The following is a 138,845-nucleotide window of genomic DNA, read 5'->3' as shown; positions in this document are numbered from 1 at the left end:
CAGTAGCAAATTTTCCTGATGTAAGTAAGTGGAATAAACCCAACAGACATTTGGTAGTCACGTAGCTCAACTGGCAGGAACAGAACTACCCAAAAACTCAAATGCAGCTTCCTGGCCATGTTTACCGCGCTGTAGGCATCGGTAAGTACATTTTAGAATTGGGAGAATACGTTAAATAGGAATGAAGAAAGTAACTACATCGTTTTGCAAAAAGTATATATGTTGTGGTGATGGTTCCACCAGTCTGTATTTACTAAAAATCACTGGATCCTACACATGAAATGGGTGAATTTTATAGGATGTAAAACGTAACCATAATCAAGCTGTTTTTAAAAAAAAAAAAATCTATGTATTCACGTATTCGTGTATTTCTAGATTTTCATGAATTTTTGATTTTCATTGAACAGCTAAAGTACTGAAAAGAAAACAGTTTTCACCATTCACTTTTTACTTTTTTTTTTAAACGCTTCATGAATTTGCTTGTCCTTCTTTCGCAGGGGCCATGCTAATCCTCTCTGGATTGTGCCAATTTCAGTATCTGAGCTGCTAAAGCGAGCCCCACTTTCTACTTTTTATACTTCTGTATGGTTTGAATTCGTAATGCAAAGATACATAAGTGGGGTTTTTTTAATTTTTTTTTTAACGTTTATTTATTTTCTTGAGACAGAGAGAGAGACAGAGCATGAGCAGGGGAGGGGCAGAGAGAGAGGGAGACACAGAATCTGAAACAGGCTGCAGGCTCTGAGCTGTCAGCACAGAGCCCGACGTGGAGCTCGAACTCACGGACCGCGAGATCATGACCTGAGCTGAAGTTGGACGCTTAACCAACTGAGCCACGCAGGCGCTCCTTTTTTAAAATTTTTTAATGTTTATTTATTTTTGAGAGAAAACAGAGTGTGAACCAGGCAGGGGGGCAGAGAGAGAGAGGTAGACACAGAATTTATTTATTTTTTAAAATTCATTTATTTATTTTTAAACTTACATCCAAGTTAGCATATAGTACAACAACGATTTCAGGAATAGATGCCTTAATGTCCCTTACCCATTTAGCCTATCGCTGCTCCCACAACCCTTCCAAAAACCCTCAATTTGTTCTCTGTATTTAAGAGTCTCTTATGTTTTGTCCCCCTCCCTGTTGTTATATTATTTTTGCTTCCCTTCCCTTATGTTCATCTGCTTTATATCTTAAAGTCCTCATATGAGTGAAGTCGTATGATATTTCTCCTTCTCTGACTAATTTTCACTTGGCATAATATTCTCCAGTCCATCCACATAGTTGCAAATGGCAAGATTTCATTCATTTTGCTTGCTGAGTAATACTCCATTGTATATATACCACATCTTTATCCATTCATCCATTGATGGACATTTGGGCTCTTTCCATACTTTGGCTATTGTTGGTAGTGCTGCTATAAACATGGGGGTGCATGTGTCCCTTCGAAACAGCACACCTGTATCCCGTGGATAAATGCCTAGTCGTGCAATTGCCAGGTCGTAGGATAGTTCTATTTTTAGTTTTTTGAGGAACCTCCATACTGTTTTCCAGAGTGGCTGCACCGGCTTGCATTCCCACCAACGATGCAAAAGAGATCCTCTTTCTTCGCATCCTCGTCAACATCTGTCATTGCCTGAGTTGTTAATGTTAGCCATTCTGACAGGTATGAGGTGGTATCTCATTGTGGGTTTGATTTGTATTTCCTGGGTGATGAGTGATATTGAGCATTTTTTCATATGTCTGTTCGCCATCTGGATGTCTTCTTTGGAGAAGTGTCTATTCATGTCTTTTCCCCATTTCTTCACCGGATTATTTGGTTTTTGGGTGTTGAGCTAGGTAAGTTATAGATTTTGGATAGTAACCCTTTATCTGATATGTCATTTGCAAATATCTTCTCCGAGTCCCCATCAGTTGCCTTTTAGTTTTGCTGAGGGTGATACAGAATTTAAAGCAGGCTCCAGGCTCTGAGCTATCAGCACAGAGCCCGACGGAGGGCTCGAACTCTTGAACCGCGAGATCATGACCTGAGCCGAAGTCAGACACTTAACCAACTGAGCCACCAGGTGCCCCAATAACTTTTATTTTATTTTTCCCAGGCTTTTTCCTCTAGTTTTATTAATATAATTGACATACAACATTGTATTAGCTTAAGGTGTACAACATAATGATTTGATATATGTATAAATACATAACTTTTATAATCAGAAAAAATTAAGATATAATATACATATATTAAATGTATAATTAAAATGTATAATGTATATATACATTAAAAATTATTATGCTTTAAATAAAACAAATAAAATAAAATTATTGTACTTTTTGGTTAGATAATGGAATAAAGCTTTCTCATAGACTCTGTTTCTGCCAATACCTGAGAAAGTTAAAATTTCATCCACAGCAAAGGGCCACACTCAGTATCTTAAATGTCGACAAGTGGCAGTCAAGGAAGGAAATAGAAAATTATGGTCTGGAGTATGCCAAGGTTTCCAACCCTGCCTCCATTCCATCAAAATTCATACTGTTAGGTTCTCAAAATCCTGAGAATTAATACATCCATATGCACATATATTCCAAGAGAAAAGAGAACTACCTGGTTTCCTTATTTTTTATCTCTTCTCTCTGGAAAAGTGAAAATGTCCACTGGGGAGAAGGCGAAGTGAGGAGTGGAGAATGGGCTAGGTCTTTTAGGTGGCCGTGAAGAGTTCAAGAAAGCATAGTAAATTGGGGGAAGTTCCAAACATTGAGGCTCTTTCGTATAGGAATGGGATACAACAACCCCTATTAGAGTGAACTCTGAAATAGACTCTTAAAACTTCAGAAGAGGGGCGCCTGGGTGGCGCAGTCGGTTAAGCGTCCGACTTCAGCCAGGTCACGATCTCGCGGTCCGCGAGTTCGAGCCCCGCGTCGGGCTCTGGGCTGATGGCTCAGAGCCCGGAGCCTGTTTCCGATTCTGTGTCTCCCTCTCTCTCTGCCCCTCCCCGGTTCATGCTCTGTCTCTCTCTGTCCCAAAAATAAATAAACGTTGAAAAAAAAAAAATTAAAAAAAAAAAAAAAAACTTCAGAAGACCCTGAGGAATGCAGTATTCTAACAAAGGCTGCATACCTCCTCCCCTGAGTTCTGGCCTCCTCTCTTTCAGATAAGCTTATAAATCATAGAAAATGTGCATACAGCACAAAATAACAGCCTTCAAGCTGCAGTTCATTAGGAAAAACAAATCAGTTTCAGATAAAGTGGGAAGGAATTTGGGAGGCAAGTAGAGAAGTAGAAAAAATTCACCCCAAGTGCTTCGAGCTCTAGAATAACCTAACAAGGAAATGAGCTCAGGGGCACCTGAGTTGCTCAGTCAGTTAAGCATCTGACTCTTGATTTGGGGTCGGGTCGTGATCTTATGGTTCATGGGTTTGAACCCTGCATCGGGTTCTGTGCTAATGGCTTTGAGCCTGCTTTGAATTCTGTGTCTCCCTTTCTCCCTGCCCCTCTCCGGCTGTCTCTGTCTCTGTCTCTTTCTCTCAAAAATAAACGTTAAAAAATAAAAAATAAAAAAAAGGAGGGGGGTTGGTGCCTGGGTGGCTCAGTCGGTTAAGCGTCTGAGTTTGGCTCAGGTCATGATTTTGCAGTTCATGGTTTCGAGCCCCACATCAGGCTCTGTGCTGACAGCTTGGAGCCTGGAGCCTGCTTTAGATTCTGTCTCCCTCTCTCTCTGCCCCTCTCCCACTGTGCTCTGTCTCTGTTTCTCTCACTCAAAAATAAATAAAAACATTTTAAAAAAATTAAAAATAAAGAAAGAAAATGAGCTCAATAGTGTAAGAATTCAAAAATGAGACAATAAAACAACTGAAAGAGATGAATAGGGAAATTGCACATCTGATAACACAAAAACCAAAACAATATCATTATAGAGCTAATAAACACATCAAAATAGCAAGGAGTAGAATAGACAAGGCTGGGAATGGAATTATTCATGTGGAAAGAAGACTTGAAATAATCACAATAAAGGCAAATGAAAACCACAAAGAGATTAAAACCATCATCACCCCCCCAAAGCATTTTTTAATCAAATAGTTCAAACTATCCATGTGGAGAAGTACCAACAGAGTTCTCACTTCCTCTGGATTGGTTTTAAGAGGAACCATGTAGTAAAAGACAAGTAAAGTTCTTTCCATTTAAGTCAATTCCTGTGGGACCCAAGGAATTTAACAAAAATCCCCTACCCCTGGACAAGCAGAGCAAGACTAACTCCATTTTGTGCTATACCCACCATCTCATGTATAACCCCCACCCTAGTCAAGCTGGTGAGCACCCCCTTACTGGAAACCGACTCATAAAGGAATGCGGAACCCCTAACCGCCAAAGGATGTAAACCCCCGCCTTTTGCCTGCCAAACTCGCGCGCCAACTCTGACCAGAGTGATAGGCTATTTCAAAAAGTTACTATAGGGTAAATTGTAACTCATTTGGCCACCTGCGTGTGGCCTGACACGACTATGCAACTTTCTGTGTGTGTTACAATCTCATTGGCCACTGGCCCCTATAAAACTGCTACGCCTCTTAACCTAGGGGTCCAAGTCCCTGCTCCGCTGTGTCGGGTGTACTTGGGCCCAAGCTCGAGCTTGCAAATAAACCCTTGTGCGTTTGCATCGGTATCCGCTCCTTGGTGGTCTCTCGGATTCGAAACCGGGGGCATTACAATTCCAGGTTGTTATTTTAATAAACAGCCTCTGAGACTTATTAATATTGTAACAGGAAGTGAGAACTTGTAAAGCCTCAATTTCAGTGGACTTAAAAGAGTACTGAAAGTTGGTACGATACATATCTATTCCCCAGAATAGACAAGGAACAGTGGGAACATAGAGTAGTATCTGAATGCTCATAGGTTTCAGTTGTGTGTGTGTGTGTGTGTGTGTGTGTGTGTTTATTTATTTCACAAGAAACTGCTTTATATAAATTAAAATTTCTTAATTAAGTTGCTTGCTATTAAAAACACAGCATGCGTATTAATAATCAAGATCCAGAAACCTACTGGCTTTTCAAGAAAATGAACAGGGATTTTTTTTTCTCTCCTTAGAGAGGGGACCCTACCACATTAAAACTTTACAACTCAAAAGGGAGCCTTCCACATATCAGGGCCTCATAGATCTTTTAATTTTTCCCAAGCTTTTTTAACTTTGTCTGGTCTTATACCTCTATTACTTAAATCCCATATGGTCCTCTTTGTTAGATTCTATTTTCATTTCATTTCACTCTATTTCATTCCATTCATATCTATGAGTAATTTTTTCACATAGGATATGTGATATTAAACATTCTGAGTTCCCACACGTTTCTTATTTTCTCTCATACTCAATTGGCAGTTTGGCTAGGTATAGAATTCGGTTTCTGTTGTAGCAGGATTCTTGCACAGAGTTGTGACACTGAGGCCTTTCTTCTTTTTTTTTTTTTTTTTAACGTTTATTTATTTTTGAGACAGAGAGAGACAGAGCATGAACGGGGGAGGGGCAGAGAAAGAGGGAGACACCGAATCGGAAGCAGGCTCCAGGCTCTGAACCATCAGCCTAGAGCCCAACGCGGGGCTCGAACCCACGGACCGTGAGATCGTGACCTGAGCTGAAGTTGGATGCCCAACCGACTGAGCCACCCAGGTGCCCCATTCTTACCACATTCTTTAGGGAGAGGACTCTACCACACTGTCCTTGACCGGACTTTAGGCAGACTCCTTTGAGCCCTGTTTTTGATTATGCCTCATTCTTGGGCTCTGTCCTCAGCCTGCCTAGTCCAATTTCACCAAGAATCCTGCTAAGTTAGGGGCACCTGGGTGGCTCAGTTGGTTAAGTGTCCAACTCTCTCTCTGCCCCTCCCCAACTTCCACTCTGTCTCTCTCTCTCAAAAATAAACATTAAAAAAATAAAAATAAATAAAGAGAATCCTGCTAAGTTAGTTTAGCAAGTATTCCATTGATACCTGATCACCATCGATATCTAATTAAGTTCCTCATTCCATACCCTTGATGTCTAAATCCTTGGCCTAATTTTAGCAAGAATCTCATTAGACAAGTTCATCAAGAATCCCCCTACCCTTGAGGTCTCCTCTTAGTAATTTTCCATCCTCCAACCCCCTCACTCTGCTCCTTGCATATAAATGCCCAGCCATCTTTGGTGTATGTGGAGTTGAGCTCAGTTTTACCGAAGCCTCTTTGCCCTATTGCAATAGTGCTGAATAAAATCTGTCTTTGATGTCTTTGACTAGTGTCTGGCTCTATTTCTGCTTAACAATTCTGGGTTCCAATAATTTTTCCCTCACAACTTTGAAGACGTTCAGTGCTAATGATGACAAGTCTCATTCCTTTATAGAGAACTTGCTTTGTTTGCTTTTTTTTTTCTTTTTGGGTGCCCCATTGCCTATTCATATTCCTATAGAGTTAGCCCAAGTTTCCTCTGCATGTATGTTTTTTCAATAGACCTATCCCTTAACTTGAATTCTATGTGAACAGAAGGTGTGTATCATATCAACAGGCAGGCTTATCTGTAGGGTGCGTGTAGGCAGGCAGTCCAGTGACCTCTATAACTGACTCCATTAAGAGGGTGGAGCACACTCCATGAATCATCCCTGAATAAAGCAATCATTCCCCCACTCACTCTACCTTTTATGCAGATCTGATCTGTTTTTTGTCAGGCTAAGTATTTTCCCCAGGAGCCTGCTCCAGGCAAATCCTCACCGTCTTCAGAAAGCATCTATGCTGTGATTAGCAGACAAACCCTTAAAAGAAAGCAATTGGAAAGAAATCCCTTCTTTCGTGGATTGTCTTCCTTTGCTAGATGGTCTGTTGGAAATTCATCCCCTTCTATACTCCCCCATATCACAAGGACTGGAAATTTGGGAGCTACATTTTCCAAAACCCCTTACCGGTGGTGTTCAGGTTAGTGCCAGCTGATGAAAGGCATTCAGAAGAGATATGGAGAGAAAATGAGAAGCAGAAGCCATGCGTTATTATTCCTCAGGCAGCTGCAGGAAGATAAGAGGCTTTGCAGTGGCCTCTCGGTATTTTCCCACAGATTGCCCACATAAAAATTTTGATTCTGAAATTTAGTGGCAAAGCTGAGAGCAAAGGATAACTTTCCCTTAATTTCAATCCTCCAGCTAATCTGATGGTTTGGTAAAACAGCTACTTTCCTGAAATAAATTCCTCTCTGCTTGAAATATCTAGAGTCGTTTCTGTTTCCTTGACTGATCCCCAACTGACACGGTGTCAAAGACGAGGAGAGCTGGGGAGAGAAACATGGGATGAAAAGTGCCTGGAAAAAGTCTCATGTGAAGACAGGAGCTGGTAGCTCTGAGAAGAGAGAAGAGCTGAATCACTGGAGCTCACAAAAGAACAAAGGGCCAACAGCCCTTCAAGGAAGAGGTGACCAGGAGGGTGGGGGCTATTGGACTGTGAGGACACAATCTTCTTTGTTTGCTACTGTGTCCTTAGCACGCGGCACATGCTTGACGCAAAACTGGTGTATGATAAACATGTTTAATAAGTGAATAACCCAGAAGAGCACCGTGCCTTTCTTTGTGCTTCAGTTGGGATGCTTTCCGGTTGCAAGTAATGGAAAATCCAACTTGAGCTAGCTTAAGCTAAAAGGGAATTTATTATTCCACATATCTGAAAAATTTTTAGAGCTATGCTGAAACTTGATATTTGAACTTCAGGCAAGGTTATCTCCAACAGCTCAACAAGGATCTGATTTCATTTCACCCACTAGTCTCTGCCTTCTAAAATGTTGGCTTCATCAAAACTGACTGCTTTTGGAGGTGCCTGGCTGGCTAAGTCAGTAGAGCGTGCGACCCTTGATCTCATGAGTTCGAGCCCCTCACTGGGTATAGAGAATATTTAAAAAATGAAAAATAAATATCTTTAAAAAAAAAACAAAAAACCTGGGGAGCCTGGCTGGCTCAGTTGGTGGAACGTGCGACTCTTGATCTCAAGGTTATGGGTTCAAGGTCTGTGCTGCGTGTACAGATTACTTAAAAATAAAATCTTAAAAAAAAAAAAAAAACTTTAAAAAAAAAAAAAAAGCAACCCTCACTTCTTTTGTTATCCCAAAAGTGATGCCCATACTTCCAGGGTTACACACTTTCTCTTTCACATCGTATAGAAAACAGGGAGTCTTTGGTCTAGCATTCCCAAAAAGGATCTGATTGGATTGTATTAGATCACATGTCCACCCCTGGACCTATCCATGTGGCCAAATACGTACTGATAATGCTCCACCCCTGAGTTAGTCAGCTTCCTTGGGCAAAGTAAATGCTATGAGGGGGGACAAAAAAAGTTTTCTATTCTTAGTGTCTCTTCTACTGTATTGACAATTCTTTGGGAGACCCTCATCTCTGTATCGTTGGGACTGGGCACTACTCTGTGCTCAGGAACTACTCTGCACTGGGATTCACTGGATAAACGTAGACTCCACAATGGATAAGACATAGCCAAATGACTCCACTTAGTGGGAGAAAATCCTATCTGTCTCAACAACAAGCCCCAGCCGTTTTCCAGGCGAAGATGTTCATTCTCTGGAACCAGTGTCAATAAGGAAGAGAGTATGCCTGTATCTAGGACCCGACCCACAAGAGGCAAGGCCTGCGGTCTTAAGAACTTACTATAGCTACTGAAATGAGTGATCTAACACCCTAGATCCTACTTCTCCTATCTACTCCATGACTTAGCTCGTTAATTTATTTCTTCCCACTAGTCCATCATCAGAATGTCCCTCCCTACTTGATTGTTGCCCTGAGGTGTACAAATATGCTGTAATTTCTCCTAGCTAAAAAATATACCTCGTTTGGGGAGCCTGGATGGCTTAGTTGGTTAATCTTCCAAATCTTGATTTCGTCTCAGGTCATCGTCTCATTATCTGAACCATGATCTCATGGTTCAAGAGTTCAAGCCCTGTGTCCAACTCAAGGCTGATGGTGTAGAGCCTGCTTGGATTCTCTCTACCTCTTGCCCCTCCCCCTCTCTTAAAAATAAATAAATAAATAAATAAATAAATAAACATTTTAAAAATGTACCTCCTTGAAACTTTGCACCTTCCTCTGGTTATTACCCTGTTTTCCAGCTCCTCTTTACAGAAAAAACAAAAAACAAAAAACAAACTCTTGTAAAGTTGTATCTACTTGAAGTCTCTATTGCCTCTCCTCTCATTTTCTCCTGAATAGATTTTAATCAAGCTCCTATGCTTATAACTCCACTAAACTGTTCTCATAAAGGTCACTGATAATCGTCACTTTGCTAAATCCAAGGGTTATTTTTCAGTCCTCATCTCTCTCGGCTTCTCAATAGCATTTGACACAATTGATCACACCCTCCTTCTTGAGACCCATTTTTCACTTGGCTTCCAAGACACCATGCTCCCCACATGTTTCCTGCATCTTGCCTGCGGCTCCTTCTCAGTCCCCTTAGCTCATTCTTCCTAACCTCTAAATTTTTTCAAAAAACTTTAATGTTTACTCATTTTTGAGAGAGAGAGAGAGAGAGAGAGTGCAAACAGGGGAGGGGCAGAGAGAGAGGGAGACACAGAAAAAAAGCAGGCTCCAGGCTCTGAGCTGTCAGCACAGAGCCCAGCGTGGGACTTGAACTCATGAACTGTGAGACATGACCTGAGCTGAGTCAGGCTCTTAACCAACTGAACCACCCCAGATGCCCCTCGAAAATTTTTTTAATGTTTATTTCTGAGAGAGAGAGAGAGAGACAGAGTGCGAGTGGGAGAGGGGCAGAGAGAGAGGGAGACACAGAATCTGAAGCAGGCTCCAGGCTCTGAGCTGTCAGCACAGAGCCTAACATGGAGCTCAAACTCACAAACTCCAAGATCATGACCTGAGCTGAAGTTGGACGCTCAACCGACTGAGCCACCCGGCGCCCCTCATTCCTCCTAACCTCTAAAGGTGGAGGGTCACGAATCAGTCCTGAGACATTTTCTCTATTTATATACATTTCCTGGGTAATATCATTTGGCCCCATGACTCTATTTATTTTTTATTTCTATTTTTTAATTAATTATTTATTTTTTCACACGGTGAGGCATTTTTTTAAAAAAGTCTATTTATTTTGAGAGACACAGCATGAGACGGGGACGGGTAGAGAGGGAATGAGAGAGAGAATCCCAAGCAGGTTCCGCAATGCCAGTGCAGAACCCGATGCCGGGCTCAAACCCATGAACCATGAGATCACGACCTGAGCCAAAGCCAGAAGCTCAACCTACTGAGCCACCTGGGCACCCTGACTCCATGACTTTAAGAACAGTCTATTGCATCCTGAAGTATTTACAGGGAGAACTTTAAATATCCAGAATTTGCTTCAAAATACTTCAGCCCAGAAAGGAATGAGGAGGAGACTAACAGAATATTAATCATTGAAAAAGCTAGGTGATAGGTACACAGATATTCATCATATTATTCTCTCTACTTTTGTATATGCTTAAAATTTTTTCCATAATAAAAAATAAATGAATGAATAAACACAATCTGCATACTGAACACTTCTATATTCATGCTTCCAGGCCTTTTCTCCTAAACTCCAAACATATATTTTCTACCACCCACTCAACGTTTCTACTTGATTGCTCAACAATCATCACAGGGGCATCTGGGTGGCTCAGTTGATTAAGCATCAGACTTTGGCTCGAGTCATGATCTCGCAGTTCATGGGTTAGAGCCCTGTGTCGGGCTCTGTGCTGACAGCTCAGAGCCTGGAACCTGCTTCAGATTCTGTGTCTCCCTCTCTCTCTGTCCCTCCCCCGCTCGCACTCTGTGTGTCTCTCTCTTTCTCAAAAATAAATAAACATAAAAAAAAAAAAAGAAAATGTGCATCAGAACATGTTTCTCCTTCTCATCAATTTCCCGGCAAGGTCCCATCATACTTGGAATACTTTTTGGTGGCCTGCAACACTTTGTTATCTGTCCCCAGCCTCCAGCCTCACATCCGGGGCTGCAGCTCTCCCAGCTCTCTCTATCTTCACTGGGACCCAGCACACTGGCCTCCTGCTATTCCATGAGTCCATGAAAAAGACTTCCACCTCCAGAGATCTGCCATTCTTTCTACCCAGAATGCTGCCCACCCCCCACCCCCCACTCCTGCCAAGCATTTGCCTGGCTTAAACTCTCACTTCATTCCAAACACCATTCAATCATTAACTAGGTAGAGCTTTCCCCAAATGATACATGTAAAACAAAGGCTGCTTTCACTCTATCTCCTTTCCTGCTTAATTTTCCACCTATTATTTTATATATCCATTTGTTTGTTACCTGCTTTGTCAGCAACATGAGAACAAGCACTTTGTCTTGTTTACTGCTATATCCCTAACACCCCAAACAATCCATAGCATAAATAGTATAGGTAGAGAGTATTTGGAGGGGAAATAAATGATTGGATGAATGGGTCTCAGAGAAGGGTAGAAGACAGCTCTTCATTTGAATGTTCCAGGATGAGGGGACGTGACTCTTTCCTTCCCCACTTCAAGCTTCTCTGGGGTTCACCTGAACTCTGTGCCTTTAGGATCCAAAAGATTTTTTTCTTAGGGTAGAACCAACTAAGTGGGTAGAACCTTCGACCTACTGTCCTTTTAGGCGGCAGACAAGGAGGCCCACTCTGCAGCCCTTGTGAAAGCACCAACTTGCCCAAGTGCCTTAATCACCTGATCCAGTAATGGGATTGTGACTGCTGCTAAGGAGTTCCTCATCTCCTCCTATTTTTCCCAGCAAGCCCAACTTTTCTGACACCACCTCTGCTCATCTCTAAAACGGTTGTCAGCCTCTACAACTCTGCTCTGCTCTGCTCCAAGATCTCAGGTGCCTGGATACACAACTCATAGCCTCAAAAACCTAGCAAAATGTCTAGGCTTCTCTGGAGACCTCAAGACCGGCCACCCTCTAAAGATGGGCAGAGGGTAAATGCAAGCGCTTCATCGTGACCTCGAAAGCCCTACAGATTCTGCGCCCACCTATCTCTTCAAACTCATCCTGAACCATTTTTCTTCTTGCTCATAAAGTTCTAGCCAAAATGATTTTTCTGTTTCTCAAATACTCCAAGCTCGTTCTGCTTCATGGCATTTGCTCTTGCCTCTCCCTTCTCCCGGAACATTCTATCCCCAGATCTTTGCATGACTGGCTCCTTACTTTTATTAGTCTTCAGCTCAAATGTCAGCTCTTCAGAGATGTTTTCCCGAAGAACATCCATCTGTATGGCATCATTTTCTTTTATTTTCTTCAGAGTAATTTTTACTCTTGTCCATTTTTGTTTACTTGCTTATCGTCAGACTCTTCTCTCTAAAATAGTGCTGACCAATAGAACTTTCTGCAGTGAAGGAAATGGTCTTTTTTAATGTTTATTTATTTATTTTTGAGAGAGTGCAAGCAGGGCAGTGGCAGAGAGAGAGGGAGACACAGAATCCCAAGCAGGCTGTGCACTGTCAGCACAGAGCCTAATGCAGGGCTCACACTCACAAACCGCAAGATCATGACCTGAACCAAAATCAAGGGTTGGAAACTTAACTGACTGAGTCACCCAGGTGCCCCAGTGTAGGAAATGTTTTTATATCTGTGCTGTCTACTATAGTGGCCACTAGTTGCCATATGAGTCTTAAGCCGTTGAAATGTGGCTGGTGCAACCAAGAAAATAAATTTTAAATTTTATTGTGTTTTAACTAATTTAAATTTAAATAGCCTCATGTAGCCAGAGGCAATGAAGTTCTAGAATATAAACTCTTAGAGAATAGGGACTTTTGTTCATCTTATGTTTTGCCCTACCCCCAGAAATGAGAACAATTAAGTAGTCCTAACCAAGATATTCTCTAGAGGATGAATTCTTGCCAAGGCCTAAGGTTTGGGTTGGATATAGACAGCACTAAACCCTCAACTGATTTGACTTTCGTTTTAGGAACATTAAGGTGAAGATCAGGACCCCCTTTCTTAATAACAAAATGTTGTTGAAAAGTCAGTACAACAACATTGAAAAAAAATCTTAACCAAGTAATTTTATAATTCTCCCAGCAAACATTGCAACTATTTTCATTTTTGCATACCACCTTCCAGAGTCTGTCCACAAGCAGATGTCTTTTCAACCTCTCGCAAACATGGAAGACACCATCATAATTTTGTCCATGGGGAACAACTCCAAGGCCAATGTCTGCAGCTCAGATGGAGGAGCCTGATTCTAGAGTCATTTGCCTGTGGCTGCCCCCAGGCAGGAGGCTTGACTTCCCACAGGCACTGAGAAAGCCCTGTGAGAGGAAACATAGGACTTGGCCCTGGGTATGCAGCAACTGATGATCGTTTGGGGCCAGAAATTGACTATGGCAGGGGTTCTGCTGGTTTATTCATTCATCCAGTAACCACCATACTCTGATATAGAATCTCGTAAATATTTTCTTTGATTCTACAGGCTCTACGTTTTTTTCTTTTTGTGGCTGGGTGGTAGACATACCACAATTTATTAAACCTATTATGTATTCATTTTTGGACCTTACAGAATTCTGCAATTGACTTTTCCTACATGGAGCTTTATACTTTCATTGTATCATTACCTTATAGTGTAGTAGTTAAGAGTGCAGGTTCTGGAAAGAGAATGTCTCTTTAAAAAAAATTTTTTTTTAATGTGTATTTATTTTTGAGACAGAGAGAGACAGAGCATGAGCAGGGGAGGGGCAGAGAGAGAGGGAGACACAGAATCTGAAGCAGGCTCCAGGCTCTGAGCTATCAGCACAGAGCCCGACACGGGGCTTGAACTCACGAACCGTGAGATCATGACCTGAGCCGAAGTCGGATGCTAAATCTACTGAGCCACCCAGGAGTCCCTAAATACAGTTTCCTTTATTTGAGAAGGGTCAGATGGACTCCTAAATATGCTTTCTTTGGAATTTTTTTTCCTGATTACTAGCAAGGAGGAATATTATTACATGTATTATTATTTACCATTTGTTCCTCTTCTTCAAACTCTTTGCCCACTTAATTACTGCAGTGGAATCCCTTTTTAACAATCTATCCCTTAATACATCTAATTCAGTTGCAGGAGTGGGTTGGTCTCTAACAGGGTGAGCTTCAAAAAGGCCCATTGCCTCTCTGCAGAGGACTCTTCAGTGTTCCACTAGACCCACTTTCCTCATTAACCAAGGATCTTCCCATTAACTAGAACTTTTCCCAGCATGGTCTTTCTGTCATGAAGTACCTGCGGCATTTTATCTGGGGCATGGACTCCAAAGACAGAACAAGAAAATTATTTGAATACAGGCTCCTTTCTTCTTGATCTTGGCAACTGCTGATTGGGGCTGGGAATTCTGCCAAGGCGAACATGTCCTCTATTTCAGACAAGTGCAAGGTTCTCAACGATCTTGGAGGGGCATACTCCAGATGACAATTCCACAGGATGGCTTTGGGTTGAGAAGACCCTCAGTTTAGAGACAATAAAACTCCAACTGGAAAAAGACCATCACTATCTTTTCCTAGAAGGGTACTGTTTATTAAAACGTATGGAATGTTGGGGGTGCTTGGATGGTTCAGTTGGTTAAGTGTCCGACTTCGGCTCAGGTCACGATCTCTTGGTTCATGAGTTGGAGCCCCGCGTCGGGCTCTGTGCTGACAGCTCAGAGCCTGGAGCCTACTTCGGATTCTGTGTCTCCCTCTCTCTCTGTCCCTCCCCCACTCACACTTTGTCTCACTCTCTCCAAAATAAACATTAAAAAAAATAAAACATGTGGGATATTGTAATTGTTAATGGTTGCATCTAAATAAACTGAGGACGACATGCAGAGAAGTTGGTAACATGCCCAAATAGAGGCCTCCTGGTCCAGAGTCTGAACTCTGTCAGTGTACCAAAGACCATCAGGATCAGAGAGTTGACTCACAATAACCAAGTTCACAAGAGTCTGAGTCTTCATCAAGGAATTCTGAAAGTTCGGTTTGTGATAGTCATGCCCTGAGAGGTGAGAAAGGGAGTACAGGTGTTTGTTTATGTGGGAAAGGGGGATGGTTCAGTGGCAGAGAAGACTGGAAACCCTCTGAGGGGACTGGGTGCTTTGGGGGTGGGCTCTTGCTGGTGCGTCCTGCTTGTTCAGAAGATATCCAGAGACCATAGAGGACTCAGTGACTTTATTCTTCCTAAAAATTGCCCAGGAGGGGTGCCTGGGTGGCTCAGTCAGTTGAGCGTCCAACTCTTGATTTAGGACTCTTGATTTAGGCTCAGGTCATGATCTCACTCTCAGGTTTGTGAATTCCAGCCCCACATCAGTCTCCATGCTGACAGTGCATGGAGCCTGCTTGGGATTCTCTCTTCCCTCTCTCTCTTTCTCTCTCTGCCCCTCCCATGCCTTCTCTCTCTCTCTCTCTCTCTCTCTCTCTCTCTCTCTCTCTCAAAAATAAATAAATAAAGCAAGCCCAGGAATACCAGGAATAGTCTGTAGTTCAGGGGGGGGCCCATTGGCAATAGTCCTGGTCACCCCCATCTTGAGGGAGAACAATGTTGGAAGAAGCATGAGCAATCAGGCAGAATGAAGTTATTGCTATTGCTTATGCCTTTGTCTACTGGTACCCAATACATAAGGGCCCTTCCCCCTCTTATTAATAGCCTCATGTTAGATCCATTCAATTGTCTCTTGTGGGTGGATTAGAAAGAATTGGAAGTTCTTCTATCCTTTATTCTCCCGGCTCAGTCGGGAGTAATTTAGCACAATACAAATGCCAATTTATTAATAAATATTCTCTTTGATGAGATGCTCTTGTCTGCTGAGAAGCAAAATAAAAGGCTGGCCATTTAGCCCTGAAAAGCATTGGGATGCTTAAGGCTCTGTTTTATTGGAGATCAGCCAGAAACACGAGGTCATCAGAGTAAACAGAGCCTACTGAAGTGGATACAGTTCTTTTCTTAGAACAAATAAAAATCCTTATTTCTAAGTGAAATAGAAAATGCACACAAGATTAACACCTCAGGCAACAACTGATGTTGGTGAGGATGTGGGGAAAGAGGAACACTTTTGCACTGCTGGTAGGAATGCAAACTGGTGCAGCCACTCTGGAAAACGATATGGAGGTTCCTCAAAAAAATAAAAAATAGAACCACCCTGCGACCCAGCAATTGCACTTAGGCATTTATCCAAGGGATATAGGTGTGCTGTTTCGAAGGGGCACATGCACCCCCACATTTATAGCAGCACTATCAACAATAGCCAAAGTATGGAAAGAGCCCAAATGTCCATCGATGGATGAATGGATAAAGAAGATGTGGTATATATCTACAACGGAGTATTACTCGGCAATCAAAAAGAATGAAATCTTGCCATTTGCAACTAAGTGGATGGAACCGGAGGGTATCATGCTAAGTGAAATTAGCCAGTCAGAGAAAGACAAATATCATATGACTTCACTCATATGAAGAATTTAAGATACAAAACGGAAGGGAAGCAAAAATAATATAAAAACAGGGAGGGGGACAAAACATAAGAGACTCTCAAATACAAAGGACAAACTGAGGGTTGCTGGAGGGGTGGGGGGTGGGGGGATGGGCCAGAAGGACAAGGGGCAGTAAGGAAAACACTTGCTGGGACGAGCACTGGGTGTTATACCTAGGGGATGAATCACTGGAATCTCCTCCTGAGATCCTTATTACACTCTATGCTAACCAACTAGGACGTAAATTAAAAATAAATAAATAAATTAGAAAATGCACACCAGATGATTTCACCATAAGAGAAGTTAATCCAAATCTGCAGACTACACAAGGTAATTGAACTCTGCAGAGGTCAACAGCCCTCAATGGCTTGCTAGTTGCCCTCAGAGGCATCACAGTAGGAAACTTGGAGAATGTAGCTTGTCTCAAGTACACCTTTTATTTGGGACTCACTCTTTTTGAGGTCACCTTTGCCAGCCAATCGGAAGGTCAGCCTGCTAGGATTTTACCAGAGAACACAAGCTTCAACTCTGTGCTGCCAACACCCGTTACAAGTCTGCTATAATCAGCGTAAAGCATAATTTTCAACCACAAAACTATGTTTGAAAATATTAAAGGCTAATGAAAAGGAGTTATACCTATGGATGATTGCATGAGGGGTATTCCACTTCAAAACTTGGTTTTTGAATTCCTACCATATGCCAGGCACTATGCTCGGTCCTGGGGATACAGAGGTGAGCAAAAAGGTGTAGTAGGCCTTGTCCTCTTGGGACCCGCAATTTAGCAGGGAAGTAGATGCAAATGGAGTAACTATGTAAAAAAAATTAGAAAATTACACTTCTGGGGGTGCCTGGGTAGCTCAGTCAGTTAAGCATCCAACACTTGATTTCAGCTCAGGTCATGATCTCACTGTTTGTGATTTCGAGCCCCTCATCAGGTTCTGTGCTGACAATGTGAAGCCTGCTCGGGATGCTCTCTCTCTCCCTTGCTCTCTGCCCTTCCCCTGCCCATGCTCACTCTCAAAAATAAATAAATAAACATTAAAAAAAAAAAATCACACCTCTGGTCAGTTCTATAAAGAAAAGGCGTAGGGGGCACCTGGATGGCCCAGTCGGTTGAGCGTCCGACTTCAGCTCAGGTCATGATCTCTCGGTTTGTGAGCTCAAGCCCCGTGTCGGGCTCTGTGCTGACAGGTCAGGACCTGCAGCCTGCTTCGGATTCTGTGTCTCCCTCTCTCTCTGCTCCTCCCCTATTCATGTCCTGTCTGTCTGTCTCTCTCTCAAAAACAAATAAACACAAAAAGAAGAAAGAAAGAAAGAAAGAAAGAAAGAAAGAAAGAAAGAAAGAAAAGAAAGAAAAGGTGTAGAAAGGGAATTTGACCTAGACTGGGAGGTCAGTGAACATTGTTTTACGGAAGACACCTTTGGGCTGTGATCTGAAAGGTATATTTACTTTGCAAAACTTGAGCTGGAGATGAACAGGGGAGCATTTTAGGCAGAAGGAGGTCCTGTGGAAGGAGGAAGTATAGAATCTGCCCCTCATGCTGGTATTCTTAACACCATCTATAGATCACGTCAAAGCCACCAGAAGGTAGGGGCACCTGGGTGGCTCAGTCGGTTAAGCGGCCGACTTCGGCTCAGGTCATGATCTCGTGGTCCGTGAGTTCGAGCCCCGCGTCAGGCTCTGTGCTGACAGCTCAGAGCCTGGAGCCTGCTTCAGATTCTGTGTCTCCCTCTCTCTGACCCTCCCCCGTTCATGCTCTCTCTCTGTCTCAAAAATAAATATTAAAAAAAAAAATTAAAAAAAAAAGCCACCAGAAGGCTATATATATATTTTTAAGTTTATTTATTTATTTTAGAGAGAGACATAGAGAGGGCACAAGTTGGGGAGAGGCAGAGAGAGAGAGGTAGACACAGAGAGAGAGAGAGACACAGAGAGAGAGAGGTAGACACAGGATCCAGGCTCTGAGCTGTCAGCACAGAGCCCTGCATGGGGCTTGAACCCAAGAACTATGAGATCATGACCTGAGTCAAAGTTGGACACTTAATTGAACCACCCAGGTGCCCCAGTTATATATTATTTATTCACAACCATAGCCTTCCTGGAGGCCCAGGGGGAAGACAGAGCCCAGCGATTATCATGAACATTTATTGAGCATTTACTGTAAGCCAGGAACTTTGTTAGACGTTGTAAACGAAAATCTACTTTTCTCTGTGTCTTTCTCCTTTACTCTCACACGACAACTACCACACTTCACTTCACTTCTGACACCAGATGTGTGGGTTTTCCACATATCAAGCAACTGTCTGACACCAGCTGGGTGACCTATGATTTAACTCAGTTCTGACCCGGTAGCATTAGATCCCACAAGTTAAGGGCTCAGTCCCACAAGACTGCCCCCCACTTTCAGATACTAATCACAAATTTCAGGTTGTCGCCTGTATGTCTGACCAACCGACTATAAATCTAGGTCCTTGCGACCCCCTCCTCGGGTTCAATAATTTGCTACAATGACTCACAGAACTCAGGGAAACACTAATGTTTAATGGTTGATTATAAAGGTTATATAATAATGACCAGCCAGATAAAGAGACATAGGGTGAGGTCCATGGTTTTGGGGTGCACCACTGTCCTGGCTTACAAACATGTTCACTAACCCAGAATCTCCCTGAACCCCGTACTTTTAGGATTTATTCTTATGGAGGCTTCATTGCATAGACATGATTGATCATTAACTCAATCTCCAGCCCCTTTCCTCTTTCCAATGGAGAGGGGTGGGGCTGAAAGTTCCAAGTACCTAATCATGGCTTTGTTTTTCTGGTGACCAGCCCCATCCTGAGGCAATCCAGGAGTCCACCAGAAGTTACCTGTTAGAACAAAAGACACTCCTATTGCCGGGGGATATTCTAAGAGATTTAGGGGGCTATAGGGGGATATTCTAAGAGATTTAGGAGCTCTGTGTTAGGAATCAGAATTGGAGATTATCTAATTTAAGCCAACAACAACCTTATGAAGTGAGCTCAATCGTCCCCGATTTGCAGATGAAGAAACTGAGGCATGAAGTTAAGGCCAAGGTGGGACAGCAAGAAATAGAATTTGAAGCCACCAGTTCTGACTCCAGAGTCCAAGTAACTAACCTCACTGCCACCTACGACTTGCAAGTTCTCATGAGACTTAAGGACTCACGGGGCACAGTGACATCCTGGAGTTACAGTTCTGAGGAATCAAGTTTTACAAAGACTTTTGTATGATCTAGGCCTGCATGTGCTAAACCATTTCCTGCAGTCCGGCGCTCATCCTCCCTCACCATCAAGCCCTGTAAACCAGTAGCATGTAAACAGTGGTGGGTGGAGTTTTTTGACCAGAAGACATAGAAAGGAGAAGCTATATGACCCAGATAAAGAGATGTTTTCCTGGGGAGGTATTGGGTTCTTGGCTGCCTTGATCTTCTTGCGGCATCTTGGAATGTTGCAACATATAACACCTTCCCATAAGCGTTGGTAAATGTCTCACACACCCCTGAGAATGCCTGATACCTTCCAAACAAGGCTATTCCTTCCCCAGTGTCTAGCAATACATCAAGAGAAGATAAACTCTGAGAACATTTCCGAACCATTCTCCATAAGCCAAAGGAGATTGCAAAATGCACTATTGAAAGAGAAACAAAGAAACAAAAGAGAAGCAAAAAAACAAAGAAAACAAAGGAGAAATCAGGTCAGGAAATCCAAGAGCTACAGGCCCCTGCACCCAAAGCCGGGTGCTTGGTCTTCTCAGGGAATATGGTCTCCCTCTCACTTTCTAGTTTATTTCCTGTGTTCTTGCTGCGAGTTGCTTCAAACATTTTTATTTTTTATGAGTTTGGACACAAATAATCTGTTCAATAAGCCGTACGTTGTTGACACAGAAAGTTCTTTTTCACCAAGAGAGCAAGAGCAGGAGCCAGGTCATTCTAGAACATCTCTTACCAGAGTGTTTTCACTTATAAAACTGGGAGTGGGGAATGATGGACTAAACTCTCTTTTAATTGTTTCAACTGCAAGACTCTGTGCTTCGATGGTATCAGATTTATCAGGAAAACTTAATATAATAGTTTCCTGTTTATTTTTTTAAGGAGCACCAATAAAGAGGAGAGCAAAAAAACCCTAAAACATGGGGTGCTTGGGTGGCTCAGTCAGTTAAGTGTCTGACTTCTGCTCAGGTCAAGTCTCATGGTTTGTGAGTTCGAGCCCTGCATAAGGCTTTGTGCTGACAGCATGGAGCCTGCTTCAGATTCTCTGTCTCCCTCTCTCTCAGCGCTTCCCTGCGCTCTCTCTCTCTCTAAATAAATTAATTAACATTAAAAAAAATAAAAACGTGTCTAAGGATTCAAATCGAATTCTGTTTTAGGCAACATCTCCATATTTAGAAACTGAAAGTAAGATACTCTTAAATATCCGTTCAAAACAATACAGACCTATTAAGCTAGGTTATTAACTATGAGCCATGTACTAAGCAAAACAGTAGAATAAAATAATCTTAAATATTTTATTTATTTTTTTTTATTTATTTATTTTTAATCTTAAATATTTTAAAATACCCATGCTAGAGACCAATATTTAACACAGTTTTTACATTTTTTAACCCCTTTCAATGTAACCTATACACTTGTTAATTACCTGAGTAATCAACTCATCAACTTTGCATATATGATAACAAAGCAGGTTTTAGTAAAACATGTTTTATTTTAGGTAACCATATTTCTGAATATGTTATTACAAAGTTCATTTTTTTTAATGTTTATTTATTTGAGAGAGAGAGAGAGAGAGAGAGAGAGAGCACACAAGCAGGGGAGGGGCAGAGAGAGAGGGAAACAGATGATCCGAAGGAAGCTCCTGTGTTGTCAGCAGAGGGCCCGATGTGGGGCTCGAACCCACGAACCGCGGGATCATGACCTGGGCTGAAGTCAGACGTTTAACTGCAAAGTTCTTTGTTTTTTTAAGTTTATTTATTTTGAGAGAAAGAGAGAGAGAGCAGTACTCGCTCATATCATCCAGGGAAAAAGCATGTGCTCAGTCATTTTTGTGCTTTAGATAACATTGTTGGTTTTTGTCTACTCAGACGTGATTGTGGACCGGTCTTGTTTTGTCTGCCTCTGTCATAGTCAGATAAACATATCTGATGTTTATGTTCTGCGAAATGTTGTTTTTCTGTTGTTGTTCTGCCAAATGTTTTCATGTTCAACAGGAGAACACCATGGCTGAGCTACGAGTTACCAGGCCAGCTCCCAGCTGTGCTAAGGCCCAGGCGTGAGTACCAGGCCAGCTCCAGATGAAAGCAGCTGCTTTTGTCTTTCCCATGATATTAAGAATGCGTATGATATGGGGGCGCCAGTCTGGCTCAGTCAGAAAAGCATGCCACTCTTGATCTGGGGGTCATGAGTCGAAGCCCCACATTGGATGTAGAGATTACTTTAAAAAAAAATTGGGGGTGGGGCGCCTGGGTGGCGCAGTCGGTTAAGCGTCCGACTTCAGCCAGGTCACGATCTTGCGGTCCGTGAGTTCGAGCCCCATGTCAGGCTCTGGGCTGATGGCTCAGAGCCTGGAGCCAGTTTCCGATTCTGTGTCTCCCTCTCTCTCTGCCCCTCCCCCGTTCATGCTCTGTCTCTCTCTGTCCCAAAAATAAATAAACATTGAAAAAAAAAATTGGGGCATCTATATGGCTGTCGGTTAAGCATCCAACTCTTGATCTTGGCTCAGGTCATGATCTCACGGTTTGCGTGTTGAGACCTGACTCACACTGACAGCACAGAGCCTGCTTGGGATTCTCTCTCCCTTTCTCTGCTCCTCCCCCTGCTCACTCTCTCCCTGTCTCTCTCAAAATAAATAAATACATTTTAAAAAAAAGGAACATAAAATTTTTAAAAAGAATGTATATGGTATGACTATATCATGTATAAAAGTTAAAAAGCTGATAATTCGGGGGGGCCTGTGTGGCTCAGTTGGTTGAGCGTCTGATTCTTGATTTGGGCTCAGGTCATGATCTCACAGTGAGTGAGATCCAGCCGCTCATCGGGCTCAGCCCTGATGGCATGGAGCCTGTTTGGGATTCTCTCTCTCTCTCTGCCCCTCTCCTGCACTTTCTCCCTCTCAAAAATAATAATAAATATAACTTCCAAAAAGAAAAAGAAAAAAAGAAAAAGCTGACAATTCAGTTAAGTAATTCAATGAAAATTGAGAGAGGTATATTGAAAATTTTAAGTACCGTGGTAAAAATAGAGCAGGATAAGAGACAATGTTATAGAGGGAGAATTGTACTGTTAAATGATCCAAATTGTTGTGTAGAATTTTAAGTTTTATTTAAATTATAATGTGTATCAGACTAAGATAACAATAATGAGGTGAGGGCGAAATTAAACTTGTCACTCTGAAAGGCTTCCATTCAGTCTGCCAAATGGTTAATGTTTCCTTTGTTTTGGGCTATTTGACACCCAATAGTCACAGAGCATAATAATACAAATGCAGCCTCAGGTCCTAAATCCTTCAAATTATCCTTCAAGAAAAGAAACCAGGGTTCTTGGAGGCCAGCCAGTGCCAAATCTCCAGGCAGAGAAACTCCTGGTACATCTTGTTACTGACAGGAAATAGCAATTCTTTGGGGATTTCATGTATGGCGTTGGAGGAGGCAAACAGGCCAATTTGAGAAGAAAATGTTCACATTCAGGGACAGTTATGCCACCACAAGCTGAATATTGAAATCAATGACTGTAATCAACTGGAACAAGTTTTTTTTTTTTTTTTTAAGTGGGTTCTACACCCAATGTGGGGCTTGAACTCACGCCACTGAAATCAAGAGTCACTTGTTCCACTGACTGAGCCAGCCAGGCGCCCCCAAGAAACAAGTTAAATCTATAAAAAATGCCTCGAATCCAGGATAATACGAAGAAAAGAGGTATTAACATGAAGTACGTTTAAAATATAATTTCAGTGTAGAGGTAAATGATCAATGTATATTTATAATATTCAGAAATATTATTTACTGATTAAGCCAAATCATGAGACGTTCATCTTAAAGCTGTGGTCATGACTTGAGTAAATGATCACAAATCATTACCCAACAAGGCAGCGCTGCCCAATAGAAATAAATTGTAAGCCCCATATGTAACTTTAAATTTTCTAGAAGCCACATTTATTTATTTATTTTTTAACGTTTATTTATTTTTGAGACAGGGAGAGACAGAGCATGAACAGGGGAGGGTCAGAGAGAGGGAGACACAGAATCTGAAGCAGGCTCTCTGCTCTGAGCTGTCAGCACGGAGCCCTATGCAGGGCTCGAACTCACGGACTGCGAGATCATGACCTGAGCTGAAGTCAGACGCTTAACCGACTGAGCCACCCAGAAACCCCAAGAAGCCACATTTAAAAAGTAAAAAGAAACAGGTGAAATTAATTGAAATAATATATTTATTTAATCCAATATATTCAAAATATTATAATTTACACATGTGATGGATGTAAAATTATGAACGAGACTTTTCTCATCCTTTTTTTCATACTAAGACTTTGAAATGTGGTGTGTATTTTATTTTTTACATTTTGTAAAAGCTTTTTTTTTTCATGTTTATTTTTGAGAGAGAGAGAGAGACAGAGTGGGGTAGGAGCAGAGAGAGAAGGGGACCAGGATCTGAAGCAGGCTCAGCACTGACAGCACAGAGCCCAATGTAGGGCTCAAACTCACGAACCATGAAATCAGGACCTGAGCCAAAGTCCGATGCTTAACCAACTGAGCGACCCAGGCACCCCAGATTTTTCTTTTTAAGTAGGCTCCACATCCAATGTGAGGCTTAAAATCACAACCCTAAGATCAAGAATCACACGCTCTACCCACTGAACCAGCCAGGCACCCCTGGTGTATATTTTATAATGAGAGTTTATCACAATCTAGATCAGCCACAGTTCAAGTGTTCAATAACCATATATGTCCACAGGCTCCCATGTTAGACAACATAGCCAAAGGCCTCAGAAATGAACTGCTTGGCTGAAGGATAACTGTGAAAAAAAAAAAACCCAATGCTTTTACAGTAACAAATTCTTCATAGGTCCAAGTTGCAAAGAGAGACAAGATGTACCTAATAAAGAGGTGGGCATCATAGGAAATCACAAAAACATCTGTTTATAATGATAATCAACATTTATTTAGCATTTTCCATGTACCAGACTCCGTACTAAGAGCTTCACAAGGGTTATTTCATTTACCTTAATCCTCACAACGCCTAATAAGGTAATAATAATGGCTGACATTGATGTAACATATTTCTAAATATTTGCATCTATTAATGCATTTGATCTTATCTAACCCCATGATGTGGTTTCTGTTAATATTCCATTTTAAAGATCTAAGACAAAGAGATTAAGAGCCTTACCTAGTAAGTGCAGAACTAGAAGCTGGGCAAGCCTATTTGTAAAATATACATTATTTATTATTTTCTTCGCAGAAAGAGAAGGGTCATGGTGAATGGTTTTATTTCAAATGCATTGCTGGCAGAAATTAAGCTGTGATCATTTATTTTAAAGTTATTTATTTATTTTGACAGAGAGAGAGAGAGAGAATGTGCTTGCTTGAGCAGGAGAAGGGAAGAGAGAGAGAGGGAGAGAAAGCATCCCAAACTGGCTCCATGCTGTCAGGGAGAGCCCACCCAACGTGGGGCTCCATCTCATGAACCCAGAGATCATGACTTGAGCCAAATTCAAGAGTCAGATGCTTAACCGACTGAGCCACCCAGGTGTCCCAAATCCGAGATCCTTTTATTTTATTTATTTTTATTTTTTAAAGTTTATGTATTTATTTGAGAGAGAGAGAGCATGGGCAGGGAGGGGAAGAGAGGGAGGGAGAATCTCAAGAAGGCTCCACACTGTCAGCACTGAGCCTGATTCAGGGCTCAAACTCATGAACTCTGAGATCATGTGCTGAGCCAAAATCAAGAATTGGATGCTAAACCGACTGAGCCACCCAGGTGCCCCTCTGAGACCCTTTTATACTGCTAAGTGATACCGGGCCATAAAAGATGATTTTGTAGTATTTGTAAATTTTTTTCTTCAGAGGTAAGATTAAGCAATCCTATCAAGAACCACTAAATTCCTCATAGCTCTGAAAAGGCCTTTGAAACAAACAAACCAATGAGAGATAAACTTTCTTTTCTGTTGTAATAACCTGGGGAAATGTGCACCCAGGGTGTTACTGGGCCTGCTTTCTTACTGGTAGAAACCAAGGAAAGGAGATCTCATAAAATGTTGTCCCAGGCTTTTCGACTTTCTCCGTACAGAGATCCAGTACCATTAAGACAGGTCTCAAAAGGGTCCCTAATTTCACTACCATTTTTTTTAAGATTTTATTTTTAAGTAATCTCTATACCCAACATGGGGCTCAAACCCTGAGATCAAGAGTCGCATGCTCTACTGACTGAGACAGCCAGGCACCCCAGTTCATGACCATTTTAGGGAGGACTTCGAAGTATAAGAATGTGTACCATTTCCTTCTATTGAAAAATATTTTTTTAACTTATTTGGTTTTATAGAAAAATCCATCCTAAAACTCATATCAAATCTCAAGGGACCCCAAGTAGCCCAAACCATCTTAAAAAGAACTATATTGTTCTTGGTTTCAAAACTTAATCCAAAACTATGGTAGTCAAAACAGTTTGGTACTAGCATAAATGCAGACATAGACCAAAGGAAAAGAATAGAGCGTCTGGGAAAAAACCCTCATATATACAGTCCCATTACTTTTTTAACCTTTGTTTTAATTAAAGTATAATTGACACACAATTTTATACTGGCTTCATGTATACAACATGATGAGTCCACATTTATATACATTACCAATAATAAGTGTAGTTACCACTTGTCACCACACAAAGTTGTTACAATATTATTGACTATAGTCTCTGTGCTATACTCTCATCCCCATGACATACTTATTTCGTAACTGGAAGCTTGTACTTCTTAACCCCTTCACCTATTTTGCCCATCTCCCCAACCCCTTCCCCGCTGGCAACCACCCATCTGTCCTCTGTATTTCTGAGTCTATTTCTGTTTATTTAATTTGTTCATTTGTTGTGTTTTTCAGATGCCCCAATAAATGTTGGGCAAATAAATAAATAAATAAATGGTTATTTATTTTTGAGAGAGAGAGAGACAGAGTGTGTGAGCAGGGGAGGGGCAGAGAGAAAGGGAGAACCGAAGCAGGCTCCAGGCTCTGAGCTGTCAGCACAGAACCTGATGTGGGGCTTGAACTCACAAACTGCGATATCATGACCTGAGCTGAAGTCAGATGCTTAAATGACTGAGCTACCCGGGTGCCCCTAGATGTCCCATATTCTTGCAGGCCCTTTCAGTAGGACTAGAAAATAGTATATCAGCTAGGAAATATACTTATGGATACACATACACACACAAAAATAGATATCATGCACCTTCTAAGATGTTGGGCTGGAGTCAGTTCATATGCGCTTGAAAAAGCTCAATGTTGAATATTCAGGAATTCTTTGAGCAGCTGTTAAACTGATGGTGGTTTGAAATCAACCATAGTAGGAGTATTTATACCACAGAAGTCAGTAAATGCTACATATCAGTGTGGGTTTTTTAAATGTTTATCTATTATTTTTGAGAGAGAGAGCATGGGGGAGGGGCAGAGAGAAAGGGAGACAGAGGACCTGAAGTGGGCTCTTGGCTGAGAGCAGAGAGCCTGATGCAGAGCTCGAACTCATGTGAAATCATGACCTGAGCCGAAGTCAGATGCTCAACCAACTGAGCCACCCAGGTGCCCTCTCAGTGTGTTTTTTTAATCAGAAAGCCATTTACCAGTACAACTACATGTATATCACACACATATATCTACTCTTCTCTATATATGATAGTTAATACTATCTCTATCTCTCTATACATACAGACATGCACATACATGCATCTATATACACCATGGGCTCACGCTTCTAACTTTAATTCTATTTCAACATCAGTTTGGTCTACTCTTTTCCATTTCCATATTTGTAACTGTCTTCTCCAACAGTAACTTGGCTCCCATTATTCTCCATATATTCACTTATTTACTCAATCTCCTGACCACAGGAGCCATCTGCTTGGCCCCATCCCCATAGACTCTGCCGGAGAGCACAGCCTCCTTTGCCCTGAGGGCCTACCAATCCTGACCTTTCAAATCACACTTCAGCCCTAGCCCTGGCCGCCCAGACCACCAGAGTTGCCTTCTTGGCCTGGGCTCCATCAGCTCTAAGCTCATCAGCCAAATCTTAACTTTAGTCCTCACATTTCCCATGAAACATGCCTGTTTCCCTATTGTTTATGAGCTCATGGTTTTGAGTGGTTAATTTAATTCATTCATATGGATTGCCAGATAAAATACAGGAAGCCAGTTCAGTTTGAACCCGGGAAAATACATAGGCCAAAAAAGTATTTGTTATTTATCTGAATTAGAAATTGAACTGGATGTGCTGCATTTTAATTTGCCGAATCTGGCAATCCTCGTTAGAACTACAAATAAGCTTCCTTTAATCCTCAACAGTCCCTGGGTCATTTTGAAACGTGGGCTGTAACTCCAGACTTCTGGCACACATTGGGCTCCTAGCTCTTCCTGCACTGAGTCCTATCCACCTCATACCTCTGCTTGGAAGGCACAGGTAAGTGCCCCGCCCCAGTCTCACTTTCTATACATCTTTTCTCCGTCCTTGTTCTGCACGCACGGCTTTTGCTCTCCACCAAACAACTATCAGAGTTACAGACAGTAGTACACAGTCTAGTATACAGCTAGAGATTTTGGTTTACTAATTAGTTCGTGTGTTTTTATCCTGGAATGCTCATAAAGGAGAGGAGGCAGCCTCATCAATCCTCTGGGGAGCTTTACCTAGTTAGCCAGTAGTCCGTAGTATTGCACAGAACCCACTGTATTCTTTTCATTCCCCCACCATGACTTTTACCTCCTTACATTGAAAATGATCTGCTGCCCTCCCTGTCTGTCAGCCCGTGGACTTGTCAGGGAGCTGACGGCCAAACATCAGGGTCACATGGGGGCCAGGCTGTGATGCACGCTGAGGGGAGGAGCCTCCTACTTGCACTTAACCTGATAGTTCAAGGTCCCCGGGGGCTGACATTTGTCTCCTGTTTGTGAAGCTCAGGGGTCTCGAGTCTGGGCTGCACAAGGCTAGGAGAAAAATTAAAGATTTGTTTGGTTTTTTTTTATTAAAAAAAAATTTTTTTTTGGTTTACACTTATTTTTGAGAAACAGAGTGAGACAAAGCGTGAGCAGGGGAGAGGCAGAGAGAGAAGGAGACACAGAATCTGAAGCAGGCTCCAGGCTCTGAGCAAGCGGTAAGCACAGAGCCTGAGGCGGGGCTCGAACCCACAAACTGTGAGATCATGACCTGAGCCAAAGTCGGATGCTTAACTGACTGACCCACCCAGGTGCCCCAAGGATTGGATTTTTCTAAAGAATTAGCTCTATTGGGGCGCCTGGCTGGCTCAGTCGGTTGAGCGTCCGGCTTTGGCTCAGGTCATGATCTCGCAGTCTGTGGGTTCGAGCCCCGCGTTGGGCTCTGTGCTGACAGCTCAGAGCCTGGAGCCTGTTTCGGATTCTGTGTCTCCCTCTCTCTCTGACCCTCCCCCGTTCATGCTCGGTCTCTCTCTGTCTCAAAAATAAATAAATGTTAAAAAAAAAAAAAAGAATTAGCTCTATTGAGACGGAATTAGCATACAATAAAATACCCACATAAATGTACAATTCAGTGAACTTTGACAAATGTATATACGCATGTAACAGGAACCACAATCAAGATATAGAACATTTCTCACCCCAAAAGGTTCTGTTTGGCCCTTCTCAATCAATTTCTATTCCCAACTCCTGGCCACTGGCAACCACTTAATAATTATATTACACCTATTAATGGATCTTAATATATATTTAACTACACACACTTAAATAACAGAACGTCTGTGTTTTCTTATTAAACCAAAAAGCAAAGGACTGCCTACAAAAAAGTACATGGTTTGACCATGTTCTTGTTTTATCCATTTTTTTTCCAATTCTCCCCTTTTTTAGAGAATAAATTTGTCATTTGGCAAAAGAAAGAAAAGTGGAAAGCCTGCCTAATTTTCAAGAATAGTAGCAGTTGCCATTTATTGAGTATCTACTGTGTACTAGGCACCATATTCACACTTTACATGAATCCGTTTTCTCATTTGATCCTCACAACATCCCTGAAAGGTGGGTATTTATTATTATCTTCATTTAATGTATGACTCAGAAACACCCTGACCCCACCTAAGCATGGTTAACACAAATGTACCGAACAGTATCAGTAACCCAAACTTCTGGAGCGCCTGGATGACTCAGTCGGTTAAGCGTCCACTACTGATTTTGGCTCAGGTCATGATCTCAGTGTGCGGGAGTGAGACCTGCATTGGGCTCTCCACTGACAGTGCAGAGCCTGCTTGGGATTCTCTCTCCCTCCCTCTCCCTCTGCCCCTCTCCTGCTCACGCTCTCTCTCAAAATAAATAAAATAAACATTAAAAAAATAAACCAAATTTCTAAACTCTAAGCAACCCACCAAGAGCTTAAGTGATAGCAAATCCAGTCTTTCAATCAGGTCCCCTCCCCAGTTCTCAAAAATAACTAGACCTACCATTGTTACTCTGCAGCTCAAGGATTGCTGCCCTCTTCCAGGCCACTGGACTTTCCATCTGTGGCACACCATCTATGCTGGGCCCAACTCCGGCAAAGCTGTGCTGGGGCCCCTCCTCTCTTTCCAGGGCGTCAGAGTAGCTGGCAAAGATCTTCAGACATTCCTGGGATTCTGAAAACACTATCCCAGAAACAAAGGCCCTCTAGGGGGCAGTGTAGATTAACACGTTGGCCCAACCTAACAACCTACCTCTGCCCACGTTAAAATTCTCTTAACACATGAAAGTGAAAGCTTGAGGCTCAGAGAAGTTAAATAATGTGGTCACGATTGCCCGCTAGTCAATTGCAAGAATGGGATTCAATTTCAGTCTGTCTGACTTCAGAACAGTAACCGCTTTTCACTCTGTTGGGCTATCTTTCTTGACCATTCATTAGACTGAAGGGAAAAGGTCATAGCAAAAAGCAAATAAATAAATATATGTGGAGCAACTACTCTGTGCCAGGCCCTAATTATGATGTGAACAAAAGAGGAAAGATAGCACTTGAGGGAAGAAGTGTTCTTTGGGGAGATTCATGTGTAAGTTAAAGCAGAGAAGAGTTTGAGAAGAGAGGTGGTTTTGCTAATAACAGAGCATGCATTATAACCCAGACGGTCACTCAGGCGTCCAACAAATATTCATGCTTATGATAGCCTCTGTGTGAGGCACTGAAATAGAGTGGGGGAACTTATGATCTAGTGAGGTGTTAGTAGGAGATATCAAACGAATAAATGCATACTTAAATGTGTCATTACAGGTTGTGGTAAGTGCTATGAAAGAAACAAAGAACAGGCTGGGAGAAGAGAGAAAAGCAAGGGACCCACTTCAAGAGAAGAACTCTGAAGATTGAGAAGGAGCTGGAGATGTAAAGAACATTCCAGACAGAGAGCACAGCAAGTACAAAAAGCCCTTGAGGTAAGAAAAAGATTAGGGTTTGCGGGGCTGAAGGAAGGGCCAGTCTACCATGACAGGATGATACTGTATTTTCATACCGTTTAGTATCAATGGCAAGGAGTTCCAAGAAAAGGTGACGAATTGAGCAAAGACACAAAGGTAGGAAAACTGTGTATAAGGGGGGTGGTGACATGTTTGGAGAGCTAGCAAACAACTCTGTGCTCTTAGGAATAGCAAGTAGTTAAGTGGTTGGATTTAAAACCCAGGCTGAGGATTTTGATTCTATTTGAAGCAAGATGGGGCTGAACATTTTTAAGCAGTGGAGGTGAATTTAGGCAGATGAATTTCAGAGAGCAAGTGGGATGGTCTAGAAGCAGGGGTAACTGTTGGGACACTTGTGCAATAGCCCAAGCAAGAGAGAAGTAGGACATGTCTAATGGTGGTGGTACAGGGAAGGAATCAGTCCTTCCATAAATCCAACAAATGTAAAATCCCTGAAAAGGAAGAGCAAAGAATAGTTCTCCAGGGGGAATCTCTGGCACGGAGGAAGACTGCAACAGCATCTGTGGGGTTTTTGAGTTTCCATCTCCTTTGAGGGTTCTCTGCCTTTGGGACCACCGACCCTTCATCAAAACACAGTAGCAAAGTCTCCCAGGAAGGAACACTAGACTCCTGGGATCCCAAGGACATCATGAGTCCAAGGGAGAGAGACTGGGAGGTTGTGGTGACAGTCATGGGGGCTAAGCATTCAAAGGAAGTTCTGGAATATAGACATTGGTCCCTCACCTTGCAGCTACTCTCACCCTCCCTGCTCTTTTGTGACCTTTAGAGGACATCATGCTGTGTTCTGTATATGTTCCCATTTGCTGGGCAGGGGTAAATGGAAATGGGTCAGAGAAAAGACAGACGGAAGAAGGTTTCCTGAGGACCAATGGATTGGATTTGGAGCCTAACCTGATTAGATCTTGAGGAAAGGAAAGAGAAAAACAGAAAGTCATTATAAATAAGGCTGGGTATGGAAGGGGGTGATTTAAGATCTTCTAGCTCCCTTTACACAGATCCTACCCTCCCTAAGCAACCTTCCGATGCTAATTTTGTTTCCAAAGTTGACTTTTCTATAGGGATGCCATTATATTTCTTAGGGTGAATTAGTAAGTTGGGCTCTTGTGACTTAATCACCACTTAGATGAAATGATAGAGTGAGTCAGTCCACAATGTTTTTTGAATCCGAATAGATGAATCTGCACAATGAAACTACCCTAAATCATCACTTGTAAATGTGTCGCTGATGGTGTATTGAGAAATATCCAGCTTCATCAAGGAGAACCAGGAGTATCTGTAGAACTAGAATATGACTAAGGAAAGTTGCAAACAAGTTAACTATATTATAATTTCTGGGAAAAAATACAAAAGTAGGGACATCTTTTATTTATGATATATATATATATTTATTAAAACATTTTTTCAGTTTATTTATTTTGAGAGAGAGAGTGCACAAGCAGGGGAGAGGCAGAAAAAGAGAGAGAGAGAGAGAGAGAGAGAGAGGGTCCCAAACAGGCTCCGAGCTGTCAGTGCAAAGCCTGATACACGGCTTCATCTCAAGAACCATGAGATCATGACCTGAGCTGAAATCAAGAGTTGGATGCTTAACTGACTGAGCCATTCCACGCCTGTATTTGTGACATATTTCTGCCCTTAGGACAGTACCTGAAACATAGCAGACCATCAATGAATATTTGTTAAACAAATGAAGAATGCCACTCAACACTGCCCTTCAATTTTCCTGCACACATTTAGTAAGTATTCTTTCCTGTCTCACTCTGAAACAATTCTTTTTTTTATTTTTTAATTTTTTAAAATTTACATCCAAATTAGTTAGCATACAGTGCAACAATGATTTCAGGAATAGATTCCTTAGTGCCCCTTACCCATTTAGCCCATCCCCCCTCCCACAACCCCTCCTGTAACCCTCAGTTTGTTCTCCATATTTATGAGTCTCTTCTGTTTTGTCTCCCTCCTTGTTTTTATTTTTGTTTCCCTTCCCTTATATTCATCTGTTTTGTCTCTTAAAGTCCTCGTATGAGTGAAGTCATATGATTTTTGTCTTTCTCTGACTGGCTAATTTCACTTAGCATAATACCCTCCAGTTCCATCCACATAATTGCAAATGGCAAGATTTCATTCTTTTTATTGCCAAGTAATACTCCATTGTAGATATATACCACGTCTTCTGTATCCATTCATCCATCGATGGACATTTGGGCTCTTTCCATACTTTGGCTATTGTTGATAGTGCTGCTATAAACATTGGGATGCATGTGTCCCTTCGAAACAGCACACCTGTATCCCTTGGATAAAAACCTAAGTGCAGGGGCGCCTGGGTGGCGCAGTCGGTTAAGCGTCCGACTTCAGCCAGGTCACGATCTTGCGGTCTGGGAGTTCGAGCCCCGCGTCAGGCTCTGGGCTGATGGCTCAGAGCCTGGAGCCTGTTTCTGATTCTGTGTCTCCCTCTCTCTCTGCCCTTCCCCTGTTCATGCTCTGTCTCTCTCTGTCCCCAAAATAAATAAACGTTGAAAAAAAAAAATTAAAAAAAAAAAAAAAAAAAAAAAAACCTAAGTGCAGTTGCTGGGTCGTAGGGTAGTTCTAGTTTTAGTTTTTTGAGGAACCTCCATACTGTTTTCCAGAGTGGCTGTACCAGCTTGCATTCCCAGAGAGCACATTTTCAATCAAGAGCTTAGAATAGATATGGAATGTGAGAGAGAGAATGGGGATGAGCACGACTCCAAATCTTTGGCTTAAGCAGCCAAATGAACCCACTGTCATTTACTGACAAAGGAAAGGCTTTGGATAAGTTTTGTGTGAGCTGCCTGCTAGATATGTAGAGGAGACAGTTAGGAGGCAGAGTCTGGACATCAGTACAGTGGTAATGGTTAGCAGGTTCACTCTTAGTATTTGCAGGGTCAGGACCAAGAGCACAAATGGTGGTCCATATACCACATGTCTAACTATATAAAGTTATAACTAACTTAACATCACACTGTTAGATAAAACATGTTCTATCCTTCTGTCTTGATAAATATACCTTTACAACAATAAAACCTAAAAGGACACATAATGAAATTGTGATTTTTGTGGCCAAATTTTGGCTAAATATCACAAAAAAAGTGAATTTGATTACTATCATACCTGTCTGACTGTTCCATTGATGGATCAGGGATGTTTAGATAAATTATAAAATACATGATAAATGATTACATATTTATTCCATACAATTAACTTTTCTTGCCTTAGCAAAATCACTAATCATATTGTTATAATAAAATTTTTCACATAGTTTGTATCTGTGGGAATAATGAGCTAAAAAAGGATTGAGAATAAAAGATAATTGTATTCAAAATGTACAAAGTGTAAATATATTTTGATAAGTTTAAAATGAAACTGTTGGGCCACCTCACTGGCACAGTCAGTAGAGCATCTGACTCTTTTTTTTTCTTATTTAAAAAAATTTTTTTTAAATGTTTAGTTATTTTTGAGACAGACAGAGACAGAATGCGAATGGGTTGGGGCAGAGAGAGAGGGTGGCACAGAATCCGAAGCAGGTTCCAGGCTCCGAGCTGTCAGCACAGAGCCCGATGCGGGGCTCGAACCCACAAGCTGTGAGATCATGACCCGAGCTGAAGTTGGACGCTCAACCAACTAAGCCATCCAGGCGCCCCTTCTTAATTTTTTTAAATGTTTATTTATTTTTGAGAGAGAGAGTGACAGAGCACCAGCAGGGGAGGGACAGAGAAAGAGGGAGACACAGAATCCAAAGGAGGCTCCAGGCTCTGAGCTGTCAGCACAGACAGCTGGGATCAAACCCAGGAACCGTGAGTTCGTGACCTGATTTGAAATCAGACGCTTAACTGACTGAACCACCCAGGCGCCCCTAGAGCATCCGACTCTTGATCTCAGGGTCGTGACTTCAAGCACCACGTTGGGTGTGGAGTTTATTTTTAAAAATAAATAAATAAGTGAAAAATAAAATCTTTAAAAAAAGGAAAAGAAGAAAATAGAAACTGTCAAAAATTGCTTTTTGTGTTTTAAATGTTATTTTTGCTTTAAAACATTCAGATTATTAAAATTCAAAATAACAAAGTACAAAAACATCAGAATTTTATTACATTAAAAAAAGGTTTTTTTTAACATTTATTTATTATTGAGAGACACAGAGAGACAGAGCATGAGCATGGGAGGGGCAGAGAGAGGAGTAGACACAGAATCTGAAGCAGGCTCCAGGCTCTGAGCTGTTAGCACAGAGCCTGACACAGGTCTCGAACTCAGAAACCATGAGATCATGACCTCAGCCAAAGTCAGACGGTTAACCGACTGAGCCACCCAGGCACCCCCCAAAATATCAGAATTTTAAATCAAAATTGTATAAACAATGCAGGAAATAGAAAGTTAGCCTTTAAAAACCAAATTGTCTTATTAAATGTTTTTATACAAAGTTATTCCCAATGCATTCCCAATTCATTGAGTATTGACAATGTAAAGAACCAGTTTTTCCATTCATTACAACTAGACAAATACACACATGATATAAAATTTCACGGTCAAAAGAATTGTTTAGCATTGCAGAATTTTTTTTCAGCCACTATGGGAAATTGTACTAAATCACCAATTGTTTCCACACCTTGAATCGGAACAGGTAAAGAGGCAATTAAAAAACAAAAACAAAAACATTCCTGCATGGTGCACCTGGGTGGCTCAGTTGGTTAAGCGTTTGACTCTTGATTTTGGCTCAGGTCAGGATCTCAGGGTTCATGCAGTTGGGCTCTGTGCGGACAGCACGGACCCTGCTTGGGTTCTCTCTCCCCTTCCCTCTGCCAGTCCCTCTCCTTTTCTCTCTCGCTCAAAGTAAATAAATAAACTTTAACAACAACAACAACAACAGTAAAAAGGAACATTCACTACTACTGGGAAATAATACTTGGTTATGCAAGAATATGTTGCACCTGTGCTAAAGAACTGAGCCACCCAGGTGCCCCAACACTCAGTAAATATGTAATACTAACTCCCCGTTCTCCTTTGCTCCAACCCCTTACAACAACTCTTCTACTTTTTGTCTCTGATTTTAAATCCTTTAGGTACCTCAGTTAGGTGGTATCACACAGTATTTATCTCTGTGATTTATGTATGTCAGTTAGTATAATGTCTTTGAGGCTTATCTATTGTGTAGCATGTGTCAGATTTTCCTTCCTTTCTAAGACTGAGCAATATTCCATTGTATGTATATGCCACATTTTGTTTGTCCATCCATCCTTCAATGAATGCTTGGGTTTTTCCCATCTCTTGGTGATTATGAATAATATTGCTGTGAATATGCATATACAAATATCTGCTCAAATCCTTGCTTTCAATTCTTTTGGTGCCTTTCCGTTTGAGGACACAGAGCAAAAGATATGGAGTTTGAATAATGCTAGTTATAAAAGTAAATAGAGTTGTACTTAAAAATTTTTTTTAATGTTTTATTTTATTTTTGAGACAGAGAGAGACAGAGCACGAGCGGGGGAGGGTTAGAGAGAGAGGGAGACACAGAATCCAAAGCAGGCTCCAGGCTCTGAGCCGTCAGCACAGAGCCCGACGCGGGGCTCAAACTCACAGACGGTGAGATCATGACCTGGGCCAAAGTCAGAAGCTCAACCGACTGAGCCACCCAGGCGCCCCAGGGTTGTACTTTTTTAAAGTTTATTTATTTATTCTATTTAGAGAGAGAGAGAGAGAGAGAGAGAGAGAGAGCAAGCAGGGAAGAAGCAGAGAGAGGGGGAGAATCCCAAGCAGACTCCTCACCATCAGCACAGAGCATGACAAGACACGAACCCACAAACTGCAAGATCATGACCTGAGCTGAAATCAAGAGTTGAATGCTTAATCAACTGAGCCACACAGGCACCCTTAGGGTTGTACTCTGTGATGAGGGCTGGATCTTGAAAGATAGAGGAATCTATGTGTTCTTTAATATAGTTTGTGTGTATGTGTGTGTGCGTGTGTGTGTGTATAAAGAGAGAGAGAGAGAGAGAGAGAGAGAGGGATTTTTGCCAGGGCAGGGCCTTTCTTGGATGGTTTTAATGGGCCTAAATATGTAAATGGTATTAGAACTGGGTGGGTACAGGGGCGCCTGGGTGGTTCAGTCCGTTGAGTGTCCGACTTCGGCTCAGGTCATGATCTCACCGTCTGTGAGTTCGAGCCCCGTGTCGGGCTCTGTGCTGACAGCTCAGAGCCTGGAGCCTGCTTCCGATTCTGTGTCTCCCTCTTTGTCTGTCCCTCCCCTGCTCATGCTCTGTCTCTCTCTGTCAAAAATAAATAAACATTAAAAAAAAAAGAACTTGATGGGTACAGCAATGAGTGTAGATAGAAAAGAGGTTGAAAGGCTGTGCCTGGGACAGCTAGAAATCAGAAAGAGAAGGGAGAGCAAGAAAAGAAACCACGAAGAAACACCAGGAAAGTATGGAGACTTGGAAGCCAAGTGAAATCCAATACTGGGGAATGATCAACAAGGCCAAATACTGCCAAGAGACTAAATAAAGGACTGAGAATTTGCCACTTGAGACAACAAAAGTAGAAATTACTGGTAACATTAAAAAAAAAAAAAGGCAGTTTCAGCGAGGACTGGGGATGAAAGCCAGGCTGTAAAGGGTTCAAGAGAAAATGAGAAGAAAGTGCAAATAGAGGATTTGGCCAGCTCTTTACAAGAGTTTTTCTACAAAAGAGAGCAGAGATGTGGGACGGAAACTAGGGGAGGATGTGGTGGAGTGAAAGAAGTCTTGTGGTTTTTGTCTGTTGTTGTCTTGTAACAGTGGCATGACCACTGATGGTTCTGCATCTCCAACCCTGCCCACAGACATATATCCAAGCGCATCCATTTGGATGTCTCATAGGGAAATTAAAATTAACCCGTCCCAAACAGAACTTTCGGTTCTCTTTCCCTCTTTTCCCAATCTGTTCCTCTCCTTAGTCTCCATCTTTCTCAGTAAGCATCTTTGCCAACCATTCAAACTGAAGGCCATTCCAGATTCTTCTCTTTCCCTCACTCCTCATAAACAAAGCATCGGCCTTTTGGTTCTGCTTCCAAAATGTATCCTTAATCTGTTAACCTTTACTACTGGGACTGCTGCAATAGCTTCTCTGTCTTCCTTCTTGCCTCCTACCACCTTTTCTCTACGTGGTGGCAGCAGGAGTGTAAATCAGATGATATCATATGACCACTTAATGCTTTTCGGTGGTTACCTGTCACACTTTAAATCCCCACTGCTTGCCTTGAGCTATAAAGTCCTATATTATCTGGCCCTTTTCTCCGTCTCCAACCTCATCTCCACCACCTGCCCTGCCTTGCACCACATTACAGATACACTGATCTTCTTCCCACCCCACCGCATCCTGCCTTTTTTTTTTAGGCCTAATTATTTTGTATGCCAAAGATACAAAAAAGTACAGACAATTTTATAGAAAATCATGTGCCTATTACCTACATCTAACACATTAATGTTTAGCCACATCTGTCTGTTAAAATATGTTGTTCTCTGAATCTCTGTTAGCTGGGAAAGTGCCCAGCACATAATAGGTGCTAATCAATCAATGTTGATGTATGCAGCTTACTATGCTGATGTATGAAGTTTTAATTCATTCATTTACTGGCTGTATATTTTTTGTGTGTGAATATACCGTAATTTGTTTTTCCATCTTTCTACTGTTGAACATTTAGTGTACTGTTGAACACTAATAGTGTTGCAATGAACATTGGCAACATAGTGTTTAAGAGGTCAGATTTGGTGGCTCGGGTAGGTTAAGCGTCTGACTTCAGCTCAGGTCTTGATCTCACGGTTTGTGAGTTCGAGCCTTGTGTCAGGCTCTGCGCTGACAGCTCAGAGCCTGGAGCCTGTTTCGGATTCTGTATCTCCCTCTCTCTCTCTGTTGCTCCCCTGCTTGTGCTCTGTCACTCAAAAATAAATAAACATTAAAAAAATTTTTTAAGAGGTCAGATTCTATGGTAGTTTTTTTTTTTTAAGTTTATTTATTTATTTTGAGAGAGAGCACTCAAGCCTGGGCAGGAGAGGGGCAGAGACAGAATCCCAAGCAGTCTCTATGCTGTCAGCGCAGAGCCCAATGCAGAGTCCAACGCCTGGCAATCTCATGAACCATGAGATCATGACCTGAGCCAAAATCAAGAGCCAGTTGCTTAACCAGCTGAGCCACCCAGGCACCTCTAAGAGATCCGTTTCTGGAGCAGACTACTTGGGATTGAATTCCGGGCACCATAATTTCCAAGTTGTGTCACTTTGGTCAAGTTACTTGAAGTCTCCATGTCTGTTTCCTGAATTGTGAAATGAGGGTAAAAATAGTAACTTTTCATGGTATTGTTAGTAGGATTAAACGGGTTAAAATATATAAAAAACCTTATCTCAATGAATATCAACTATTATTATTATGAGGAATTGCTGAGTCACAGGACATGTGTATATTCAATTTTATTAAGTGATTACCAATTAATGCCTCCACCAGCAATATATAAGTTCCATATTTCTAAATCCTAAAACATGGTACTAATGGGTATAAAATTATATATATATATATATAATATACACATATATATTATATGTGTATATAATATATATGTTATATATGTGTGTGTGTGTATATATATATATATATATATATATATATATATATATATGTTTATTTAATCTCTACACCCAATATGGGGCTGGAACTCATGACCCTGAGATCAAAAGTCAAATGCTCTTCTGACTCATCCAGCCAGGTGCCCCATATATTGTTTTAATTTGTACCTTGATGGTCACAGTGAAGTTAAACATCTTTTCACGGGTTTATTGGTCATTCTTATTGATGTTTTGGTGAACTAGCTCTGTATATCCTTTATTTACTTTCCTACTGGATTGTTTGCTTTTTTTCCTTTTGATTTGGGTAACTTTTCGGATATTAATCTTTTGGCGGTTTTATATATTTGAATACCATCTAGTTTTTGGCTTGTCTTTGTGTTGCATCTTCTTAAACTTCTGTTGTTACAGAATTAACTAATTTTAATGCAGTCAAATCTAACAATATTTTCTCACACGGTTTGTGCTTTTTTGGGGCTTATTTAAGAAATTCGTCCCTATTTTGATATCCTAAAGAAGTATTTCCTGAAAAATATTTCGGGGCCTGTAATCCACCTGGGATTTATTTTTGGATATGGTTTAAAGTAGAAATCTAGGGGCGCCTGGGTGGCTCAGTCGGTTAGGCGGCCGACTTCAGCTCAGGTCATGATCTTGCGGTCCGTGAGTTCGGGCCCCGCATCGGGCTCTGTACTGACAGCTCAGAGCCTGGAGCCTGCTTCATATTCTGTGTCTCCCTCTCTTTGACCCTCCCCTGTTCATGCTCTGTCTCTCCCTGTCTCAAAAATAAATAAACGTTAAAAAAAAATTTTTTTTTTTTTTTAAAGTAGAAATCTAAATTTTCTTCCTATTGAAAAAGTTGCCTCAGCCCCATTTCCTGTAGAGGTCATCCTTTCCCTACTGACTTGTAGTGCCCATTCTTATAAACCACCTTCCCACGGACCTAGTCTTCATAACCTTTGCTTATTTTCTTTCCACCGGGGGATCCTTATTCTCTCTTCCTTCCGATCGCAGCTTAAGCGTCAGGCCGCTCCTGTCTAGGTTACGTCTACATGTATGTCCAGCTCGGTGACCCCGTGACTCCAGAGAGTCTGGAAAGGCTGAGAGAAGTAGGTGTTTGGCCAGCTGCCGCCAGGCTGTTGCCAGGGCGGCTGTCGGGAAGGCCGCCGAGAGGAGGAGCACACAGAAACCCAGTGACGGAATCCGGCCCGCGCCCGCGTCGCCAAGGAGTGCGTCACCACGTGTGGTCGAACGGGGGCGGGGCCAGGGCTGAATCACGTGGCTTGGTTGCCTACGCGCTGCTGGGCCGTGGGAAGATGGCGGACGGAAAGGGAGAAGCCGCCGCCGCCGCCGGGGCCGGGGCTGAGGCTCCGGCAGGAGCCGGAGCCGGGGACGGAACCGAGACTGAGTCCATGGCTCGGGGTCATCGCCCTGCATCTCCGGCTCTGGGAGCCCCGGGACTGCGACCGTGTCTATGGCAGCTGGAGACAGAGCTGAGGGAGCAGGAGGTGTCGGAGGTCTCATCTTTGAACTACTGCCGGAGCTTCTGCCAGGTGAGGGGCTGACTGGCTGGCTGAAGGCGGCGGGGTGGGGAGGCCAGGGGAAGAGGCCTCGGATCGGTTGCCGCAGCCGGGGCTGGACTGAGAGGCGCCACCTCCGTGTCTCGCCGCGCCCCCAGGCCGGGAAGGCCCAGCTCGGGAAGCTCGACCGCTGGCCCCCCTTCACCACTGCCCGACTTTGGTCACCGCCAGGGCGGGTTGCGCTGGGCCAGACTGAGAACCCGGAGGGCGCCGGCGGCTCCCTGGAAGGGCCGTGCCCTGTCGCCGTTGCCTGTCCCCCTGCCGGGTGGTTGGTTGGAGCGCCATTGCCTCCAGAGAGATTGATTGCTCGTTCCTGCTGGGAGATCCTTTTTTGAGTGCAGATCTCCAAACTGGAAAACCTGAGTTTTCCTGAATAATCCGGAGATATGTGTTGGGGCCAGAGACTTCTCTTTGGAGTCAACGTCATCTGGGCCCCTAAAAGGTCTGACAGTTGGCTTTGAAAGGCGTCTTGGGCTTTCTCATTAGTGATTGCGGAGCCCATTGGTTGGTTGTGTTGTTTTTTTTCTTTCTTATTTTATTTATTTATTTTTGAGAGGCGGGGTGGGGAGACTTTTAAGCTGTTCTTTCTCTTCTTCTGGATTCCTTTGAGGATTGTGCTATCAGCAGTGAGGCTAGTGAGCTAGTGGTGGCTATTTAGGGTCTTTGAGTGGAAGAGGATTGAGGAAGATGTGGAGTGTGGTCTCTTGGCAGTGGTATGACCATTTCTGTGCTATAGTGGGTCCTAACCTGTGGTTACATACATATTTATTGGTATGTTTAGTTTATAGTCTCCATGGTCACTTCCAGATTTTTGTCTATAAATTTAAAGATATGCCGTTATTATTTCTACTTCTGCTGTTCTATCGGGTTTCAGGACCAACCCTCTGCTCCTCACCTGGTGTATCTGAGAGAATGCAAAATAATGGTAGTATGTTGGTACTTGGACTCTTGATGAGTAGTTGAGTGTGCGGAATACATTGCGCTGTTACAAAGTTGTAATTGGGGGGGGGGACAATTTTGCTCTCTTAGTCCAGTGGAAAATAAAAAATTGGCTTGCTTTCTTGCTTTTCTCCTTCCTCTTTGCTGAGCCAGAGACACCTCATCTCTTTGAATGGAATTTTGTCCATGCTCATCTTTTCTATACATTGTATCATTAGCAGTTTTTATGTCTACAACCTGCAGCATTTGTCTGCACTAGGAAGTGTCCCGGTGTAATTCTTCTTTGCTTCTATGCTAGTAATGAGCATTGGTGCTTAATACATTTATTCTGCGAACTTTTACTGACTGCGTTGGATGATGCCAGGCACTTCCTCGAGTGCTGAGGAAACGTAGGACAGCACTTACCCATGATGAGCTTACAGTTGGAAGGAGGTGGTAGACGTAACAGTATTTCCAGAACAGTTTTGGTAATGATGGAAAAGGAGGTGTTGTAGAGACAGTGGTAAGGGGATTGCCATCATGGCACATCCTAATGGAATGGAATGACAATTAACTAGTAAAAACAAATTAAAAGTTTAACTGTGGACCGTACTGTGTACTTAGAAGTAAGAGGGAGAGGCCTCTTTAGATAGGGTGGTCCAGGAAGGCCCTAAGGCTGAAAGGTAAAAAATGAGTCTTGGGACTGTAGGGGGAGGGGAAGGGAGCATTTGAATGCCAAAGGTAGAGATGAGAAGGAAAATTGAAGCTTTGGGAGAATGGGAAGCTGATTGGACAGGAGTAATGGGGAGGACGACAGGAGAAGAAATCTGGGTTTGGGGAAGTCTTCTAAGCTTGTGTTATTATCTTAGAAAGATAACAAGAATGGATGTAACTACTTAAGTTGAAGCTTGTCAGAGGATACCATGTATATATCTACATATCTATATATTTTGCTTTATGCCTAGTGCTTGCAGCCCTCATCTCATTTTAACTGAATGTTTTAATGTCTTGAGTCTTGGTGACACCTAGAAATGTAAGGGCACAGAGGAATTTAAAAAGCAAAGTACCTCTGTAATTTGTCTTTTCTGTGAAGATTTCCTTTGGCCTGAGGTTTTTCCCCAAACACTTTTTTGGACTAATAAACGTAATAAGAAAAGATGTTCCTGTAATCATGATGTGTTATAATAGGAAGCACATTGGATTGGGAGCTAGTCGGGTCCTATTTGTGACTCTACCGCTTATTAGTTAATAACCTTGGACACACTGTGCCTATGGAATTTATTTTGTTTCCTGGCCTTTATCTCCTTATAATGCTTTATACAAACAGTAGAAGAGAAAGTTTATATACAACTCTTCACAATATTTGTCACAATATTTTGGTCACATTTTTTCCCAGTAGTCCAGATAAAATCAACTCATGGTGCCCTTGTTCACCAAATACAGAAAAAAAAATTCAACATTTTATGATGAAGGAGGAACAATTTCACCATTCAGATTTGGTTGGATAGCTCTTGGTTTCACATTTGAAAGGCAGAATAAGATTTATTCATCCACTCTTTGTGGTGTGCCTGACGTTGCACTAAGTGCTGGATATAGGAACATGCCCTCTAGGAGCACTTAATGTGTAAAGATAGGTAGTAGCATCATAAAGGCCTGATTTGTGCTCTCCGGGATACTTAACTGCCACAAAAGTATTTTCATCAGGTATTTAGTTTAGAAATCTAGAGATTTAGATGTACCAAGCACATCCCTCCTGCAACAGGCTGGGACCATATTCTCTCCAGCTCTTGCAGTACTTAAAAGAAATGGGTCTATCTTTGGAATTGCACCAAATCAAGAAATAAACCAACATATGAAAGGATAGAGTAGCTTGTCTCATTCTGGGCATGTTTTCAATTTTCAGAAGTTTGTGAAGATGATAAAAATGAAACTTGAAAAGTAATAGTTACTAAGAAAATGATACTTAGGTCAACTTGTATTCAGTGAACGTTTGTATTCAATGACAATGGGATGTGGCTTTTCCCTCTTTTCCCTCAATTTCTTTTCTGAAAACACTGTCTGCCAAACAGTGTGGATGAGATTAACTCCAGAAAATAGTCTTTCTTTGTTTTGTTGAAAAATTGATGGCTATCCTCTCAAGTTTTTGCTATATTTTGGGAATCAAGATTCCTAAAGTTTTACAACTGGTAGTTCTATTTGTAATACACATTTTGAAAGCTTTTTAAGTAACATTAACAGACTTGAAATTATTGGGTGAATGATTATACTTTGAGAATACCAGGCAAAGTAGTTTTATGAATAAATCTTGTTGATATGAAACTTTTAGGTTCTAGACTAATAGTGACTTTATAGATTTTTAAGAGTTAAAGTAAGTAAGTACTGCATATATTTCAGTTTCTCCTGGATTTGTGATTGAATGCAAAGGGTCTGCTGGCTTCACCATTTAAACTAGCTATGTGACCTTGGGTACGTTATTTTCTTTAACCCTTAGTTTTCTCATTGGTAAATGGAACAATAATAGTACTTACTATTATCTATGTAAACATATTGTTTATGGACTAAATAAGACAATCTAAAAAACAATGTTCCCGGAATTGTCCTAGTTTTCCAGATTTCTTAGCCTTCGAATAGAAAGTCTTCACCCCCTTAACTCCAGTTTACTTTTCAGCTCTTACCTAGCCAATCCCATCACCATAATCCTACTCTTATTCAGAGGTATTTTACTTGGAGTCCTTGGACCAAAATTTCTCCAAGTACATTATTTTGGGAAAGCTGACTTTAATTTTCATTTGATTCCTCAAGATCCAAGATACATATTAGGCTTTGGTAAATATTTACCGATTGATTGATCTCCAGAAGGATACTTTAGCAAGATCTCAGGTCAAGTAGTCTGCCTTTGCCTTTCATTGTGCTGTTCTCTCCTTTTTTCTCTCATTTTCTATATGGCGAATTTTCCTTGTTTAGGGCCCAGTGCAAACACCGTCTCCTCTGTGAAGCTTTCTCTAATTTCTCTAGACTTCCTCTTAGATGTTTGTCTTCTTTTGATGCTTTGTACATACTTTTAACTCTTGCTTTTCTTGCTGTCACTGGCTTAGTCCAGGTTTCATAAATAATGTCCTGTTGCAGCAACCTCTTCACCAAGCTCCCTTGCTTTCTGACTGACTTTATCTACACTCCATTCTGGTATTCTTTCTAAATTGTAAATATAATCTCGTTAGTCACTTTGTTCCCTGAAATTCTTCAATGGTTTCTTACGCCAAAGACAAGATAGAATTCAGACTTACCAGCCTCACCTGGCAGACAAAGCCTTTTAGAATTTGGACACTGCCCCCACTCCCCTTCCCCAGCTCCCACCTTTCCAACCTTTTTTCTTTTCTTTTTTTTTTTTTAAATACCTTTACTACAGTATCCATCTCTAAGTCTGCCTGATTAACCTAGGGTCCTCCCTTCTCCATCTGCTTATTTGTCCTTTAAGACCAGCTCAAACATTAAGTCTTTGAGAAGTGTTTTATGATTGCAGCAGACAGAATGAGGTGATTCTTCGTGTACTCCGGTAGCATCTTGTACATAATTGTGGTACCTGAATAGTTGTTTCCATGTTTGTCTCTTGTATTGGCTAGCAAACCAACAAGAGTAGAGGTCTTATTTAGTCTTTTTTGTATACTTGGCACCTAGCAATTAATACAATGCCTGGCACACAAAACTAATTTGTTGAATGAATTATATTGTAGAACTTCATGATATACTGAAGAGGTTAGTACTTCAAAAGAAACACCTGATGTAAAATCTGATGTAAAAAGCAACTTTATCATAAGAAACAGGATGAAGGAACAGGATAGACACTCTTTGCTCATCTCTTGGAGGCGTACTTGTGAACTTAGCCTACATTCATACAAGGTACACATTTACATGTGTGGAATGAGGAGTAGTGTTGGAGGGAGAAAATTAGAGGCGTTATAGCATTGAAGAAGAGTTAGCAGCCTAATAAGGCAACAGTTTGGAAATGTTGAGATGGGGAGTTTCAGTTAATTCCTTGAGATTGGTGACCATGAAAACTCTTGAGATTTACTTCTCATTTATTTTAAAGGATTTTTAATACATTACCTTTTCTTTTTGTGCATTCTAAATAGAAACTAGATGACAGGTGGTTATAATGGCATACACTAGCTTTGCACCGCATATGACCAAAACATAATTATAAATGTGACTATGAAGCAGTGGGAATTTTGGATGCTGTCATTTACTTGGTACCACCCAGTCTCTTTCATACTAGTGATTTTTGTGTCTACCTGTGCTTCATGCTCTTCTGAACAATTTTAATAAAAAATCTAAGTAGAAAGCACCACTTGTTTCAAGCCTGCAAAGGCATTGGTCAACTAAAGTGTGCTTTGTTTTCACTTAGTTCTAGACACCTGTCACCTCTCCCAGAGGCCTTCCTTGACTGTCTTGTCTAAAACAACACTTCCCCATCACCTTCAACTCCTGAACACTGCTTTATATTTCTCTAAATCACCGACTACTATCTGATGTCTATGACAAATATGTCTATTTATCTGTCTCTGCACCTGGAATGTAAGCGTCAAGAGTGTGTTGACTGTTTTGTTTACCCAGTGCCTAGAATTGTCCCTGGCACTTAATGGGTACTTAGTCAATACTTGTTGATCTTTTATCTCCTTGCTTCCTTAAATCTCTGACTAGACTTCTTAAGAGTAACAAGTCTTACCTTTCTTTATTAAGAAATAGGGACATGTTTTGGTCAGCCAGTTTATGGTGCTTCCGAGCAGGGATCAGGTCTTACTGTTCTTTGTATCCTAATTACTAAAGAGTAGAACTAAATTTTATTTATGTTTTTTTTTTTTTAATGTTTATTTTTGAGGGGGTGAGGGGCAGAGAGAGAGAGGGAGACACAGAATCTGAAGCAGGCTCCAGGCTCTGAGCTGTCAGCACAGAGCCTGATACAGGGCGCGAACCCAGGACATCATGCCCTGAGCTGAAGTCGGAGCTTAACCGACTGAGCCACCCAGGTGCCCCTTATTTATGTTTTCTAAGAATTTCCCATGGTTGCTTGTATTCCACAAATATTTAAAGAGCTTTTCAACAGGGTTTGCTTAGCCAGGTTGAAACATTTATTTTGGATATGGTTGATATCATACTGGAAAATTTGAACATAGATAAGGGATTGAGCAAGATTGTATACAAAAAAATAGATTCCTAAAACTTTTGTTGATCCCTAAAGCCAACATATAAACCATTACATGAAAAATTAGAGGGGTTATTTATTTATCTGTCAATCTTTCTATCTATCTATCAATTAATCAATCATCTTTTATGTGCCAAGCACTCAGGTAGATGGTGTTATTTTTTATTTTCATTTTACAGATAGAAAACTGAGGCTCAGGGAAATAAACTTTCCCGGGGTCACACAGCGAGTAAGCTGTGACAGTCTTCAGATTCCAAAGTCCATGCTCTTTTTCCTATGTCAGCATTTCCTAAACTGTTTTGTTCCATGAGTTATATGTATTAGTAAGTACTTACTGAATTAAAGATTCTATGTTCATGTAAGTTAGGATAATGTTGGGATAAATATTTTTTTATGTGTCATATATGTTAAGATGCATTGTGAACCTCCTAGAGAGACATTGTTATGCAGCATTTGCCAAACTTAGCAGGTCTGGGACATTTAATATTTTGCTGTGTTCTAAACCTGATATCATCCCCAAATTAAATGTTTTTCTTTCATTATAGTAAAGCAAAACACTATGTGGAAGAGTGGATTCCTTTATGTTTCTATATACCACTGAATTTTGATTCCCTACTTTCAGCCTAAAACATGACTGTGAGCTTTTTATGAAAAAAATTTCCCTCCAAGTTTTTGCAGGTTTTGAATTATACTTATTGTCACATATGAAAAGTATTTCAATGTATTATAACTTTTGTAAATTAGAAATGAATACTATTTAGACATATCTTGAGGTCAAGGTTATTCATCTGGGTTTACCTTTATCTCTGCAACATAGCTAGCTTGGGAACTAATGTATTTGTCTATTTCTTCTCACTTTTGTGCTATGTCTGAATTCTTTTTTTTTTTTTTATTTAAAAAAAAATTTTTATAACGTTTATTTATTTTTGGGACAGAGAGAGACAGAGCATGAACAGGGGAGGGGCAGAGAGAGAGGGAGACACAGAATCGGAAACAGGCTCCAGGCTCTGAGCCATCAGCCCAGAGCCTGACGCGGGGCTCGAACTCACGGACCGCGAGATCGTGACCTGGCTGAAGTCGGACGCTTAACCGACTGCGCCACCCAGGCGCCCCTGTCTGAATTCTTTAATATGTTTTTTTTTTTTAAATGCCTTTCTTGTCCTTTTTGGGAGGGATCTATTAGTTCAGCATGCTGACATTTGATTTCATAGTATTTTTATTCCCAAGGAAATAGCCGGAGTGTGTCACATTAGCCAGCACAATAATGCTTTATTAATATGGACACGCGTTAAGAATTATTACTGGGTATATTGGAATGAATGGCCTAGCTTGGGAATTGCATTTTTGTGATACATGGTTATATAAAATAGGTGTATTTTTATTCATAATTTCATTTACTTTAATTTGCTTTTTTAACATATATGCTTAGAATACATAAAGTATCTTAAAATAATAAAACTGAATATATATATGTATATATAGATAGATATATATTTAAAGTTTTGTGACTCCTGCCTAGTATGTGCTCATTCTAAAAGCTTAAGACAAGATGTATAAGTGCAGAAAGTGAAACCACCATGTAATCTCACTGTGAATAGCTTGGTGTATTGTTCTGATTTTTGGGAAAATATGTATATAGTATACGTGTATATATAAGGATTAAAACTAAAAAAATTATTTGAGTATAGTTGACACACAGTGTTACATTAGTTTCAGATGTACAACATAGTAATTCAGCTTCTCTATATGTTATGCTATGCTTACTCCAAGTGTAGCTACCATCTGTCACCATACAATGCTATTATAGTGTCACTGAGTATATTCCCTTTACTGTGCCTTTTATTCTCATGACTTATTCATTCTATAACTGGAAGTCTGTGTCTCCCATCCCCCTCACCCTTTTTTTCCTTTGCCCTACCTCCCTTCCCCCTGGCAACCATCTATTTGTTCTTTGTATTTATAGGTCCAGTTCTGCTTTTTGTTTGTTCATTTGTTTTGTTTTTTAGAATCCACATATGAGTGAAATCATAAGTTAGTTTTCTTTCTCAATCTGCCCTATTTTAATTAACATAATACCCTCTAGGTCTGTCCATGTTGCACATAGCAAGGTCTTACCCTTTTTTATGGCTGTGTAGTATTCCATTGTGTGTATGTATATGCATTTGTCAGCTAATGGCCACTTAAGTTGCTTCTATATCTTTTTTTTTTTAATATTTATTTTTGAGAGAGAGACAGAGCATGAATGGGAGGGGCAGAGAGAGAGGGAGACACAAAATGCGAAGCAAGCTCTAGGCTCTGAGCTGTCAGCACAGGGCCTGATGTGGGTCTCAGACCCACGAACTGTGAGATCAAGACCTGAGCCCAAGTCGGTTGCTAAATCGACTGAGCTACCCAGGCGCCCTGTATCTTGGTTATTGTAAATAATGCTGCAGTAAACTTAGGAGTGTCTGTCTTTTTGAGTTAATGTTTTCTCCTTAGGTAAATACCCAGAAGTGGAATTATTGGATCAAATGGTATGTCATTTTTTTTAAGATTTTTTTTTTAAGTTTATTTATCTTTGCGGGGGGGGGGGGGAGTGTAGAGAGAGAGAATTCCATGAGAGATCATGAGCTGAGCTGAAATCAAGAGTCAGATGCTTAACCAACTGAGCCACCCAGGTGCCCACTGGATCAAATGGTACTTCTAATTTTAGTTTTTGAGGAGCCTCCATACTGTTTTCCACAGCGGCTCTACCAATTTACATTCCCATAGTGTACAAGGGTTCTTTTTTCTCCAGCATTTATTATATCTTGTCTTTTTGGTTCTAGCCAATCTGACAGATGTGATATCTCATTGTGGTTTTGATTAGCATTTCCCTGATGATTAGAGATGTTGAGCAATTTTTCATGTGTCTGTTGACCATCTGTAGGTTTTCTTTGGAGAAATGTCTGTTCAGGTCCTCTACCCATTTTTTATTTGGATTTGTTTGTTTTTTGGTGTTGAATTGTATAAGTTCTTTATATATTTGAGATATTAACCTCTTATCAGATATGTTATTTGCAAATATCTTCTCCCATTCAGTAGGTTGCCTTTTTGTTTTGTTGACTTATTCCTTCGAAATGCAAAAGGATGTAGTCCCAGGAGTTTACTTTTGCTTTTGTTTCCCTTGCCTTAGGAGATATATCTAGAAAAATGTTGGTGGGGCTGACGTTAGAGAAATTAATGTCTATATTCTTTTCTAGGATTCTAGGATATTTAGGTCCTTAATCCATTTTGAGTTTATTTTTGTGTATGTTAGAGAGTGGTCCAGTTTCATTCTTTTGCATGTAGTTGTCCAGTTTTCCCAGCACCATTTACTGAAGAGACTGTCTTTTCTCCATTGCATATTCTTGCCTCCTTTGTTATAGATTAATTGACCATATAAGCGTGCATGTATTTCTGGACTCTTTATTTTGTTCCATTGATCTGTGTGTCTGTATTTATGCCAGTATCATACTGTTTTGATCACTTCAGCTTTGTAGTATATCTTGAAATCTGGAATTATGATACCTCCACCTTTGTTTTTCTTTCTCAAGATTGCTTAAATATTGGATTTTTTAATTGTCCAAAAAATTCATGTAAAAAAAATTAGAATAATGTAAAAGAAGAGAGCAAAGGATGAAAACTGTCACATATACCCTAATACTTCAGTACTACATTTTTCTAGGTTAATAGTTTTCTTAGGTTAACAGTTTGGGAATATATACTTAGAGAGTTTTTCTATATATGTATATATTTTTAGAAAAATAATGTTGAGCTTATATATTAAAACTTAATATATTGATATTGTAGATAATCTGTCTTGTGGAATACACACGTTTATTACTTTAAAAAATTGTATAATATTTTATTGTAAACTGCCTTGATTTTAAATATTTTTTTTTTTTCAACGTTTATTTATTTTTGGGACAGAGAGAGACAGAGCATGAATGGGGGAGGGGCAGAGAGAGAGGGAGACACAGAATCGGAAACAGGCTCCAGGCTCTGAGCCATCAGCCCAGAGCCTGACGCGGGGCTCGAACTCCCGGACCGCGAGATCGTGACCTGGCTGAAGTCGGACGCTTAACCGACTGCGCCACCCAGGCGCCCCAATTTTAAATATTTTTAAAAATGTTTTTCATGTTTATTTTTGAGAGAGAGAGAGACAGAGTGTGAGCAGGGAAGGGTCAGGGAGAGGGAGACACAGAATCTGAAGCAGGCTCCAGGCTTTGAGCTAACAGCACAGAGTCTGACGCGGGGTTCGAATTCTCGGACTGCGAGTTCATGACCTGAGCCGAAGTTGGACGCTTAACTGACTGAGCCACTCAGGTGCCCCGAAAACTGCCTCGATTTTAAATTCTGCAGGTAGCAAAACCTTCAACACTCTTAATTGAAAATTTTTTTTTTTTACCTAGAAAAATATATATTGCTACAGAAAGGAAAAAATAAAAGCCCTTTTCTGCCTTCAGTCCCTCCAGTCACTCCCCAAGAGTTAAGTCTCTTGTGTATTCTTAAAATCTCAAATACTCTTCTGTGATTTATATTTTAATTTAATGAGAACAATTTTCTATATCGACACACATTGAGCATGTACCATAATTAAACCGTTGTGTTCTTTTTTATTGTTATCATAAGTAAGGTTGCAGTGAATATCCTTAAACATCAAACACTAGTTATTTATACCTATAGCATAAATTCTTGGAATTGAAATTACTGTATTAAAGAGAATGTTTATTTTAAATTTTGGTGGATACTAGCCTACAAAGAGTTGAGTAGCATTTGTATGTTTTTCATGTGTATTAGATATTTGAATTTTTTTTTCTGTGAGGTTTGTCTTTACTATTTTTTACATAACTGTATTTTAAAGTATTCCCGGCTAAAAGTCATTAAAATTTGATTGTGTTTAATCATTGAGTATGATCATATAATCTTAAGATCCCATGCTGCTTTGAGGTTCTCAAGAATCTGAAGCCATTGGAATGCATGATACAAATTAGTGATTGTTGCTGTGGGAAATTTGTCAGTCTACTCATTTCCAACAGACATTTATTGATGTTTTATATATCAATGCTATTAGACTCTAGGAAGACTTAAGTCATAGCTGAATAACTGGAAAGGCCCTAGTGCTTTCCATTAGCTAAATTTTTCTTATATTGTTATTTTTATGTTACCAAATAAGGTGTCACTGAATGTATGTATGACCTTGGGCCAAATCAGTTTGTTTTGGGGACTTCAGATTGCTGCTCAAATCAGATGATCTTTAAGGTTTGATTCTCCTTAGAAATTATATAATTCGTTTGAAAAATGTTTGCTAAGGATTATTTTCTAAGTCATCTCCAGACTTTGGTCTTACGTATCCTTATTGAAATAAATGAATAATGTTTTATTTATGCCGTACCTATATGTTATAAGCAACCACAGAAAAACATAAAAGTGGTAAGATTTTTGAAAGTCATTTAAATAAGTGTTAGTATTATGTTTCTGCCCCCAATGGGTTATTACTTCTCTCTGTAGGGTAAATGCCTATCCCAGTGGAAACCACTCTACTGATTTGAACTGAAGTTATTTGTTTACATTAGTTATGTTTACTATCCTTATTTGGCTTCTTTCTTCAAAGTGAAATCTTGATTACAGTCTTTAAGGGTCTTGGTAAATGAAAATGTTAAATCTAGAACAAATGATCCCATAAAGTTCTAACAGTAAGTGTGGATATGACATCAAATTTGGGCAGTCTTAATGTTTTACTATCTTATGACATGAAGAACATATCTAATAGAAAGTAGATTTGAAGTTAGGAGATTTCATTCTAACATTCTTGTGACTTTAAACTTTGCCTTGGATCTCTATTCTTGTCTCTAAAATTGGGGGTAATAGAAAGCTCCCTGATAGGTGGTTGTGAATATCAGGTAGGACAGTATAACACTGCTCTTAGCATAACTTTTGATAGCAGATAGGTACCTAGTGTATCAATTTCTTTATATCCATTTCATCACTAATAATGTTTTAAAGAAATATTTCATGTAGAGCAGCTTTCCACCATTTTCCTGTCAATGTACAGCCCATTGGGGAAAAAAAAGGTTTCCTAGATGTTTATAGAGCATTTGCTAATATAGTTTTAGAGAGCCTATGATGAGCTTTGTAGATTGGAAGTGTAATTTACAGTAAATTTCTTTTATGTTGAAACAATATGGATGTCCTTTGGGATCCACATATAGTGGATATAATGGATTTGACCTGTTGTAACTAACAAATCATTCTATATAAAAATTTCTTTGATTCATTTGACTACTGGTTTTAACTTGGCTTATTATTTGCCATTTAAATTATGTATTTCATTTTATTGAAATCTGTGCATATCAAAAGTGATTTGAAGGGTGCCTGGGTAGCTCCTCAGTTGGTTAAGCATCCAGCTCTTAATTTGGGCTCAGGTTGTGATCTCATGATTCTTGAGATAGAGCCCCAGGTCAGGCTCTGCGCTGGCAGCATGGAGCCTGCTTGGAATTCTCTCTCTTCCTCTGCCCCCTGCCCCCACTCGCAATCCCTCTGTGTCTGTCTGTCTGTTTCTCTCTTTCAAAATAAATAAACTTTTTTAAAAAGTGATTTGAATTTATAACACGTTGGATTTGAGCCCCTGAAAAAAGGTGGCCATGTTTTTATAAACATGTTTGAGGGAAGAAGTTTAGAAGTTATTTAGTTCACTCCCCTTTCAGCTTAAAACTTTTAAGGGGGAAACTCCCTCTCAGTGTAGGATGTTAGCCGAGGATAAGAATAGGTGATAATATCAATAAAATTCTGAACGTTGACATATCTATTTACCACCAAACAAAATTCATGACTAGTGTGTCATTAATCTGATGTGAACACCCTTGTAAAAAATAGGGTTTAAGCATTTTCATTCATTCATTCATTCATTCATTCATTCATTTATTCATTTTTAAGCATTTTCTTTTAAAAACTCCCAGAAGTGCAGTTTGGTCAACATTATGCTGCTCTCCTTTACAAGGATTTGAATGAAGCAGTAAGAATTTGGAAACAAATCTACTTAGTTGAATCTGTTTTTGTTTTTTTTTTAAGTTTTTTTTTTTTTAAAGTAAGTTATATTTAAAAATTTTTTTTTAACGTTTATTTATTTTTGAGACAGAGAGAGACAGAGCATGAACGGGGGAGGGTCAGAGAGAGGGAGACACAGAATCGGAAACAGGCTCCAGGCTCCGAGCTGTCAGCACAGAGCCCGACGCGGGGCTCGAACTCACGGACCGCGAGATCTTGACCTGAGCCGAAGTCGGCCGCCCAACCGACTGAGCCACCCAGGCGCCCCAAGGGCCATATGTCTTTTTAAAAACAACTTTATTGAGGGGCACCTGGATGGCTCAGTTGGATAAGCATCTGACTCTTTTTTTATTTTTTTAATGTTTTTATTTATTTTTGAGACAGAGGGAGACAGAGCACGAGCAGGGGAGGGGCAGAGAAAGAGGGAGACACAGAATCCGAAGCAGGCTCCAGGCTCTGAGCTGTCAGCACAGAGCCCGACGTGGGGCTTGAACTCACAGACGGTGAGATCATGACCTGAGCTGAAGTCGGACGCTTAACCGACTGAGCCACCCAGGCGCCCCGCATCTGACTCTTAATTTGGGGTCAGGTCATGATCTCATAGTTTGTGGGTTCGGGCCTCATGTTGGTCTCCATGCTATTAGCGCAGAGCACACTTGGGATTCTTTTCTCCCTGTCTCTCTGCCCATTCCCTACTCATGCTCTTTCTCTCTCTCTCAAAAATAAATAAACTTAAGAAAAACTACAATCTGTATTGAGATATAATTGATATACAGTAAATTGCTTGTTTTTAAAATGTGCAGTTTGATAAGCTTTGCCATATCTAATGGCAAAACACCGGTGAAACCATTACTGTAATCAAGATAATATATCCATCACCCCTAGAATTTCCTTCCTACCCCGTTGCATTTGTCTGTCTTTCCCTACCATCTTTCATCTTCACCCAATGATTGATCTGCCTTCTCTAGAGATTAGATTCCATTTTTAAGAATTTTATATCATTCTTTTATAAACTATGCTGCGCCTTTGGCCTCTTTTACACAATAATTATTTTGAAATTCATGTTGTATGGAATTAATATATTGTATTGCTGGGTATTCATTGTATGGTTCTACTATGCTTTGCTCATTCACCTGTTGATAGACATTTAGCATGTTTCTACTTTTTGGCTGTTACAAATAAAGTTGCTGTGAACATTTGTATTTATAAGTCTTTGTGTGGACAAATGCTTTCTCTTTGGACTCTTAAAAAATGAGAACAAACTGAGGGTTGATGGGGGGTGGGAGGGAGGGGAGGGTGGGTGATGGGTATTGAGGAGGGCATCTTTTGGGATGAGCACTGGGTGTTGTATGGAAACCAATTTGCCAATAAATTTCATATATTTAAAAAAAACAAACGCTTTCTCTTTTCTCTTAGGTAAATATGTAGGTGGAATGGTTGTATCACATGACAAGTTTTTCAGAGTAGTTGTATCATTTTACATTCCCACCAACAATGTATGAGAGTTCTAGCTTTCTATCTCCTGATCAACATTTGGTGTGATCAGTCTTTTTAATTTTAGCCATTCTAAAATTAGTGGTGCTCTCTGTGGTTCTAATTTACATTTCCCTAATGACTTATTATGTTGAGTATCTTTTCATGTGCTTATTTGCCATTCTTATATCTTTCTTGGTGAAATATTTTTTCAAATCTTTTGCCCATTAAAAAAAGTGGATTGTTTTTTATTGTTGAGTTTTGAGAAGGGTGTGTGTGTGTGTGTGTGTGTGTGTGTGTGTGTGTCTGTCTGTCTGTCTGTCTTTTTTCTGGACATAAACCCTTCATGAAATATATTTTTCTTTCTTCCTTTTTTTAAATGTTTATTTTTGAGAGAGAGAGTGGGGAGGGGCATAGAGGGGGGACAGAGGATCCAAAGTGTATAGACTGTGCTGAGAGCAGAGAGCCCAGTGTGGGGCTCGAACTTAACAACTGCGAGATCATGACCTGTACTGAAGTCAGACACTTAACCGACTGAGCCCCTCAGGCACCCCTATTCTTTATTTTAATGTTGAAGCTTAGATGGCAGAGAGTGGGCAGAATGGGAATGGTGATTTTCACTTCCAAGGTATACACATTCAGACCCTGAATCACTTGGGACTCTCTGGAGGGAACATCCTTGGCCATGACACAGATTCCATTGTGGTAATGTGGCCATGGGGAAAGCCTAAGGTACTGTCTACCTGCTTGATGAACTAAGGCAGAACAGCATCGTGGATGTCACACATTCTGGAATAACTGTTGAACTCATGTGAGATACCATCAAGAATTACTAGGATACTGGGTAAGACAGGAATGAAAAGTCCTACATAACTAATGGTGGGCATACAAGCCAGCCAAGCCATGGTTAATTTCTATTAAGTTGAACCCTTCTATAAACACACAGGCTTTTTTTCTTAGGCTTTTCCTTTTATTTTCTTACCAGTATCTCTTGAAGAACACACATTCTTAATTTTGATAAAGTTCAGTTTATCAACTCTCTCTTTTATCTTTTAACATGCTTTTCATGTTACATACAAAGATTTTCCCTATGTTGTCTTCTGTAAGTTTATTTTAGGTTTTACATTTAGATCTATGATCCATTTGTAGCTTATTTTTATATATCGTATGATGGGTGGATGGAAGTTTTTTGTGTTTTTAAATGAATATCCGAATGTTCCGTATTGTTAGTTGAAAAGACTGCTTTCTCTGGGGTGCCTGGGTGGCTCACTTGGTTAAGTGTCTAACTTTGGCTTAGGTTATGATCTCATGTTTTATGAGTTCAAGCCCCATATCAGCCTCTGCACTCACAGCATGGAACCTGCTTGGGATTCTCTGTCTCCTCTCTCTGCCCCTCCCCTGCTTGCAAGCATGCATACATGCTCTCTTTCTCTCTGAAAATTTAATATATAAACTTCAGAAAAAGAAAGGACTCCTTTCTCATTGAATTAAAAAATTGCCTTTGCACCTTGTTGAAAATCATTTAGCCATATGTATATAGGTGTATTTCTGGACTGTGTTCTGTTCATTGATCTATTTGTCTATCCTAATGCCATTATTATTATCTTGTGTTGCTTTTTCAAACTGAAAATAGAATATGAAAGCAATATTGCACATAGAGACAGGAAGTAGGTGGTTGTCAGGGGGCTGAAGGGAGGTAGTAATAATAGGGAGTTATTTAATGGGTTCAGTTTCAGTTTTGCAATGTGAAAAGTGTTCGATGCATGGATGTTGGTGATGGTTGCACAATACCATAAATATACTTAATGCCACAGAACTGTATTTTTTAAATGGCTGAGATGATAAATTTTTTTATCATCTCAGATTTTTTTTTTTTTGCCATGATTTATTACAAGCTATATTGCACAATGTCTGGGGCAGAATGAATACTCAGTTTCAGTTGACTGATTTAAAAAAAAAAAAAAAAAAAAAAAGACCCAAAGAGGTTAGCTAGCAAATGATGAGGGTAAGAAGTTTGAATCAACAGCCAAAAGGCATATTATTTCACTCTATTACATAGCTACATCTGAATTGTAATACTTTTCCCCAACATGATAAAGCTTGGATTTTAAAATCTCCAGACTTACTAGTATTCTAGGTCAATGCTTGTATCAGTAATGACTCACTAAAGTAGAAATGGAGGATATGTGAGTTTATCCTCTTCTTTCTCCCTGTCTTCCTGTTGCACTTATGTTTCTTGAAAGTTGCTAATCTAAAATCTCAAGACATAAAGTTGGCTCTCTTTTTTGGTATTTTTTAAATTGTAGTGAAGTATGCATAATATAAAATTTACCATTTTAACCATTTTTAAGTACGCATTCAGTGGCATTAAGTATATTCCATTGATCTGAAACCATCACCACGATTTATCTTCAGAACATTTTCATCTTCCCAAACCAAAACTCTGAACTCTTTAGACACTAACTCCCCATTTCTCCCTCTCCCTAGCCTCTAACCACCACCCTTCTATTTTCTGTCTCTAAGAATTTGACTATGGTACCATGTATGAGTGGAAACATACATTATTTTCTCTTTGTGATTTGCTTATTTCACTTAGCATAATGGCTTCAAAATTTATCCATGTTGTGGCATGTGTCAAATTCCCTTACTTTTTAAGGCTGAATAATATTCCACTATGTGTTCATACTACAATTTGTTTATTCATTCATCACTTGATGGGTTTGGCTTTTATAAATACGCTGTTATGAACATGGGCACAAATACCTTGTCAAGTCCTTGCTTTTGACTCCTTTGGGTATATATCTGGAAGTGGAACACTGGGTCATATGATAGTTGTTTATTTTTTAAATAATTATTTATTTTGGGGAGCCTGGGTGGCTTCCTTGGTTAAGTGTCCGACTTTGGCTCATGTCATGATCTCATGGTTCGTGAGTTAAAGCCCTGAGTCGAGCTCTGTGCTGACAGCTCAGAGCCTGGAGCCTGCTTCAGATTCTATGTCTCCTGCTCTCTGTGCCCTTCTCCAACTCACACTCTCTCTCTCTTTTGAAAATAAACATTTAAAAAAGTTAAAAATAAAATAATTATTTTGAGAGAAAGAAAGAGTGAGCGTGAGAGCCTGCATGTGGGTGCAGTAGGGAGGAGGGGCACAGAGAAAAAGGAGAGAGAATTCCAAGCAGGCTCTGCACTGTCAGCACAGAGCCTGATGTGGGACTTGATCCCACAAATCATGAGATCATGATCTGAGCCGAAATCAGGAGTCACATGCTTAACCTCCTGAACCACTCAAGTGCCCCAGGTAGTTGTTTAATTTTTGAGGGACCACCATGTCATTTTCCACAGTGGCTGCACCATTTACATTCCCAGCAGCAATGCACAGGGGGTCCAAATTCTCCATATCCTTGTCAACACTTGGTATTTTCTGGTTTGGTTTAGTTTGGTAATAGCCATCCTAATGGGAATGAAGTGGTTATGTCATTGTGATTTTGATTTACATTTCTTAATTAGTGATGTTAAGCATCTTTTAATGTGCTTTTTGGCCATCTGTGTATCTTTAGAGAAATGCCTGTTCAAGTCCTTTGCCCATTTTTAATTAGGTTGTTTGGGTTTCGTTGTTGAATTTAAAAAAAATTTTTTTTAATGTTTATTCATTTTTGAGAGAGACAAAGTGTGAGTGGGGGAGGGGCAGAGAGAGAGGGAGACACAGGATCTAAATCAGGCTTCAGGCTCTGAGCTGTCAGCACAGAGCCCAGTGTGGGGCTTGAACCCACCAACTGTGAGATCATGACCTGAGCCAAAGTTGGACGCTTAACCTACTGAGCCACCCAGGTGCCCTTTGTTGTTGAATTTTAAGTCTTCTTTATATATTCTGTATATCAGTCTTAACAGATATATGATGTGCAAATATTTTCTCCTGTTCTGTGAGTTGCCTTTTTACCATACTGGTAGTGTCTTTTGGTGTACAAAAGTTTTAAATTTTGATATAGTCCAATTTGTCTGTTTTTACTTTTGTTACCTGTGCTTTTGGTATCATATTCAAGAAATCATCTTAGATCTGTATTGAGTTAATTTTTGGATATGGTATAGGGTGAATCTAATTCTTTTGTATATGGTTACCTAATTTTCCCAACACTGTTAAGAAGACTGCCTTTTTCCCCATTGAATGGTCTTGGCACCCTTGTGGAAACTCATTGACTGGATATGTATAGGGTTTATTTCTGGGCTTTCTGTCTCATTGGTCTGTATATCTTGTTTTCATGCCAATATACACTTTGATTGCTGTAACTTTGTAGTAAATTTTGAAATCAGGAAATGTGAGATTTGCAACTTTATTCTTTTCAAGATTGTTTTAGCAATTCTTGGTCCCTTGAGATTCCATAATTTTAGTATGGATTCTTCTATTTCTGGGAAAAAAAGTCATTGGGATTTTGATAGGGATTGCATAGAATCTGTAGATTGCTTTGGGTAGTATTGATATCTTAACAATAGTAAGTCTTCCAATTTATGAACATTTACATGTTATGTCTTTCCATTTATTTGTGTCTTCTGTCATTTCTTTCAGCAGAGTTTTATAATTTTCAGTGTGCTTGTCTTTCCCTTCCTTGGTTAAGTTTATTCCTATTTCTTTGATGTTATTGTAAATGGACTAGTTAACTTCTTTTTCAGATATGTCATTGTTAGTGTATAAAATCAACTGATTTTTGTGTGTTGATTTTGTATCCTGCAAGTTTGCTCAATTTGATTATTCAAATTTATTATTTTTTTAATGTGGCATCTTTAGCACTTTCTACATGTACAATCATGTTGTTTACAAAACATTGAAACTTTTACTTTCTCTCCAGGTTGGTTGCTTTTTTTTCTTTTTCTTGCCTAATTGCTCTTACTATGACTTTCAGTACTATGTTGAATAGAAGTGGTGACAATAGGCATCTTTTTTCCTGATCTTAAAGGAAACGCTTTCAGTCTTTCACCATTGAGTATAATGTTAGTTGTGGGTTTTCATCTATTATTGGTGTATATTATGTTGAGATAGTTTTTCTTTTTTATTCAAACATTTTTTTAATGTTTACTTATTTTTGAGGGAGAGACAGAGTGTGAATGGGGGAGGAGCAGAGAGAGGGGCAGACACAGAATTCAAAGCAGGCTCCAGGCTCCGAGCTTTCAGCCCAGAGACTGATGCGGGGCTTGAATTCATGAACCTGGAGTTCATGACCTGAGCTGAAGTCAGATGTTCAACTGACTGAGCCAGCCAGGCACACCGAGATAGTTTTCTTGTGTTCCTTGTTGATTATTTTTTATCATGAAAAGTTCTTGAATTTTTCAGACACCTTTTCTGCATTAGTTGAAATGATCTTGTGAAGTTTTTTCCCCTTTATTCTATTAATGTAGTTTTTACATTGATTTTCATATGCTGAACCATCCTTGCATTCCAGGAATAAATCCCATTTGGTCATGGTATCTAATCCATTTTAATATGCCATTGAATTTAGATTGGTAGTATTTTGCTGATTTTTTTTTTTTTTTAATTTAAGAGAGAGCCTGCAGGCAAGGGTAGGAGAGGGGCAGAGAGATAGAATCCCAAGCAGGATCCACACATTCAGCTCAGAGCCTGACATGGGGTTATATCTCATGACCCTGGGTTCATGACAAGAGTAGGACACTTAACCAACTGAGCCACCCTGGTGCCCCAATGAATTTTTTATCAGTGCTTATAAGGGATATTGATCTGTAGTTTTCCTACTTGTAGTCTTTCTTTGGCTTTGGTATCAGAATAGTGCTGGCCATATAGAATGAGTTAGAAGTATTTTGTCCTCTTTGATTTTTTGAAAGTTGAAGTTAACTGTTGGAGCTATTCCCATCCAAGCTGTCTTCCTTACTGTTATTGATAATTCAGATGAAGATACCTTATAAGATGCTGTAAAGATTACCTCATAAAAGAAATATATGAAAATTTTATTCAACTTCACCAGTAATGAAAGGATTGTTAAATTGAATAAACAAAATAATTGTATTTCCCCTATCCAGTTGACCCTCAAAAAATCATATTTAGATTGTAATATACAATAATTGTGACAGCTACCAATCTGTCACTGTCTAACACTAATAATAGGAATGTAAATTGGAACACATTTTCTGGAGCAGAATTTGGCACAATGTAAAGCTTTAAAAATTATGCATCTTTTGACCTAGCAATCCCATTTATAGGATATTATCCTAAGAAAATTGTCATGAAGAATACATGCAAGAAGTTAGAGGAATGCCTTCAACATTATGTGTAACAGTACAAAGTTAAAAACTATAATGTCCAGAAAAAGAGAATTGGGTAATAAATTGTGATACATACACAAGCCTGTGCAACTATAACATACTGATGTTGGGGAAAATGTTACAAAATAATGTATAGTATGATTCCATTAAAATGTTTCTATTTAGGCATTAAAACCCCCTCAGATTTAATATTACCTGTTAACAGTGGTCTGTTTCTGGGTGGTGGTAGTGTGGATTCTTGATATTATTTCTATTTCTCCATCTCTCTATTTTTTAAACAGTAAATGATACTAGTTTTAGGACAACACAGGAAAAGGTATTCTGTTAGAATTGAAAATGGTGCTTGCCTCAGCAGCACATACACTACAATTGAAAATGAAATGAAGCAAGAAACCATAGTTAAATCTTATGACAGAATCAGTATCTAAAAATAATCTGGGTAGGCTGGGATGATGGACTGAATCCAATGAAATTTAATCAGGATGGATGAATTAGGTAGATAAGACAGAGTAATAAGTAAGTCATATTTCTGGGTTTGAAAAACCAACTATACTCAATATGGAAAAGTGTGAAGTGGAGCCTGATAGCAACGTAGTAAAAGACTTAAAGGTTTTAGTTGACTCTACCCACTTTTTCTGTGTGAGCAGCCAGCCATTTTCCTCCCCTTCCATTTCATCTCACACCCAGCTTAGTCTCTTCGTGGGAAACCTCCAGTGTTTCCTCACCAAGTGACGTTAAGTCTTGTCACCATTTGCCCCCATCTGTTCTAGTCATCTTTTCTGACTGTTCAAGTTGCTGTCTATTTGGAGTCCTCCTGTTCCTCTCCCTTTTGCTTTTTCAAACTTGAGCCATACTTCAGAAATCAGACTTAGTCTTGTTGGAAGCCTGTCTGTCATAGTGCGATCACATTTTACTCAAATTTATTTTAATTCTGGGAATTTCATATGTTGAGAAATTAAAATCAATAAGGTTTCTCGCTTTATGTGCAAAATTTGAAATAATGCAAATCTCTTCTGTTAAAAGTGACATAATTTCCTTTTGCCTTGGGACATGCAGCCTTAACAGTAAATACCTTTTTTCATTTCTTTGTGAGCCACCAGCATTCTAAAGTGTGGGGCATTAATTAGCATCGCTGCTGCAAAACCTTCCCAGAAGCAGTCACTTTAATGATACTACAAAATATTAAAGACAGTGCTTAGGGGAAAAAAGGAATTTAAAAGCAACTTAAAGGGGCACCTGGGTGGCTCAGTTGGCTAATAAGCATTTGACTCTTGGTTTGGGCTCAGTTTATGATCTCACGGTTCATGAGTTTGAGCCCCAGGTCATGCTCTGTGCCCACAGCACATAACGTGCTTGGGATTCCCTCCCTCTCTCCCTCCTTGTCTCTCTCAAAAATAAATAAACTTAAAAAAATAAAAGCACACTTAAAATAGTTGTAGAATTGTGCATTCTGAGAAGACATGCAGCAAAGTGATGAAGTGTGGGCTCTGGAGCCAGGTACCTCTGAATTCAAATTTAAATTCTGAATCCTGCACTTAGCTAGTGGGTGACTTTGGGCAGACAACTTAATCTGTGTCTCTGCTTTCTTATGTGTGTATGTACATACGTTTATTTATTCATTTTGAGAGTGAGACTGAGCAAGCAGAGGAGGAACAGGCAGAAAGAGGGAATGAGAGAATCCCAAGCAGGCTCCGCACTGTCAGTGCAGAGCCTGATGCGGGGCTCAGACCCATAAACAAGATCATGATCTGAGCCGAAATCAAGAGTCAGATGCTTAACTGACTGAGCCACCCAGGTGCCCCTCTTTGTTTCCTTACTTTAAAAAAAAAAAAAAAAAAGGAAAAGATTTTATTTTTAAGTAATCTCTATACCCATTGTGGGGCTCAAACTTGCATGCTCTATCGACTGAGTCAACAAGGCACCCTTTTGTTTCTTCAGTTTTAAAATGGGCTGGGGACACCTGGGTGGCTCAGTTGGTTAAGCATCTGACTTTGGCTCAGGTCATGATCTTACAGTTCATGAGTTTGAGCCCCACATCAGGCTCTCTGCTGTCAGCACAGATCCTCTGTCCCCCACTCTCTGTACCCCAACCCCATGTGCACATGCTGTCAATAAATAAATAAAAATAAATAAAATAAAATAAAGCTTAAAAAAGAATAAATAAAATGGGCTGATGATAGGGGCACCTGGGGGACTAAGTCGTTTAAGTGTCTGACTTTGGCTCAGGTCATGATCTCATGGTTCATGAGTTTGAGCCCCGCATCAAGTTCTGCACTGGTGGTGCAGAGCCTGCTTGCAATTCTGTCTCTTCTCCCTCTCTCTCTTTGCCCCTTCCCCACTTGCATGTGTGCTGTCTCTCTTCTCTCTCTCTCTCACTCTCTCTCTCTCTCAAAAGGAATAAATAAACTTTAAAAAAAAAAAAGGGGGCTGTTGTAAATTGTGTTAGTAGCATGGAAAACTCCTAGGAGAATACATAGCTAGTACTGTGTGCTCAAAAATACTATGAGAATTCCATTGGGAATATTTCTATTAAAGAAAATAGTCTTAAACCACTTGAGTTTTAAATTGCAGTACATCCCTGCATAAAATATGACTATTTTGTAAGAAATGCTCCCTCTTTGGGGCATCTGACTGGCTTAATTGCAAGAGCATGTGACTCTTGATCTCGGGGTCGTGAATTTGAGCATGTTGGGCGTAGAGATTACTTTAAATAAATAAACTTGAGAAAATGCTCCCTTTTAGATAGTTTCTCAGAAAATAGGATGTGCCAGTCTCTTTGAAACCATGTAGTGAGGAATGTAGATAGAATTCAGATGAAGGGAGATTTTTTCCCCTTTCATTGTAAGCATAATAATTGTTCACTAAAGAAAATTTGAGGGGCGCCTGGGTGGCGCAGTCAGTTAAGTGTCCGACTTCAGCCAGGTCACGATCTCGCGGTCCGGGAGTTCGAGCCCCGCGTCAGGCTCTGGGCTGACGGCTCAGAGCCTGGAGCCTGTTTCCGATTCTGTGTCTCCCTCTCTCTCTGCCCCTTCCCCGTTCATGCTCTGTCTCTCTCTGTCCCAAAAATAAATAAATGTTGAAAAAAATTTAAAAAAAAAAAAGAAAATTTGAGCGTGGCTGGGTGACTCGGTTGAGCATCCAACTCTTGATTTCAGCTTAGGTCATGATCCCAGAGTCATGGGATCAAGCCCCAGTCAGGCTTTGTGCTGAGCATGGAGCCTTCTTGAGATTCTCCTTTTCTCTGTCTTCCCTCTCCCCTGCTTGTGTCTGCACTCTTTCCAAAATAAAAATTAAAAAAAAAAAAAAAAAGTTAAAAAAAAAGAAACTTGGGGGTGCCTGTGTGGTTCAGTTGGTTAAGCATCCCACTCTTGGTTTTGACTCAGGTCATGATCTCCCAGCTTTGTGGGTTTGAGCCCCTCATCCCTCATAGAATTATCTCTCTCCCTCTTTCTCTGCCCACTCCCACCCCCAATTTGTACTGTGTCTCTCAAAATAAATAAATAAACTTTAAAAATAAAATAAAATAATTTTAAAAAGAAATTTGGGAAGTTCAGAAAAATATGAAAACAACAAAAAAATTGTTCATAATGCTACTACTGTCCCAGTGCTAATATGGTTAGCATTTTAGTTGAGTTCCGTCTAAGTTTTCCCCTGTGCATTATTATTTTTTTTTAATATACATATATGTTGTGATTATAGCATACAGAACTGGAGGGTATTTAGCCTGGAGAAGTAAACTATTGTAGAAGTCCAGATGAGTCCATAGTAAACTATGTTGGGGGCCTGGTCAGGGTCACTAGCTATAGAAGTAAAGCATAGAGGTAGGAAAAAAAAGTATTTCTGAGGTTGAATCAACAAACTGTGGGGTGGTGATTTAGTTTTTTAGCTCTGGCTCCTGAAAAGAAGCAGATGGAACATAGGAGGAAGAGCATATCTGCTGGGGAAGATGTTTGTTTTGGACATGTTGAGTTTGCGATTTGAGTAGGACATTCAGATGGAAATGTCTAATAGGCAGTTGAGGTTCTTAACAAAGACTTGAGAGGTAATCTGCCTGGGATATGCATGAGAGCACCCCAGTAAGAGTGTTTAAAATCATCAAAGATGGCGCCTATAGAGATGCACGTGTATCTGACCTCTCAGTATACCTTTCTGTTTAAGGGCAGGAGTAGAATTTCCATCCTTACTACTCAGCACAGTATTACCACATAGTAGGTGTTTGTGGAATAAATGAGTTTATTGAAACAGAGAGGGGACATTAATTTGGTCTCTGTAGAATCCTAATGAGCTTGAGGAAGTGATATTTATTATTTATCTTCCCTTTCTCTTTCAGTTTTCTTGGTGTCTAAAATAAAATTTCTAAGGAGAAATAAGACCTATTTTTCTTTACTGCTTCTGATGGAATTTTGTTTACACGAGATACTTAAATATTATTTGGATGGCTGTAATTCAGCTTAATCTTGAATTTTTTTAAAAAGGTGATTGTGAGAAAGATTGTTTCAGTGAATCTTCAAATGCTCAGAGTATGTCATAGTGGATAATGTTAAGATCTATTTAATTGGACTAACACATAAGGATGAAAAGATTTAGGAATATAAAAATATATAAATCAGTATAGGGCAAGCTATAAACATAAATATCCATGGGGTATTGAATCTTTGAAATTGTGTAGCTTGTGGAAGTCTTCATGAAATGTGTCATAAGATACTAGATTGGTGGCAGGAGCCTTCTTAGTGGGAAGGTGGACTGGAAAGACCCACTTCATCTGTATGCATTCAACCCTTCTCTTTGTATACTTTAGGCAGCAGTTGGTTAATTTGCATGTGTGGTTTCAACTGTCACACTGTTGACTCATTCTGAAAGCTCCATGAGGATAGGCCCCCATGTCTTTTTCCCCCAGTACCTAACAGTGTAGGTTAGAGTAAGCTATCAGTAAATATTTGTCCAGTGAATAAAATGATGAATGGATTAGCAAACATTTAGTGAGACTTGAGAACGTTCTATGGGGGTGGGAGTGGGTGGAGAATTGTTAGTCCTGTAAAGATTGAAAACACATAATATCTGACCTCAGGGAGCATAAAATCTGGTATTGAGTATAAATTTATCAAGCTCCCTGGTTTAACCAATGCAGACAATTAAGTAATTTGCTGACCTGAAACAGACTTTGTTTGTAACATAGGTTTTAATAAATTTCTTAAGAGAGATTATGTGAATTTTTATTTATATAACAGATAATCACATAATCTCCATTCCTTTTGTGCACTCATTTAGCTGCAAAAAGGATTGTTGTGGGCTCAGTTTTAAGAACCTTTGATATTATTAAGTTTTTATTTTATTAAAATTTGGGATTTCTTTTAAATATATATTTTTAATGTTTATTTATTTTTGAGAGACAGAGACTAAACAGGGGAGAGGTGGAGAGAGAGGGAGACACCGAATCCGAAGCAGGCTCCAGGCTCCGGGCTGTCACCACACAGCCTGATGCAGGGCTCGAACCCATGAACTGTGAGATCATGACCTGAGCTGAAGTTGGATGCTCAACTGACTGAGCCACCCAGGCGCCCCTAAAATTTGGGATTTGATTAAATGAGGACATAATGCTCCTCTGAAAATACAGAAGGAGCTCATATCTAAACTGTGATAAAGAAGCAAGATACCTAATTGAATTGGTATACTAAAACAACTGGCTTGATCACTCAAGTATGCAAAGACCAGATATTCCAATGTGTTAGCTAAGAGTTTTACTATATATGGTATAATTGTTTATGATGTATTTCCTTGTAAGTTTTTTTTTTTTTTAAGCAATCAAGACTAGTCAGTTCTTAATTATCAGAACTAATACAAGGCCTTTTTAGAAACTGAAGCTGCAAAAAATCCAGTGGAATCCTGTAGTGCTACTATAACTATTTGTGGTTCTTCACGCAGAAAAATTAAAGTGAAGACAGGAAGTTAGGACTTTTTGAAGAAATTATACTGGGGGTAATGAATTCAAATCATATGTAATTCGCTCAAGATAAAGCTACCCTTTGAAAATAAGACACTGGTCCAGTCAGAATGTGTATTCTGAGGGAAAAAACTTGTATGCTGCCTGTGCATAATTCAAGTGGTAACCTAACTAGATCTATCAGTTGAGCATAAGCAAAACCTAAGCAGTTGTTGGAAGGAAGATATATATATTAATAGAAGAGAGCACAACCCTGTGGAACTTAGAGTCCCCAAGCAAGAATTTTGCAGTGATTTTCTAGCATTGTCCAGAGAGAACATAAGCCAGCTTTCCACCATCATTTTAACAAATTCTTCGTGTTGGACACATGTAATTTATTAGGCTTGATTGTAGTTCCATTTTCCTTTGTTTTAGATTTCATACTCACCAGATACACCCTCTTAGGTAACCACGCTATGGGTAAGGCATTACTCTGGGTGGTAATATGACTGCCTCCTATTATAAACAAATAAATTGGCATTTGGCCTATATGTGGATTTTTAAAAAATAAACTTCATTGAAAATAAAAATATAACATCATTCTTTCATAAATTGGTTGGTGTAAATTAAGCCTAATCAGTTCTATGTGTGCAGAGAAAAATGGATTTTTAGAGCTATAGAGCTGAGGGCCATACTCAGGAATAAATGTCTTCTTGTAGAAGGCAGGAACCATAGTCCTATTCTCATATACCCAGTGCTTACTACTGGCTGGTGCTCAATTTAATCTATTAATGAAACTCATTATTGAATTTCAGAGATCATAACTCCAGACTTCTAGTGAGAATAACTATAGAGATTTTATGGCTTTACCTTTAGATTTATTCTCATGTCAAAAGAGCAGTTCTGGCTTTTCTTTAATTCAGCAGAAACAATTCATTAAATGATGAAAATAGAGTCTTCTCGGGGTGCCTGGGTGGCTCAGTCAGTTGAATATCCAACTCTTGATTTTAGCTCACGTCATGATCTCACAGTTCATAGGATCAAGCCCTGCATCATGCAATTTGTTGACAGTGCGGAGCCTGTTTGGGATTCTCTTTCTCCCTCTCTGTCTGCCCCTTCCTTGCTCATACTCTGTTTCTCTCAGAGTAAGTAAGCAAACATTTAAAAAAAGAGAGAGAATAGAATCCTGTAAACAAATGAGAGGCTAAAAAGGCAAATAAAAGGTGTGTGCATTTGTTAGAAAAAAGGGGAGTGACAGTATTTGAGAACAAAGTCTGTTTCATTGTTTTTATTTCTTAAATAATTAATACTCTAATTTTATTTTTTAGACCTTATTGCAGTACGCAAGCAACAAGAATGCCTCAGAACATATGGTGTATCTTCTGGAGGTATATCGACTTGCCATCCAAAGCTTTGCCAGTGCACGCCCATATTTAACTACTGAATGTGAAGATGTCCTGTTAGTGCTTGGCAGATTAGTACTGTAAGTTTAAGTACTTAAGTCACTGTTAAAATTGAGTACTTCTGGTTGTAATGTTTGCTTGACTTTTCTTTACTATGAAATCACATTTTTCAGAGCACCATTAAAGCCATACCTTTGAATGAAATTTCCTTTGCTCTGAGCCTTCATACTCTGGTTCCCGGGAAATAAAGTGCAAGCGAAGCTCCAGCCAAACAACGTAATCTTTAAATGCCTCCAGAGTCTCTTCTACTCAGGCTTAGCATCCAAGAATAATACATTTTCTCTCTGTTCTTAGGTATAGATCAATTTAAGTGGCAGTATCTGGAAACTGTAGTGGTCTTTGAGGATCACTTTGTGGAGAAATACTCTGAAATTCTACAATTCAATTACATTATTTGAACCAAGAATAATTTTATTAGCGGACAATATCAGGATATAGTATAAGATTACTACCCTGAGTTCATGATAATTTAGCTGTTGTTTTAATATTTGGCTGTTGTAGTAACAGATAAAATTACACCTTTAATGCAATTTTCATCTGCAAATTGAAAAGGTACAACTATTCAGTTTTTAGATTGGTTTAGCTTACAGATTGTTTGGAAGGATTCTAGTCTGGGTAGTCTTGATTTGTTAAAGACAAAGAATTGGCCGTCAATATTTCTGCTTCCTCTGCAAGTGACAAGAATCTATATAGATGACAGTTACAATATTTATCTCTTTATCAGCTGCATTGACAATATTTTGCTCCTATTTTTGTCTTCAGGAATCAGAATGGTTCCTATTTGTGTGCCCTCCCCACATCCTAATAAAACTAAATAAAACTGCTTGCAATATGGTTTCTAAAAGGAATATATTATTACTGACTTCTAAAGCCACAATGTAATTATAAAGATGCCTGGTTTTTCTTTATTCTCTTTTTTAAAGTTGAAAAGCCAATATAACAGTGTTGAAGAAAATTTCGAAGAGTGAGAAACAAATTTCAAATAATCTAAACAAATGTAAAATGTATATTCAGTATCACTGTTGTACTGTATTTGATTATGCTTATAACTACTATAACCACCTTTGTATATTGACTTCATTGTTTTATATTATAGGAGCTGTTTTGAATTATTGCTTTCAGTGTCTGAAAGTGAACTGCCATGTGAAGTCTGGGTACTCTTCCTTCAGTCTCTACAGGTGAGTTGATTTGGGCTCAAAAAAGTTCTCTGTTTAGATATCCAAGACACTTAGTTAATTCCTCCCAGCAAATAAAATTGAAAACTTGGAAGAAAAACAAGCATACTGTATATTAATTTCATGAAATTTTGAGAAAGATGCCTTCCAAATGAAGGGGGTGTGTTAAAAATTGTTTTATTCTTTCATTTGGTTTTGTTAGCCATTATATAGCTTAGGAATCAACATAGAAGTTTTCATTATTCAAAAACAAAGTTTTAGACAGAAAAAAGCTATTAAAAATGTAAAGTTGTATATGGTTGGTTATAAGGTAGCAGTATTTGGATCATTCTTTGTACACTTATCTAGTAATTTCCCTCTAACATTAGGGATTATGTCTAGCACTATAAGTCTCTCAAACAGCCAAAATAGTCATCATAGATTCTGTTCATGCATTTTGTTTGCAGAAGAGCTCCATTGGCTCTCATATTGGCTTGATTATCCACTTTCGTAAAAGGTGAGCAGCACATCACAAAGTAACGAGTTGTGGAGGAGATAATAGGATAGGAGGAAAAGCAAGTAAAATGCCAGTAACAGGAGGCAAATTTGCCTGTTACTGACAGAGACCGAAAAACTATTAAAAAAAAAATAGTTTGTTATCACTATGTACTAAATACTGCTCTACATTGTTTTGTGTGTTTTGAGTCTTTTAATGTGTTTTGTGTCTTTTAATCAAATTACAAGCCTATAATGTAGTGATCATTTGAATCCCCATTTACAAATAGGAAGACTAGGCATGGAGAGTGTTGATTAGCTTACCCAAAGTTACACCCAGATTTATATCCAGAGCTTGTTTTGCTAACTGCTTCCTCGAGGACATAACTCTGTAGTAGCCCAGACCTGTTTCATGCAGGCACAAGTAAATATTTAGATGTTAACAGACATACTTCTTTATCTGGCAGTTTCTTTCTTCTGGGGTGTATAACTCGAAATGATAACAGTGTTAATCTTTTTCTTTTTGGGGAAAAGAGGATTTTTTTTCTCATGTCTTTGGCCTGTTTTAATCCCTATAACATGGTCCTAATTCCTCAAATATTCATATGGGTGCTAAAATCATCTCTCATACCTAACACACTGATTTTGTTATGCTGTGTTTTGAGGCTTGCCAGTAGTTTTGTCCTGGCATACAACAGTCTAGAAGGGCAAATCTCTCTATTCTTGTTAAGGCTATTACTATTATTTATATTAGTATCCTTTGCAGAGAGAATACTGTCCTGTTTCTTCATTCTTTTCTTAGATTGTATGCCTGCACAAAATATTTGCCTTTCCCCTACACCTGTGTAACTTTTTCCAGTATTTATCATACAGGATATATTTTTGAATATGTGTTCAATAAAATAAATGTAGTAGAGGTACAGATAAATGTAAGACGTGGTCCCTGTTGAACACTAAAAGGTAAAACCCTGAGGTTTTCTTATTTTAGTGATAAATGAACAAGGCAGTAGATGGTTTTGAGGAAACTTTTGGTAAGAGAACAGTTGTTATCAGAGCAGGCCACGAATAGAACACGCTCATTCCCTATTTTCAGCTTGTGTAACCCTTCCACGTCTTTTGCCTGTGAATATGAAAATACATCCTGAAATGAATTTTCTCATAAAACCGCAATCCTGTTTTTTGCAACTATTTTTTAAGTTTATTTATTTTGAGGGAGAGAATGAGCAGGGGAGGGGTAGAGATGAAGGGAGACAATGAATAAGAGCAAACACATTAAAATTTCAGAATATGGGAACAACCAATAATCCTCACTAGTAATAGTGGACATTGGAGACATATACTTAATCATTTATGTCAAGTTAAATTTCTGACTCCTTTCTCCTGACCCTTTGTGTACATAAATATTTTAAAGAACAAACTATTGGCAATTATATTTTGTTTTCCGAGGAGATAGAATGATAGCTGATAACCTAGACTTTCCATGACATTTTATATAGAGCCACTTTTCATTTAAAAAGTCTTTTGAGGGGCACCTGGGTGGCTCAGTCGGTTAAGCGTCCAACTTTGACTCAGGTCATGATCTCGCGGTCCGTGAGTTCAAGCCCCGCATCGGGCTCTGTGCTGACAGCTCAGAGCCTGGAGCCTGCTTCAGATTCTGTGTCTCCCTCTCTCTCTGACCCTCCCCCATTCATGCTCTGTCTCTCTCTGTCTCAAAAATAAATAAACATTAAAAAAATAATAATAATAATAATAAAAATAACGTCTTTTGATAGAAGAATTTAAACAGTGAAAACATTTATCAGTTGGCATCATTAAATTGATATTTCTGTTAGAAGGAATACATTGCCTTTGTGAATACCATGGAACCCTTTATTTATTAAAAAGTTTTGTTTGTTTTTTTTTAATTTTTTTTTCAATGTTTATTTTTGGGACAGAGAGAGACAGAGCATGAACGGGGGAGGGGCAGAGAGAGAGGGAGACACAGAATCGGAAACAGGCTCCAGGCTCTGAGCCATCAGCCCAGAGCCTGACGCGGGGCTCGAACTCCCGGACCGCGAGATCGTGACCTGGCTGAAGTCGGACGCTTAACCGACTGCGCCACCCAGGCGCCCCTAAAAAGTTTTTTTTAATGTTTACTTTTGAGAGAGAGAGTGTGCAAGGCAGGGCAGGGGCAGGAAGAGAGGGAGATAGAGGATCTGAAGCAGGCTGTTTGCTGACAGAAGAGAACCCGATTGTGGGGCTCGAACTCACAAACCGCGAGATCATGACCTGAGCTGAAGTCTGGTGCTTAACTAACCGAGCCATCAAAGTGCCTTGTGAATATTGTGGAATCTTTTAAAAGAAAGCTATTAAATAGCCTTAAAATAATTTAGTAATTGGACAGTTGGGTGGCTCAGTCTGTTAAGCCTCCAACTTCAGGTCATGATCTCATGGTTCATGAGTCTCATAGTTTGTGAGTTCAAGCCCTGCATCGGGCTCTGTGCTGAAAGCTCAGCCTGCTTCAGATTCTGTGTCTCCCTCTCTCTCTGCCCTTCCTGGCTCCCACTTGTCTGTCTCTCTCAAAAATAAGTAAACATTAAAAAAATTTTTTTAAATAAAATTATTAATGTGAGGTTGTAAATTGAATTATGGTCATAATTTTACCTAAGGAGAATTTAGGAAAACATTTTATTTTATTTTTAAGTTTATTTTGAGAGAGAGTGTGTGTGAGCATGGGAGGGAAAGAGAAGGAGAGAGAATCTCAAGCACAGAGAATCTGTCAGCACAGAGCCCGACACAGGGCTTGAACCCACAAACCATGAGATCATGACCTGAGCTGAAACGAAGAGTCAGACACTTAACCAACCAAGCCCCCCAGGCACCCCTAGGAAAACATTTTAAAGGTGCTCTTTAGTGAAAATACCCTAGTTTCTTTTTTTTTTTTTTTTTTTTAAGTTTATTTTGAGAGAGAGAGAAGTGGGGGGGGGGGCAGAGAGAGGGAGGGAGAGAGAGAGAATTCCAAGCAGGCTCTGTACTGTCAGCAAGGAACCTGACACAGGGCTCGAATTCACCAACTGTGAGATTATGATCTGAGCTGAAACCAAGAGCCAGACTTTCAAATGACTGAGCCACCCAGGCGCCCCTCTAGTTTCACTTTTAAAAATAAACAGAGCTTTGAGGATGGTTTTTTTTTCCTTCTTATTTCTCTTTTGGAAATCTAAGTTCCTTTCATAGACATTCAGATACATTGAAAAGGCAAAAAATACATTTTATATTGCTTATTAGTCTGTTTTCTGGATATGCTGTTTTTTGTTTTAGGAGTCACATGATGCATTATTGGAATTTGGGAATAATAACCTACAAATATTGGTTCATGTTACCAAGGAAGGAGTGTGGAAAAACCCAGTTCTTCTTAAAATTCTGTCTCAACAGCCAGTAGAAACAGAAGAAGGTAAGCCATAAAACTTTACTGACTATATTGAAGGAAGACTTAGATCTAAGAGAATTAGAATTCACTTATGGCTTAAAATTTTGTAAATATCACCTGTGTATCCCTACCCAGTCTGTTCTCCTTTGAATAGTAAAAACTAACCGTTAGCATTTAATGTCTTCCTAGTCTTTAGTATATGGTAGAGCTTTGCTCGTGTTTTGTTCACTGGTTACTACAACTAAGGACCGTGGAAAAATTGCTTTTTTATTTTAAACTTATGAAATAATTAGAATTTAGCATTTTGTAGAGAAATGCAAAGAATGAAAATTTTATTTACAAAATTGTCAGTTTAACACCAGAAGATTTATGGAATTGAGTTGGTATTTGCATTTTAGACACAAAAAGTTATTTCATTTGGTACCACGACCAATTGTGATTTCATTTGCTTTAAGTTAGTAGAAAATTAAAAGGATCACATTCTGTTAAGTATGTTTCAGGAATAAAAATGAGCTTCAGAAGAGTTTTTATTTATACTTTTGATATATCTTTAACTTAGGTCTTGAACAGACCATTTGAATGTTGATGCCTTAAAATATCCTAGTTAGCTTATTCATTCACCAAGTTTGACAGCCTACTGTAGACATGCTGTTTGGGTTTTCCGTATAGTGAGAAGATTGGCAAGGAGGGTACTTAGAGTTTTCTCTTGATCCCTTTCCTCTGCTAATTCTCCTGCTTATTAGTCACATTGACAAAAGAGGAAAAGAATAAAGGAAAGAGCTGTTAAATAGAAAAGAGGTTGGTTTTATTGTTTTCTGTTCAGGTTCCCAGTATATGTCATCCCATTTGTGGATATAGGCAAATGGAGGCTAAAATATCACCTTTCTTATTAATATAAGTTGCTTAGAGGATAGAGCCAAATAGTTTCAGAAGAATCCCAGAATTAGGCAGATCCCAGTCCAGATAAAGTCTGACTAGGGCAGAGAAGAGCACTTATTCTGTTACTCTCTAGAGGCAGGTCTAAGCTCAACAGGAAGAAGGCTAGAGTAGCATTAAATGTCCCCACTTTATTTTCCCTTGATGTACGAGTCAAATACATCACCCCACCTCAGGAGTTAACAGTACTTAATTTCTTTTCACATAGAAAAAAATCAAGAGATGGAGAGAAGCACTGTTCACCTAACATCTTGTGGTATCCTATCTATTCAGTAAAGATGAAGTGCCCACTATCTGTAAGACTGTGCACAGAACAGTGACATGTCTAAGGAATTATTCTGTGAACTAGCATAGAAATGGTGGGCAGCCTATATAGTCTGCCTGCTTTCTCAGTTGGCCCTGACTCTAATTTCAGGTCAGAAGATTAGAAAGCTTTCTTTAGGGGAGCCTGGGGGGCTCAGTCAGTTAAGCAGCCGACTCTTGGTTTTGGTTAAGGTCATGCTCTCATGGTTTGTGAGTTTGAGCCCCACATCGGCCCCTGCGCTGACAGTGTGGATGGAGCCTGCTGGATCCTCTGTCTCCCTCTCTGCCCCTCCCTTGCTCGTGCTCGTGTGCACGCGTGCATGTGCTCAAAATAAACATTACAGAAATTAAAGAAAGCTTCTTTTATAGCCCCACTGCCCTTTGTAGCCCAGGTATTAACATATATTTGAAATTAGAAAGCAGTGATTATCCTCTCGTTGATTCTCTTCTGTTCAATGATGTAGTCATCAGAAGCATAAAAGTACACATTTTAAGCCTCCAAGGAACTCAATAAATGCTTTTCAGTTTATTTTTGTGGATTTAAAAAAAGATCTGTCAGGGTTTTGTTTTTCCTGCCTTGAATTCTTGAATTTTGTGACCTCCCCCCCCCCCCCCGCCCCCCGCCCAAAGTTTATTACTGAAGTATGTAATGAGTATCGGTTGTTGGCACTTCTGCCTGGAATAATCAGCAGGGAAATAGCAGGTTCTCCCACCCAGATTCCAGCCCAGGTACTGAAGGCCTTTCCACCCCAGGCTACCCCAGCAGCCTGCCACAGATGATGGGGATGGCAAGACCAAGCCCAGCTAAGGTCTCACTCGTAGTTTCCGTCCTGAGCTCCAGGAGTCACAAAACTACCCCTCCTCACAGTGGCAATGGCAGCAGCCACCTGGACCCAGGTAACCTACAGACTAGGAGACCTCAGCTACCATCAGTGGGGAGCCCCCACTACCATAATGGAGAGATTCCATCTACAACTCAAAGGACACCCAGAGCCACCATCTGATATCTGCCAGTTTTGCCAACTGACCTGTACCCTACCCACCTACCCAGCCCCCCGCCCCCACCCTTTCCCATAACTTACGCCAGTAGGAGACTCAGGAGGGCCAAAGCCACAGTCTTTTCTTTTTTTTCTCTCTCCCCTCCCAAAGGTTGAAGGAAGGGATACATCCTTGTTCAGAGTCACCAACTCCTTTCCCAAATCAGGCTGATAAGGAACCAGCTCTTATACCTCCTCCTGGTTGTTTTTCTTTCCCACCCCAGTTTATTTTTTGTGTCCCTTCTGCCCCCTACCTCGGAAGCCATTTTATGAATTGTCAGGTGCCACTTGAGCCTTCCAGTAAAAATAAAAACAGGCTTTCCTGTTAAAAAATAAAAAAACGGCTGTTTTTAATTGGACCTTAAATGTTAACCATTTTTTACGTGATGAAGTATCGTGATGTTTGCAGTTTACTTTTAAATGGTTCAGGAAAAGAAAAGCGAAGTAAAGAAATGACAAAACAGTTCATTTGTTGAATCTAGATGGAAGAAAGGATATATGATTAAAAATTATTTTATACTAAAATGACCAAAAAAATACAGAAAGAGTCCCAATTAGGAAGGGGATTTCTATACTTTATTATATCATTTTTAAATATTGAATGTATGGATGGATTTCGTTTTAAAAAACAAAGTTAAGACACATAACTTGAAATGAATTTATCTATAAAGCTTATTTATTTATAAAGTTTATCCATCCTGAGAGAGAGAGCACAACTGAGGGAGGAACAGAGAGAGAGAATCCCAAGTAGGCTCTGTGCTGTGAGTGCAGAGCCGGATGCAGGGCCTGATTTCCTGAACCATGAGATCATGAACTGAGCCAAAGTCAGCCGCTTAACCACCTGAGCCACCCAGGTGCCCCTGTTTTTTGTTTTTTGTTTTTTTAAATGTTAATTTTTTGAGAGCATGCAAGGGCCTGAGCAGGGGAGGGGCAGAGAGGGAGAGAGAAATCCCAAGCAGGCCCTGAGTTGTCAGCGTAGAGCCTGACGCAGCGCTTGAACTCATGAACTGTGACATCATGATCTGAGGCAAAACCAAGAGTCTGGATGCTTAACTGACTGCACCACCCGGGCAGCCCTGAAATGAATTTTAAAATGCAAGATTGGTCTGTATGTTCAAAGTCAGTATGGTGGTTTAACTATAGTACATTGAGTAAATTAGTTTTACCTCTATAATTTAGAGTGTTTGTTATGTGATAAGTACCGTATTAGTGCTTTCCATATCTCATTTAGTCCATAAACCAGGTGAGACATCACACATGCCTAAGGCCACGTGGTTAAAATTGGGAGGCAGAATTTGAACACAGGTGAGGAGATATTGAAAGTTTTTGATTGAAGCATGATAACCACTCAGTTGCTAAATATATGGTTTTGTAAAACCTCTCTAATATGTAAGGCATTGTGTTTAGTGCTGCAGGGAATACAGAAGTTAACAAGACACGGTATTCACAAATTGCTGATGGTGTAGTAAGGGAGAAGACAGAAACAGATAATAGCAACTAGTATTGAGCATTTACTCTGTGCCTGGCCCTGTGCCAAGTGTCTTATCTGTGTTACGGTAGTTCATCTATGATTCATTCAGCTCTGTGAGGTGGATATTACTAATTTTTTTTTTTAACAGATGAAGAAACTTGAGGCTCAGAGAGGTCAGTTAATTGTCCAAGGGTCTCACAGCTAGTATGTGTCAGAGTCCTGATTCAGCCTCACATTGAATGTGATTCCAAAACATGAGGTAGTAATCTCTGTACACTGTAATCCTTTATTCCTGTAGTTAAAGAGAAAAGTAAGTACAGTGAAGGAAGTAAAATAATGTGGGAATTGTTTTTTTTAATGCTGTAAGAATTTAGAAGAAGGTGGGTTGTATAGCTCTTCAGGGTGAGATTTGTGAAAATGCTTATAGCCTTATAGGGCAGATACACAGAGCAGAATCTGATGATAGGCAGAATAGGATATTGGGGTGACAGATGTGGCAGGAAATAATATGAAAGAATTAGATTGGGAGGTTTTTTTAAATGTTTATTTATTTTAATTTTTGTGAATGTTTATTATTTTTGAGACAAAGAGACAAAGGATGAGCAGGGAAGGGGCAGAGAGAGAGAGGGAGACACAGAATCTGAAGCAAGCTCCAGGCTCTGAGCTGTCAGCAAAGAGCCTGACGCGGGGCCATGAACTGTGAACTCATGAACCGTGAGATCATGACCTGAGCTGAAGTCAGATGCGTAACTGACTGAGCCACCCAGGTGCCCCTAATATATTTATATATGTATATGTGTATGTGTATATATATATATATATATATATATATATATATATATATATATGTATTATATGTGTATATGTATATACATATATATGTATATACATATATATGTGTGTATATATATATATGTATGTATATGTATATGTATATGGAGAGAGAGAGAGAGAGGTCTATCTATCTATCTATCAGTTACTGTTTTGGGGGGAAGAAGGCCGGAGGACTGGAGTTAGGGCAGAAAGGAGATAACTTTATAAACATTTTTTTGTGTTTTTGAATTTTATGTCATGTGCATATATGGTATTACTTATTTTTTAAAAGAATTTAAGAAACTGTACAGATCTATATATCTATATGTATCTATATGTGTATATATGTATATATGTATCTATATGTATATAGATATATAGATATAGATCTACTTATTTATTTACACACAAGAGAACATGAGTGGGGGAGGGGCAGAGAGAGAGGGAGAGAGAATCCCAAGCAGTCCAGAGCCCAATGTGGGGCTCAGTCCCATGAACTGGGAGATCATGACCTGAGCCAAAATCAAGAGTCAGATCCTCAACTGACCAAGACACCCAGGTGCCCCTGATTGGGGAGTTTTAAAAAGAATTGCTAGCATACAATAAGGATATAATAATAATTGAGGGATGGAATTGGCAAGGAGGGATAATGCTAAACGTTCATTTCTGTATGATTGAGAGAATACCATTACTGAAAATAGAAGTAAGGAATGAGGAGCTATTTGAGAGGGAGATGTGATTATGAGTTCGTTTTGTGGAATTTAGTGCCTATGGGACTAAAACGGAAAAATCCAAGTGAAAGTGATCTGTTTTCCAGCCATACTTTTGACCTTGACTACATTATTAGAGTATCTGTGGAATTTAAAACCAACACACACAGACACACATTCTCTATCCCCCTCTCTCCCTCCCCAGGCTTCACCTGCTAAATCAAAATCTGCAGTTAGAGCTCTAGAATCTAGACCTTTTTGAGCTACCACAGGAAATAGGCACCTTCCACCTATATAGAATGACCTATATGATATATTTAGTGGGAAAAGAAATAGGTCCTCTGTACTCAGAATATTTCTGGAAGAAATTGGAAACAGTTATTGTTTTGGGGGGAAGGAGACTGGGGGACTGGAGTTAGGGCAGAAAGGAGACAACTTTATAAACTTTTTTTGTGTTTTTGAATTTTATGTCATGTGCATATATGGTATTACTTGTTTTTTAAAAGAATTTCAGAAACTGTACAGTTGGTTCGGATGTAAAGACTGGGCCAGTAGTTTATCCCTGTCCCCACAGTGGTTTATATTAATACAATGATTTCCACTCCATAGATCTCATGCTTGTAGACATAGCAGCATGGGTATCATCTGAGAAGCTTGTTGGAAAAACAAAATCTCAGGTCCCATCCCAGACCCACTGAATTAGAATCTGCATTTTACTAAGATACCCCAGGTGATTCAGAAGGCACTTTCAAGTTTGAGAAACACTATTTTAGATGGAACATCTAAAGCAGTTTGTTTACTCATGACTTGTCTTGACCTACGATATTCTCACCTCTGTTCTTTAAATAATAGTAACGATGCCACACACTTGTTGAGTGTGTGCTGTTCGTAAGTCGTGGGATCGTCTAGAACACTGTAAAAATCAGTGCTCAGATGCTTAATATTTAGTACTGCCCAGAGCAGCATTTTCCAAAGTGTGTACTGAACCAGGAACATATATTTTACTTTATGCTAATAATATGTGTAAAAGGGTTCTCTGGTCAAATCAGTTTGGGAGACATTGGGTTAAATAAAAGTGAACAGTTTTCTTTATTGCAGGACTGTTCAGAGATTTGACCAAGGAATCCTTTTTTTTTCTAGGACTATCTCTCAGGTCTTTTGGTCGGTGGAACACACTTTGAGAAATTCCTGGTTTAGAGGAAAGAACACCACTGGCTTTGGAATCCTTGGCAAGTTACCTAATTTCTCTGAATATTAATTTTCCTAACCTTAAACTGGGGATAATAATACTTGCCTTGGTGGTGGTGTGAAGAATAAGTGAGAGGTATATAGAAACACTCAGCCTAAAGCTTGGTACCTCATAAAAGTGTTCGAGTGGTAGTTGTTAATATTACATAGGCTACTTCTTTTTCTTGCATTTATGCTTGTTGTTCATATCCATATTCCTTAATATCCTTATCAGAAAGTGAGGGAGGAGAAAGTCAAATAATTAATTTTAATAAAGTGTTAGTAGTTTTATTAAGAGGTTTGGTGTTTAGAATAAAACTACAAATAATGTGGGAATCATTAGCAAAATTAATTTATCTTGCTATCTGCTCTGTTAGATGAGTATTGAGATCAGAATATACTTCCCAAGTTATATCAACTGAATTTTTATTCACTAAAAACAAACCAACAACAAAAGATATCAAACTATCGTCTTAACCTTGACATGTTATGAGGTATGTTATCAGACTTTCATTTTTCCTTTCTCCTAGTCAATAAATTGATTGCACAAGAAGGACCTTCCTTTCTGCAAATGCGAATAAAACATTTGTTGAAATCTAACTGCATCCCTCAGGCCACTGCTTTATCAAAACTGTGTGCAGAATCTAAGGAAATTTCAAATGTGTCATCTTTTCAGCAAGCCTATATCACATGCTTATGTTCCATTCTCCCGAATGAAGATGCTATTAAGGAGGTGAGTAAAGCAAATAAGTGCTGTTGTCACTCACGCTTACTATGAATTTAATAGATTTTGATAAATGTTGCATGCCAGGATGAAAACCAAGAATTATTTTTTTCTGGCTACTAAAAAGTGCCGTATTAATTGTATATAACTGTTCAACAGAGTGAATATAAAGTTATGTCTTACAGGTGGATTTGAAAGTAGATAATTAAAGAATATGCAGGTGGGTATTTATGTGTTAGGGCAATGGTTTGCTTTGAAATTTTCAAACGTAAAAGGTGTTTTTCTTTTTTTTAAAGTAATGATTTCTATATGTTTGGGAAATACAGAAATTATTAATACTAACATCAGGGGATAAACTAAAGTAGGAATGTCACTTAGCTTTCATTTAAGGTACTTTACACATGTAACTGTAAGCAGAGAAATATGGGACTTTAGAACCTGTGAATATGTTTTGAACTATAATTAAATGCACAAGCTGGGTACCGTGGAAAATAATAAAATAATTGAATCTTTTTTAAAAATTATTTTATCAGTCACATTGCATTTTTTAACCCGAACCCTTTTCTTTAAAATGTTGGAATTCGTTTTCTCTAATCGTTTTTGATAAATTACATAGGAAAAGGTGAATAATTTCTAGCTATATTCTGTCATCTACCTATAATTCTCCTAGATCTGGGACATGGATTCTCATTTTACTTCTCTGTTAAACCTTTCCTATTAAAGGTAATAATCCCAAGGATCTGATTTTATGCTGTAGTAATTCTTAAACTTTAATGATAGTTTCAACTTACAGTTTTATTTATAATATCCTACTCCAAATGCAACTCTCTCTTTCCAGCTCACTCACTCCAGGACCAAAAGTCTATTGATCCCGCTTGCCTTCATCCTCCTCATGTACTCCTTCCCCTCCTTAAACTCTGCTTTTCCATAGTCAATCAATATTATCACTCCCTAAGTTTCTCGACTGGTCTCTCCCTTAATTGTACTTATTTGACTAACCACCATCTTGATTATCTCTAAATCTTTACCTACTCTCTATCTTTTCCTGCATCATCGGGGTCAAACTGGGGTGGAGAAAACCAGCCTACTGATTTTACCAGTAATCAGTCACACTATATTTTTTTAGGCTATTTGCTCTCCCACTTTCATAAAGTACTATTTCATACTGTGTCCTTTCTTTTCAAATGTATACTGTAATGCCTTTTGCCCCATCACACTTTGCATTGATGAACTTTCTCCCTATTTCTCTGAGGAAATTGAGGCAGTTGGAAGGGAGTTTCTGTAAGCTGCTTCCATGACATCTATTCACCTACCTGTATCTGTGCGTGCGCACCTTCTCTTCCATTACTAAAGATAACTGTATCTGTTCTCCTGCCTAAGGCCAGTCCCCCCCTGACTTCAGTATCATATCCCATCTGCTGTCGCCCCCTCAAGGATAATGCTTACAGGACTTTTCTCTACTGTATCATCAGTTCCCCCTCTACTGCAACCATCCTATCAGCATTTATGCTATTACTTCTTTCATCTTTAAAAAAGAAATCTTTAGATTCCACTTCCCCATCCAACAACCACCCCATTCTTCTCCTGGCCTTTCAGCATAATTTCTTGAATGAATTGTGTGAATTTACTGTTCTAACATCGTTCTCCTCGAACACATTATAATATGGCATTCACCCCTGCCAGTCTATCACATCACTAAATCCAATGATGATTTCTCAGCTTTCATCTTATTCAATCTGACTTCTTAACTTTTCTTTTAAACATTTTTTTAGGTTTATTTATTTATTTATTTTGAGAGAGAGCACAAGGAGGGAAGGGACAGAGAGAGAAGGGGAGAGAGAAAAATCCCTAGCAGGCTCCAAGCTGTCAGTGCAGAGCCTGACACGGGGCTCAGTCTCCTGAACCCATGAGATCCTGACCTGAGCCAAAGTCAAGAGTCGGCTGCTTAACTGACTGAGCCACCCAGGCACTTTCTAGGGTATTGCATTCTCCTGGTTTTCTATGCACCTAACTGATTAGTCAGTCTTTCTTAGTTCTAACCTGTTCTTCCTCCTCATCTCTCTGTTGAGTAAATGTTACAGTACTCTAGGACTCTGTCCTTGTGTGTCCTCTCTTTTCTACCTACAAGCATGCCCTTGGTGACTTCTTTTAGATTCCTGTTTTTAAATACCAACTGTTGTCTGCATCTCAAATGTTTTATCTCCAGCCCAGTCCTCTCCTCTGAACTCCAGACTCACATATCCAGCTACCTAATCACTATCTCTACTGGTATGGCTAATAGCATCTCAGACTTCATATGTCCATAACTAAGTTCCTGATCTACCTGATATTCGGGCTTTGTTTTTATGCGCTTTCTTCCAAATGAAGTCAGTTGCTGTCCAGTCTCAGTGTTGCAGGTGAAGGGGGGAAGGTAGTGAATAACCAGCTACCATTTTTTTTTGAGCCCTTACTGTATGTTAAATGCTATGCTGAATGCTTTATATATATTTTGTCACATTTAATTCTCACAACTCTTAGCTCTGTTTTTATTGGTGAGGAAAATGAGGCTCAGATCAAGTAATATGTTCATGCTTACAAAGCTTAAAGTGGTTAAGGTGAGATGCAAACCTGAGTTTGGTATACTACTACTAGTATTAAAAATGCAGGATAATATATATCATCCTAGGTGATAAATACCTAAGGGTTTATATGCCGAATGCTGTGTTAGGCATTGTGTTACAAAAATTAATTCAGAAACTTCTGAACTGACCTACTTGCTTTTTACTCTCACTCTCTACATTTTATTCTTACCAAAATTAACTAGAATAATATCTTTAAAACTTAAAGTGGGGTCATGTCACTTCCTGATCAACAGCTTTCCATCTTCTTCATAATGAATCCAGAAGGCTTTATTCTATGTGTCATGGCTCCTGGAGACTTCTCTAAACATCTCTGACAGTATCTTCTACCATGTAACGCTCATTGCTCCATAGCAATTTGCTGTTGTTTGAACAAACCAAACACATTCCTGCCTTAGATCTTTGTGGTTGCCATTTCTTTTGCCTAGAATGCCCGTCCACAAGATACTTGGGATGGCTCGTTCACTTAACAGCATTCACATCTCACTGCAATATTGCCTTATCAGAGACCTTCTTCACTGTCGCATCTAAAATAGTGTCCTGTCAGGGTGCCTGGGTGACTCAGTGGGTTAAGCATCCGGTTCTTGGTTTCAGCTTAGGTCATGATCTCACCATCGTGAGATCGAGCTCTGGGTTGTGCTCCATGCTGCTGTGGAGCCCATTTGGGATTCTTTCTCTCCCTCTGCTCCTCCCCTGCTTGTGTGCATGCACACTGTCTCGAGTAAATAAAAGAAAAGAAAATTTATACTATCCCCCTTCTCTGTCCTTTTTTTCTTAATACCTGTTATCGTTGTTATAAATATATAGACGTCCATCTAAAATGGCCTCTGTCACTCTCTGTCCCCTTACTTACCTGTTTCTTCTTTATGTTTATATTACTACTTCTGCTAGACATCATATTTGCTTCTTTTCTGTTTCCTCCCACTAGGTTGAAAACATTGTAAGGATGAAGACATTGGTTTATTCACCACTATATCTCTACATTCTGAAGAATAGTTAGCAGCGTAATAGGCATTTATTCATAAGCGACTAACTATAAGCCCATATGCTAATTTTTTTATTTGCAGTGTTGGGAAGGGTAAGGAGATGGGAGACTGCTTATCTCTAATAACAGTTGTAGTATTTTGTGTTTGGGAAACCTAATCAGAGTTAAGTTGTAGTAATGGTTACATTCAGCACCTGATACATGCCAGAAAATTTCAGAAGAAGCAAAAATGCTAGATCATGGACTTGATTCCTCTTCGTTCTATAATAATAACAACTTTTCCTTTAATGTCTCAGCCTTTTATTTAAAACTTTTGTTTGTAGCATTGTGTGAGGTACTGGCAAAAACAGAAGGGTGTGTATGGCTTACTTTGGTTGCCAGAAACAGATACAGGAAGATAAGTACTAAGCTGTATGATACTGCCCCTGAATTCAATAGAAGTGGGGAGAATCTTTGTTGACTGGCATATAAGGCTTTATAAAAATTGATCCTTGATTTGGACCTTGAAATAATGTTAGGGTTTGGATGGGTAGAAAGAATGGTTTGGGGATAGCTGACTTTGGTAGTGAAGGCGGAGAAATGAATGTGTATGTTGCTGAGGCCCACTAGGGAACACCTTGCCATGGCAGAGTGGGTGTTGAGGTCTTGTGAGAAATAAGACCTGTTGGGTGGGGAGAAGGGGGAGGCCTTGGAAACTCTAGTGAATTAAAACTGATTTGATGCAGTAGAAATTAGAAAGGTTTTGAAGGTGGGGATTGAAATGACAAACAGTATTTTAGGAAGCTTAGAAAGAAGATATATTAGGCTTAGAAGAGATTGATTGGAGTTAGCAAGAGGACTTAATGTCAAGAGACTCATGAGGCCTGGGAGACTGGAAGAATGACAGTGTTCCGCTAACTGATCAGAATGGCAAGAAAGATATGGACAACAAGGAGGGCTTGGGAGAATAATCAGCTTTGTTTTGTCCATGACTTTCCTGGTTTATTAATAACAAGACAACAAAACAGGATTTCTTCCTGAAGTTACATAATTAATTCCTTTCAACAAATTTGTTGAGTTTGTAAGGAACGAAGTTAGAGGAAATGTGATTTGATTCTCTACAACAGAGGTTGGCAAACTATGGCATGTGGGCCAGATCCACCCAACTACCTTTTTTTGTAAATAAAGTTTTACCGGAACACAGTCATGCCCATTTGCTTATTGTTTATGGCTGTGTTTACAGTGGTAGAGTTGAGTAGCTGTAACAGACTACCTGGCCCACGAAGCTGAAAATATTTTTTACCTGGCACTTTATAAAAAATGTTTGCTAGTCCTTGCTCTACAAGAATCAGATTTTCCAGTGTATAGTAAACATTGACTATCATTTAGTCTACTCCTGCATGGTTTACCAGTGATGAAACTGAAGCCAAGATGATAATGTTTCCAAGGCCCTACCTGCATTAAGCTAATTAGAGAGTCCAAGCCCAGGCTAGAACACAGATCTCCTTGCTTTCTGGCCAGCCTTTTTTTCCACTGTACAGCTTATTTCCAGTTGGTAAATATAACGAACCATGTTATAATAGGAAACATCTTAGTGGCATATCATCTATTCATATTTATACATTTATGTATAGGTGTGATTTAAAACATTATATAATGATTGAGATTAATTACTTAAATATATCAATGCAAAAACATTTAGCACACATCATAAAATTTTAAAAGGAACACTGGTACCATCATAATTAGTCTCACCCAGTTGTGCTTTCTTTTGCAACTGACAATAGAATTAAAGAGAATCTTTAAAATTTGCTTTGGAAAAGTATAATGAATCACTAGACGTTCATTAATCGGGTTTAAAATCAGCATGTGTTCTAAAGTAGCAGAGTTCTATACACATTTGCCATCTACTTCAACTGAGTTCAGAAGAGTCAAATTAACTTGAGCAACAGCTGGGAATAAGAGTATGTGTATGTTGGCTCCTGTGGGTATCACCATAATGGGTGTGTGTAATAGGAAACCTCTGCTGGGGAAGATTTAGCCAGACACATACAATTAAGATTACTTGAGGGGATCACCTTGAAAGCCAAAATTCACAACCCCAAACTCAGAACCTCAGTGGAATCCTCAAGTTTCAGTTTCATTTAGAATTGAATGATACGATATTACTATTAGTTCTGCACATGAAAGATTTTTAATGAAAGTTACAGACTTGGTCATGGCCTAGTGTCCCAAGTGGATGTTTCCTATATTTTTTTCATTACTGAAGGAGGAAATCTTTGCAAAGATCAAGTTTTCCACATATAATATAAAGGATAATGAGATTGTAAACATGAAGCCCTTCTATTATTACGAAGAGCCAAGGAATCTGTCAGTAGAACTCTTGGCACAGTTAAGGCAGGAGTCCATTTCTGTTTTAATCCCTGAATGAACTATTTCTTCAGTGTCTAATGTTAATAGACACAACAGGAGAGGCTTCTTTCTTTTCTTGATGTGGGAAGAAAAAGACAAACAGTACCTAGTTTACTCACTAGTCTAGCACTGTTGGGAATTGACATAATCACTAGGTATAGATGATAAACAGCAAATACATTTAAGCAGTATCCATTGGGAATTCAGTTTGGGAGTAGAAGAAAAAGTAAACAGGAGCATAGAAATTTCAGGTGTAGCTTAAATAAGAATCAAGATTAAGATCTATCTTGAACAAGGAATAATAACAAAGTGTATAATTACATTTAAAATTGAAGTGTAAATAATTTTACTTTATTGTATGGGGAATGAAACGTACTCTCAAAAAATACATTAAAGGGATGCCTGGGTGGCTCAGTTGGTTAAACTTCTGACTCACTCTTGATTTCGGCTCAGGTCATGGTCTCACAATTTGTGAGACTGAGCCCCATGTTGAGCTGTGTGCTGACAGCATGGAGCCTGCTTGGGATTCTCTTTCCCTCTCTCTCTGTTCCTCCCCTGCTTGTGCTCATTCTCTTTCTCTCTCTCTTTCTTTTTTTCTCTCTCTCTCTCTTGCTTGCTCTCAAAATAAACTTAAATACATTAAAGGTAGAAAGGCTGTATGAAGATGTTGAGGGTTTGAGTATTTAAATATTTTCTCTCCTAATGCAGAGATCTTTCAAATAGCTTTGAAGAGACATCTTCCCAGGGCAGTTTACATCTGGATCTTGCATCTAGTCTTGCTTTCGTGGGTTATGTGTGGGTATTTTGGTTGATGTAAGATTATACTAGTGAGTCATGGAGAGTTAGATGTATAATTTTCAAGAATTTAGTAGGACATTTCAGGCTTACATACACACAGCAATAGGGTTTAATTAGAAGCATCAATGACCATTACATGCAGGTAACCACTGGTGTTAACCTAGTGCTGGTCTGTGGTATTATTGCAGTTTAAAAGAAGTCTGATTTTTAGAAGCATGGCCTTTTTTCCGTGTTGTGTCTCTGAACCTAACAGGGATGATTCTCCCAAAGGTAGACCCAGGTTTATGTGAAATGTAGACTTGCTAACTGTAACTGCTACCTTTTTCCTGTTGGAGGATACACGTGACAAGAGTCTTATTATCTGGATAACCTGAAATCCACTTTGATTCCCTTTTGAGAAAACATCAGCTTCAGTTTAAAGAATCTGTTATGAGGAACAAATGATTTGCATTGTGCCTCAGAACTGATCAGGGGAAAAAAAAGGAAAAAGATCAGGAAAATACTAAATTCAAAACCAGTAATCTAGAGAAAGATAAATGATAAAATATTCCAGTAATGGCACTGGCCAGAATACTGGTTTACCTTGGTAGCCTAATAGTGAAAATAAGAAGGCAGATATGCTGCCTCTACTCCCTTTCTCTTATGCCAGTTGGCTACCTGTTAGACCATTGGTATTTAATTGCCAGATTATTATGAAAGTCTTCTAATTGCATTCTTGTCCCTACAGTTCACTTTCTACAATACCCAAGATGATCTTTTTTCTTTCCTTTTTAAAATAAAAGTATATATTTTGTTTATTTATTTTTGAGAGAGAGCGCATACACATGTATAAGCGAGGAAGGGGCAGAGAGAGAGGGAGTTGGGATCTGAAGCAGGATCCTCACTGTCCTCACAGAGCCCCATGTAGGGCTCAAACTCACAAACTGAGATCATGATCTGAACCAAAGTCGGACACTTAACTGACTGAGCCACTCAAGCGCCCCTTGAGATAATTTTAGATTCACATATTATTGTAAGAAACAATATAGACATACTTTCCAGTCATTTAACATATATTCATTGGAGGACTCTGTTAGGTAGTAGGGATACAAGGATGAACAAGACACGAGGGAGAGGAACAGCAAACAGTATTCATACACTGTGAGACTGAGGGGAGAGTTCTGAGTTCGAAATGAGCCGTTCAAGTCATCAGCATTTGAAACCACAGGGTGAATAAGATTAACTATTTCAGAACCCTGGAAATTAACTAAAGGCTTACTACAATCCAAAGAGGTTTTATTCAAGGAAAACCGATGAATCTCCCAAAGAACAACTTGATGCCATTTTAACTTGTCCTACTTCCTGTCTCTTCCCCAGCTTCACAGTAACCTTGAAAACAAACAGCCTCAAAGCTACAGTAGTAGTAGCCTATGAAAACCAGCAGCCTAGCAACCAGCTGAGGAAGCAGAATGAGCTTTGGAACTCTGCAAAAGCCCATACCTAGCATTGTCACTATTTGATCTTTGTGGCAACTTCTGAAAAGTTCCATTCTCAAGACTTGTCTTTATTTGACTCAGAGCTCACAATGACAAAAGCTGTGTCCTCAGTATGTATTTGTCAGAAACAATCAGTGTTAATTGTTTAATGTGACAGTGGTCAGAGGAGGCATTACGAGTCAGGCTAACAAGAGACTGCCCAAAAAGATTAAAAAAGAAAAACTGGGATATGGGACGTCATACGGGACTTTGAAAACTTTTGATGTATTGCTAGGATTCTGGAAGGTAACAGGGCTCTGTGTCTGGTGAGGAATGACCTAAAATGGCCCTAATCTCGAGGCTCTGCACAGGTAGGAAATGAAAGGCAGGGCAGAGTTTTAAACTGCCTACTGAAATATTGAAAGTATGCCCCAATACACAAAGCTGCTTGGCAAAAGCAGAGACTTATTCAGGCATTTAAGTAAATGTCTTCAATACATTGAACATGTAGCTGACCATTAAGTGAACCAAGCAGAGGCTGTAGTGGCCACACATGACAAAGAATGTAGACTTTACAGAATTAATTCTAGGAAAGTCACTAAACCATCAGGCAAAAAGATCGATGGACTAGAATCCAGAATCTAGAAATAAGCCCTTCACACTTACCACCAGTTGATTATCTATGTGAATTCCAAGACAGTTCAATGGGGAAAAGAATAATCTTTTCAATGAACGGGTCTTTAACAACTGGATATCAGTTGCAAAAGAATGAAGCTTGATCCTTAATACTGTATGCAAAAAAATAACTCCAAATGGATTGTAGATATAAATATATAAATATAATACAAATATATATTATAAATGCATAATTTATATACAAATATATTATCTATAAAATATATTAGATATAATCCATATTAAAATATAAACATATAATATGTAAATATTATTCTATAATATATAAATGTTAAATATAAAGTATGACATCTTAAAATACAGGAATAATTATTTAAGGCTTTGGATTTGGCAGTTGTTTCATATTTGACACCAAAAGCACAAGTGACAAAAGAAAAATAAGACTTCATCCAACTTTGTGAAAGGACATCAAGGAACAGCAAAGTTAATCCACAGAATGAGAGAAAATATTTGCAAACCATATATTTTATAAAGGATTTGAATCTAGAATTAATGAAGAACTCTTACAAGTCACCAGTAAAAAGACAAGTAATCTAATATTAAAAATGGTTAAAGGTTTTTTTTGTTAAATTAATAGACTTTTTAAAAAAATTAATACATTTTTAAAAGCAGAAACAGGGGCGCCTGGGTGGCGCAGTCGGTTAAGCGTCCGACTTCAGCCAGGTCACGATCTCGCGGTCCGGGAGTTCGAGCCCCGCGTCAGGCTCTGGGCTGATGGCTCAGAGCCTGGAGCCTGTTTCCAATTCTGTGTCTTCCTCTCTCTCTGCCCCTCCCCCGTTCATGCTCTGTCTCTCTCTGTCCCAAAAATAAATAAACGTTGAAAAAAAAAAAATTAAAAAAAAAAAAAAAGCAGAAACAGTTTACAGAAAGTTTGAGTGGCAAGTACACAAAGCCCTTACCCCACATTTTACCTGTTAACATCTTGCCGTGAGTGTGTTACATTTGTTAGAATTGTTGAACTAGTATATTATTAATTAAAATCTATAGTTTACATTAAGGCTCACTATCAGTGTTACACATTTTGTGAGTTGTGACAAACATATAATTGTGTGTATTTGTCATCACAGTGACATGCAGAATAGTTCCCCTCTTCTGAAAATGTCCTGTACTCTGCTTATTTATCCTTCCCTCTTTTTCCCCAGGCCCCTGGCATCCACTGATCTTTTTACTGCCCCCACAGTTTTGCCTTTTCCAGAATGTCCTATAGTTGGAATTATGTAGTATGTAGCCTTTTCAGATTGGCTTCTTTCACTGAGCAGTATGCGTTTAAGGTTCACCATATCATTTTATGACTTCATGCTTCCTTCTTTCCTCTCTTTCCTCCCTCCTTTTCTTCCTTCCTTCCTTCACCAGACTCATATTCCTCTCTGCCTTTCTTTTTTCTTTTTCTTTTCTTTTCTTTTTTTTAAACAAACCAAAGTCCATGGTTAGGGTTCAGTCTTTGTGGTGTACATTCTGTTATCTGAAGTTCTTGGGAGTCTAGTCCTGCTGCTTATTATGTATACTGCATTTCTGGAATGGCTGGTTTAGTTGTACTTTTTATAGTTTGGGATTGTGAGCTCAGTTTTGATGGAAGTGGGTGGAAGCAAGGAGTGCTTTATTTCTGAGAATTCTAATAGGGCTTAGTTAGCATATGTCTCTAAATCAGTTTCAGTTTTCCTTCTGCCAGGTGATTCAGAGATGTTACCAGCCAGAACCTTCTTTTTATTTTATATCATTTTTCTCACTTTGGCATTATTAGACAACGGAGTAGTGTTAGGGCAAATTCCAAGTTTGAAGGACAGGTTATAAATTCTCAAGTATTTTTTTTATCCCACCAGAACCCAGGTTGAGATTGCTATACAAGTTTTCCTGCTGTGTGCCTTATTTTGGTCCACCCGTTCTCTGAGTTTGTAGCTCTATTGGGGTTCCAATTGTATGCAGAAGTCTCACTGCCAACTTCCTGTCTCCAGGTCCAAGCTTTATCATCTGTCCATGAGTTGTAAAACACAAGCCTCTTAGTGAGATTAGCAGTGATCCAGCAAGTTAGGGTGGTTGTCCAGTCACACTTGAACACTTTTTTCCCCCTTCATGATTTCTTTTACTTCTTTAATGTTCGGCTGTATGTTCTATAAAAGGCATTTCTGTTTTACCCAGGATTTCTAAGTGCTTTGCCACAGGAGAATTTTCAGGCATTACTCTTGTTCAGGACTGGCAGGAAGGTATGTAATCATTATATGTTAAATTCACAGGGTAAGGTGGTATGTTTCATCTTTGCCACCAGAATTTCCAGCATTAGCCACTTTTTGCCTTATGCTGTAAGTTGTGATACTTTGTAAATACACATAGCATTGATAGTGCTTATGCATGATTTATAATTTTGTATTAAGTGTAGCAGACTTTGTTATGAAGTAGATTTTAGTAAGGAAAGATCTGGAGGAACTAGTTAGGATTTTGAAGAGATTGAAGGTGAGAACATGGTATGGAATGAATGTTCCTGACTAATCTTTCAGGTCCTTTTAAGTTCCTAGCTGGTTCTGCTCACTATCCTTCCATTCCAGTTCAATAAATGTTTATTGACAGCTCTTAGAAACAAAACGATCAACGTGTCCTCCAGTCTCCTGCTATCATTAGCCTATATCCTTTATGGAAATTGGCAAAAAGGACCATGTTCCACTATGTCCTCCTTCATACGATTGCTTCCAAAGGTCTCCCTTCTGTGAGGAAGAGCCTCATGCCAAAACTTAGGGCTTGGCAAGCTGACTGAATTTCAGCCTCCATTAATATACTTAGCTGGTTACCTCTGTGTAGTATGAAACTGTACCCTGATATCCCCCCAAGAGCTATTTTCTTTGAAGCCTTCTTTGCTTACTCTAGTCTGCATTATTCTTATCTCCAGTCGGTCCCATTTATTTATTCTGTGGCCACTGTTATTTATCTTGTGGTTCTCTTTTATTCCAACAAATATTTATTGATGTTCCCCCAAGTGCCTGGTACCATTGTAGGCACTGAAGATACAGTGGTGAATAAAAACAAAGTTTTGCCCAAATGGAACTTATATTCTCATAGGCAAGATGGATAGTAAACAAAAAAAGTATTGGGGCACCTGGCTGGCTCAGTCGGTAGAGCATCTGACTGTTGATCTTGGGGTTGTGAGTTTAAGCCCCACATTGGGTGTAGAGATGTTTAAATAAATTAAGGGGAAAAAAACTTTAAAACAATTTTTAAAAAGAACTAAAAAATTATTTCAGTACCTATCCAGGAATTTCCTAGACACTCACTGAAATTCTCGGAAGCTTGTCAGTGACCTCATTTTAATTTACTGTAGCTGAAAAGTATTTTGTGGCATATATTTGGTTTTTAATGTGGTCTTAAGCTTTTCTTTTTTTTTTTTTTTTTAATTTTTTTTTTCAACGTTTATTTTTGGGACAGAGAGAGACAGAGCATGAACGGGGGAGGGGCAGAGAGAGAGGGAGACACAGAATCGGAAACAGGCTCCAGGCTCTGAGCCATCAGCCCAGAGCCTGACACAGGGCTCAAACTCACAGACCCCGAGATCGTGACCTGGCTGAAGTCGGACGCTTAACCGACTGCACCACCCAGGCGCCCCTGGTCTTAAGCTTTTCTATTAGAAAAGGTTGGGGACCATACTGTGTCTTATTAGTGAAGTGTTAAAAAATATGTCATTTTAATTTACCTGGATTTTTCTATTTTTAAAATTTTTTATTTAGTTTTGTTACTTTATCATAACTCTTTTTCCTCTGTATTCAAGAAAATACAGGTATTTGGGGCAAAATACTGATACCCTCTTCAATTAAAAATATTATCTGAGTGCTTGCTTATTTGTCACGTAAAGATCCTAAAGCAGGCACTAAGTAGGTTAAAAGCATGAGATAAGACACCAGCTTTCAAAGGACTTAGAATCAAGCAGAGTAGGTAACAGACTGAAGGAACTCTGGCTTCAGTTTCTTCACTTGGAAGAATGATGAGATTTTTTTTCATTACTTAAATGAGAGTGTAAAAAAAAAAAGTCTAGGTGGATGCCCCTGTGTTATTAGCATAGATGAGTATGTGTGAGGCAAATGAGTTCTTGAATTGGAAGGTTGTACAGAAACCCCACTATAAACTAGTCCTGTTTTGTCAGTAGAAACCTTGATGGAAGTAAAACAATGAAGGTAATGGATAATAAAAAAAAATATATGTAAGTTACCATTCTTATTAGGTGTTACGGACCTCTTAGAAACTTCTTTATCAGGCATATATTCTAAAATGTCAGGTAAACAACAATATTAAGCATGAACTAAAAGCATGCTAGTACTTAAAATTTACTAGGAAGTGGGTAACGTTTGGAGAAAGTTGAGGTTAAGTTCGAGAAGTTGGTAGAGGTTGGATTAGTACAGGAGCAGGCAAGGTTACCAGCAATCTTTGTGGTAGTCTCAGAAAAGGCACTAAGATACTGGAAGAGCAGAAAGCGTCTACTCTTAGGAAACCACTAGAGTTGATACTCCAACACTATTGCTAAATTACCATTAGCTGACTAGAAATAATTTATTTCTGTTTCTCCAGTTCCTTGTTCATTCTTACCTGTTGGCCCTTGCGATGTGTTTTTCTTCCTCTTTGGAACAGTTTTCTTATTTCACTCTACCCTTTCCCATGGCTTATCTCTACTCATTCTTTAATTCTCATTTTAAATGTGACTTCATCCAGGAAGTTGTTTTTGATCCCCCAAATTTGGGTTAGATCTCTTTTTATCAAAGGTAGGAAAAATACTCTGTACATCCCCATTGTAACAGTTAATATACACTGTAATTCTTAGCAGTTGCTGCTGCCTCATTTGTTATCTGTGGCTGGACTGTGACTTCCGTGAAGGCAAAAATCAGGTTGGCTTGTATCCCCAGTACTTAGCACAGCACAGGTACTTATTAATACACAGCACTGCTTTGAAAGACATGTGCATTTTAATTTTAACATGGTTTTTTCCTGTGGCATTTTGTGAACAGAGGATTTTGGATATCATATAAGACCGTCTTCAGAAATTCATAGTCTAGTTAGAAAGCCAAAGTTCAAAGCACATGTAAAAAAAGTAAAATAATAAAAGGTAAAGGCCACTGTGAGTCACTAGTTCAGAAGTTGGCCCAAAATGGAATAAAAAATAGCCCAATTAAAAATGTTGATAAGATGCTGTGAATTCAGAGTAAGGCAAGAGATCGTTGGATGCTAGAGTAGTCTATGAAGGAAGTTTCAGCTGAATGTTGAAGGATGGGGAGGATGGGTTCAGCAGGCAAGAGGAGGAGGGCTGTTTGTTTAGGCTTATACACTAACTGGTAGTGTTCATCTTGGTAATAAATCATTTTTGTAATAAATGTTTTGTGTTTGTAATAAATAGAAATAATAGAACTACGTATACCTTCTAAACAACTAGTCTGGATTTTTCATATCATTTCCTCCTCCCCCGTCATTTTAGGTTAATGATTTTTGACTTGAAGTCTACATTTCTAATTTATTTCAGTTTTGTCCCTTTTTCTTAATACTTTGGTTCCAAGGTGAAAGCTCATATCTCTCTGAAGTATACCCTTTTAAAATGAGCTTCCCTGTAGGAATAAAATGACGTGAGATTAGTTTTTCATTTTATTTACTGTTACTTTTTATTATTAGCCACAGTTGACTAGAGACAAGAAACAGTCTCTTCTCAGGCTCATCTTTTACTTGTGAAGTAGAAATAGTATTGCCTGGGGGCGCCTGGGTGGCGCAGTCGGTTAAGCGTCCGACTTCAGCCAGGTCACGATCTCGCGGTCCGTGAGTTCGAGCCCCGCGTCGGGCTCTGGGCTGATGGCTCAGAGCCTGGAGCCTGTTTCCGATTCTGTGTCTCCCTTTCTCTCTGCCCCTCCCCCGTTCATGCTCTGTCTCTTTCTGTCCCAAAAATAAATAAAAAACGTTGAAAAAAAATTTTTTTTAAATAAAAAAAATAAATAATATTGCCTGCATTGCTAATCTTACAGATTTATCATGCTGATAAAGTGAGATGATATCTCATTCAAGGTATTTGAAAAGGATAAAAAATGTTCTAGAAATGCAAATTGTATATTATTTCCATTCTAATTTATATGTCTGGCTTAGAGGGTTTCTCATGCTATTTCTCAGCTTGGAAATGTTATATGTTGCTGTTACATTGCAAAATCAAATTTTAGAATTCTGGGTTTTTGACAGGAGCTTTAACATGGCGTGGATAGTAGGTGGTTGCCCTGGAATAAATAGCTGTTTTCATTTGCTGAGGAATTTTCATTTCAGTCCTTCGGTCACTTCAGTTCTGAATACCCTGTAGTGGGCCTTTTGTCTCTGGATGACCCTTCTAATTCATTCAGCTATGGATGAGGACATGGTTGTTGAGGGCATCATTAAAATTCCATCCTCATTAAGTCTGATACGGTCTTTTTTTTTTTTAACCTGAAAACTGAATTTAAATTATGTTCTAGGCTTTACCAACGTAATTTTGCCTCCCAGTGCTCTTTAGATATAAATTTAAATCAGGTGTGATCTTTTGAAATGCTTTCTACTATTCTTAAGGTTGATTTTCTTTTTTTCTTTTTCTTATTTTTAAAATTTATATATTTCATGAAAAATTCTTAAGAGCTCTTCTGATGTGCTCCCTATTTGTCAATCCCTGTTAGAATATATATTTTTTAAACCTTAACTGTAACTTTAATAGGCACACATACCACATTTTTAATTGATGCATAATTGACATTGTATTATTTTAGGTGTACAACATAATATTCAATATTTATATAGGTTGTGAAATGATATCCAGATAAGTCTAGTTGATGTCTGTCACTAGACAGAGTCACAAAAGTTTTTTTTCTTATGATGAGAACATTTAAGATCTATTCTAATAACTTTCCAGTATGCAATACAGTATTAATTATAGTCACCATGATGTACTAAAACATATTAAATTCTTAAAATAACTCCATGAGGGAGGTTCTGTTATTTCCATTTTACACATGAGGAAACTGAGACACTAAGTCACTGAGAAGTTACATGACTTACCCAGAGTCACACAGCTAGTAGCTATAGAGCTGGGAAAAGAATATACACAACCTGGTTTTAGAATAATTGCTTTTGGGGCACCTGGGTGGCTCAGTGGGTTAAGCAACCGACTCTTGGTTTGGCTCAGGTCATGATCTCACAGTTCTTGAGTTTGTCAAGCCCTGCGTCAGGCTCTGTGCTGACACTGCAGAGCTTGCTTGGAATTCTCTCTCCTTCTCTCTCTGCCCCTCCCCTGCCCTCTCTCTCTCTCTCTCTCTCTCTCTCTCTCTCTCTCCTTCTCTCTCTGCCCCTCCCCTGCCCTCTCTCTCTCTCTCTCTCTCTCTCTCTCTCTCCTTCTCTCTCTGCCCCTCCCCTGCCCGCTCACTCTCTCTCTCTGTCTCTCCTTCTCTCTCTGCCCCTCCCCTGCCTGCTCGCGCGCGCGCGCGCGCTCTCTCTCTCTCTCTCTCTCTCTCTCACACACACACACACACACACATACACTAAATAAACTTAATAAAAATATCTAAAAGGAAAAAAAAGAATAATTGCTTTTAACCACTATATCATACTGCTTATTGTGTCATCGCATTGTCTTTAAAAGACTAGAAAACAGACTTGTATGAGGTTCACTTTGTAAATGTGAACATTTTATCCTCATTAAACTTGATTTGTTTATCCCACTCATCACCTGTTTAGTGTTTTTTTTAATGTGTTCCAGACAATGCTATGTGCTGAGTTTTGAACAAGATATACAAAGTCCCTGACCTCATTAATTTTACATTCTAGCAGAGAAGACAGATACTAAGTTCTTTGCCTAATGATTGAATTGTAGTTGTGATAGATGTTACAAAGGAGGAATTAAGAGTAGAGTTTTTGTATGTGGGGGTGTTTTTTAATTGAAGTACAGTTGACTTTTGGAGGAGTTGTTTTTTGTTTTCAATGGATGAGAATCGAGTTTTTGTTGGAGATTCTGACCTAGTCTTAGAAGTGAAAGGATTGTATGAGAAAATAGCATGTGAACTAAGCTTTGAAAAAAGCCTTTCTGTGCCTACTTGAGGGTATGACTAAAATTAGATGTTTCGACCACCTGTTGGAACTGAATAGCACTTTGGAAAAGATGAACTAAACTCTTTTGTATCTCATTCACCCTGATATTCACTTCATTTATCCTGAAATTTATCACTGTTTTGTACATTTGGTGTCTGGTATAATTCACATTTATAAGGCTGACATATGACAAAGAGATTAATCATATTCTTTGTTAAGACAGGGAAGTGATAGAGTTGAGAAAGGATCTCTTTAGAGGTCTTAATCTCCTGTTTCATTAGTATGTAAAAAGAGCCCCAGAAAATTCTGATTTGCCCAGAGGTGGTTTTATGATTTCTATAATTAGTGTCAATGAGGGGCACCTGGCTGGCTCATTTGGTACTGCATGTGACTCTTGACCTTGGGGTTGAGGGTTTGAGCCTCACATTCGGTGTAGAGATTGCTTTAAAAAAATTGAATCCTTAAAAAAAAATAGTGTTAATGAAAAAGATGTATTTCTGAGTGTTTTAGCTGTTTGAACGCACTTATATCAAGTATTATTTTTTCTCCTTAACTCTGAGAAAGTGATACAAGTTTCTCAACTGGCCTCGTTTAGCCCTACTGGCTGTGAGGATAAGCCTTGTGTTTTTCTATCTGTAACTAGAGTGACTTGAATAAAACTGTAAAGGAAATAAAGAAAGAAAAAACAAAAAAAATTATACTTCCAAGTGAAAATAATCTGAAGTTATTATGCATAATTTGATTTATTTATATGGTAGCAAAGTTCATGAATAGTTGAACTGTACAAAAATGCTTTTGTCTGTGTTGGGACTGCAGTGGAACTTCAGTCTATTCACTTCTCTTTAATATTTTCTAATATGATATAGTCCAGGAGATTTAGTCATAAGTTAATAGAAGAAAATTGTGTCCTTCTAATTAATTGCCTCATCAATTGTCAAAGATAGAAAACCTTAAAAGAGGCTTCTTGTTACATAACAAAATATACAGGAAAGTCACCATTTTTATTTTGACTCCATCTTCTCATTTTTGATAGATTGCAAAGGTCGACTGTAAGGAAATACTAGACATCATATGTAATCTGGAATCCGAGGGTCAGGATAACACGGCATTTGTTCTTTGTACGACTTACCTCACTCAGCAGCTCCAAACTGCAAGTGTATATTGTTCTTGGTAAGTATATTTACTTTTTTTCACTTTATTTGTTTAGTACATAGTATGGCATTTAGAGTTTATGTAAAACATTGGCTTCTTTCAAATTTAAAGCCTAAGCAAATTAATTGATGACATGTGAATTACATCTTGCTTAGAAGCTAAACCATTTAATAAAAAATGTTACTGGTTTAATCTTTTCCAGAAGAGTCCAGAAATAAAGAGAGGGTAAAGAATTTGAGCTCCTCTTGATCATCTTATATAGAGGGTTGTCTGTTAACTTTAATACAAGTCTTCTTTGGAAATAAAATTAAGGCAACATGAGACAAATTTGTGTTAGGTCATTTTCCTTTACACTTACTGTATCTTTTGGTAGTCATTTTCCCCTCTTATTTGGAAACCCATTAATTATCTAGGTTTCTAGGTCAGTCTTGCACTAGAGAAGGAAATCCATTTGAATAGGTAATCTCTTTTGAAACTTTGGTACTATATAGCAGAATTATATTAATTTGGTTTTAATTCAGTTTATATCTCGTTTGCCTATAGAGTACTTAGTTGCTAAAAAGAAAACAGTAAGTGTAACCTACGGTTCTTTCATTCCAACTGTGCAGAATCTGTTTAGGCCAAAAGGGCAGACTTGATACACAGGAGAGTTCTAGAATGTAAGACTGCCAGTAAGTATCAGATTAGTGATATGGATAATGCCATAGGATATTAGTGGAAGGTGCTCACTGTTTAAGAAAGGTGTCAAGGGAGAGGTTATATCAGAGCTTTAATTCAAAGAATGGGTTGGATTTGCATGATCTTGATTAGAGGAGCATGGAGAGATTTAGAACCTAAGGATGGCTTGAAGTTGGAAACGAACATTTTGATTGTAGGAAAACCCAGTAAAGCCCTTCGTGTGCTTTAGCCTTCATTGATCTCCTTTTGGAGCATCTTGTGTGTATTTGTAGTTTTATTATTAACATTGTATCCTACTATATTTCTTCCTGTTTACTATTTTATATAGAAATATTATTTGTGCTATAAATTATCTCATAATAATCCTCATAATTATCATTGTGCAGATGAGGCAGTGGATGACCAGAGGAATCAGAGAAGTCTTGTGATTGCCCAGGGTCTCAAGGCTAAAGTGATAGAGCTGAGATTCACATCCAGGGTTTTTGACCCCTAATCCAGTGCTTTTCTTCTCCTGTGGTGGTTTTCTTGGTGCAGGGCCAGAATGCAGATTGCAGTCTTCTACCACTGAGTCCACTCTGCCAGAGTTATATCTCCTGTGAGAAGGGAGATAGTGGAACAGGGAGTTAAATATATTTTGTAATAATCACTATGGCATTTTGTTAGGAAACCAAAAAAGCGGTGCTAAAAATGAAAAGAATTAAGTAGCAGTGAGGGTTTTGATCATTAAATTAAGTAGAAGAGGTTTCCCCCCCCCCCCATGCATTAGAGATTAGAGATTTTAGCCTCAGTAAAACAGATGTATTTACTTGAGGAACAAACCCCAATTTATCTTGTTACAGTTAATTTCTTTGCCTACAATGAAAAAATATCTGCTAGTGATAGCTAGATTTTCAGGGCAAAGAAATACACTAAATTACATATGAGATGTGTTATACATTACAGAGGGTTATGGGGTTTTTTTGGATTTTTTTAAAGTTTTAGATGTACAGTATAATGATGCAACAATTCTATACATTATTCAGTGTTCATCACAATAAGTGTACTCTTAATCCCCTTCACCGATTTCATCCATCTCCCCTCTGGTGACAACCAGTTTGTTCTCTATACTATATAATGAGTATATTTTCATTTGTCTCTTTTTTCTTTGTTCATTTATTTTGTTTCTTAAATTCTGCATATGTTTTAAATCATATGGTATTTGTCTTTCTCTATTTCACTTAGCATTGTACCCTCTAGATGCATCCATGTTATTGCAAATAGTAAGATCTTTTTTATGGCAGAGTAAATTCCATTGTATATATATACCACATCATCTTTAACCATTCATCTGTTGATAGACACTTGGGCTGCCTCTGTATCTTGGCTATTGTAAATAATGCTACGGTAAATGTAGGGGTGCATATATCTTTTCGAATTAGTGTTTTTATGTTTTTTGGGTAAATACCCAGTAGTGGAACTACTGGATCATATGGTAATTCTATTTTTAATTTTTTTTTTAACGTTTATTTATTTTTGACAGACAGAGAGACAGAGCATGAACGGGGGAGGGTCAGAGAGAGGGAGACACAGAATCTGAAACAGGCTCCAGGCTCTGAGCTGTCAGCACAGAGCCCGACACGGGGCCCGAACTCATGGACCGCGAGATCATGACCTGAGCCGAAGTCGGCCACCCAGCCGACTGAGCCACCCAGGCGCCCCTCTATTTTTAATTTTTTGAGGAACCTTCATACTGTTGTCCACAGTGGTTGCACCAGCCTGCATTCCCACCAGTGGTGCATGAGGATTCCTTTTTCTCTAAATCCTGGCCAATACTTTTTATTTCTTGTGTTTTTTATTTTGGCCATTCTGACAGGTGTGCCGTGATATCTTATTGTGGTTTTGATTTGCATTTCCCTGGTGATTAGTGATGTTGAACATCTTTTCATGTGTTTGTTTGGTTATCTGTGTGTCATCTTTGGAAAAATGCCTGTGTCCTCTGCCTGTTTTTAAATTGAATTATTTGGTTTTGGGTGTGTTCCATTGTGTAATTTCTTTGTATATTTTTGGATGTTAACCCCTTTTCAGATATATCATTTACCAATATCTTCTTTCATTCAGTAGTTTGTCTTTTTGTTTTGTTGATGGTTTCCTTTGCTGTGTGAAAGCTTTGTATTTTGGTGTAGTCTCAGTAGTTTAATTTTGCTTTTGTTTCCCTTGCCAAAAGAGACCTATCTAGAAAAATGTTTCCATGGCTGATATTGAAGAGATTACTACCTGTGTTTACTTCTAGGAATTTTATGGCTTCGGGTCTCACATTTAGGTCTTTCTCAATTTTGAATTTATTTTTGTGTATGGTCTAAGAAAGTGGTCTAATTTCATTCTTTTGCATGTAGCTGCCTTGTTTTCCCAACAGCATTTGTTGAAGAGCTTGTCTTTTTCCTGTTGTATAGTCTTGTATATTCCTTTGTCATATAATGACCATAAAAGTGTGGGTTTATTTCCAGCTTCTTTATTCTGTTCCATTGATCTGTGTGTCGGTTTTTGTGCCAGTACCATACTGTTTTGATTACTGTAGTTTTGTAGTATATCTTGAAATCTGGGGTTGTGATACCTCCAACTTTGTTCTTCTTTGTCAAGATTGCTATTTTGAGGTCTTTTTTTTTTTTTAATGTTTGTTTGTTTGTTTGTTTGTTTGTTTATTAGAGTGAGAGAGCAGGCAAACACAAGCAGGGGAGGGACAGAGAGAGAGGGAGACACAGAATCCAGAGCAGGCTCCGGAGCCCTGTGTGGGGCTCAAACTCCGGAACCTTGAGATCATGACCTGAGCTGAAGTCAGATGCTTAGCCGACTGAGCCACCCAGGCGTCCGTGGCTATTTGAGGTCTTTTTTCATTCCATGTAAATTTTAGGATTATTGTTCTAGTTCTGTGAAAAGCTGTTGGTATTTTAAATGGGATTGCATTGAATGTGTAGATTGCTTTGGGTAGTGTGGACAATTTAATAATAATTGGTTTTCCCAATCCATGAGCATGGAATCTTTCCATTGTGTCATCTTCAGTTTCTTTTACCCGTGTTTTACAGCTTTCAGAGTACAAGTCTTTCACTTCCTTGTTTAGTTTATTCCTAGGAATTTTATTCTTTTTGGTGTAATTGTAAATGGGGCTATTTCTTAATTTTTCTTTTGCTACTTTATTAGTATATAGAAATGGAACAGGGGGTGCCTGGCTCAGTCGGTTAAGCTTTGGATTCTTGATTTTGGCTCAGGTCATGAACTCATGTTGCGTGAGATCAAGCCTTGCTTCGAGCTCTGTGCTGACAGTCAGGAGCCTGCTTGGAATCCACCCCACCCCACCCCACCCCCCGCCACTTGTGCGTGCATGCATGCATGCGCTTACTCTCTCTCTCTCTCTCTCTCTCTCTCTCTCTCTCTCTCTCAATTAGTAAACATTTTTAAAAAATAGAAATGCAACAGATTTCTGTATATTAATTTTGTATCCTGTGACTTTATTGAATTCATGTATCAGTTCTAGTAGTTTTTTGGTAGAGTCTTCAGGGTTTCTGTATATAGTATCAGGTCATCTATAAATAGTGAAAATTTTACTTCTTCCTTACCAATTTGGATGCTGTTATTTCTTTTTGTTATCTGACTGCTGTGACTAGGATTTCCAAACTATGTTGAATGAAAATGGTAAGAGTGGACATCCCTGTCTTCTTCCTGAACTTAGAGGAAAAGCTCTGATTTTCACCGTTGAGTATGATGTTTGCTGTAGGTTTGTCATATATGGCCTTAATTAATGTTGAGGTGTGTTCCTGCTAAACCTACTTCGTTGAAAAGTTTTTATCATGAGTGAATGTAGTACTTTGTCAGGTGCTTTTTCTGCTTCTGTTGAGATGATTACATGGTTTTTATCCTTCTCTTGTTAATGTGACCTATCATATTGATTGATTTGTGAATAGTGAATCACGTTGCATCCTTGGAATAAATCACACTTGATCATGATGACTAATTTTTTTTAAGTGTTGTTGGATTTGGTTTGCTAATATTTTGTTGAGGATATTTGCATCTATGTTCATCAGATATTGGCTTATAGTTTTCTTTTTGTGTAGTGTCTACCTGGTTTTGGAAGCAGGGTAATGCTGACTTTGTAGAATGGATTTGTAATCTTTCCTTCCTCTTTTTTTTTTTTTTTTTAAATAGTTTGAGAAGAATAGGTGTTAACTCTTCTTTAAATGTTTGACAGAATTCACCTGTGAAGCCATTTAGTCCTGGACTTTTGTTTGTTGGGAATTTTTTGATTTCTGATTCAACTTCACTGCTAGTAGTTGGTCTGTTCAAATGCTCTTATTTCTTTCTGATTCAGTTTAGAAGGTTATATGTTTCTAGGACTTTATCCATTTCTTCCAGGTTATCAAGTTTGTTGACATACAATTTTTCATAATCTTGTATAATCCTTTGTATTTCTGTGGTGTAGGTTGTTATTTTTCCTCTTTTATTTCTGATTTATTTGCATCCTCCTTTTTTTTCTAATGATTCTGGCTAAAGGTTTATCAATTTTGTTGCATTTTTTAAAGAACCACCTCCTGGTTTCTTTAGTTTTATTTCACTTATTTCTCCTCTAATCTTTTTCATTTCCTTCCTTCTGTTGGCTTTGGGCTTTGTTCTTTTTCAGCTCCTCGAGGAGTAAGTTTAGGTCATTTGAGATTTTTCTTGATTATAAAGTAATTTTAAAACTATAATCACACGGTTCTTTTAATATTCCTAATAGAGCTTCCCTTCTAGAGTGACCTATAGCTTTATTCTTCTTCCTTTCTTTACTCTGACACATTAGCCCTTCCAAGGATGTTAGCAGCTGTAGGATTAATGCTGCTCCACGCAGCAGGAAGGGATTAACAAGGATTTCCCTCTTGTTGGCCTCCTGAGGAGCTAGAATGAGTAAAGGAAAGAAAATATTTAGTCACTTCACACTTGGGTAAAAGTAAGCTTCTTCCAAGCAGTTTAAAGAGAAATAGAATCTAAAATTTTGAAATTTGGAATCTTTTTTTTTTTAACCCCTTCTGTTGTTTTCATAGGTGTTTGTTTGTTTTGCTAATGGGATATTGGAGTGGGATATTTGAAACTTAGGAATTCTGTAAAACATGTGACTAAGTTGGAATCTGATAAAAGCAGTCACTTATTTTTAAACACATATACTAGAATTTATTTATCGGAAGTATCATTCTTGAATGTGGTCATCACAGAAGATAGTATTTGAAGTGTTAACTATGTAACTGTTACCCAAAAGTTTTTTTTTTTTAATTTTCTTAGAAATTTCCTTTAGAGATACTTACAAACCACAATAAAATATATCCTATTACTTTAAATCAGCCACCATATATATGCTTGATCTCAAAAGGTATATTACTCAGCTTATTAATTAACCATGGCCCCAAAAGAATTTTGGCTCTGCAAAAATCAAAGATGTGCTGGAGGAATGAGTTTCCTATAGATGTCTGCAGTGATAAGACCATTAGAGTAGCCAAGCAAATAAGAAAGTTACCCATTTTTGAATGGGACAGTGTACATATAGATGTGTAATTACTACTGCTGCTTTTAAAATAAAGTTCAGGGTGGCTGGATAGCTCAGTTGGATAAGTGTCCGACTTTGGCTCAGGTCATGATCTCATGGTACGTGGGTTCGAGCCCCTCGTCGAGCTCTACCGACAGCTCAGAGTCTGGATCCTGCTTCCGATTCTGTGTCTCCCCCTCTGTCTCTCTCTCTGTCCCTCTCCTTCTTGTAGTCTCTCTCTCTCTCTTCTCTCTCTCTCAAAAATAAACATTAAAAAATTAAAATAAAATTCATGGGGCACCTGGGTCGCTCAGTCAGTTAAACGTCCGACTTAGGCTCAGGTCATGATCTCAAGGTTCGTGAGTTCGAGCCCTGTGTTGGGCTCTGTGCTGACAGCTTGGAGACTTGAGCCTGCTTCGGATTTTGTTTCTCTCTCTCTATCTCTCTCTCTCTCTCTGCCCCTCCCTCGCTAATGCTGTGTCTCAAAAATAAATATAAAAAAAATTAAAGGTCATACAGGGGTGCCTCTCTCTCTCAAAAGTAAATAAACATTAAACAAATAAAGTTCATACAGGTGAGCCTTAAACCTCCACACAAAGCTTTCACCAAGTATTTGATAGGTTGACCTTTGCTTTCTTAGATCTGAGTTTAATGTATGTTGGGGCACCTGGGTGGCTCAGTCAGTTGTACATCTGACTTCAGCTCAAGTCATGATCTCATGGTTCGTGAGTTTGAGCCCCACCTGCTCGCTGCTATCAGGAAGAGCCCTCTTCCAATCCTCTGTCCCTCTCTCTCTGCCCCTCCCCACCACACTCGCTTACGTGCTCTCTCTCTCGAAATATATGTATAAAAAAATCTTGTACATTTGTGTTTCTTTGATGTAATCTCATGCCTGTTCTCTCCCAGGCTAGACTGTGATATGCCAGGGTCAATGTGTGTGTTGTCCTTAGTATCTGACGAAGACCACATATCCATATATGTTTTATTTAACCGAATTTTGTTGGAAGTAAAAAGTGGTCATGAGAATCACATACTGTATCTGCAGGAGCCACCTTTAAAGGTGGTCATCCCTTAATGCCACAAAGTTTTCTTTGACTCATTTCCACAATGCCTGAATTCTAGATAACCGTGTGACATACTGACTGGACTTTGGGCTTCCTGATATGCAGAAACCCAGTGTAGTTTAAAGTTCTTGCATGGTAGCTAGATCTCTGCTGAAGTATGTTTCCTACCATTAATAGAACTAAATTTCCTTTCCAGTTTTTATGAATTTGTATATAATTTGTTGACTTGAAGTAGGCAGTGGGCTAATTGGAAGCATCTATACAGTGGAATCATTTTCAGTATATTCTTTAATGGTTGTCCATTTAAAAAAACCGTACCATTATAGTAATTGATATTCGTCCCAGTGCATGTATGATCCAACAGGTTCTGAGTTACTATTTTATTGGTGGTTTCCATTTTCCAGTGTACAGATTTGAATGGATGACATGGTAGCATTTTCATGAGCTGTTTGTTTTGCTTTCAGGCAAATTTGTATATTTGGTTGGGTAATGAGTGGTAGTTTTAAATTGTTGGATCATAATTGTGTAAGTATGTTTAAAAACGAAATACCCTTTTTTGATCATGGTTATTTGGAATTAAAATAACTATAGCTTGAAATATTTAATTTGGAATAAATCGGGCCATAAACATTCTGATATATATTTTAAAAGTTATTTGAGGGGCTCCTGAGTGGCTCACCGGTTAAGTGGCCAACTTTTGGTTTCAGCTCAGGTCATGATCTCACGGTTCGTGAGTTCAAGCCCTGCATTGGGCTTTGTGCTGGTAGTACAGAGCCTGCTTGGGATTCTCTCTCTGCCCCTCCTGCACTCCTTCTCTTTCTTTCTCTCTCTCTCTCTCTCCCTCAAAATAAATAGATAAACTTAAAAAAAAATTATTTAAGAGGCTTTAATACTCAACTTGCCTCTTACCACTTTATCAGATTTGCCTAACTTTAAACTAATAGCTAGTTGACGTATTTTAGATAGTAGATATTCCTGATGCAGGGCTCAAACTCAGGAACCTTGAGATCATATATGACCTGAGCCGAAACCAAGAGTCGGATGCTTAACTGACTGAGCCATCCAGGTGCCCAGCAATCTTGTGAGTTAAAAAAATGAACAGTCACCCCAATTACTTGCCTTGCCAGTAGCTATTTTCAAAGCTGACCTGTCTCAATTTTTTACTTTTCCTGGTTAGAAAAGCAACACTAGTCACCAAAGACACTTAAAGGCATTTTAAGTTAATTTTATTTACATAGCTCAAATTTGCCATCATTAAATATTAAAAGCTTTAATCATGTATCTTTTAAGGAGTATATTCATTTAGATCTTTGAGGCAAGTTTTGTATGTATATAAGAATTTCACCATATGAGAATCCTAGTTACTTCTTTAAAAATACAGTAGGGGTGCCTGGGTGGATCAGTTGGTTGAACAACTAACTCTTGATTTCAGCTGAGGTCATGATATCAGGGTCATGGGATCAAGCCCTGCATTGGGCTTTGTGCTGAACACAGAGCCTGCTTGAAATTATCTGTCTTCCTCTGCCCCTCTCCTGCTCACACACATGCTCTCTAAATTAATTAATTAATTAAATTAAATTAAGTATAATAAGTTCTGTTAAATATGTTTATTTTCAATCTGTTGAGGTATGTTCGTTTATTAAGCTTTGTATTTGTACCCAGCTTCCTAGAATAGTCTGTTACTAGCAGTAAGATATTAGTGTTCTAAAACTGGCTTGTGAAAATAATACTTTTTTATGAAAATTGTTTAAGAAATAATTACAGTATGTATTGCAGTGTACAGAAAAGAGTCACTTTTTTAAAGTGGTAACATTCTCTTTAGTTTTACTAAGTAACTTCCCTTGCATTCATATTAGTATTTTTATCCTGGACATTTTTGAGTTACTAGTGCTTTTCCTTGAGAATTTTCTCTTGGGGCTCCTGGGTGGCTCAGTCCGTTCAGCGTCAGACTCTTGATTTCGGCTCAGGTCATGATCTCACACAGTTGGTGAGTTCAAGCCTCATGTTGGGCTCTGTGCTGACCGCGTGAAACCTACTTGGGATTGTCTCTGCCACTCCCTGCTCGTGCATTCTGTCTTTTTCTCTCAAAATAAATGAACTTTAAAAAAAAAAAGTTTTTTCTCTTAACCCATTCAGTGCCTTTAATTAACTTGTTCTTTTCAAGCTTTCTTTGTTTCCATAATGAATATTTGTAAGATTCTCGTATTTTAGCTGTTTCTAAAAGTGCCATTTTGCTAATTTTATTAGTAATATTTAAACATTCCAAAATGCATGCCTAAGTAGCTTCATGACATTTTAGAGCTAGAAAGGGCCAGGTAAGTGGAGAAGTGTACTGTTAGAATATTTATTAGTTGTATACATTTTGTTAGCAGTGTCGGGATGTCTCATGATCTCTGCCCACTAGGATAGTTTAACGATTTTACCAGTTTGAGAGGACCCAATAGGGAATGTAGACAGTTTTTTTTTCTTCTAGTTTCTGTTCACTATCAATTTATCTTTACAAACCAAAGTGGGTTGGGGAGGTGGACAGCAAATACCAGTTGCTTTAAATGTTTTACCTTAATCTTTCTTTTTATAGGGAATTGACTCTCTTTTGGAGTAAACTGCAGAGAAGAATTGACCCATCTTTAGACACTTTTTTGGAGCGCTGTCGTCAGTTTGGTGTCATAGCTAAAACACAGCAGCATTTGTTTTGCCTGATTAGAGTTATACAAACAGAAGTGAGTAATTTTGCTTTTTATGATGATTGTCCTAGAACTGAAGAAATGAGTGGGGAGATTACTTCTCAGACAACTCCTTTTAGACGAGGAAAGATTATGGAATTGGACGTACCTAGGTGTTTCTGCAGATTGACCTTTTAGAATCCACAGTTTTCTTAATGGAAGATAGTGATTTAAAGTGACTGGAGGAAGGGAAGATTATGTTTCTGGGCTATATCTACTACCCTATGTTTATTTTTCCTAGAACAGTTTTCTATATTTTATGCAAGCATGTTTGTTTGCATATTAACATAATTATTAACATGAAGAAAATATAACTATATTTTCCTTAAGAATAGAGTAATACATTTTCTAGGTTTTGGAATAATAGAACAGTTCCAGAATTAGCTACACAAAAATTATAATCTGTGCACAACAGGAAACAAGTTAGATATTTTTAGGAAGTAAATATTTCCTAAAATGAAATGAAGTGCTATATATAAAGCCTTGTTTTTTGAGTTGAGCCCTATAGATATATAAGACTATTAGCTTAGAGATTCAGCACAAATCTTATACTGTTCCCTGTTTTTGTTTTGTTTTTAGTATCTGCTCATGACTGAGCTCTCCATGTACCCATAGCTGTAATGGCTCATGGGTATGTTTCATGGGCTACTTCTTTGACAACATCCAAGGATTGTTTATACTAAAGCCAAGGCACAGTTGTATCTTTCATACATCCTTTCTCCTTTAATGTAAACATCTATATCCTATACTTTATTTGAAATATGTTGGTCTGGTCTTCTCCAGTGAAGATAGGAAAAGGTAAAACAGTTATTAAAAAGTAAATTCATGGTCAGATATGTTAGGTGATAATTATTTCTAATCACTGTGAATGAAGTTGTATCTCCTGTCACAGAAAGAACATGTTCAAGTAATTACCGAACTTGTGTTATTTTTAAAAATTAGTTTTAGGGGCATCTGGGTGGCTCAGTCAGTTAAGCATCTGACTGGCTCAGGTAATGATCTCGTGGTCTGTGGGTTCGCACCCCACATCGGGCTCTGTGCGGACAGCTCAGAGCCTGGAGCCTACTCCGGATTCTGTGTCTCCCTCTCTGCCCCTCCCTGACTCACACTCTGTCTCTCTCTGTCTCTCAAAAATGAATAAACGTGCCGGGCGCCTAGGTGGGTCAGTTGGTTAAGCATCCGACTTCAGCTCAGGTCATGATATCGCATTCTGTGAGTTTGAGCCCCACATCAGGGTGCGTGCTGACAGCTCAGAGCCTGGAGCCTGCTTCGGATTTTGTGTCTCAGTCTCTCTCTTCCCCTCCCCCACTCGCACTCTGTCTCTCTGTCTCTGTCTCTCTCAAAAATAAACATTATGGAAAGAGCCTAAATGTCCATCAATTGATGAATGGATAAAGAAGTTGTGGTTTATACATACAATGGAATACTACTTGGCAATGAGAAAGAATGAAATCTGGCCTTTTGTAGCAACGTGGATGGAACTGGAGAGTGTTATGCTAAGTGAAATAAGTTATACAGAGACAGACAGATACCATATGTTTTCACTCTTATTTTGATCCTGAGAAACTTAACAGAAGACCATGGGGGAGGGGGGTGGGAGGAAGGTACAGAGAGGGAAGGAGGCAAACCATAAGAGACTCTTAAAAACTGAGAATAAACTGAGGGTTGATGGGGGGTGGGAGGGAGGGGAAAGTAGGTGATGGGCATTGAGGAGGGCACCTGTTGGGGTGAACACTGGGTGTTGTATGGAAACTAATTTGACAATAGATTTCATATTTAAAAAAAAATAAACATTAAAACATTTTTTCATTAGTTTTAGAATTGGCCTTTAAAAAGTTTTATTTTGGGGGCGCCTGGGTGGCTCAGTCGGTTGAGCGTCCGACTTCGGCTCAGATCATGATCTCACGGTCCGTGAGTTCAAGCCCTGCATCAGGCTCCGTGCTGACAGCTCAGAGCCCGGAGCCTGCTTCAGATTCTGTGTCTCCCTCTCTCTCTGACCCTCCCCTGTTCATGCTCTGTCTCTCCCTGTCTCAAAAATAAATAAACACTAAAAAAAATTTTTTTTTAAGTTTTATTTTGTAAGTTTTAAGGAGAGTATTAGTTTTCTATTGCTGCATAACAAATTACCACAAACCTAGCACTTAAAACAACACCCAATTGTTAGCTCAGTTTTGTAGGACACAGTGTAGCACAGTGTGGCCAAGTTTGTTGCTCAGAGTATCAAGAAGGTGGAATCAAGGTTTTTGCCAGCTTGTGTTCTTATCTGGAAACTCTGTGGAAAATCTACTTCTAAGCTCATTCTTGTTGACAGAATTCTCTTCCTTTCAGTTGTAAGACTAAAGCCCTCATTTTTTGCCGGCTGCCAGCTGCAGCCTGTTTTCAGCTACTAGAAGCCATCCTCATTCCATACCTGCATTTTTAAGCCAGCAGACATTTAAGAAATTCTCCTAATTTGAATCTGACCTTCTCTAAATCTGATTTCCAGACACCTAGATGTAGAGGGCTTGAATGATTAGGTCAGGCCCACCTAGGTAATCCACCTGTTTTAAGATCAATTGATTTGGGGCCTTTATTACACCCACAAAGTCCTTTTTCCCATATGACATAATCATAGGAATTATACTTACAGGATCCACTTACCCTTGAATGGAGGAGATTATACAAAAGTGAGGGTCATTTTGGAATTCTGCTTACCTCAAGGAACCACAGAAAATGGGAAAGCTGCTAGAGGACTAGGGAAAGTGGGTTTCTGAGGCACTTGGCTGGCTCACTTGGTAGAGCATGTGACTTGTTCTTGGAGTTGTGAGTTCATAGAGATTACTTTAAAAAAAAAAAAAGTGGGTTTCTGACACAGACCAAGGAATTTGCTGTCCACCTACATAACTAGACCCATTCCTCTTTAATCCTCATTTCAGGTACTTTCCACTATAATCATTCATGATAACTGGCCTAAAGGGTAGAAAAGATGTGGACTGGTAGGTGGAAGGCAGTGAGTGGAGAATTCCCTTCAAATTGAGAGACTCACCTCTGGGTTTTTAAAGAGGGATGGATCGGGGCGCCTGGGTGGCGCAGTCGGTTAAGCGTCCGACTTCAGCCAGGTCACGATCTCGCGGTCCGTGAGTTCGAGCCCCGCGTCGGGCTCTGGGCTGATGGCTCAGAGCCTGGAGCCTGTTTCCGATTCTGTGACTCCCTCTCTCGCTGCCCCTCCCCCGTTCATGCTCTGTCTCTCTCTGTCCCAAAAATAAATAAACGTTGAAAAAAAAAAAAATTTTAAAGAGGGATGGATCTAACCTGTATCCATTAGGATCTAGTTCTGCCGCGAGTAGTAGATATCCCACAATAGTAGTGCTCTAAAGAAAGTGGAAACTTTTCCTTTTCTCATGTAGGTAGATAATCCAGGCAGACAGGCCAAGGTTGCTTTTAGTGGTTCCACGTATCAGAAACCCAGGTTCCTTTTTGTCTGCCATCAACACATAGTTTCCGTCTCATGTTCTAAAAGCTGACTATTCCAATCCTAGCTATCATGTCCATTCCTGATAGCAGGGCACTGGGAGTGGGGAGGCAAACCACACCATGATAACACCTTTTCCTCATCCCCTCTAATACACACAGCCCCATCTAGCTGCAAGGGAGACAGGAGATATATTTATTATTTCAGGTTACTTTGTAACCAGATAGAAACCAGGCATTCTGTTTTTGTAGCAGAAGAGGCAAAGGATATTGGGAGACAGCTTATAACCATTGACTTAGTCCTTGGGATGGAACAGGTTAATGATGCTAAAAAGCTTGTGTGGGCATTAGGTCTTTTGCAGAAGGCAACAGTGTATAATGGAGAGGGCCTTGTGATAGTACCTCTTTATTTTCTGGGCTTCCATTTTCTATAAATGAAGAGCTTAAACCAGATCATTTAAAGGTGCTTAGGGACATCTGGGTGGCTCAGTTGGTTGTGTCTGATCTTGATTTCAGCTCAGGTCATGATCCCAGGGTCATGGGATTGAGCCCCACATCGGGGTCTGTGCTGTACGTGGAGCCTGCTTGGGATTCTCTCTCTCTCCCTCTCTCCGCTCCCCCACTCCTTTACGTGCATGCCGTCTCTCTAATTCATTACTTAATTGGTTAAAAAAATAAAGGTGCTTAGAGTTGTTAGACTTTAAAAATAGTATGAATGAAGGTAGATGAGGTTATATTTTGAAGTGGAAGTTAAAGAAGAGGGCAACATTCAAGAAACTTGAATCCAGTTTATTTGGCCATATGGCCCTTTTTTTGGTGGAACATCTAGTGCTTACTGTTTTGCAAAACATGACTTTGTCTATTTTAATTCCTTCTCTTTAGTAATAGAGAAGCTGAAAATTAGAGGTGTATGACTTGTAAAGATTGTAAACCTAGTTGGAGCAGAGTCAGGACTGGACCATGGGTATCTTGACAAATTGCGTAATGTGATATGATTATCATTTGTAAATCAGAGCACAGAGGTCTTGGAGGGTCAGGTAAGTTTTAAAATAATTCATAGGTTCTCAACAAGTTATTATTCTTTTTGGAAGAGTGAGATAAACTGCAAAGAATATTCTTTTTTTTTTTATGTTTATTTTGAGAGAAAGTGCATTAGCAGGGGAGGGAGGGAGACAGACAGAGAGGGAATCTTAATCAGGCTCCACCCTCAGCGTGGAGCCGGACGAAGGACTTGATCCCACAAACCGTGAGATCATGACCTGAGCTGAAATCAAGAGTCGGATGCCTAACCAACTGAGCTACCCAGGCTCCGTCCATTCTTTCTTAAATAGCCCAATCTGGATGAAATGGTAAAATGTACAAAATCACTAAGAGCACTTTTCAAAAAAACAGACTTTATACCATTATGCATTCTAAACAGATATACCAAGAAGTTACTTGTTAAAAGAGTAGTGAATAAATTATAGGATATGAAATGTGGAACTGAATTTTGAAGATAAGACTAAATTGATTTTAAACCAGGTAGCTGGGACAAAGAGTGGCAGACATAGTGTATGAAGAGCACATAGGATATAGCCATATCAAGCTTTGGAATTCATAAAGGTTGTAAACTGGTTAAGAACTCAGGTTATGCACAAAGATAGCTTTAAGTTTAAATCCTTGTTCCTTTGCTCACTAGCTGGTGACTTTGGGCAGTTAACCTTCCGAGCCTTGGTTTCTTATCTATAAAATGAGGATAATGTGGGAAAATAGTATTTGGAGTAGTGTCTAGACTGTAGTAAGGTTTCAGGGATGCCTGGGTGGCTCAGTCAGTTAAGCATCTGACTTCTGCTCAGGTCATGATCTTGTGGTTCATGGGTTTGAGCCCCGTGTTGGGCTCTGTGCCCACAGCTCAGAGCTTGGAGCCTGCTTTGGATTCTGTCTCCCTGTCTCTCTGCCCTCCCCCCCTCAAAAATTAACAAACATTAAAAAAAAATTTTTTTTAATAAAAAAAAATGTAGTAAGGGTAGGGTTCTGTAAATTGATGATAGTTGTTTCTCTGTGTTCCTAGAACTTAGAATGAATGATGCTCAACACAGTATAATTGCTTAACAAATTGATTATCAATTTGAAGAGTAGAGTTTATCCTGTTATTTTACATGGTATTCTGTTGAATACTAACTATGTGCCAGCAATGTAGTAATCACTTTATATTGCTTATTTCATTTTTATAACAATGTTAGGAGGAAAATCTAATGTTACCACTACTGTTTCCATTTTATAGATGAGGCAGCTACAGCTTAGGAATTAAGAACTTGTCACTGCAGTGAAGCTGGGTTCAAAAGCAGTAAAAGTCTGACTCAAAAATCTATACCATTGGGGCACCTGGCTGGCTCAGTCTATAGAGCATGCAATTCTTGATCTCGGGGTCATCAGTTCGAGCCCCTAATTTTAGGCATAGAAATTACTTTTAAAAAACTTTTATGTTTTGCATTTTAAGCCACTCTGCCATACAATCCTACTTTTCTTTGCTCATAGTATTTTCATATTCCATTTCAGCCTCTCACGTAAGTCATCTTCTTGTATGCCTTGTATCATATATGACCAGATCTTTTTCCTGATTTTTTTTTTAATGTTTACTTATTTTTGAGAGAGAGCTCAAGCCAGGGAGGGACAGGTGGAGGGGGAGGAGGCAGAGGATCTGAAGCGAGCTCTGCACTGACAGCAGTGAGCCCATCGTAGGGCTCGAATTCACAAACTGAGATCATCACCTGAGCCAGAGTCAGACACCCAACCGAGTACCCAGGCACTATAGAAAGAATTTTAAGTTCTTGTTGTTTTTCCCATGGGAAGCTTGAGATTGAGTATACCTATAGCTATAAAGTACTAATTCTTTTAGGAGAAAAGAGGGAGAATCATTTCAACCTTGAGATTGTGAAAACACGCAGCTGTTCATGACAGTTGAATTTCTTAAATCGAATTTTATACAGCTGTTTCCTTTTTCACCCATTTATTTAAGCCCTGTCCTTCTTAACCAGCTTAAGACAATTCTTTTTTTGAATCCTTCAGTTACCTTACTTATCCTGATTTCCTTTGAATTCATGTACCTTTATTATTTATACATTTGGCATATAAATAAATTCCTTGAGGGTTAGACAGTGCTTTAATAGGCAGTGTCTTGTAAAGTTGGACACTATAAATGTACATTGTAACGTCTAATCCAGTCCTTTCTTTGCTTGTTGAGGCGAAAAGAATTGGAGCACCTGAGTGGCTCAGTCGGTTAAGTGTTCATCTTCGACTCAGATCATCATCTCAAGGCTCGTGGGTCTAAGCCCCAGGTTGGGCTTTTAAGCTGACTGCTCAGAGCCTGGAGCCTGCTTTGGATTCTGTGTCTTCCTCTCTCTCTGCCTGCCCCTCCCCCACTCATGCTCGCTCTCGCTCTTTCTCAAAAATAAATCATTTTAAAAATTAAAAAGGAGAAGGATCTAAATGTAACTTGGAGGAAGAAAGTTTAAAGATAAATTTAAGAACACTAAAAGGTTCGAGAAGTATGTATCTTACCAGTGAAAGTTAGGTAATACTTCATAATGAAAAAGTAATAACTCCCCCCCCCCCCCCACCCCTGTTTGTCTTACAGGCACAAGACGCTGGTCTCGGAGTGTCAATTTTACTATGTGTTAGAGCTCTTCAACTCAGATCAAGCGAGGATGAGGAAATGAAGGCATCAGTTTGCAAAACAATTGCTTGTCTTTTACCAGAAGATTTAGAGGTCAGACGAGCCTGTCAGCTTACAGAATTCTTAATTGAACCTAGTTTGGATGGATTTAATATGTTGGAAGAACTGTATCTGCAACCAGATCAAAAATTTGATGAAGAAAATGCACCAGTTCCAAATTCTCTCCGATGTGAGCTCTTACTAGCTTTAAAGGCCCACTGGCCTTTTGATCCTGAATTTTGGGACTGGAAAACTTTAAAACGACACTGCCACCAACTGCTAGGACAAGAGGCCTCAGATTCTGATGATGATCTAAGTGGCTATGAAATGTCTATTAATGACACAGACGTTTTAGAGTCATTTCTCAGTGACTATGAGGAAGGTAAAGAAGATAAACAATATAGAAGAAGAGATTTGACAGATCAGCATAAGGAGAAAAGAGACAAAAAACCCATTGGTTCTTCTGAAAGATACCAGAGGTGGCTTCAGTATAAATTTTTCTGTTTGTTATGTAAGCGGGAATGTATAGAGGCCAGGATTCTTCATCATTCTAAGATGCATATGGAAGATGGAATTTACACCTGTCCAGTTTGTATTAAAAAATTCAAGAGAAAAGAAATTTTTGTTCCTCATGTGATGGAGCATGTTAAAATGCCACCAAGCAGAAGGGACCGTTCTAGAAAGAAATTACTGTTGAAAGGCTCTCAGAAGGGAATTTGTCCCAAGAGCCCCTCTGCAACCCTGGAGCAAAACCAATCATTGGATGAACAAGCCAAAGGAGAGTCTCACGAATACGTCACATTCAGCAAATTAGAAGATTGCCACCTGCAAGACAGAGATTTGTACCCATGTCCTGGCACAGACTGTTCCCGAGTATTTAAGCAGTTTAAATACTTAAGTGTGCATCTTAAAGCTGAACACCAAAATAATGATGAAAATGCCAAGCACTACTTGGATATGAAAAATAGAAGAGAGAAGTGTACTTATTGTCGACGACATTTCATGTCTGCTTTTCACCTGCGGGAGCATGAACAAGTGCATTGTGGTCCTCAACCTTATATGTGTGTATCTATAGATTGCTATGCAAGGTTCGGATCAGTGAATGAACTACTTAACCATAAACAAAAACATGATGATCTGCGTTATAAATGTGAATTAAATGGCTGTAATATTGTTTTCAGTGACTTGGGACAGCTTTACCACCATGAAGCACAACACTTTAGGGATGCATCTTACACATGCAACTTTGTTGGCTGTAAAAAATTCTATTATTCCAAAATTGAATACCAGGATCACCTCTCAATGCATAATGTTGAAAGTTCAAATGGAGATGTGAAGAAATCGGTGAAACTTGAGGAGGCTGCACCAGGTGAAAAGCAAGATTGTATTGATCAGCCCCATCTACTTGACCAAACTGATAAATCACATTTACCCGAGGATCTTCTTTTCTGTGCCGGATCAGCAAGTTCTCAAATAGAAACTGCAGAAAATCTGAAAGAAAACAGTGACAGTAATTCTAGTGATCAGTTAAGTCATAGCTCTTCAGCTTCCATGAATGAAGAGTTAATTGATACACTGGATCACTCGGAAATGCAGGATATATTATTATCTCATGAGAAAGTCTTTGTGCCCTCCAATTTAAAAGAGAAATGTTCCAATGTGGCAGTTTGCTTTGATGGGACTAAGTTCACCTGTGGTTTTGATGGCTGTGGTTCCACGTACAAAAATGCAAGAGGGATGCAAAAGCATCTCCGCAAGGTCCATCCGTACCACTTCAAACCCAAAAAGATAAAGACAAAAGATCTCTTTCCCTGTGGGGGTAATGAACACAATCAAGCAACTGAAAAGTTTGATGCAGAACCTAAACCCAGTTCAGATACAAACAGTGACTCCCCAGATGAAGGTCTAGACCACAATATTCATACTAAATGCAAACGAGAATATCAAGGTTATTCCTCAGAAGCTTCTATCTGTGCTTCTAAGAGGCCGTGTACAGAGGATACCATGTTGGAACTTCTGTTACGCTTGAAACATTTAAGCTTGAAAAACTCAATAACGCATGGATCATTCTCAGGGTCATTGCAGGGGTACCCATCCAGTGGTGCTAAGTCTCTTCAGTCGGTTTCACCTACTATCTCCGACCTTAATTTTCAGAATCAAGACGAGAATATGCCAAGTCAGTACCTTGCACAGTTGGCAGCTAAGCCTTTTTTCTGTGAGCTTCAAGGATGCAAATATGAATTTGTAACCAGAGAGGCTTTGTTAATGCATTATCTTAAAAAACACAATTACTCAAAAGAAAAAGTCCTTCAGTTAACCATGTTTCAACATCGGTATTCCCCATTCCAGTGTCATATTTGCCAAAGGTCATTTACAAGAAAAACACACCTTCGGATTCATTATAAAAATAAACATCAAATTGGCAGTGACAGAGTCACTCACAAACTACTAGATAATGAAAAATGTGATCATGAAGGCCCATGCTCAGTAGACAGATTGAAAGGTGATTGCTCTACAGAACTTGGTGGTGACCCCAGCAGTAACTCTGAGAAGCCACACTGTCACTCTAAAAAGGATGAATGCAGTTCAGAAACAGATTTGGAGTCGTCTTGTGAAGAAACAGAAAGTAAAACATCTGATATTTCATCACCCATGGGTAGCCATAGAGAAGAACGAGAAGGACGAGAGGGAAGAGGTAGCAGGAGGACTGTTGCTAAAGGAAACCTCTGCTATATTTTGAATAAGTACCACAAACCATTCCATTGTATCCATAAAACTTGCAACTCCTCCTTCACTAATCTAAAAGGCTTGATTCGTCATTACAGAACTGTACATCAGTACAACAAAGAACAATTATGTTTAGAAAAAGACAAAGCAAGAACCAAAAGGGAACTTGTCAAATGTAAAAAGATATTTGCTTGCAAATACAAGGAATGTAACAAACGCTTCCTGTGTTCCAAAGCTCTTGCTAAGCACTGTAGTGACTCTCATAACCTAGATCATATTGAAGAGCCTAAAGTGCTTTCTGAAGCTGAATCTGCAGCAAGGTTTTCCTGTAACCAGCCTCAGTGCCCTGCTGTTTTTTATACATTCAGCAAGTTGAAGCACCACTTGATGGAACAGCATAATATTGAAGGAGAAATACATTCAGAATATGAAATTCATTGTGATCTTAATGGCTGTGGCCAGATTTTCACCCATCGCAGTAATTATTCTCAACATGTATATTACCGACATAAGGACTATTACGATGATCTATTTAGAAGTCAGAAGGTGGCAAATGAAAGGCTACTGAGGAGTGAAAAGGTGTGTCCGACAGCTCTCACTCAGGGGCATGAACATCAGACTACCAGGAGATCATTTAATGCTAAGGCTAAAAAATGTAGTTTAATCAAAGAAAAGAAGGCTCCGATTAGTTTTAAAACAAGAGCTGAAGCCCTCCATATGTGTGTGGAACAGTCTGAGCACACACAGTACCCCTGCATGGTTCAAGGATGCTTATCTGTGGTGAAGTTGGAAAGCAGCATAGTGAGGCATTATAAACGCACCCATCAGATGAGTAGTGCCTACTTAGAGCAACAGATGGAAAACCTGGTCGTTTGTGTGAAGTATGGTACCAAAATTAAGGAGGAGCCCCCTTCTGAAGCAGAGCCCTATATAAAGAAAGAAGAAAATAGCTGTGAATCAGAGCACACAAAGCACGGCCATTCCCCAGGTGACAGCGTGCCTGTCCAGAACACAGATTCCCTTCATCCAGGCGAAAGGGATGGAGGTCAGAAAGGATGTACAGAAAGCAAACCAGTTTTTGATGCAGATACTCTCCTCTACAGAGGAACTTTGAAATGTAACCATAGTTCAGAAACCACTTCTTTGGAACAATGTAATATAGTTCAGCCTCCTCCTTGTAAAATAGAAAATTCCATACCTAATCCTAGTGGGACTGAGAGTGGGACTTACTTCACGAGTTTCCAGCTGCCTTTACCAAGGATCAAAGACTCAGAAACTGGGCAGCCAAGTTCAGGGCAAGAAAACACTGTAAAAAATTCAACCCCTGTTCCAAAAGAGAATTTTAGGAAACATCCACAGCCCAGGTCATTTGATTTGAAGACTTATAAACCTATGGGATTTGAATCTTCATTTCTGAAATTTATTCAGGAAAGTGAAGAGAAAGAAGACGATTTTGATGATTGGGAACCTTCGGAGCACTTAACATTAAATAATTCTTCACAACCCAGTAATGACTTAACAGGGAGTGTTATGGCAAATAATATGGTGAATGACAATGACCCTGAAGTTGACATACCTCATTCTTCCAGTGACTCTGCAATTCATGAGAACCTGACTGCAATCCCACCTTTGATAGTAGCTGAGACAACAACAGTTCCTTCCTTGGAAAACCTGAGGGTTGTATTGGACAAAGCATTAACAGACTGTGGAGAGCTTGCCTTAAAACAGCTTCATTATCTTCGGCCAGTGGTTGTCCTTGAAAGATCTAAGTTTTCCACACCAATTTTAGACTTGTTTCCAACAAAAAAGACAGATGAGCTTTGTGTAGGAAGTTCCTAAATAGCAATTTTGTTTTAGAAACAGACTGGCTCCAACACTGCAACATGGGGACAATTGCCAATTTGAACAAAGGCTGCAAACCAGCCACACCATTGTTTAGGGTAGAATAGGCTGTGTATTTACATGAATGTATAATATCTATGTCAGCAGTATTGGCTGAGTCCATTAGCTCTCCAGTTGGTTTATTGATTGGGGTTTTTTGTTTTTGTTTTTGTTTATTAAAAAAAGAAATGGAACTGTACTCTTGTTTGGTGCTAATTAATACATCAAAATATATTGGGGCTTCCTTTTTCAAATTAAGTGTGCATGATTGTATATGGAACAAATACTAAGATCCCAGGGTGGGAGGGCTAGGGAAAGGGATATGGAGTTCTTACTTGACTTGAATGTGCACCTGAGGGTGCTTTGTGTAATATATTGTACACTACAGCATCTTATATTTTTTGAGTTGAGTTTCAATAAATTACAATTTTTCACCCATTTCTTGTTTACTCATAATGAGTTTTCATACCATACACTAACTGAAACTGCACTGGGCATTTTCTGGAATGTGCACTTATATTTTACCCCAGTAGTTTCTCATTTCTTATTAACCAAACAATTCAGATCAAGTTTCTTTCTGAATGACTGTTGTCATAAAGTTTTTGTGTAGAGAAAATTCTGAAATTGAGTAATTAGCTCTGAGGGTCAAGATAGCTCCCAAAAGAGGATGCCCGGCAGCTGTCCAGATAGAAAGAATACCAAGGAGAACATGAAGGGCATAGATGGATGCAGTCATGTTTCCAGGGACCTACAAAGAATGTGGTAGGCTGCAATGAAAGGGAAGCACTGGGGTGGATGAGATGACTGTAGAGATCGATGGGCAAGGACCCAACCATGAATGCTATTGAGTTTGGACTCGAGTCCTTAGGCAGCTGAGAGGCTTTAAAGGATTTGAACAAAATAACGACGTTAATTGCAATGTTAAATTAATAACAATTTGTAGATGTCTTAAAATGATTGTGATTTGAGAGGCTGAGAATGGAAACAGTAGATATTAAGACTGTTGAAGTAACTGAGGCAAACCTGATGAGAGTTTATACTATCAGTTGGAGCACAAGGAAGAGGAGATGAAATTTAAAGAGAGGGTTGGATGGTGAAAAAAACGTTTTGAGCAAAACCGATTTAGTAGTGATGCATCCAGTTGAGGTTGGAATACAAAAGGAAGAAATGAATTTTGGGGAAGAGGATGGAAAGCCAAGGTGAGCTTGGTCTTTGGATGTGTTGAACCTCAGTGGACTATGAGCCCTGTATGTCTAATGACAAAGCAGTGTGTTCTTATAAATACAGCAGCTTTATTCTCTGTTCTTGTGAAGTTCTCAGTGAGTTTCATCAGCTAGCAATGAAGTGACTCAGACACTCCTAATATCCCTTTCTTATGTCTGTCGTTAGGATTTTAAGACCTTTTCTCTGACCCCTAAAACCCACACACACACACATGGACACACAATGCCTAAGTGCTTTCTTGGTTCAGATCCTAGTAGGTAACCATAGGGTTCTCAAATAAGCATCTGTTGAAAGAAAAAAATGGCAGAAACAGTGGACAGTGGAACATCTTAGAGGCTGAGGCTACTACTGACTCCTTGGGACCTTTAGCTAATTTCTGTGGGCTTCAGTTTCCTCACCTATAAAGTGAAGAGGTATGGGATATTTTGACAGGTCACTTTCTGTGATCTGAGCATGAGAAACAGCTGGCGGCTTCATTTTTAGCCCAGAACAAGAGAAGATTGCTAATTTGCTTAAGACTGAACTACATCCATTCGACCACTCCTAATTTCTACCCCCAGAAAGGGCCAAGTAGGTCCGTTTGTAGTGGAACCAAACCCTAGTTGAACGCTATTGAAAGTTTGCTTCAAGTACAAGCCTAAATGGTTCATCCTAAGATTATTTTCTGTTCCAGTTGGAGCATCTTTATTTGACTTTTTAATAAGACCACGTTTTATGTCAAACCCAGCATGTGTAGTTCTATGATAATACAGAAGGTCGGACAGTTATTTTTCTAGCTTTCCATACTGTCATTTTTACTTGATGTGTCTTTGGGATTTGTGCCAATGCTAGCACAAACCTGGAAGCATTGACTTTGTTTTCAAAGCCCTTTTAAAGTCAAGAATGCCCGCTAAATAATGGGTAGAAGTTCAGAGTACCAGACACTTTCATTCTGTCCTTTTTACCCAGAATTCTCTTACTTCAGTGTTTCCCCATGTTGATGAACACGTGTGAGAGAGTGGGGTGGGAAATGAAGGAAAAGAAAGTTTTTGATTAGTATTCACAGTATTCCATCCCAAACCTATCGTCTCTTAGTCCCAGGTTGCCTACTTCTGCCCTGCACTGCCAAGGACATAGTCATATTATTAACCAAATATTTAAGTGCACACATATTTAGTGACGGTTTCAGATGCTTTAAAAGATAAAAATGTAAATTTATCAAGGCATCTGGCGGTGTGGAGCTTTCATGTGAGGGCTGGGGTAGCTTTAAACGTTGTAAAGTGGTAAGTGGACCAGCAGCGTGGGCATCACCTGGAGCTTGTTAGAAATGGAGAATGTCAGGTCCCACTCCAGAGCTTCTGGACCCAAATCGCATTTTAGTAAGATCGATCTCCAGATGATTCATAGGCACAGAAAAATTTGAGAAGCAGTGGCCTAGAATACAAAGTGGAAAGCGCTGTGAGAATTCAGGGTAATTGCACTTTTTTTAAAGCACTTTACATAAAATTATCTTGTTGAATTTTCATAAGTTCATGAAGTAGGTACAGTTACCCTTATTTGGCAACTAAAAAGATAGAAATAAAGTGTTTTGCCTAGCTGATAAAAGCTAGGAATAGGTGGAGCCTAGTTTCCAATCTCATCTGACGGAAGGTATCAGGGAGGGGAAGTTAATGTGAAGGAAGAATATTAGAAGGTTGCAGGTGGTATTTAAAGTCCCAAAAACACCCTAGCTCTGTAATTAAACTGAGTATATGGTTTGTAAAAGTGAATAATGGAGAATAAAGTTTGAAATGTAAGTAAAAGCCAGGTCACGCGAATCCAATGTCAATCATACATCTATTATTGACATTTTCTCATTTGAGGAAAAAGGAAAACTAGTTCATATGGTTTCTGTGAGTAATTTGTAAACTGTTAAAAAGTCCATGTTTCTCTCAGAAAGGTTGCCCAATCCCTTCTCCCCACCTGCCACCCCACAATAGACTGTGATACCCCTGGTTTTATATGCTGACTCAGAGGCAAAGCCTCCTATTATGTAGAGCTGAGTCTGGAAAGAGGGGCCTGCCTTAGTCTGACCTGCTTTGTCTATACCTGCAGGAATAGATTCTGTGACAGACTGCTTTTGGAGGTCTGAACCACTTTGAGGAAGGGAATCAGGATAGTCAGGAGATTTAAAAACCTGTTCACCTGTATTCGACAGGTTTAGCCTGGAAAAGAGAAGACTGGAGGTACAGGAAAGCTATAGCCAAGTATTCACTAAGCACATACTATCTGCTAGCTCCTGAGCGATGAACATGAGGCAGTGAGTTTCCTGCATCATGGTGATTAGAGTCTAGTAAAGAAGAGAGACAATAAACAAAACACTACATAAAGTGCTACAAAAGAATCTGTGGCTGCGATAGCCTCCTCTCCCCCCCCCCCAACCCCCGCCAAAAAACAAAAAGGCCAAGAAGAGCTTCCTTGAGGAAGCCATGTTTGAACTGAAACCTGAAGAATCAATAGGAATTATCCAGAGAGGATAATCCTGTTGTGTGGAAAGGCTTTGTGGGGTGTTCATGACCTTGACAAGCCTGGTATAGCTCATGCTGAGAGAAAAAATGGGAAAGGGAAAGGAGAGAAGGTTGGATAGATAGGTAAGCAGCAACCATATTTTAGTGCCAAGTAACTAGCTTCTAGATTTCAGATTTTGTTTGAAAGTCAATGAAGAACCTTTTGAAGGTTTAAAAGTAGGCACTGCGTGATTCATAAATTGCAGCATGTAAGTCAAAAAGTCTTAATACAGTCTGATGTGGAAGTGACTGATGGCTGGCCCAGTAGATAGATGGATGGATGACACTATGTAAAGGTGGGCTGAGGGGTGCCTGGTGGATCAGTCGGTTGAGTGTCTGACTTCAGCTCAGGTCATGATCTCACAGCTGGTGACTTTAAGCCCCGTGTCGGACTCTGTGCTGACAGCTCAGCTGGCATGCTCTGTCCCTCTGTCTCTCAAAAGTACATAAACATTTAAAATTAAAAAAGTAAACGTGGGGGGCGCCTGGGTGGCTCAGTCGGTTAAGCGGCCGACTTCAGCTCAGGTCATGATCTCTCGGTCCGTGAGTTCGAGCCCTGCGTCAGGCTCTGTGCTGACAGCTCAGAGCCCGGAGCCTGTTTCGGATTCTGTGTCTCCCTCTCTCTGACCCTCCCCTGTTCATGCTGTCTCTCTCTGTCTCAAAAATAAATAAACATTTAAAAAAAAATTTTTTTTAATAAAAAATGTGGGCTGAGATGTCTTGCATAGTGATAATTCATCTTTGGATATGTTCAGGTGTCTAAGAAGGGAGTCAAACTATAAATGGGTTTTTGGACTAGGTTCTTTCTAATTTTTTTTAACATTTATTATTCATTTTTGAGAGACAGAGCATGAGCAGGGAAGGGGCAGAGAGAGAAGGAGACACAGAATCCGAAGCAGGCTCCAGGCTCCGAGCTGTCAGCACAGAGCCCGACGCAGGGCTCGAACTCACGAACTGCGAGATCATGACCTGAACCGGAGTCGGACGCTCAACCGACTGAGCCACCCAGGCGCCCCTGGACTAGGTTCTTTTAAGGTATGTTATACTATGGAGATTTACAATACCTTGCATTTGTTTGTAAATGTCACTACAAATAATAGTTGCATTTACCTCTATGGGTAGCTTATTCTTTTACACAAATTTTCAACTTGTCTCACTACAGGCCTACAAGGTAGAAGTTGCCCCACGTCACAAGGTATTAAGACTTGAGTTAAGTAATTTGCTCAAGGTAACAAGGTTAGTGAATAGGAGAGCCAAAAGTTTTAACCCAGATCCATTGTATTCCCAAAGGCCTATCCTCTTAACAGTTACTCTATAAAGATTCTATCAAGGGGCACCTGGGTGGCTCAGTCAGTTAAGCATCCAACTCAAGTTCGACTCAGGTCATTATCTATGGTTTGTGAGTTCCAGCCCTGCAGCGGGCTGTAAGCTAACAGTGTGGAGCCTGCTTGGGATTCTCTCTCTCTTCCTCTCCCTCTGCCCCTCCCCCACTTTCTCTCTCTCTTTCCCTCTCTCTCTCTCAAATAAACTTAAAAATAAATAAATAAATAAAAGGATTCTACCCAAACAAGTGCACAGATATGGTAATAGGCACTTGATGAATGAACAGTGTAGGCCATAAAGATATTTTGAATTCTTCCAGGTGACTTTGCATTCATCTAATATTTTATTTTAAAAAGTTTTTAGGGGGCGCCTGGGTGGCACAGTCGGTTAAGCGTCCGACTTCAGCCGGGTCACGATCTCGCGGTCCGTGAGTTCAAGCCCCGCGTCAGGCTCCGGGCTGATGGCTCGGAGCCTGGAGCCTGTTTCCGATTCTGTGTCTCCCTCTCTCTCTGCCCCTCCCCCGTTCATGCTCTGTCTCTCTCTGTCCCAAAAATAAATAAACGTTGGAAAAAAAAAAGTTTTTAGGGGCGCCTGGGTGGCTCAGTCAGTTAAGCGTCCGACTTCAGCTCAGGTCACGATCTTGCGGTCCGTGAGTTTGAGCCCCGCATCGGGCTCTGGGCTGATGGCTCAGAGCCTGGAGCCTGTTTCCGATTCTGTGTCTCCCTCTCTCTCTGCCCCTCCCCCGTTCATGCTCTGTCTCTCTCTGTCCCAAAAATAAATAAATGTTGGAAAAAAAAAAAGTTTTTAGGGGCGCCTGGGTGGCTCAGTCAGTTAAGCGTCCGACTTCAGCTCAGGTCACGATCTTGCGGTCCGTGAGTTTGAGCCCCGCATCGGGCTCTGGGCTGATGGCTCAGAGCCTGGAGCCTGCTTCCGATTCTGTGTCTCCCTCTCTCTCTGCCCCTCCCCCGTTCATGCTCTGTCTCTCTCTGTCTCAAAAATAAATAAACGTTAAAAAAAAATTAAAAAATAAAAATAAATAAAAAGTTTTTAATGTTTATTTTTGAGAAAGAGTGTGAGCAAGGGAAGGGCAGAGAGAGAAGGAGACAAAGACTCTGAAGCAGGCTCCAGGCTCTGAGCTGTCAGCACAGAGCCCAATGCAGGGCTTGAACTCATGAACCGTGCGATCATGACCTGAGCTGAAGTTGGACACTTAACAGACTGAGCCACCCAGGCACCCCTCACTTAATATTTAGGCTTCTCCTATGTGCCAAGCCCTAGGGATACAATAGTCAATAAAAGGGACATGGTTCCTGTCTTCAAGTTGATAATAAGAAAGACAGATGTGAAACCAAAAATTTCACAAATAACTATAATTGTGTTAAGTGCTTTGAAAGTAAAGTGAGAGGTGCCATGTAACAGGGGGTCTAGTCTAGTATAGAGATTCTCAAGCAATGATTTAGTTGTCACAGCCCTATCTTTCTCCAAAAAGTTTCTTTTTTTTTTTTTTTAATTTTTTTTCAATGTTTTTTATTTATTTTTGGGACAGAGAGAGACAGCATGAACGGGGGAGGAGCAGAGAGAGAGGGAGACACAGAATCGGAAACAGGCTCCAGGCTCTGAGCCATCAGCCCAGAGCCTGACGCGGGGCTCGAACTCACAGACCGCGAGATCGTGACCTGGCTGAAGTCGGACGCCCAACCGACTGCGCCACCCAGGCGCCCCACTCCAAAAAGTTTCTGATTGGCATTCTTTAATAGTTTCTGACCTATTTTAACCTTTAATAGCCAAATCCAAAGTATTATCTGAGTCTCTTTTATTCCTTGCTAGAAAAGATTTTGCGTTCAGTCACTAGGAGACTGTGGGTTTAACATCAATAGCAGTCACTCCTGAACCAGTAGATCATTTCATCCTGATGCAAGTACATTTCCAACGGCACTCTGGACTCCATCTTCTGGATGTGTCTCTGGCACCTCAAGCAACTTACCTTACCTCCCCTTCTTGCAAGAACAAAACAGTTCTTGCCTCTACCAGGCCTCCCTCTTGCTGTCCTTTCGACCAGAATGAGCAGATTGGAGTAGCATCACACAATATTTTTCCAAAAATTGTCATAACTGACCCCTTTTCTTCCTTTTTCTGCCTCTCCCTCTTCTTGGTGCAAACCCACTTTTGGATTCTTGGCTGTTTTCACAATTGATCTCACAGTTCATACGCTTGTGTGTGAACTCTTTTCATGTAAGTTTTTTAGGTACAGACCATACATTTTATATTTTCATACCTCCTTGCTGAAAATACATAGGTAGTAGCCAATAAATAATTGTTTTGATAACATGTGATTTAAGTTATTGTACAGCATGCTACTGTTTACCAAGTGTTTAGAAAATGATATCATTTGTTTCTAACATAAACCTTGCAAAAGATGTGGCATTCCCATCTGTAAAGAGATGAGCAAAATGAGGCTCAAATATGTTTAAAGTCTTCCCAAAGATCACAATTTCTAAACAATAGTGACATGTGAAAAAAGGGAATGCTACAAAATGACCCAGTAATATCCCCCCTCCACATTTACCTAATCCCCAAAGAGCAAACTATTCACTCTTCAGGAAAACTTTCTTTAAATCCTCAAATCTCCACTTAACCTCAGTTAATAATTGCTGTCTCTTCAGTGTATTGTTGGAAGCGTTTTATATCTACACTCCCCAAGAAAGTGGCCACTAGCCACATTGGCTAAATAATTAAATTTATCTAGTTATAATTAAATAAAATGTAAAATCCAATTCCTTGGCCACACTATTCACATAGGACAGAGCAGATATAGAATATTCCCATCATTGCAGAAAGTTCGATTGGACAGTGCTGGGCTAGAGCTAGAACTTGCCAAAGATCAGAGAAAGCAGTATGACTGAACTGAAAATCCAGGCCAGTAGCTGGTTGGTTCTGAGTGAGAAAGTTCACCGGGTGAGTGGGAAGCAAGCTGACCTTTGAAACAGTGACATCACAATGTACAGTTCACAATGGCTCCAGAACACCTCGGCTCCAAGGCCACGCTCCCTAGCCCATATCTAGGTTCCTGAAGCCTCTGCACATGTAGTTCCAGGAGCTGTTGTCTTACTAAAATGTCAACATCTTTGTCCTCATCTTCTGTCTGGGACAACCTCGTAGAATATCTCTCTCTGAGCTCAATATGGAAGTGGCTACAAGCAACTCTTCTGGGAGAGACTAGTCCACCTCAGCAAACAAATTTTGGAGTACTAGATACCCTTGCTCCAATTGTGCAAGTTATCCTGGGGATTTCTTTTTTGCTTTTGTTGGGAGTAGGAGTATATATCTTATGGAAACGAAGTGTTCGGTCAATTCAGGTCATACTCTTTTGTTCCAGAGGAATTTAAATAGTTAGAAATTGAAACTTGGTTAGTTCTCTCCCGCATTGCTGCTATACCCGTATTTTAAGACCGTGCAGATGAGGAAAGGATGAACCCTAATCTCTGAAATTGGTTGAAACTAGGTTATCCTTAAAAACTTTTGCCAGTTATGTTTCGAGCATAAAACGCTCTCTCTCTCACAGTGGTTTTTGGCCTGTTTTAGAATAAAACAGATGAAACAAGCTTATAAACTGAGAAGGCAGCTTAACCTCAAACTTATTTGATCACATATTCATCTTTGAGTTTTTACTATGTGCCTGACACCATTAGGGGCACCTTTTCATAGAATAGGCATTGCAAGGATAATTGGGATCTTGGGTTTGGCTTTGCGTTCTTACTGTGACATTGCTCTGTACCTGATGTCAAGGCATGTATATTCATTAGGCACCGATATTTTCATTATTTCTTTGTTTTCACAATATCAGGCTTGGGCACCTGGCTGGCTCAGTCAGTTAAGCATCTGACATCAGCTCGGGTCATGATCTTGCTTTCATGAGTCTGAGCCTCACGTCAGGCTCTCCGCTGAGAGCAGAGCCTGCTTCAGATCCTGTCTCCCTCTCTCTCTGCCCCCCACCCCCGCCTGCTCGTGCTCACTCTCTCTCTCTCTCTCTCTCTCTCTCTCTCTCTCTCTCTCTCTCTCACACACACACACACACACACACACACACACACACACACAAATAAATAAATAAATAAATAAATAAATAAATAAATAAATAAATAAAACATTGAAAAAAAACCCCAACAATATCAGACTCAATAAACAGGGATTCTTCTGGGGAATAGGAGCATAATTGGCTGGGATTGTAAGAAACATTGAGGATTTTACATACTTCTAACCACCAATAATAATAACTTCATAGTTTTATCACCAGCAATAATAGCTATATTTACAATGTAGTCAAAATGCTTTCTTTTGTTTTTAATGTTTATTTGTTTCTGAGAGAGAGAGCAGGGGAGGGGCAGAGAGAGAGGGAGAGAGAGAATCCTAAGCAGACTCTGCTTGTCAGCAGAGCCCAATGGGGGACTCTAACCCATAAACCATGAGATCATGACCTGAACTGAAATCAGGAGTCTGACACTTAACCAACTGAGCCAGCCAGGATCCCCCCAGTTTTTTTTAAGTTTATATGAGAGAGAGAATGTGTGTGCGAAAGTGTGCTCGGGGGAGGGGCAGAGAGAGAAGGAGAGAGGATCCCAAGCAGAACCCACGAACCGTGAGATCATGACTTGAGCCACAGCCAAGAGTCAGACACTTAACTGACTGAGCCACCCAGAAGCCCCTAGTCAAAATGTTTTTAGAATCCCAACAATAACATGAAGTGGATAGAGGTTGTTTTCATATAGAGGTTTCATTTTCATTATCACCTCCATTTTGTAGGCAAGCGAACTTGGTTATCACTGAACCAAGTTGACATAGACTGTAAAAACTGGCAAATCTGAGATTTGAACCCAACGTTTAGGATGCCAAATTCAAATCTCCAAAATCTCATTTAATGTAATCTAACTAACATAAATCCCCAACAGGGATATGTGTGTATACATGCACTTCAGTTAGCTAATAGAAGAATATAAGGCCAAAAACCCAAACTGTTTTCTATAATTCTGGGTTCTGCTCTTGTCTGGTTAATGTTCAGCTCAATTAGATGAACCCGCAGCCCTCTGGACACCTCAGCCAAGAAAAAGAGGTAGTATAACAAGTGGTTAACAGCAAGGGCTTTGGAGTCGGACCGCGGGGGCTCAAACCTTGGTTCTGTCGCTTGCCGTGTTGACTGACAGCAACCAGCCTCCAAAACCCCACTTTCCTTTATCTGTAGGATGGGTTTGCTAACAGTGCCTCTCTTAAGAGTTGTAGTGAGGGTTAAAGGAGATATTGTGTATGTAAAGCTCAGCACGCACTAAGTACTCAATAAACAGGGCCAGTTATCATAACAAGGAAGAAAGATGATTGGTTGTTTGTTTGTTTTTTTATCCTGACAGGAATCTATCCTAGATCATTAAAAATTTTCCCCCAGGGGCACCTGGGTGGCTCAGCCAGTTAAGCGGCCAACATCGGCTCAGGTCATGACCTCGTGGTCCGTGGGTTCGAGCCCCGCGTCGGGCTCTGTGCTGACAGCTCAGAGCCTGGAGCCTGTTTCAGATTCTGTGTCTCCCTGTCTCTGACCCTCCCCCATTCATGCTCTGTCTCTCTCTGTCTCAAAAATAAATAAACGTTAAAAAAAATTAAAAAAAAAAAAGGTAAGGTAGGCTAAATTGAAAAAAAAAAAAAAAATTTTCCCCCAGGACCAGGAAACCTAGTTTTTCAGACCACTGTGTCCTGAGGGAACCTACACGGAAGTCAGAATTCCTGGGTTTCAGTCCTGGCTCTACCATTCCCAAGTATACGACCTTGGACAATGGCAGGGTCCAAATTGGAAGGTATTTAAATGGCTACCCAGTTCTGGTTTTTTTCTACATAAACAGGTCATGCATAGGCAAAACGCCCTCCTAGCACAGATCCCTGCCTGTGACAAATTTTTAGTAAATGATATCTATTATTATCATCTTCACTAATTAAATGCAAATAATAATCCCTGACCTGCGTATCACTGTGTTTTGTGGTAAAGATCAAAAGACAAAAAAGATGTGAAGGTGTTTTGTTAAACAGAAGCCTTGGCGCTGTTTATTGTTACTGTTAGGTTTTTGTTTTGATTTTGTTAGTAAACTGAGGCATTCGTGCGAATAAACAAGTAACGTTCAACTTCTGTTGTTTTATTTTAGAAAATATTGTTGTTTATCATCACACTCTACAAACTTTACAAGAAGAGCGCAGATTTTTTTCAGGCTTTGCTGGTCAACCCAGAAGGGAACGCTCTCCCGGGTCAAGACAATAACTTCTTCCTGTCCTTGGGTCTGCAAGAGAGAATTTTGAAAAAACTTCAGACGGTGGAAAACAAAGTGAAGGACCTGGAGGGGATGATCATTTCCCACAAACCTGCCACGAAGAGGGATTGCTCCTCTGAGCCCTACTGCAGCTGCTCTGACTGCCAGAGTCCCTTGCCTGCATCAGGATTTACTTCCACATCTGAAATGTGACGGACTCCAATCTCTTCCAGAAAAGCACTGTTTTTTCCCTCATGTGTGTGGTGGTGTATCAATAAAGATAGAGAACTATATTGAAATTACCCTGCAAGGACGGGCTCTCTATTCACTAGGGCCCAGCTTCTACTGACGTGTGCGGTGGGGTAATGTGGGATATAGTCGTCGTTAAAAATGTCTCTGAGATACTGATGTCACTTGGTAGGCTGGAGACCATAAACAGGCATATTGTGACAAGGATGACCAAACCGGAATATGTGGGATGGGAAAAGAAGGGAAAGTGGGTCAGGGATGCAACCTTGGGTTCCACGCTGAAGAGGTTGGATTGGATACGATAAAAATAGCAAGAAAGTGCTGTTGACAATGGTGTGGACTGTCCTGTAGAGGTAGACTGGCTCTTGTGCTGGTCTTTGGTCTAAAGGTAAATAATGTGGCCTGGGAATCTGTGTTCATTAATTACTCAGAGGTGGACAAGGGTGGGGTGGACATAAAGGACACTATAATTTTATCCAACTTTTATTGATACTTAATCTGGGCTAAGCATTATAACCCTTGGGAATCTGTCCTGAGTGCTTCAGGAGCACCCAGTTTGGCTGGTTGGGCAGTTAATTTCAGAACAAGGAGTTATATGTGATACAGTGGGGTTATACCAACTTGAACTTAGCTGAATTCTCCTATGTGAATCTCAGCTAGGCAGGGAGGGAAGGAGGCACCTACCTGCCATTTCACTTGATGGGTGTGCCCCCCCCCCCCCGCCATAGGAAGGAGGGCCCACGGAGGGAGGGATGGTAGTAAATCATCCCCTCAGTGGGTGGGTCTCAGATTCCCCAAGCCTTATAGTGTGTGCATTTTTGCCACAATAAATGTGATTACAGTCATTGAAATACTTTGCAACTCTCTGCCACCCAAATGAAATACTTGGGCAAAGAAAGCAACAGTGATTTATGGCCATCCTGGAGAAAAACTGGCTGTGCTGTTCAACAGGATACAATATAACAATCTCCCAAGCTGGCATCTTCCTAAGGGATTTCCAAGGGTAATTTTGATCATAAGTTTTTTCCAGGGCACTGGCATTAAAATGCAACCTCTGTAAGATGAGACCTCATGGCATAGTGTACTCAGTGTAAAAACAGGTTAGTAAATACAAGGTAGGGCCAGGAAAGGCTTTGCAGAAGAAGTGACATCTGAGTAGTCCCATAAAGGGTTACATAGGCAGACAATGAAATGAAAGGTATTTCTGCTGGTGAATCACCACAGAGCCATATAAAAAGAGGGTGGCTTGGCTGGAGAAGGAGAGTTTCAGGATGGCTAAAGCACTGGCTATTTTCTAAGCTACAATGAAGGATTTGGGCTTCAGGGTAAGACACACTAACTTCATCCTCAGATCAGCTTTAATTGATGATGTGGTGGGGCGCCTGGGTGGCTCAATCGGTGAATCATCCAACTTCGGCTCAGGTCATGATCTCATGGTTCGTGAGTTCATGTCAGTGCATGCTGACAGCTCAGAGCCTAGAGCTTGCTTCAGATCCTGTGTCTCCCTCTCTTCCTGCCCCTCCCCTGCTCATACACTCTCTCTGTCTCCCTCTCTCTCTCTGTCTCTCTCAAAATAAGTAAACATTACATTTTTTTTTTTTTTAACTCATGATGTGGTGGGGGCGCCCGGGTGGCTCAGTCAGTTGGGCGTCCGACTTCGGCTCAGGTCATGATCTCGCGGTCTGTGAGTTCGAGCCCCGCGTCAGGCTCTGTGCTGACAGCTCAGAGCCTGGAGTCTGTTTCAGATTCTGTGTCTCCCTCTCTCTCTGACCCTCCCCCGTTCATGCTCTGTCTCAAAAATAAATAAACATTAAAAAAAATTCATGATGTGGTGAACAGAACAGATGGAAGTTACCAAGTATGCATTATCTGTTAGTGCAGGTGAGGAGTTTGTTCACTATGCTGCTTAAAGAGTTCCATGCAATCTTTTAAATAAAGTCAAAGTCTCAAGGCACCTGGCTGACTCTGTCAGTGGAGAATGTGACTCTTGATATCGGGGTCCTGAGTTTGAGCCCCATGTTGGATAGGAGACTGCTTTAAAAAAAATTTTGTTTTTTAATTGAAGTCATTATCTCCATTTTTGCACAGTCCACATTTAAGTGTCTTCCTACATGTTCTAGTCATCTTGTTTCAGTTACTTTTCTGGGGTATTTCAAAGAAAGTGTCAGAAGAAGAGCCCAGAAGAGTAGACTGATGTCATGTAATGAAGGGCCTTAAAGGTCATACCATATTGTTGGAAATGGGTCATTGTAGGTTCTTAGACAGGAGAGTGACATAGATTTGGTAGTCCTTCTGGGAGACAGAATAGAATGATCTAGATGTAAAAGATAAAACAGGCTGGCTGCTTGTATGAGGATGCACGGTGTGGTAGAAACTGATGGAGTCACCTTGTTTCTGGCTCTCAGCTCTCCAGAAAGGGTGTGTGGGTCACACCACAGTCACAAGAGACTGATACCAAGTGTTCGTTCCCAGTGTGGGGAGTGGGTCATTCTTGAGACCAGAGTACTTATGTCCAGGGCATCAATTAAGGAAACTTGGATGTGTGTCGAGCAGAAAATCAAGGCAAAATGGGGAAAGGGCTTGAGAGCTACTTTGTCGTTCAGGTCAGTTGGGCTAGACCAACTATCCTCCACCACTCCATAGGGAGGAGAATCCTTCCCCTCCACATTCAGTCTGCCTCCTTTGGGAAAACCCTGACGACAGCCTGTTGGGAGGCTCCCGTTTCAGTCTTCACACACACCAACCCTTCTATTTACAAACACTATCTCTCAGCACAGGGTAGGAAAGAATTCATTTTCCATAATTCACTTCTCCCTTTACTGCTACCACCCTAGTCAAAGCCCCCATCATTTCTCACCTGGATTCTCAAAATGGCCTTCTAACTGGACTCCCTGCTTCCATCTGTGTCCCCATTCAATTTATTCTCCACACAGAGGGCAAAGATACATTACTCCTCTGCTTAAAACCTTCCAATGGCTTCTTAGTTCACCCTGAGTAGAAGTCAAGTTCTTGTCTAAAGGACTGTGCTTGATGACATGATCTGCCTCACCCTCCTTCTTACTCTCTCCTCTTTCCACACCCTCTTATTCCTCACATACTAAGCATTATCTGACCTTAGGGTCTCTGCACTTTCCCCAGATACCTATGTGGCTTCTTCTCTTACTTTCTTTGGGTGTATGCTCAACTGTCAATCTGAGAGGTCTTCCTTGCTTATTTTATGTAAAGAAGGTGCCCCTCATGCCAACATGGTATAGCCCCCTTTTCCTGCTTTTTCTTCACAGTACCTATCACCTCCTCCACTTCTACTGTCATGCATTTGCTTATAATCTGTCTTGCCCTCTATCTACCCCAGCCTACTAAGAACGTAAGCTTCAGTAGAGAAAGGGGTTTTGTCTAGTTCACTGTTATATCCCAGGCACTCAAAACAATGCCTAATACTTAGCAGATATTCAATATTCATTGAATGAATGAGCGAATTCCAGTCTTGACTTTTAGCAACCTCTTACCAGCTTCCTGTTCCTCCATTTCTTCAGATACATGGTGACAGATAACACTGTGATGCAGTTCTCTCGAGCTGGGGGAGCCTGTAGCTAGTCTTTTTTGTTTGTTTTGTTTTGAGAGAGAGGGAACAAGCTGGGGAGGGGCAGAGAGAAAGAATCCAAGGCAGGCTCCATACTGTCAGCACGGAGCCAGATGCAGGACTTGATCCCACAAACCGTGAGATCATGACCTGAGCCAAAATCAAGAGTCGGACGCTTAACTGACTGAGCCATCCAGGTGCCCCTGCTTTGTTTTCTTGTTTTTTTTTTTTTTTTAAAGTAGGTTTCACGCCAAGTGCAGAGCCCAACGTGGGGCTTGAACTCATGATCCTGAGATCAAGACCTGAGCTGGGATCAAGAGTCAGACACGTAACTGACGGAACGACCCAGGGACCCAGGTGCCGGAGTAGCTAGTCTTTATAAGGCACTTGTTCAGAGCCGTATACATTGCTGAAAGCTTTACATGATTTTTCTCATTTGATCTTCACAATAGGAGGCGGTAAGTACTATTATTCTCATTTCACTGATGAGCAACCAATGCACAGAGAGGTTAAGTAACTTGCTAATATGTGGTGCAACCGTGGCTGGCAATCAAGCAGCCTGATTCTAAACCTGTGCTCGCTTTAGTCACAGCATTTGGTTGGCGGGAGTTTCCGTGAGGCTTTTGGACAAACTGCAGCAGGATGGAGCTAGATGAACCCAGACAGGTGAAGGCAAGACAAACAAAGAGGGCGTGGCAATCATAGCCCAAGGGACAGGGAATTTTGAAAAAGTGTTTATCCCCTCATATTTTTAAGTTGATAGCTTAAGTTTTCATCACAAATGTATTAATTTTTTAAATGTTTTTATTTTATTTTTGAGAGAGAGACAGAGTGTGAGTGGGGGAGGGGTAGAGAGAGAGGGAGACAGAACCTGAAGTAGGCTCCAGGCTCTGAGCTGTCAGTGCAGAGCCTTGACGTGGGGCTTGAACTCACAGACCACGAGATCATGACCTGAGCCAAAGGGATGCCCAACCGACTGAGCCACCCAGGGACCCCCGATCACAAATTTAAATAGTTGCAATGAATGTAAACTCTGGCAAACTGTAAATAATGACAATTTAAGATAGCACTGTCAAATCACTTTTTATAATGTATCCAACAGACTCTACATTACAATTTAGTGACCACCATCATCCATTTAAAATTACACATGAGCTCTTTAATATTTGGTAATTCTATATTGTTCTTTCATCTCTAAATTATATTTACTCCATAAAATGTTATCCAAAGACAATAATTTTTACATTTCAAAAACCTTTTACTGATCACTTATTCGTGATAAAAATATGTATCAAGGGAAATTAAAAACATTTTTTCCTTGTAATTGTATGGCTTTATGTATTTGAGTTATTCTGAGCTGAGTAATATTACAATTATCTTTAATACACAGCTGCTCAAAATGATATGATTATAAATTTTGATAGTACATAAATATAAAAGGTAAAATTCTACTGGAAACACATCTCTCCGTGAGATAGATGGGGATTCCCCAGAAATTAATTCATGTATCTAAATGACTGTTTCTTACTGCTAGATTAACAGGGTTTTGCTTCAATTTTCTTTTTTGTTTTCATAGATATAGTGCCAAGAAATATGACTCACGAGGGAATGCTGGTAATTCTGTTACAGAATTGTTGATCAATTCTTTGGTTTTCTTCTGAGTGATACGCCAAAAGTCAGAGTGCTCCTTCCTCAGTGGGCGGTTCAAATAGACCTACTACTATTTCTGTTAAAAGCAAAGCGAACCAAGCAAAAACCCGGAAACAATCTAACAAAAGAACTTGTTATCCAGTCATTAGAGTCCTTCACTTTCTCAAGTGATTTTTAATTATACTGATTACTTTTCTCTTCGAGGCATTTAGGAAGAGTTGGGAAATTCGAGATATTGTTAATTTCAACACATCTTTAGCATTACAATATTACTGTAATTTAAATATATTTTAGTTGCAGCTGCAGATTTAGCTCAACTTATTG

The 138,845-nt window shown here is 39.6% G+C and overlaps 2 protein-coding genes and 1 non-coding gene across 3 annotated transcripts; 2 read left to right on the top strand and 1 right to left on the bottom strand.

The window, feature by feature from the left end:
• Window positions 1-452: 452 nt before the first annotated feature.
• LOC125174203 (U6 spliceosomal RNA) lies at window positions 453-559 on the bottom strand. The gene has a single exon (XR_007155328.1). It is a non-coding gene; the product is annotated as a U6 spliceosomal RNA (small nuclear RNA).
• Window positions 560-40,972: 40,413 nt separating this feature from the next.
• RLF (RLF zinc finger) lies at window positions 40,973-121,883 on the top strand. The gene is made up of 8 exons (XM_047872055.1): window positions 40,973-41,214; window positions 69,392-69,546; window positions 70,623-70,704; window positions 74,473-74,605; window positions 81,609-81,811; window positions 99,830-99,966; window positions 109,793-109,934; window positions 117,004-121,883. Exons 1-8 carry the CDS (start codon window positions 40,978-40,980, stop codon window positions 121,645-121,647), a joined length of 5,733 nt encoding a protein of 1,910 aa, XP_047728011.1. The 5' UTR covers window positions 40,973-40,977; the 3' UTR covers window positions 121,648-121,883.
• Window positions 121,884-129,788: 7,905 nt separating this feature from the next.
• On the top strand, window positions 129,789-133,344 carry TMCO2 (transmembrane and coiled-coil domains 2). The gene is made up of 2 exons (XM_047868914.1): window positions 129,789-130,117; window positions 132,941-133,344. The coding sequence occupies exons 1-2, from the start codon at window positions 129,875-129,877 to the stop codon at window positions 133,253-133,255; spliced, it is 558 nt and encodes a 185-aa protein (XP_047724870.1). The 5' UTR covers window positions 129,789-129,874; the 3' UTR covers window positions 133,256-133,344.
• The last annotated feature ends 5,501 nt before the right edge of the window (window positions 133,345-138,845 follow it).

Source organism: Prionailurus viverrinus, chromosome C1 (genome assembly GCF_022837055.1).
Source record: "Prionailurus viverrinus isolate Anna chromosome C1, UM_Priviv_1.0, whole genome shotgun sequence".
NCBI lineage: Eukaryota > Metazoa > Chordata > Mammalia > Carnivora > Felidae > Prionailurus > Prionailurus viverrinus.
The sequence above is the reverse complement of the archived record's forward strand: the minus strand, read 5'-3'. Positions and strand labels throughout refer to the sequence as shown.

Coding starts and splice junctions, on each gene's coding strand:
- RLF (XM_047872055.1), top strand. CDS start 40,978: ATGGCGGACGGAAAGGGAGAAGCCGCCGCCGCCGCCGGGGCCGGGGCT. Junction 69,547..70,622: donor GTGCTTGGCAGATTAGTACT/GTAAGTTTAAGT, acceptor TTTATATTATAG/GAGCTGTTTTGAATTATTGC. Junction 70,705..74,472: donor TCTTCCTTCAGTCTCTACAG/GTGAGTTGATTT, acceptor TTTTTGTTTTAG/GAGTCACATGATGCATTATT.
- TMCO2 (XM_047868914.1), top strand. CDS start 129,875: ATGTCAACATCTTTGTCCTCATCTTCTGTCTGGGACAACCTCGTAGAA. Junction 130,118..132,940: donor GAAGTGTTCGGTCAATTCAG/GTCATACTCTTT, acceptor GTTTTATTTTAG/AAAATATTGTTGTTTATCAT.